General features: G+C 46.4%; 1 protein-coding gene across 1 annotated transcript; it reads right to left on the bottom strand.

Annotated features, from left to right (window-relative positions):
• Window positions 1–26949: 26949 nt before the first annotated feature.
• On the bottom strand, window positions 26950–96213 carry ZNF831 (zinc finger protein 831; the record flags this gene model as incomplete). Its single annotated transcript, XM_045886283.3, has 5 exons — window positions 26950–30242; window positions 30971–31134; window positions 74970–75121; window positions 91354–91475; window positions 92557–96213. Coding segments are annotated over 5 exons (4935 nt in total), but the record flags the coding sequence as incomplete, so codon positions are not given.
• Window positions 96214–144179: the final 47966 nt, after the last annotated feature.

Below are 144179 nucleotides of genomic sequence, written 5' to 3'. Positions count from 1 at the left end.
CAAACCAAACATCAAGTGTATGTTCACTGCACCTGCTTTGTCCTTCTGAGGCCACCTGCCTGACCCAGGCAGAGCGTCTGTTCCTTGTCAGTGGGGGTGGAGGAGAGGGGAGCCCACAGACCTTTGATTTTCTGTTGTCTTCTAGACTTCCTATAGAACTGGTTGGCATCTCTCTGGGGTCTGGACTTTCCCTGGAAAAGAGTGGTGAAAATAAATGTAATTTATACATAGCTGGAGCTTAAGCACATGCCTTGTGCAATATAACGCCACCTCAAGATGTTTTGTGCAGCTTTGCCCATCAGCACTGTAGTGAGGGTATCTGGTAAATTCTGGAGCATTTATAAATCCTAAGGAAGGGGGCCAAGCCTCATGCTAAGCTAGCATCTTCCCCTTGCCCTCAAAAAAAAAAAAAAAAAACAAACTTGTTTTCCCCAGTATCCATTTTTTCACCCATGATCTCAAAAGTGCCATGAGCTCTTTAACAATTAGGGCAATATGATTAAAATGTTCTGAAAGTTGTAAAGAGCAAAAGGCAAATCACACACAAGCCCATCACTGCTTCTTCCTCAACCAAAAACTTAAAAACTCATTTGGGTTCAGCTGGACATTTACAGCAACTAAAGAACCCAAGAAAACCCATGCTAGGGTATTTTTACATATCCCTTTTAAAGCCATCAAGCTTGCAGACTTGAAACAAAGTTGCTGAGCCATCTCCCACAAGATTTTCAATAGCGAAGAGTGGATGGATTGAGTTTCGCTGAGTCCCACTCACCAGGTTGTGATTTGGCTGAAAGCTTGTCATTTAAAAATTGCCTGTTTCTGGTGAAAGATGGAGATTTTCCCTCACGCTGTGTGGCTGGCCACTCAGAGGCAAGAACTTCCATAGCATTGCTCTTTCTGCCCAGAGATGACCCTGGCGGCGGTGTCCCCGGGCACACGGGGCAAAGCGGCACAAAGACAGATGAGGTCCTTCCAGCCTATAATTTGAGACCCTCACCTCTGTGTTGCATTTCCTATTTAAAAGCACCTGTGATGTGTTTTGTACCTTTGAGTCTCACAGGATTCTAAGACTGGGCTTTTTGGGGACTGGGACTTTTTTGTCTATCTACATGTGCCCAAGGCTGATGGGCTGTACTCGAGGAGAACCTGGGGAGAAAGGCCAGCCAGCTAGTGCGGTCCACACTGTACATACAAGGAGGCCAACAGCAGGCCACTTTGGAGGGATTCTTCTGAGGTTACACGGGAAGTTTGTGGAAGAGCCACCGAAAGTGTTCCTTGTGGCCACTAGGTTCTCCTGGGAGCTGTTCAGAAAGAATCTCCTCCTCTCGGCTCACTGTCCCCACTACATGCTAAGCTGTGGCTTGTGAGCCTCTGTCCCTTTGTCTGTCTGGGCTCTTCATCCCGGGCCAGATACTGCTGTGCTGGTTCATATTCGGGTTTCCCACAGACCCCAGCCGCCAGCAGCCACAGCCCTAATTCAGAAGCAGCGGAACAAAGCAAAGTGAACAAAGCATTATGGATTGGGGGTGGAGGCCCCTGTCCACCCCCCAGACTTGGGGTCCCGGAGGGCAGGAATTAGGGCTGATTCACCTTTATGTGAAACAGACACACAACCTGATAAAGTGAAAATCCTGAATAACCAGTTGTTCAATTAACCCACGTGTCTAATCGTCGTGTACCTGCTATGGGCCAGGGATTCTCCTAAGCTTCCCACAGGCGTATCATTGAATCCCCAAATGACCCTGTGTGACCAAGGTAAATGATGATGTGCACTCTTGAGAGGATAGGATGAGAAGGGCACTTCAGCTTTGTGGTCTTCTTCCCCCAAACCCACCACCACAGCCTAATCACGAGGAAAACATCAGATGAACCCAAATGGAGGAAACTTTACCAAACACCTAGCCAGTCCTCCACCAACTGCCAAGGTCATCAAAACCACGGGCAGTCTGAGAAACTGGCACGGCCCAGAGGAGCCTAAGGAGGCATGACAACTCAATGTCATGTGGTGTCCTGGGTCCTGGGTACCTGGGTCCCGGGTACCTGGGTCCTGGGGACCTGAGAAGAGTGCTGAGATCTGATTGAACCATGGAGTTAGTTACTAGTAATGCACCAACACGGACAGTGTCGTCCTAGGTGTGTCATGGAAATGTGAGGTGTTAGAAATGGGGAAACTGGGTGCCATGGAGATGTAAGATGTTAGAAATGGGGGAAACTGGGTGAAAGGGTTACAGGAATTTCTGTACTCACTCTGCAGCTTTTCTGTAAATCTAAAATAATTTAAAAAATTTTTTTAAAATCACTTAAATTAGAAAACTCGCTAAAAAATCTAACCCTTCAATATAGGCACTATTAATTGCCCAGTTGGATGGGCGAGGGTATTGTCCAGAGGGGTTACAAATCATTGTCTCCTAACCTGATTATCATTCTAGCAACTTCTCAGACCCCGCTCTAGGCTCCTATTTATACCACAGAAACCCTCCCAGGGCTCCTGAGAATTAGATCATGGGAGGGGATCTCGAAGGGATAATTTCTCTGCTAGGAAGCATGAGCAACCCAAATTGCTCTGAGGGTAAGCTGGTGAATGAGTCTGCATAGTCTGGGTGCTGGGGGCTCACACAATAATTGAATCGTTCAAGCACTCCCAGGGAAAAACACTGCAAGATTGATTTAGAGGGATGCTCCGAGACCCCCTCAGAAACCCTATAAGTCTTAGATGTCGAGGTGGTTGAAAAATAGTTCCAATTCAGCAGGCCCAGGCGGCAGGAAATCATCTGGAGTAACCTCTAACACCATCAAGACACCAAACTTTCTGCCTCTCTACAGAGTCAAAGGCCCACAGCTGCTTCCAATCAGGAAAAGCAAACTTTCCATCCTGGAGCACCACGATCTTGCACATTCCCATTGCCGGCTCCTCAAAGCACCGCCCCCTCACCCCAGCGCAAGGAAGGGAACACACACCCTCTCAAGATGCAGACCCAGCGTTCCCTTCCTCCTGCTCTCCTGGAGAACACAGGCTGTTTGCTGAGTCCTCGGTGGCCTCCAGCATCCCCCACAGGGATTTCCCAGAAGGCACTCTGTCTTCCAGGCTTTTCAATCTGCCACTGGATTTCCCCCAACAACACGCAGGCACGTAGACTCCAGTGTTGCAGATAGGCAGTGGGCTGCAACGGAGCCTGCTGGTTTCACAGTCCCAGCCTCCACACTCCCTTCCTCCCAGAAGAGTCCGGGCAGGGCTATGTCCCCAAGCACTCTCTCTTGTCCTCGAGCTTCTGATAGAAGAGGTCCCCACCTCCCTCATCCAGGCCTGGCTTAATCATGGTCGCAGTGAATGGCGGACTCCAGGAAGGGAACACAAACCCAGGGGGCTTGACCTAAATTTTGTCTCCAGCAACCGAGAGTCTTGAGTGCTCTCCGTCATGGAGGACAACTCCTAGGTGGTGCTCCAGGTGGCTTGCACGGCTTCGGGTCAGCATCCCTTTCCCCCTCACAGCACCCATGTTGGCCAATTAGTTATATGACTATGTTACTTATGGTGCCACCTTCCCACTGAGAAAGTCACCATCAACTGTCCGAGTCACATTTCTCTATTTTCTTCTACACTCAACTCGAGGACAGTGCTGCTTCTTGCTCATTCTTATGCAAATGCAGGCATTCTATAAACACTGTTATAGCCTTTCCTTTTAGGACTCAGTTACCCTTTCCTGTCATACTAACCCACCTACAGCTTCTCTTCAATGCTGTGGAAATCCACCAAATGCTTGTACTATGGTGTACTTCACATTGACCTGCTGATGGGCATGGAGGTTGGTCCCACTATGTCGCTGCTGCAGACAGCACTGCCTTCTCATAAAAATGCCTTGGTGGCCTCATAAACGTGTTTTTATAGGACAAACATCTAGCAGTGGACACATTACTTGAAAGGGAATGCAGGTAATGACCACACCATGGGCTGACCTCAATGGCTCATCATTGCTCACTCTGGCCCCGTTCTCTGTGGCAAGCTACCACCTGAGCAGAGGGCTCATCTTTAGCGAGCACCTTCTGGGGGTTGGTTTCTGATACATCTGTCACCATTTAGAATTTTTCTGTTCATTTAGCCCTGAGAAGCAGGAGCAGGTTCCTACCCCCACTTCACAGATGAGAAAACTAAATCTTGGGGAAAATAAGGAATTTGCCTAAAATTGCATAACTGATACACACACAAAAAGTATGGATTTGGAGGGGGGCAGAGCAAGATGGTGGAGGAGTAGAGGACCTGGATTTCGTCTCCTCTCAGGAATTCAACTGGATAGGGATCAAACCATTCTGAACACCTACAAACTCAACAGGAGATTGAAGAAAAGAATAGCAACAACTCTCTGAACAGAAAAGCGACCACAATGGGGCGCCTGGGTGGCTCAGTTGGTTAAGCGACTGCCTTCGGCTCAGGTCATGATCCTGGAGTCCCAGGATCGAGTCCCACATCTGGCTCCCTGCTCAGCAGGGCGTCTGCTTCTCCCTCTGGCCCTCCTTCCTCTCGTGCTCTCTCTCATTCTTTCTCTTGAAAAAAAAAAAAAAAAAGGAAAAGAAAAGCGACCACTTTCTGGAAGGTAGGACGTGCGGAGAAGTGAATCAGAGGCGATATTCGGGAGGATAGACGGCGGGGAAGGGGCCTCCGTCGGCCGCTACTGGCAAGTGATAGAGCCGCGGAGCATAAAATCGGAACTTTTAGAAGTCGGCTCCACTGAGGGACGTCACTCCGGTGGCTAAGCGGGGGGTGGAACCCTCCGGGACAGTGTGGTCTCAGGACCCTCGGGGTCACAGAAAGACCGGGGGTGCCTGAGTGCGGCAGAGCTCCCGGGTATCAGAGCGGGAAAGCCAGCTGCAGAGAAGGAGCCCAGGCGTGGGCTCTCAGCTCGGGGTTGCCATAAACCGTGATCCGCGGCACAGTCGGGCCACTGCTCCTCTAGCAGGGACCCAACAAGCGGCAGATCCGGGGAGACTCCCCTTCCTCCCCCGGGAGGAGTGGCGCGGGAGTGCACCACAGGGATCTGCTGGGTTTGGAGACTCCACACGGGGTCAGGTGCCAGAGATAGAAACGCACGGTCATAGGCCAGGTGAGCACAGAGTGCGGCTGGAGACCGGGGAGACAGGAGTGACTGACAGCTTTTCTCTGGGGGCTCACTGAGGAGCAGGGCCCCGAGTTCTCGGCTCCTCCGGGGCAGAGATTGGGAGGCCACAATTTATACTCTCGGCATCCAAAGCTGTACGGAAAGCTTGAAGGGAACAAAAGCTCCCGAGAGCAAACCCAAGCAGATTACTTAGCCTGGACCGGGCAAGGGCGGGGCAATTCCGCCTCCAGCAAAGACATTTGGGAACCATGGCAACAGGCCCCTCCCCCAGAAGATCAGCGAGAACAGCCAGCCAAGACCAAGTTTACCGATCAATGAGAACGGCGCTAGGGGAATACTGCACATAGAATTCATGGCTTTTTCACCATGATTCTTTAGTCTTTCAAAGTTAGTTATTTTTTTTAACTGTCTGGTTTTTTTTTTTAATTTTTCTTTTTCCCTTTTTCAACCAACATCTTATCAATCCCTTTTTTAAAAAACATTTTTATTTTTCATTTTTAGAGTCATATTCTATCCCTTCATAGTAGTTACCCGTATTTTTGGCATATATATATAAATTGTTCTCTCTTTAAAATTTTGAGATAGTTTCTTCTAACAGATCAAAATATACTCTAAATCTCTAGTGTATGGTTTTTTTCTACTCCCCTACCTGATCACATTCTCTCCCTTTTTTTTTCTTTTTTTTTTTAAATCCTCTTCTTTCTTTTTTCAAACTTATCAATTCCTTTTATAAAATTTTTTATAATTTCCATCTTTACAGTCATATTCCATCCCTTCATCATATCAACCCTTATTTTTGTACATATATAAATTTTTCTTTCTTTAAAAATTTGGGAGGCACTTTCTTTTAACAGACCAAAATACACCCAAAATCTAGTGTGTGGCACTGATCTATATACCAGCCTGATCATATTTGATCATATTCTGTTTTTGTTTTGTTCTGTTTTTGTTTGTTTTTATCTTTATCTTTTTCTTTTTCTTTTTTTTTTTTTCTTTTTCTTTTTTCTCTCTTTCCCTTTCTTTTCCCACTGCTTCAGGTCTTTTCTGATTTGTTTAGAGTATATTTTCTGAGGACGTTGTTACCCTGCTAGCATTTTGTTCTCTCATTAATCTATTCTCCTCTGCACAAAATGACAAGATGGAAAAAATCACCTCAACAAAAAGAACAAGAGGTAGTACCGACTGCCAGGGACCTACTCAATATGGACATTAGTACGATGTCAGATCTAGAGTTCAGAATCATCACTTTAAAGATACTAGCTGGGCTTGAAAAAAGCATGGAAGTTCTTAGAGAAACCCTTTCTGGAGAAGTAAAAACTAAAATCTAACCAAGTAGAAATCAAAAAGGCTATTAATGAGGTGCAATCAAATATGGGGGCGCTAACTGCTAGGATAAATGAGGCAGAAGAGAGAATCAGTGATATAGAAGACCAAATGATGGAAAATAAAGAAGCTGAGAAAAAGAGATAAACAACTATTGAATCACGAGGGCAGAATTCGAGAGATAAGCGATACCATAAGATGAAACAACATTAGAATAATTGGGATCCCAGAAGAAGAAGAAAGAGAGAGAGGGGCAGAAGGTATAATGGAGCAAATTATAGCAGAGAACTTCCCTAGTTTGGAGAAGGAAAGAGGCATCAAAATCCAGGAGGCACAGAGAACCCCTCTCAAAATCAATAAAAATAGGTCAACACCCCGAAATCTAATAGTAAAACTTACGAGTCTCAGAGATAAAGAGAAAATCCTGAAAGCAGCTCAGGAGAAGAGATATGTAACCTACAATGGTAGAAACATTAGATTGGCAACAGACCTATCCACAGAGACCTGGCAGGCCAGAAAGTACTGGCAGGATATCTTCAGAGCACTAAATGAGAAAAATATGCAGCCAAGAATACTATAGCCAGCTAGGCTGTCATTGAAAATGGAAATTTTGGAGAGATTTACCAATGGAAAATGGAGAGATAAAAAGCTTCCAGGACAAACAAAAACTAAAGGAATTTGCAAACACGAAACCAGCCCTACAAGAAATCTTGAAAGGGGTCCTCTAAGCAAAGAGAGAGCCTAAAAGCAACATAGACCAGAAAGGAACACAGACAATATACAGTAATAGTCACCTTACAGGCAATACAATGGCACTAAATTCCTATCTTTCAATAGTTACCCTGAATGTAAATGGGCTAAATGCCCCAATCAAAAGACACAGGCTATCAGATTGGATTAAAAAACAAGACCCATCGATATGCTGTCTGCAAGAGACTCATTTTAGAACCAAAGACACCCCCAGATTTAAAGTGAGGGGGTGGAAAACCATTTACCATGCTAATGGACACCAAAAGAAAGCTGGGGTGGCAATCCTTATATCAGACAAACTAAATTTTAAACCAAAGACTGTAATAAGAGATGAGGAAGGACACTATATCCTACTTAAAGGGTCTGTCCAACAAGAAGATCTAACAACTGTAAATATCTATGCCCCTAACATGGGAGCAGCCAATTATATAAGGCAATTAATAACAAAAACAAAGAAACACATCGACAACAATACAATAATAGTGGGGGACTTTAACAACCCCCTCACTGAAATGGATAGATCGTCTAAGCAAAAGATCAACAAGGAAATAAAGACTTTAAATGACACACTGGACCAAATGGACTTCACAGACATATTCAGAACATTCCATCCCAAAGCAAAGGAATACACATTCTTCTCTAGTGCCCATGGAACATTCTCCAGAATCGATCACACCCTAGGTCATAAATCAGGTCTCAACCGGTACCAAAAGATTGGGATCATTCCCTGCCTATTTTCAGACCACAATGCTTTGAAACTAGAACTCAATCACAAGAGGAAAGTCGGAAAGAACTCAAATACATGGAGGCTAAAGAGCATCCTACTGAAGAATGAATGGGTCAACCAGGAAATTAAAGAAGAATTTAAAAAATTCATGGAAACCAATGAAAATGAAAACACAACTATTCAAAATCTTTGGGATGCAGCAAAGGCAGTCCTAAGAGGAAAGTATATAGCAATACAAGCCTTTCTCAAGAAACAAGAAAGGTCTCAAGTACACAACCTAACCCTACACCTAAAGGAGCTGGAGAAGGAACAGTAAATAAAGCCTAAACCCAGCAGGAGAAGAGAAATAATAAAGATCAGAGCAGAAATTAATGAAATAGAAACTAAAAGAACAGTAGAACAGATCAATGAAACAAGGAGCTGGTTCTTTGAAAGAATTAACAAGATTGATAAACCTCTGGCCAGACTTATCAAAAAGAAAAGAGAAATGACCCAAATCAACAAAATCATGAATGAAAGAGGAGAGATCACAACCAACACCAAAGAAATACAAACAATTATAAGAACATATTATGAGCAACTCTATGCCAGCAAATTAGATAACCTGGAAGAAATGGATGCATTCCTAGAGATGTCTCAACTACCAAAACTGAACCAGGAAGAAATAGAAAACCTGAACAGACCTATAACCACTAAGGAAATTGAAGCAGTCATCAAAAATCTCCCAAAAAACAAAAGCCCAGGGCCAGATGGCTTCCCAGGGGAATTCTACCAAACATTTCAAGAAGAATTAATACCTATTCTTCTGAAACTGTTCCAAAAAATAGAAATGGAAGGAAAACTTCCAAACTCATTTTATGAGGCCAGCATTACCTTGATCCCCAAACCAGACAAAGATCCCATCAAAAAGGAGAATTACAGACCAATATCCCTGATGAACATGGATGCAAAAATTCTCACCAAAATACTAGCCAATAGGATCCAACAGTACATTAAAAGGATTATTCACCACGACCAAGTGGGATTTATCCCTGGGCTGCAAGGTTGGTTCAACATCCACAAATCAATCAACGTGATACAATACATTAACAAAAGAAAGAACAAGAATCATATGATCCTCTCAATAGATGCAGAAAAAGCTTTTGACAAAGTACAGCATCCTTTCTTGATCAAAACTCTTCAGAGTATAGGCATAGAGGGTACATACCTCAATATCATAAAAGCCATCTATGAAAAACCTACAGCGAATATCATTCTCAATGGGGAAAAACTGAGAGCTTTCCCCCTAAGGTCAGGAACGCGGTAGGGATGTCCACTATCACCACTGCTATTCAACATAGTATTGGAAGTCCTAGCCACAGCAATCAGACAACAAAAAGAAATTAAAGGCATCCAAATCAGCAAAGAAGAAGTCAAACTCTCACTCTTTGCAGATGATATGATACTTTATGTGGAAAACCCAAAAGACTCCACCCCAAAACTGCTAGATCTCATTCGGGAATTCAGTAAAGTGGCAGGATATAAAATCAATGCACAGAAATCAGTGGCATTCCTATACACCAACAACAAGACAGAAGAAAGAGAAATTAAGGAATCAATCCCATTTACAACTGCACCCAAAACCATAAGATACCTAGGAATAAATCTAACCAAAGAGGCAAAGGATCTGTACTCAGAAAACTATAAAATACTCATGAAAGAAATTGAGGAAGACACAAAGAAATGGAAAAACGTTCCATGCTCATGGATTGGAAGAACAAGTATTGTGAAGATGTCAATGCTACCTAGAGCAATCTACACATTTAATGCAATCCCCATCAAAATACCATCCACTTTTTTCAAAGAAATGGAACAAATAATCCTAAAATTTGTATGGAACCAGAAGAGACCCCAGATAGCCAGGGGAATGTTGAAAAAGAAAAGCAAAGCTGGCGGCATCACAATTCCGGACTTCCAGCTCTATTACAAATATTGTGAGGATGTCAATATTAGTCTATTACAAAGCTGTCATCATCAAGACAGTATGGGACTGGCACAAAAACAGGCACATAGATCAATGGAACAGAATAGAGAACCCAGAAATGGACCCTCAACTCTATGGTCAACTCATCTTTGACAAAGCAGGAAAGAATGTCCAATGGAAAAGACAGTCTCTTCAACAAATGGTGTTGGGAAAATTGGATAGCCACATGCAGAAGAATGAAACTGGACCATTTCCTTACACCACACACAAAAATAGACTCTAAATGGTTGAAAGACCTCAATGTGAGACAGGAGTCCATCAAAATCCTAAAGGATAACACAGGCAGCAACCTCTTCGACCTCAGCCGCAGCAACTTCTTCCTAGAAACATCGCCAAAGGCAAGGGAAGCAAGGGCAAAAATGAACTATTGGGACTTCATCAAGATAAAAAGCTTTTGCAAAGCAAAGGAAACAGTCAACAAAACCAAAAGACAACCGACAGAATGGGAGAAGATATTTGCAAATGACCTATCAGATAAAGGGCTAGTATCCAAAATCTATAAAGAACTCATCAAACTCAACACCCAAAGAACAAAGAATCCAATCAAGAAATGGGCAGAAGACATGAACAGACATTTTTCCAAAGAAGACATCCAAATGGCCAACAGACACATGAAAAAGTGCTCAATATCGCTCAGCATCAGGGAAATCCAAATCAAAACCTCCATGAGATACCACCTCACACCAGTCAGAATGGCTAAAATTAACAAGTCAGGAAAGACAGATGTTGGCGGGGATGCGGAGAAAGGGGAACCCTCCACTGTTGGTGGGAATGCAAGCTGGTGCAGCCACTCTGGAAAACAGTATGGAGGTTCCTCAAAAAGTTGAAAATAGAGCTACCATACGATCCAGCAATTGCACTACTGGGTATTTACCCCAAAGATACAAAAGTAGGGATCCAAAAGGGTACGTGCACCCCGATGTTTATAGCAGCAATGTCCACAATAGCCAAACTGTGGAAAGAGCCAAGATGTCCATCAACAGATGAATGGATAAAGAAGATGTGGTGTATATATACAATGGAATATTATGCAGCCATCAAAATGAATGAGATCTTGCCATTTGCAAAGACGTGGATGGAACTGGAGGGTGTTATGCTGAGCGAAATAAGTCAAACAGAGAAAGACATGTATCATATGACCTCACTGATATGAGGAATTCTTGATCTCAGGAAGCAAACTGAGGGTTGCTGGAGTGGGGGGTGGGGGGGAGGGATGGGGTGACTGGGTGATGGACACTGGGGAGGGTATGTGGTCTGGTAAGCGCTGTGAATTGTTGAACTGTTGAATCTCACATCTGTATCTCTGAAAGAAATAATGCAATATATGTTAAGAAAGAAAAAAAAGAAGAAGAAGAAGAAGAACGTAGCAGGAGGGGAAGAATGAAGGGGGGGAAATCGGAGGGGTAGACGAACCATGAGAGACAATGGACTCTGAAAAACAAACTGAGGGTTCTAGAGGGGAGGGGGGTGGGAGGATGGGTTAGCCTGGTGATGGGTATTGAGGAGGTCACGTTCTGCATGGAGCACTGGATGTTATGCACAAACAATGAATCATGGAACACTTCATCTAAAACTAATGATGTAATGTATGGGGATTAACATAACAATTAAAAAATTTAAAAAATTAAAAAAATAAAAAAATTAAAAGTACGGATTTGGCTGCAATCCTGCCTAACTCTGGAGCCTGTGCTTGTCACCCTCCCCGCTCCCTCCCAGTGACTGTGTGTCTTGGAGCTGGGAACATTTTCCTAGTCTGCTCTGCTTCCTGAACTCTGTTAATGCTGTTTCCACAATAATCGATTAGAAATCAGAGCGATTGGGGTGGGGTTGGATATGAAGTTCTCTTCATCTGGTTTGAATTATTATGAAATCAGGATTATGTTGATATTTTTCATGCTACATCCCGGAGGAGAGTGATTATTTTCTTTTATTCATTTATTTTCTTTTTCTATCAGCTTCAGTGACTAAATCCGCCTCAGTATAACCTTCCGGATCTTTCCAAAATTGCACAGGATGAGGAGGCTTTACTGTGTCCTAAGCAAGTCTGCTCCGTAGGGTGGGTCAGGCGGCCCCACAGGCAGAAGGGTGCTTCCAAGGTCTTTGTCTTTTGGGCTCTTTTGTCCATAAACTTTTGGTTTCCGCAGGGAAAACACGTTTCTTCAACACCCCATCTATAAACCTACATAAACTCTTTCCAAATGGAACACATCGGAAGCCAAATGAAAGCAAGTTGTGTCTTGCAGGGCTGGGGCTGCCATGTTCCTTGGCTGCTGGTTGGACATAACACAGTGGGTAACAGCCGAAGACTCCATGGACAAACTAGCTTTACTGTCCTCTCACTCTTGCTTCCCTCCCATGGCTTCCTCCAAAGACTTTGCTTAGAATTTCTGGGCTGGCAGGCAAGAAGGGTGGGTCTCATGGAATGACTGTGGGATCACCACAATCACCAGTGCCACTTTGGTGTAGCACAGAGAAGGAGGTGAGTCCATCAGGGGGGTGAGGAGAGGAAGGTCCTACACCTAGAAAGGATGGCCACATCTCCCAACAAAATCTTGTCTGTCGAGAGGGAGGCACTGACAAATTTAGCAAAGGCATCAAGGACATAACATATATAAAAGGTTGACCTTGTAAACCCTCATCCTCCCATCCCAGGGTTTTAAAACTTGACCTTCTAAAGTATCAGCTAACTAAGAAACCCCAGTACATTCCCATGCATAAACACAATGGAGCCATTTACAGTGCCAGCCCTGGGAGTTGAGGTAACCTGGAAGAGTGGGTAGGGATAGGCAGGTAGGGCCATCCCATTAAGTAAATATATGAGTTAAAAGTGGTTCAGTCGGTTAAGCATCTGCCTTCAGCTCAGGTCATGATCCCAGGGTCCTGGGATTGAGTCCCGCGTCGGACTCCCTACTCAGCAGGGAGTCTGCTTCTCCTTCTCCCCCCACTCACACACTCTCACTCTATCAAAAATAAATTTAAAAATCTTTAAAAAAAAAGTGATGGGTAAGGTGAATACCTAGCAACATGGATGGATCTTAACAACATAGGACTTAATTTTAAAAATCAAGAAACAGGACAAGATATATAACAAGATCATTTCTATAAATTGGAAATACATGCACCACCAAATTTATTTATGGTAATAGAAGTTAAAATAGTGGTTTCCTTGGGATGCAGGGTGGGGTAGTAATTGACTGGGAGGAGCATGGGAGAGCCTGCTGGGTGCTGGAGGTCTTCTGTACCTTGATCCAGGTGGTGGCTATGAGTATAGAAGTATATGAAGTCCATTGAGGAATACACTTCAGACTTGTATTTATATGTGTGTATGCATATAAAGTAATAATATGTATTTTGCAAATAATATAGACAAAATGATTAATACATTTGTATGTTGGTCAGTGGGGTCGAAATGAAGGGGAGTGGAGTGGGGTGGTAAAAGAGGACAAATGGCTAGATGGATGGAGAGGTGGGCAGGAGAATTAAGAGAAAGATACAGGGATGGATTTGGATAGATGAGTGGATAGATGGAAGGGAGGACTGATAGATAAAGAGATGGCTACAAAAATGGGAGGACTGAGAGAGATAAAGGGATGAATGGATGTGCGGACAGATGGATGGATGGACGGATGGGTGGACGGGGATAAACTGACAGATAAAGCTAGTTGGTGGGGAGGTATAATGTTATCCTTCTTGATCTACCACAGTAGACACAAGTAGCAGACATCAGAAGCTGACTCCAGCTAGCTTAAGCATTGAACAAATTGATCAGAAGGACACTGGTTAGCTCACAGAGCTGGGGAATCGGGCTCAGAAAGCAGGCCAGCCCAAAGGGAGCTGAGAAGCCACAGACAGTTTGCCACAAAGACGACCTGGATGCCGGGTCTCGAGCAGGCAGGTTTTAATAATCCTGGAGACTCTGTGTGTCTCCTTCAAGACTCAGAGTCCTGGTGGAGCATACAGCTGGACAAGCGAGGACATGGGCCAGAGCCAGAGTCATGTGGGGCGGGGAAAAGGAACCAGCTTCTCCATCGCCTTTTTGCTCCTGTAGTGATGAGGAAGGCCACACTAAGGGGACTCCCCCAGAGAAAGCCGGTGCTCCCGTTGCAAGTACCCACTCCTGCCTCTCTGCTCTGACACAGCAGAGGAGGGGGGAGAGGAGAAGAGCAGTTCTCCGGGTTCAGGCCGTGAGGCCAGTTCCGGCCTGTAAGACCAAGGGCACTTCTGGAACATTAAGTTCTGAGCAAGCAGATGCCGGGAGAAAAACCACAGAGAGGAGAGGGCGGAGGTAGGCTCAGAGTGTGTGCCGCTATGTGGGACTGTCCAATGTAGGGTGCCCAGCTGTGCTGCTGTGCCCAGGCCCGAGGGGGTTCTGGATGCTGGGCTTTTAGCACTCCCAACCAGGAAAGCCCCCAGGAGAACCAGGACAAGGTGGCCCCCATGGCAAAAGGCTCCATCCAGTTAGCACTGGGAGAACGGAGCTTAGCCTGGACCACTCCCCAAAGCGGGGCCCGGACCTCTTGGTTCTGGAAAGCAAGTTCTGAAAAGTTTTGTTGAGTTTAAGAATACAATAAAAAAAGAAAAGCTAACTATTAACGATTTCCTCCCCCCGGACTCCCTCCACCCCTACCTACCCCTGCAGGCACTTCGGATCTGGAGTGTTTATCCATGATTTGCAGCATGACAGTAATGAAGTAAAATCCCTGTCCTCTCCCGCCAGTTCCACCCAGGGCAGAATCTCCATTCCACGCAGCTATCAAAGTGAAATCCATGGGGTATATGACAGGGCCTCGTAAATTGTAAAGCATTATGCAAATGTAAGTAAGATATCATTATTATCCTGGGTTGTGAAGGTCCCTTGTGGTATTGATGATTTTTTATATGACAAAGATCTATGCTTTTTCTGTGCTGAATTAATAATCCACTTATGCTAATAAAACAAAGAAATCCAGTTGCCAGTGTCTCAAAAACAATCTTATTTCTTCCCATGAATTCTAATGTGGCTGGGTTTTGTTTCCCCCTCGTCTTTTTTTCTTTTTAACTGGCAAATGGAAACAGGTGAGTTGCAGTCTTCGGGGGTATTTTGAGCCACAAAGAGTAAATGATCCATGCATTTAAAAAAGCGGGGGGGGGGAGTGTGAGAAACATTCCCCTGCATTTGTTTGGCCTCAGAGCTGCAAGGGCTCTGGGCCTCCCCTCAGCTGCAAGCCCTTTGATCAACGACCCACCTTTTTGGTTAAAGTGTGAGAGACTTGAGCTGATGTGACATTTTTGCCCCTGCCCGTAAATGTGCCTGCCTCGTTTGTCCTCCACGAATGAGTGGGGTAGGTCGGCCCCACCACCAGGTAAACCACGGTGGGAGAGAGCTGCTCGGATGGCTGAGGATTTCTAAAACTTTCCAGATGATCTGACAGACTCTTCCTCTGTGAGCGACTTCTGGTCCCTGGAGATATTCTAGAAAGGATTCAGGTGTTTCGGGGATGGTCAGAATCTTACTATTTTCCAAAGCCTTGCATCTCGAGATTCCAGTGGCCTTGCTCTGTCCGCTTCTCTTGAGCGCTGAGATGAACTGGCTCTTGGGGGATGGGGTGGGATCGTCCATGCCACAGAAGAATGTCACATGCTTCAGGGCTGTCCCAGTGACCCCATTTCCCTGAAGCACCCTGTGCCAGGCATTGCTCTGGGCTCTCTGCCCCAGAGGTGGTAGTGGGAAGTCCCTGGGGGCAGACAGCTGGGTGTAAATGCCAGTCTGCTGCTTCCCTTGTGTGGCATCGGGGAGGCCCCTTAACCCTTCTGTGCCTCAGTTTCCTCATCTGTAGAATGGGGATGAAAATAGCCCTTGTCCTGGAGGGTTGCAGTGAAAGTCTAATGACTTCCCACCTTAGTGCCCATGGTGTGGTCTGGGGTCCCCCAGACCCTTTCAAGGGTCTGACCCTATTTTAACAGTAAGACTCAGAGGTGCCTGGGTGGCTCAGTCTACCTTCAGCTCAGGTCATGATCTCAGGGTCCTGAGATTGAGCCCTGAGTCCGGCTCCCTGCTCAGCGGGGAGTCTGCTTTTCCCTCTGACCCTTCCCCCCAACTCGTGTGCACTCTCTCTTTCAAATAAATAAATAAAATTTTAAAAAATAAATAAATAATAAATAAACAACAAAACTCAGATTCTGTTAGGACCACATAGGGCAGTTCTCTGGAGATTACATGGAGTGTGATATTGCAACAGACATTAAAAGAGATGTGCAAAAATGATGAATAATGCCCCTCTTTTCCCTAAATATTCTGGAAAATATCACTAGTTTCCATTAAAAAATACATAATGGGTTTATTATTGCTATTTTTAAATGAGTTAATAAATAATTCTGCATGTGTTCAGTGTTAATTTATAATACAATAAATATCTATCACTGTTCTATAATAGGGATTTTGTAACAAAAGCTCTTTAGGGTTCTCCATCATTTTTAAGGGTGTCAAGGAGTCCCAAGACCAGGACCACTAATACAAGTAAAGCGCTCACCTAATGTAATCAGTCTGAGTGGTGCTCCCTCCTGTCCCTGTTTTATAGAAGGGGAAACTGAGGGACAGAGAGGCCTCCAAGCCAGACAGAGGTTCAGAGCAGAGGCAGACTCTATCTAGCCCAGGTTTGTCTGAGTCCAAAGACGTGTGTTTGGCCAGATGTTGAGCTTACTCTCATTCAATCTTCCATGTTATCTAGTGACTAGTTGACGTTGTAGTCACTCTGGAAAGTCTTGTCAAATGAATGAATCCATGAATGAGCCTCCCAGTTTACACAGTACAACCAAACACGTCTTGTTTTGAGCCCACCACATGCCAGCCGTGTACCGGGGCTAAGACAGGTTTCCCCAGAGCAGGAAGAAGCCTGTCTTGATCTGAGTCTTCGATGTCCCACACCAGTGGGCTCACAGTAGCTATTCGCTATGCAAATCAGCAAGCCCAGGTGAATTTTGGGGGGGTCTATTCCCCACAGAAGCAAAAGACTTTCTTGTTAAAGGAAACCAGCGTCCATACTAACAATAAACCCCACCACAAAAACCTTGTCTTTTGTTTGAATACTAGAGGAAAACCCCCGAAGCTTAACAGAAGAGGGCCTTCTAAACTTGGATGCTAAAGAATTCATATTAATTCAGAAAAGCCTTCCTGTCTGTCCCTCATTTTATTTCAGCATTAGTGAACTCCTGAAATATCACTGGAAGTCAGATACAATCTTCCTTTTGTCTCTCTTTCAGGGTAGAAAATGGCTAAATGCATCCAGAGGTATTTCTAATTCAAGGCCAATCTGAAATCTATTCAGGCCAGGGCCATTGCAAGGGCTTTGCAGGAAGGAAAGTAACACATGCTTCAGCAGAGGGCTGGCAAGGTGGGGCCCTTACAGATTGGGGCTTTACACCCCCACAGTGCTCACCCCTAACACCCTAATTGCATCGTTTTATGGGGTGGCGTGGTTCTGCTCAAATGCATACACACATGGGTTGCAGCTCCCAATCCACGTGAATTCCCCTCTCTGGTACACCAGGTAGTCATTTGAAATTCGTATGTATGTAATTGAAAGCTACGTTTCCTCCCGCAGCACAGGAAACCACCAAGCAGTGACCACAGTGGTGATTAATAATATAGCCTCTCCCACCACCCCCCCTCCAAAGCTCCTAGGTTTAGGGTAGAAGTCAATTAGATTTCCACCTTTAAGTTCCCTGCTGCTCTAAAGCATATTATTTTATTCAATCTGTCAGTAATTTCCAACAATCTGGTTATAAAATCAAAGTACAATCTGTAGGGCTTTTTTTTTCCTCCATCCATCCTCCTATAGGTTCTTTCTCCCCCAGATGAAATAGTGATGAAACCTGCACAATGAGGCTCTGATCCTTGGTCGTGCGTGGCCCTCGCATATTCCCAAGGCTATGGGCTTCTCCTGGCAGAGGGCTCTTACTTCTCCAGCCCTGTTCATGTTTTGTGGCAGACGTGCCCCTGAGAGGGGACTGCAGCTTTACTTTCTTGGCCACTTGTGAAAATTGAGTTGTCACAGCATGAGGAGCCTACTGTGTCTTGGTTCTAATCCCCCCTGCTGGGCGGCATTTAGCTTTGGGTCAGCGGCACAGACCAAGGCAGGTACCGGGACAGCTGGGACAACAAGCCCATCTTTGTGACCCAGGGGATCCATGCTGCCTTTAAGCCACCGGTGGTTTAAGAAGTTAAATGTTCTTCATTCTCAACAGTTTCCTTAATTAAAGACCAATATGCACCTTCTGTTCCCAGGCTCCCAGCCTGATGTGGGATCTGACACTTTGAAGACAGCGCATTTTGAAGTGCTTTTCCCTGATGCACTCCTTGGCCTATGTGGACCACTTTTGTAAGTGCCAAATAAAAGACGACTCATCTACACTGACCCAATAATTTTTTTTTTTAATTGGATGATCTCTACGGGGGAGAGCTCAGCTACTAATTGAAAAGGTTAAGCTTTTCAAACTTTATGTTAAATAAGGACTCAGCCTGCTGAACGCACGCAATAAAGCAGCCCCGTTTGGCAGGGGAGGGGGAGGAGTTGCTCCCAGAGAACCCTGAGCAAGACCACAAATTCTTACAGCCTGTTCTTCCTCAAGCCCAAAATAGGCTTGTTTTTCAAATGCTTCTTCACCATTCTCTCTGAATGAAGAGAGAATGAGGGACTGAGAGGGAGCCACAGACTCTGAACATGAGTCCCTTCTGGAATTTTATCAGATTCTAATTGATTTTGATTCTGTTCCTACATTAAGTCAGAAGAGAAACTTCTTACTCCATGAATCCCACAAGACACAACGCTGGATGGCAGACATCTGGAATCTTCTGGATGTTAAAGTGACCTTTTTCTTTCATCTTTTCAACCAGATGAACACAAAAATTGCAAGGCGATTCAAGCCACCTACTCTTTCATTACAAGGTTTACAGACTGCAGTTCTCAAATCCCATGGTTGACTGACCCTTTAAGTATTTTGTTTTATAGCTTAGATGATCCCATGTAGATGGTCTGTTGTGAAAATTGCAGTGGCCAGGTTCAATGGGATGACAAAAACCTAAATAGGTCTGTATGGAATTTTGCACAGCTCTGCACAGTGCCCCCTTAGGCCACACTGAGAGAAGCTAATTTAATCTTAGGTACCTCCCATTCTGAAAAACAATGCAAACTTTCTGGGCAGGACTGCCATTCACATTTTAAACCAATTTCCAGCTTTCCAGTCCCAGAAGAACTTTCCTGGATCCCCAAACATGGTGTGGAATTTTAGGTCATACTGTTCAGGATAAAAGCACACTGCTTAACTCTACCCATAGAATCCTCCAGATCCAGCCTCGCCCCACAGTTTCATTCCTGCTTCCCTATGGCCCACAGGCCACACCTGTCCTCTCCTCCTCCAGCTCAGAGTTCCTTCACCAGGGGCACTGTTACCCTTATCCCAGCTCAGCCTTCTGGGTTCAGCCTAAAGGCTCCTTGATTCTGTTGGCTCCCCCAGATTATTTTCTCTTTTCTCACCTGGCATAGTCCCTTGTTAGCATTTGTTAAGTTGTAAGTAAATAATATATAATATTTTGTTTGACATCTTCTCTACCAGGCTGTGCTGGGCAGATGGCAGATGCTCAGTACATATTTGTTGGATAGGAAGGAAGGAAGGGAGGAAGGAAGAAAGGGAGGAAGGGAGGAAGGAAGGAAAGAAGGGAGGGGAGGGGGTGAAGGAGGGAGGGAGGGAGGGAGGGAGGGAAGAAAGCAGGAAGGGAAGGGAAGGAGGAAGATGGGCCTGCAGCGGAGCCTCCCTGGAGTAGAGACCGCGATGTGCCACCCCAATCCTCCTAGTGAAGGGCTGCTGCCCCAGCTGCTGGAGTGCTGTCTGCAGGCAGCCCTCCAAGGCCTGCCTGGGCCACAGAGAGCTGCCTCCCCCAAGGGCACAGCCCTTCTCCAATGCACCCCATGGGTTGGCTAAGGCTGTCTTTGTATTAGAGCTCAGCCCCTCCCTCTGCCCTTGCTGCTCCCCTATGCTACTTTACACAGGTGATGGTCATCCCAAGGGCCATCCCAAACCAACCTCCAACACTAAACTCTGTTTCAGAATCTGCTTCCAGGGAAAGCCAATCTGAAACTCTGATAAAACTCTCCTTGCAAATGGATGCCCCCCAAAGCCTAGGAGGAGCCAATCCCTAAAACTCAGGTTCCAGTGGGGAAAATCCTGGGTGATATTCCCCAGATTTTCCCCAGCTATACCTCTAAGTTGAACCATAACAGTTTTGGCAAAAACCTTAGAAGAAATGGCCTTTCTGGAACCACCCCTGGAATCAGCAATGAGGCATCTAGAGGTTTCTTTTACCTGATTGAAAGTAATTCTAAAAGTAGAAAAAGTCACAGAAAGTGTAGCCTGGTGCCTGGCAACATACCAAATACCCAATAAATGTTTGTTGAAACAATGAAAGCTTCTTTTTTTCCCCCTTGTTCTCTGTTTCTCCCCTAAGAATTTAAAACCAGAAAAAGATAATAAGACTAACACATTCAGCCCCATGCAGTTATTTTCTTCAAATCACTTGTTTTTAGCACAAAAGGGATAACTACTTGTGATGTATTTTTCCATTATTTTCTTTGTGCAGGAGGTTTTTAAATTAATTTATTCTCTCTCTGCATCAGGTTGTCTTGTAATTGAAGATGTGAAGTGTTTGTCTTCCACAGGCTTTCTGGTGATGTCTTTCTGCTGTTAGCATCTTCTTTGTCTACGTTTGTGATCCCTGCCAAATTGCCCACGGAACAGCAACTCAAGTGCATAAATTATAAGACCACATAGGTGCTGCTCACATCTCTGAGTCTAAATGTCTTAGGACAGAAGTTTTCTTTTTGTAAAACAAACACAATCAAACCTTGATTAACCAGAACATTTGGGGAATGGGATATTCTGGATAATTTAATTGTCTGGGTAATTCCCAGTTAACCAGAAATTCATCAATATTTTCAAACCCTGATGCAGAGAATCTTTATAAAATGTATTGTTCTTCTTTGCACTTTTAGCAAGGATGGTAGAACATAATGGAACATTTCAGAGGCAGAAGGTGATCGTGTCATGGCAAGAATGTTGGACTTCAGGGCTGAAGCCCAGGTGTTAGTCATGGCTAACTCTGACTCAAGCCAGGACAAAATGCTCTGGTTCTCAGATTCCCCTAAAAAGAAGAAAGCACAAGCCAACAAACCACTCAGCTTAGTCAAATCCGAAAGCTTCCTGGTGCCTAAATCAGTATCCATTCTCTTTCCTTCCTTTTGGATCTGGAGGTCCAAGGAGACTGTATGAGAGTTTGGGTTGCATTCACCCTCACAGTAAAATCCAAGCTTTTGATCTAGAAATATTTCCTGAATATCTACTCAATACCCAAACACCTGTTCACATGGATTTACCTTCCCATGTCCTGGTTCTTTCTCAAGGTGGAATGAAGAATAGAAAAAGCAAATGAGATTCAGGGTAAACTAAACCATAACCAACAGATGGCCTACTGTGTGCAGACTCCAGAAGCATGTCTTCTTGAACCTGTGATGCTGTGTAAAGTGTGCTGGCCTGGGACATGGAGCCTGGACTCTACTTTGGGTCCACTGTCATCACCAGTATGAGGAGCGAGCTGTTCTTGGGTCTCTCATGGACTGTAACCTCACCTCCTGAGCCCCAGGCTCTCGACCTCAGGACTAGTGGCTTGGTGGACTGGACATTTTTGTGTGGGGCCAGCCTATGCACACGGGAGGATATGCATTGCAGGATGTCACGCAGCATTCCTGACTTTCACCTACAAAGGCCAGCAGCACCCCTCACCCAAAGTTGAGACATCAGAACTGTCTTTCAGATACTGTCCAATGTTCCCCTTTCGTCCAATCACCCTCTTTTGAGAACCACTGCCTTTAAGGGTGATTGCTTAACCTCTCCTGAGAAAAAGAATCCAGGACTGAGATCACCAAGGCATCAAATATTTGATGGCTTCTATCAAGGGAATTAGGTTAAAACAGTGCCCACCTGCTACTGCGGGGTCCAAGAGGCATTCACCCCTAAGTGCTGGGGTACCTATAAATCAGCATGAAGTCACCATGCTTGGGTCAGGATATGCCACTAACACTTACTGAAGCAACCAAGAAAGTAAGGAAACTTATAAGGACAAGACACGAGATCACTCTGCAATATTCTCTGCTTCGTCTGAGAAGAACTGGGGTGGTTGGCACAAAGTGGGATAGATCTTAATGCAGAGGATGATTTCTCCTGCTTTACTGAGGACAGTAAGAGAAAAATGTTTATTTGCATTAGACGTTTTGAATTAGGGTGAGATAGATACTCTCTAATACCCCCTTAGCACCATCTGATATTATACGTTTTACATATTTGTCTGTCTGGTTGGTTAATGAATGGACACTCCTTCCTCCCAAATAAAAGCTCCATGGATCCTTTTTCAATCCTGTATCCTCATATGCCTACTACATACTTAACACTCAGTAAATATTGGTTGAACAAACAGGAGGGAGGAGACAATGGGAAAGTGTTGATACATTCTGAAATTGGTGGACAGAAACTCACTATATGCTTTTGCTCATCTCTGATAATAAGGAACAGGGCTGGGCCAAATCATTCACCTTAGAGTCTTTCTTTCCTCTCCTTAACTAGCAGTGAGCCACTTCAACCGCTTACTTAACAAATGTGCATTAATACCTGCTGGGAGCCAGACACTGTTCCAGCTGCTGAGAACACCCAGATGAAGACACTATGGGCCCAGCTCCAAGGAGATCCCTTCTGGACTATATATGTGGCCATCTCATTTCCTAGCTCACTGGCCCCGCTCCACTCAGTTCTCGAACAAGAAGAGGACTTTTTGCATAGGTCCTCAATGTATGGCCTCTACATGTGTGCAGGAATCCGTAGAGCAAACGTGTCTGACTGGAACACTAGCATATAGAAAAAACAAGCCTGGATAGCCAGCCTTTCATTTATAAGGGAGTTGAGGCCTCATTTCTACTGAATTATATCCCATTTCACACTACGTACACACAGAAGACAACCAGATTTCCACTGTGGCCAGAGACAAGACTGGGTCACTCTGCCCCAGATGCTACATGTACAAAACCACTAATTTCTTATAGGAATCCATTCACTCATGCATTTACACAGAAAAACAATTCACTTACTTCTGGGCAAAAATTACCAAATGCTCAATCATAAAGGGTGTTGAACTTGCCTCTGGGAGGGAGACTGAAAGCAGATGTCTGTCACAGCTGGAGACAAGGGTCCTAGATGCCACAGAGCAAATCCTTCTGCATTCACAGCCTGAAGATCAACAGGCTGTCACCAAGCAGCAGACTGGAAAGCTGCTCTCCATGGTTCTTGGTGCAGCCAAATCCATTCGCTTCAAATCCAAAAGTATGGAAGCAGGTCCTTCAGCAGAAGCAGAATTGATGATAGTCCTTGCGGTTGGGCACGAATCCTTAACTGTGCTTTCCTCTATATCACCTGGTACTCACCAGCCAACCAACTCGATCAACCAACCCACCAACCAAACACCAAAGCAACAAAAAATGTGCTTGTATCACAAGACATTATGTGACTATCCTTTGCGACTGAAGGATGTGATAATCCTTTGACTTGGAATGTTAATTACTCACCTATGATGTTTGACTGGTGAAACTTACCTGATAAACCTACAATTCTACTTCTGGTCACCAGTTCTTTTGGCTTGGAGAAAAAATGGGGAGAGAGCTGTGCTTATCAGGAACTAGAAAAATTAAAGAAACTAACAATGCATGTACCTTTCAGATTCACTCAATGCTTCTGCAAGTGTGAGGGATTTACCACTGGTAGTGTAAAGATGATATTTAACTGGTACATGGATGAATGATTTTTAACAGTTTAGTTTACTGCGGATCAGAAAATAAACAAAACTATCACATTCAGGTTGAGATTTCACAGATATCATTATTTAGGGCAATAATCACTTCTTTAAGACAGGGATGATAAAGATGTAGTATATATACACAGTGGAATATTACTCAGCCATAAAAAAAGAATGAAATCTTGCCATCTGAGACAACATGGATGGACCTAGAGGATATAATGCTAAGTGAAATAAGTCAGACAAGGAAAGACAAACACCATATGATTTCACTTACATACAGAATCTAAGAAGCAAAAACAGATACTCTAAAATGCAGAGAACAAACTGGTGGTTGCCAGAGGGGAAGTGGGTAGGGGGAGGGAGAAATAAGGGGATCGGGAGGTATAAACTTCCAGTTATAAAAGAGTAAGTCACAGAGCTAAAAAGTACAGCATAGGGGATACAGTCAATAGTATTATTATAATGTTGTATGGCGACAGATGATGACTACACTTAACATCAAGAATTGTTTAAAACTGTTTAATCACTATGTTGTATACCTAAAACTAATAAAACATTGCATGTCAACTATATTTCAATAATAAAAATTTTCTTAAATAAAAGCATGTGGAAAACAAGATGAGTTAAACAGAAGTATTAAGTAAATAATACACCCATATGTGCACATATATGGCAAAAAGCCTTAGGATGATTTTCAAATGACTGAAGTTTGGAAGTAATGGGTTAATTTATTACTGTTAGAGTTTGACGGGTTAGCAAAAACACATCTCAGACCCATCAGTAAGTATGTCTGTGCCTTACGTATTTCCCCTCGTACTTTTTCTCCCAATGCATTGTGTCTCCATTGACTTCAAGTGCCTTCAAGAGGTATAGATGTAGAAGACTCGTATTGTATTGGTATGTAAAAGGACTCTGCTTATTCTCATGAAGAACACGTGAACTATCTTCATAAGGAGGCACTGTTTCGAATTAAGAATGTTTTTTCTGTTGATGAATAATATTAAGTATCCAAGAGGCACCAATTCTAAGGGGAAAAGTTTTAGATTATTGCACTGTGGATAGTGCCCTCATGTGGCTTCAAAACTCAGCTACATTTAAGAATTTAAAAACACATTTTTAAGTTAAGAAGTCTAAAATACGGCAGACAATGACAAGTGAGACACGTGGGGAATGGAAACAGCACAAGAAAATGTGGTAATCTGCCATTACCCAATCTTTTTGTTGAGTGGAATGGGCTATCAATATGGCAGACGGGAGTCGGGTTCACTACTTGGGAATGGTCAGGTATCGTATTCATACAGGATACTGCCTGTGATCGTTTTAGTTAAAATGTTAACAAATCACACAAGACATTTTTCTTTTCAGTTTTATTTTTACCAAAACAAAATAATTTAACCATATAAAGAAGGAGATAAATTTCAACCAACAACCAAGAGGCCAATAGCTTTCCTGATCATGAACAATCAAGAGAGCAGTAAGTTCTGAACAGTCGGCGGCGTATAGATGTTGAGTCATCCTCTAGGGCTCCAAGTGACAGAGATGCACTACTGTCCTGGCTCCTTTTCTTCCAGTGGTGAAGCAATATGCTCAAAGGTTCCTAGACTTCTTCACGTCAAATTATGTATGTGCCCACATAAGTATAAAAGCATGGGTGAAGAGAACTATACAGGTGCAAATCTAGCACACAAGATTTTCTGGGTCCTGACACCTATATTTAATGAGTTCTGAAAGATAAAGACATGAAATTGTGCTTAAATATCAAGAGATGTAGTGTTTCAAAAGCCAAAGAGAACTCTGGGAATCACAACTGAAGTGAGGAAAAATACACAGGTTCTCTTTGCTGCAGCTGTGGAAATCTGATCGCCATGGAGCCGGGCAGACCATTTTCTCCTCACCATATTAAATTATGTCTGGGGAGCTGAGTAGCAGCACGTTTCAATAATGATGACAGTTTCTCTAACTATAAAAATCTGCTGCACCAGGCAAATTTTGTGCAAAATGCAAATTTCTATGCTGGGGAAAAAATGAATAATGTGATCATTCTAAGTAATGAATGTAAATGCAAGGAAATACTTTTTGGCATAAGGCTGCAACTCGTTCATCTTTCATGCCAAGAACTGTGGTCACAATGCATTCTTGCAAGGCTACTCTTTCCATCTGAGCCTTAGAAGAGGGATTTTAGGAAGAGAAAGTGTAACTTGCCCTCAGTTACCCATCATGCTATTGGCAGGGTTTGATTAGAGTCCAGAGGCACCCCTCACCCATCTTTTTTTGATCTCTCAGCAAATAAACCATAGGTTCTCTTGGGTTGTGAATCAAAGGGATATTCAGTTCATCCAGAACCTCCAAGGTTATACATAACAGAAAGGATGAGTTGTCCTCCATCATGCCTTACAACAAACAGGATCCAGGTTGTCTGTTAAACACCATGTGACTTCAAAAGTCACTTAACAGTATAGGTTGCCAAGGGGGGAGGTGAAACCTCTTTCCTCCACGCATCTTTAACAAGGGATGTCTGGCCAGGTGTAGGTACAGCTGGAGACATAAACCAGGTGGTGAGCCTTGAGCATTACTGGTCATGGCACTTGTATACCTTGCCCTGAGAGAACAGCAAAGAATTCAAAGTGCACTTGACTTTAGTCTATGCCAGCATCCCTAGAGTGGAAGAAGCTGAGCACCAATTGGTTAAGACCCTTACCCGAAGGTACAATAAAATTAACAGCCCTAAGGAGAGGGAGGAATCCCTAATCGGTAAACTCCAGTTTGTCTTGTTCCGAAATAAATCTGTTTTCCCTTAACCACTACACAGTGCACACCTGAAGAGTAAAAGCTGCAGCAATTATCAATTGATAATATTGAAATTTCATTTTCAATAACCCAAACTGGGTTATAGATTGCTGATAAACATAGCCCTGGGACTGCATTTCTCTTTAAGAAGCCCCACAGGAAAATTAAGATTTATAAAATCAGAGAGTATTTGTTGCTTTATAAAAGGATTCTTCATAAAAAAAACAAATTATACCTTAGGATGATTTCCAATAGCCAACTCCCCTAGAGTCACTCAAAATACTTTGTTTTTTTAAAAATCCACCAAAATATAGCTTTTCACAAATTCATGCTGATATAAAGTAAGGTACCCTTGTAAACATTGCTACCCGTTGCTAAATGACCAGCTGACAGGATGGCTTGGCAACCTGCTTGCCTTGGTAAGAGACACAGGGAGTCAAAGAGATGGAATCAATGTTCCACCATATTGGATCCAGGTTGGGATGTGGGAGCCAGCAGTGGTGGCTCTTAGAAGGACAGAACTTCCACCACCATCTGGAGGTCAGTGCTATTTGGAGCTGTGACTTACTGATTTAGATCAGTGATCCTGCTGACAGCTTAGTAGCCACCAGGAAAGAAGTATCTGGAAGATAGTTTTCTTCCCCTAACCAGTGCATCCCCAGACAAAGTAGTCAATTCAGCCCATAGACATGTTGTCTTCACCTCACACGGTAGTGTTCTGGTTTTGCTTTCAATTTTTGAATTATGAGCCAAATGTATAAACTGGATGACTGTACCCCCAAAATCTGGAACTCTGAAGAAAAAAAAAATCATACAGAGCTTCTCTGAGCTCACGTTCTTCATGGCAATACTTGGCTGAAGATGTTCATGCTTCAGTTCTCCATGGTTCCCCCGAAATGTCTTCTGTGGGGGGCCCCTCCCCATGGGGGCCACCTCAGAGCCCCCAAACCTCCTCAGGTAAAGGACAGGGAGCTCATCTGACAAGGATTAGAGCCTGGAGATGCATCCAGTTCATCTAGTCCAACTCTGATTCTCAGCTGGAGAAACTGAGGTGTAGAGGGCATGTGTCTTACCAAGATTTCCCAGCTCAGTAAGGACACAGTCAGGACTTCACTCTTCCTCCAAGACTAAGCCACTTTCCTAGATCTCCTCTCTCATTACAGGGGCATGGGTCATTCAAAGGTAGATAATCACCACATCACTTTTGTTTGGTTTAAAAAAGTACACAATGAAAACAAAAGTACACAAAGTGAATACCTATCATCCTTTTACCTCCCTCCTTATGTTTTATTTGGCTGGGCTTGAAATCACTTGAATATTTATGAGCACATCTCATATATGCTAAGTCACCAGGGGAAGCTGGTCTTGCATTGAAGTTCCCTGTGAATAACTCCAAAATTGGAAAACTCACATGACGATACCTGAAACTTGCCCATCCTTAGTCCCAGGCAAGGACACGTTAAGTGTGTTCATGTGTGTGAGATGCTGTGCATTGCTGCTGCTTCTGAAGGTACAAGATGTCATATGAACATCATCACGTCAAAAGCTAAGCCAAAAGAGCTCGGCTATAAATTTCAAATTGTACAAAATCTACCAAAAGCAAGTATAAAATTTTATCGAAATGCAGCAGTGTAAATCTCTCTAAGTTTTTCCTCTCCCATTTAAGGAGAAGGAGAAGAACGCAGTAAATCTGAGGCTTCGCTCACTGAGTTGGCTGACGTCGATCAGCTATTTTCTTCTGCACAGGGGCGCACTGGCTTGGAATACGGGGGAATTTTATCTGTACTGTTCTGACTTGCACAATACAGAGGCTGATTTAATTTGACAGCAAAGTAACACCAAGCCCCCAAAATAAAATTACTGAGATGTAAAACAGCGTCAAAACTCCAATTAGTTTTGTATCCTTGAAGCTTCTGGAGGAAATCTAAAAGGCTCCCGTCACGATGAGCAGGCATCAATTTAAGCTGTAGAGATTACTAAAATGTAACCCTCTAATTGAAATTGCTCAGAGCACAATATGACAGAAAGAATCAGAGAAAAATAAGTGAATTTTTCCCCCTCAAAAAATGACTCATTACAGAGACTGTTCTATTAACTTTTAACACAGCGTTCCTTTGCAAGAGCTAAAAAAACCAAGGGTTTCAGAGGTCTCAAGAGAAAAGGCACGGGGCCCAAGAGCAGTACATGCTTGTGTTGTTGGGTCATCCGTAAGCACTGACCACTGGTGTAACATTTAAAGATAATCAGCATTTTACTAGATCATAGGCATTCTGAAGTATATTTACAACTTCCACTAAGGACGCAAGTTATTCTAACCAAACTGCAGTTTTTAATGAATCTGGATTTGGTTTCCAGAATGAACAGATGTATCTTGATGCCCCATCTCCTCTGCAAGCTACCCCAATTGCCCAAGTGTGCTTACCACCTTTGAAGCAAACCCTCAGCTTACTGATGGAGGAAGCCGGTTGACTTGACACTGCGGGTTCGCTTGCACACAACTACATCGACGGTGGCTGTCCTGGGCAATGCCAATGACAGAGGAGGCAGCGGGGGCCGATGTAGAAGACATGGGTGGAAGGTGAGTGCAATCACTGTGCGCCAAGCATTCTCAGACTGGGCTCCGTTTCTGCCTTTGCCCGCCTGGCACCTGGTATACCGCAGGGGGGTCTGGGGAATAGGGGCTGGAGTTCGCTGGGGATGCCTTGGAAAGATCCCCAGATGGCTTTCCTCATAGGTAGGTGCTTGGTGAAAGAGAGTTCAGCTGCCTGCCAGCCTGCCAGCATCTGGTCTCCAACCGCAGGCTCAGAAGCTTCACATCTCTATCACTAACCGGTCTTCATCGTCACTGCTGGTGTCACTGACCTCCACTCGAGTCTGCTTTCTCAGTCCTTCCAGACCCCTCCTTTTGACAGATTTTGAAGGGGATTCAGGGGATTCTCTGGGCTGCCCTGGCTTAGAAAGAACCCCACGATCTTTTAGAGCAGTTAATCCAGAGTCTCGACATTTCCCACTCTCATTTCCTAAAGGAGGGCAGGGCACTACCATCTCTCCACGCCCCTCCTGTCCCCCAGTAGGAAAAAACATCTTGTGTTCCCCTTCCTCTTGGTATGAACTAGCTGAGCCTGGTCCTGATGCTGGTATTTCAAGATGAGTTTTTCCAGTTGACCCCAACAAAACCAAACCTGAAATTCTTTGCTCAGATGAAGGTCTCCCTGGCAGGACTGGTGGTGACATGCCCTCTGCTTTAGCTTTTCTGTCTGGGGAGCTTTGTGTCAGAGCCTCCCCTGCAGCTCTGTGGTCTTGCGGCTCCGCACCGTGAATTCCCAGGGTTGTGTGACCTGCTCTCTCCCCCACAGCACAAATGGCAGCCACAGAAGGAGCAACATCCTGGCAGGGAGAGGCTCCTTTGGACTCAAAGGAAGAAGGCTCCTGAGCATTGGAGGAAATGTATGGCTTCATATCTACTGAGACTTGCTCCTGGGAGGGCAACGGCCGGGTCTCCAGCAATCCCGGGCTGAGACTTCTGCCTGGAGACAGAAGGCTGTCGGTAGCCACGGCCATGCAGGAGCCCGGCCACTCAGACTGTCCTGACCCGGCAGCAGTGTTCCGACGATGGCGGTCACCGCGCCCACCGGCAGCTGGAGAGATTACCTGCAAAAAAGTGCAAAGGAAAACACATGGGGGAAGAAAGGTTAATTGGTACAAATAAAAAAAAAACTTGTGGTCAGAAACGTGGTCCTCAGTAAAACTAGGTCTTGAGTTCTTAATGATTCTTTACCAAGCATGAACTTCAACAGGATGCCCTCAATCAGTTCCCATTAATAACTAATTGGTGCATTAACTCGAGGAAAACTTGTTGCCACAAAAGAGGTTGCTGAGATTGCTATGTGTTTTTACCTGGCTTTGTGAAAAACCCAATCACTCAATTATCCACCCAGTTCTGAGTGTCCAGTGTTAAATTACCACTGCTCATGAGGTAGACAGATGGGCTACTTTATAGTTACCTCGAACTTAAGTTTTTCCAGAGGAGCACTTTTTGAAGTGTGGTCTGGATTAGCATTTTTGTGCTTTTCAACTGACGCGCCCCGCCCCCGCTCTCCCCCCAGTCCTGCCTGGCAGTGAAGTCATGTCACAGTGATGTCTGCAGCATGAGAGCATCTCTATCCTACTCAGGTATGAATTAAAAGCGTATTTAGGATTTTTAGTAATCACCCCCATTCTTTCAGCACACGATGTCTGGAGGTGTTTGTGTACCTACTGGGCTTTACGTGCTGGGTGGTGGGGCGAGTTCTGCCACCTGGGACACCAACAACAAGCAAAAGAGAGCCATTAATCTAGACAACCCACGGACAGAGACGGCTCAGAACCCTGGTCCCCACCTTCACGATTACTTGGTCTATTCCACTCCCGGCCCTTGAACTTGTGTTGGGAGAGAAGCTTCCCGAAGTCTGTCTGGAGGCATCATCCTCTTCCTTCTCTCTGTGCCCACAACCAACAGGTGATTCTGAAGAGGCACGAGACGGTTCCTCTTGCAGATTCAGACCTAAAACGGGGAGGCACGCTTACACACACCGGAAGTGATAACATCAGCAAATGGGAGTTCCCTAGGACTTTGTCTTCCTCCACAGCTTGGGGCTCATTAACCCGCGTCTCCCACAATGTGTATGGGAACCCCGCTTACCTTGAACCCACTTCACACAGCTCAATAAAACATCTTCACTTCCGCTAAGAAATGGTAAAACCAATTCCCAAGGCAGAAAAATCCCTAATCACATTCATTTTTTTAAAAATATGTCACGTGGCTATTTTTCATCAGAGCCATCTTCCTGGCACGTTTAGGCCAGGTTAGGTTCATTTCAGGTTAGCGTGAATTCTCTGGCCATTCAACCAGGGTCAAGGGTGGACATTTCCGTCTCTATGGAAATGAGGTTTTGTCTCCATTGGAGCAGGAAGCCAGGTTGGTTTTGGTGTTGCTGTTGTTTGGTGGTGGTTATGGTTGTGATCTGGGAGGGGAGGGGGCGCCACAGAGGGAACCTTGACAGCATCCACCAAAGAGCAGCACCCTCTCAAGGGAGCAGCGGCTTCCCCTCCTGCCTCACCCATACTCGCTCTCCTTTTGTCACAGTGGCCTGGGATACGGGTCAGAAGGCCCATGGAATTGCAGAGAGGATGGATTACATCATGAAATGAAATCAGAAAAAATTCTAGCATGGCTGTGCCACCAGAGAAAAGCATTAGATCCCCTTTCAAATTTGCTTTCATTTTGATTAAAGTTACATATGCACAGAGTTTCAAAAAGTCGAATCTTTCTACTTATTAAGAAAAATAGCAATGCTTGCCAACCCACTCGCCTTTTCCCGCTTTGGATTCTTTTGATATTTATCTCCTTCACTTTTAATAACATGCTTACAGCACTACTTCTTGATCTTTTTTTTTTTTTTTTTTTTCAGTTTGGAGGAGAGCCTGTAACTTCTCATGAGGAGAGAGGGGCATTCACCTCTTTCTCCAGCACCCCTGGATCCAGAACCTTCATTCCCCGCCCGACCCACCACGTATGCACACTTTCCACCCCATCTCCTCACAACAGTTCTGTAACTATGATGTCATAATTTTGTTTAGGAGAATAGTGTTTACATGTTTAGGACCATGTCTCTCACTGCTGAGCCATGTAATGTGCTGTGACTACACGGTCTTTCTGGCCAACACTGTTTTCCCTGGAGTTAACAACTACCTCGTTTTTATTTTTTTTTAATTTTTTTTTTTAAAGATTTTATTTTATTTATTCATGAGAGACACAGAGAGAGAGAGAGAGAGAGAGAGGCAGAGGGAGAAGCAGGCTCCCAAGGAGCAGGGAGCCCGACGCGGGACTCGATCCCGGGACTCCAGGAATCATGACCTGAGCCGAAGGCAGTCGCTTAACCGACTGAGCCACCCAGGCGCCCCAACAACTACCTCGTTTTTAAATTTTGCTTGGTTGTCCGTAGACCTAGCACTAAAACTAGCCTCCCACCTCCTTCTCAATTGTCTGAGGTTTTGTTTCCTTTCCTTAGAAGGATCACTCTTCAAATTCTCTGACCTGCCCCCAGTGGCCCGCTGCTCCCTGGGCCCACTGTGTGGCTGTGCCCCCGGATCCCCTTCACCCCACTGTGGCGATTCTCCTCACCTCCTTGGTCCTGGAGCCCCCCACTTCTGTTTCCTTGCTTTCCTAATGCAAAGCTTCCCGCAGCTTCGTGAGAACGGGTGTGTGAAATAAAATTGTTTAGACTTCAGTCTGCCACTTGCTAGGGTATAACTTTCTGATTTAGAAATCATTTGCTTTCAGAACCAAAGACACGGCTCTGTTGAGTTCTAGTTGTTAGGAAGTCTGGAGCCAACATGATTTATGATTCATGATCCTTTGGGCAAAACCTTTTTGTATTTTGTCTCTCTGGAAACTCCTAGACTCTTCTTTGTTCAGTGTCTCCATGGTCCTGGGTTTATTTTCATTCATTGTCTGGGCATTCAATGTGCCCTTTCAATCTGAATCATGTCCTTCGGTTTTGGGAAAACATGGTGCTGTTTCTTTGATATTTATTCTCCTGTTTCATCTTTTCTCTCTTTCTAGAACTGCTCTTGGTAAGTTATTGGGCTTCCTTGTCTAATCCTCTTTTTTTTTACCTTTTCTCTCCTATCTCCTACTTGTCTTTTTATTTTATTTTTGGGATTTTCTATTCCAACTCATAATTTCCTATTTCTGCTATCATGTCTTTAATTTCTAAAAGCCCATTATTATTTTCCTCTTTAGAGCACCCTGTTGTTACTTCATGGCTCCAGTATCTTCCATTGTGTCTCTGGCAATATTAATAACGGTTTGTGGCCACTGTTGTTCTTGCTTAAGTTTGCCTCTCCCTACATGGTCTTTCTTCCAAGTTCCTTTTGTTCTCATTTGTTTTCATCTTTCCCTTTCATATTAAAGACTGTCCTGCGGTATCCAGCAATCTTAAATATCCACCCACGTCTAGGAAACAGGCACTACACAACAGACTGGGAGCTCTTTACATGTGCACTTTGTCAACTGGGGCCACCCTGCGGGGTTATCTGCTTGCCATGTTTAAGTGGGAAGCCCTGAAATAATTCTCTGGGTCTTCCACGAGGACTAGAAGGACTAGACAGCTTCTGTGTGAGGAGTCCTCCAATCTCCTGCCTGGAAAGTACAGACCTACTTCTTATATCTCGAGGGGTAGGTGACTAGATTAACAAGTGCATTAATCCTGAGCAAATCAACTCTGAAAATCTATAGGAAAGTGCAACGGTTTGGGAAAGGAAGTAGTCATTTTACCTTTAATACAATTTTCACTTGAGCACCTGCGTATCGACACAGAACCAGGCTTTTGGTATTCCATTCATTTGCTCGACAAACATGACTTGGGCCCGTTCAGTGAGGCAGGTGCCATGCTGCTGGCCCCCCAAACACTGGAGAACAAGATGGAGGTGCCCTGGCCCTCGAGAGCCTCTGCTTCAGTAGGGAAGAGAGATGAAGACCAGTCAACTGATAAGATCATTTCCAGTTGTGCCAGGGGTCGTGAAGGAAATGAGCACAGGGTGGGGCTATCACAGAGTGTAAATAGCAGCAGGGGGCTGCAGACAGAGACTGATGGTAAGCAGGGAGGGGAGCATGTTCCCGTCACTGTAAACAGGGGCTCTTCCAGAGAGTCGCAGTCGATATGGGGCACATGACATGGAGTGGTAGGCACGTGACTGCTGCCCATACCGAGGAAGGCTGAAGAAGCAAAATCTGAAATGAAACTTTCAGGGTGAGAAAGAACCAGCCCAGGAAGGCCATTCCAGGTGAAGGAGGAACAGATGCAGAGACCCTGCGGCGGGAAGGAGACTGGGGGTGTTGAGGAACCCGGTGGGAGGCCATGATGGAGGAAGGGTGGTGAGCAAGGGGGCAGGACACAAAATGAAGGTGGGGAAGCCAGCAGGGGCTCAGATCTTATCGGGTGCAGACAGCTGCGGAAAGGGGCTTAGATTTTTCCACATTCACTGTGAAGCAACCATTGTTTCCAGCAGAGGGTCCCCATCTTCTCAAAATGCATAGATGACTGCGGTCTGGACCCTGGGGCTTACCAGGGCAATTTAGTGGCCAGATGAGACGGCAAGCAAAGGCAGTGGACATCAAAACAGAGAAAATGGATGGATTCAAGCTATATCTTCATTCCCACCCCCCAAGAAAAACCACCAAAAGATAATAATGACGATAAACGTTTCTATAGCCCCCTGGCTTACCAAGCACAAGCACCTCACTCTAAGTGGATTAAGCTGGGTCCCCACAGTGACAAAACAACCAGGCAATTCATTCAATTCAATGAAGAAGGAAAACCAATTAGTATAGAGAAAATAATCAGATTGGCCAAATGTCTTCTCAGCAGGTTGTTTGGGTTTTGAAGCTTAACGGAAAGGCCATGTGCGCATTTGACCAATACTTTCTGACTCATCTGAGAGCACGAAGGGAGAAAATCCATTGATTTAATTTGCTTTTGACCTACAGTCCACAGAGAAAAGTGAGTTATCTTTAATAATTGTGAAAAATGCCCAAATAATGTCACTGAAGTGTGTTAAACTAATTTGGATTATTGAAGAAAGATGCTAACTCGCTTTTAAATGAATGGCCCTTTTCAAAAAGTAAGTGGCGCCCTGGCCAAATGTTAAAGCACAGAATGTGATCCTGTTTACGGCACAGTGTCCCTCTGTGAATCACTTCCTACATCTTCAGAAATGATGGACTCTGCCATCTTCACGCAATCTTCAGAAATTCGACCGCTCTCACACAATTACGTGAATCTTCTTAAGAAAGCACCTCCCGGGGCGCCTGGCTGGCTCAGTCGTTAAGTGTCTGCCTTCGGCTCAGGTCATGATCCCGGGGTCCTGAGATCGAGCCCCACATCGGGCTCCCTGCTCCGCGGGAAGCCTGCTTCTCCCTCCCCCACTCCCCCTGCTTGTGTTCCCTCTGTCGCTGTGTCTCTCTCTGTCAAATAAATAAATAAAATCTTTAAAAAAAAAAAAAAAAAGAAAGCACCTCTCATCTGAGCTCTGCATGCCATTCTGTTCTCCCCCCTGATGAAAGGCTGCGCTTTTAATCATTTCCCTCAGAAATAATTGCCAAGCCACATTGAGAGGAAGAGACTGCTTAAAACGTTGGAGCAAATTTAAATTTAGCCATCTTGAAAAGGCTACCAGAAACTGTAAAATAATTAGAAAATGGAGTGAAGCAGGCTGATGAAACTCACAGAACTGTCAACTTCTTCAGAGCCAAGTCTCCTCCCAAGCCAAAGCCCCTCCTGGGCTTTATGGAAATGCTAATAGACATATTACTCAAATATCATTATCAGAAAATGTAAGTAAATGGATACATTTCCTTCGGTTGCCCCAATACACCAAAAACTCCATTAATTTGGAGACTAGAGACTCTGAATTATATAAAAGGAAGGGGTAAAAATGAGTCTACCATGTTGGCCTTCTAAGAAAGCTACAAGCATAAATAAGAACACAGGAGTGATCTCCTAGACTATGAACTGATCTGAGATTAAATTGTTTAGGAGCATCCCTGCCATTGAAAGATGCACAATGTGTGAGTGAGAAAAATTTGCAGTTATTTAAGAAAGGTTGGGTAGAACTTGAAAAGTAGTCACTATATTGGCAGATGTTTGCTCATTTGTTCAAATGTTTGCTGAACCCATTTTTCTGAGTCCCTATTTGTTGAGCCCATTTATGAGCCCATATTTTTAAGCCTAACTATCCACTGAGCCCATATTTACTGAGCACTGAGTACAGCCAATACTCTGTGCCAAGAACCGTGGTGAACACAGGCAATTCACTGAGTGGCAAACGAGGCACCCATTACCATCTAATGGGGGAAAGATGCAGCCAGCAAATAATGACGCAGAAAATTTGCCAAGCAAACGTGGTAAACACTATGAAGGGAAAAGTGGAAGGAGCCATGAGATGGTGAAAATGGGGCCCTGACTCCACGTAGACCCGTGGAGGATAGTAGAAGCATACACTCTGCAAGAATGTGTGGACACTGTACCTGTGGGCTGGTTCTCTCTCCACTAAGTCTCAACCATTCACTCATGTTATTATTCAGCCAAAATTTTTAAGGCTCTGTTTCATGCCAGACATTGTACTAAAATATTTTTGCAGGTAAATTCATCTGCTTCCTTGATCCTACTATAAGCTTCATTGGTAAGGGCTCTGTGGAAGGGTGATGGAAGACAGGACTTCTTCCGCTCAGGTAGAGCCTGGGGGACTTCGATCCTAATCAGAAAGTGATCACGAGCCAGCAGGCGGCAGCCGGAGACCTGAGTTCCATGGACAAGGGGGATGGGAGGGAGGACCACAAGGACGCCTTCATCAGGGAGAGTCTCAGTGTCTCTGTGCCACCCTAATGCAGTCTGGTGGGAGTTTGCCTCTAAGTAATCACAAACAAATCTTTTACTTCAGAAACTGCTTTTCCTTGTGGTTTTCATCTCTTGTCTATATCTATTTTTTTTAGAAGGGGGGAGGGGCAGAGGGAGAGAGAGAACCTTAAGCAGACTCCATGCCCAGCACAGAGCCCAACGTAGGGCTCAATACAACGACCCTGAGATCATTACCTGAGCTGAAATCAAGAGTCGGACACTTAACCAACTGAGCCACACAGGTGTCCCTCTTGTCTATATATTTGATGAAAGGCAATCAATCAGGACAAGAATTCTCCCCACATGGAAATTCTTCACTTAAACTGTGTTTAGTGCAAAGTGTGGTTTAAAATCTTGCTTTCGGGGGCACCTGGGTGGCTCAGTCAGTTGGGCGTCTGCCTTCAGCTCGGGTCATGATCCCAGTGTCCTGGGATTGAGCCCCACATCGGGCTCACTGGGGAGTCTGCCTCTCCCTCTCTCTCTCTCTCTCTCTGTCTCTCATGAATAAATAAATAAAATCTTTAAAAAAAATCTTACTTTCAGTTAAAAGTTTTATCATGTCCAGGCAGGAGCATGACTTTAAGACACACAGCAAAAATAGGATTATGAAATCACATAAGGAAAAAAGAAGATTATAAAAGAAATGCCATTTGGAACATTATAAATGCCAAGGCTGCACCTAGCTGATCTACTTCATGTATTGTTATTCCAGAATTTTCTTGTTGCTAAATGAGAACTGTCTACACAATTATCTACACAACTCTCTTCCCTAGGACATATACCTGCAACATCCCTCATCTTTTCTCAAGATTTACACCCTAGAATGAAGGAGGAATTATTCTGTTTCAGCAATTTCAGAGCACTAAGACTTAACTAATGGCTTTCGGGAAAGAATACTTCTCTATTAATTCTAACGAGAAAAGATGTAGAGAAGTCATTAGCTCCTGTCAGAGAAGGAGAGCGAAGGCACCGGGGGAGAAGGGCCCTGGAGAGACCCCTCTCCAAACCCTCCTGTGTCTTCCTGACACTCGAATTGCTTTCCAAGGGGCACCCAGGTGAGAACAGGGAGGGGAGAAGTTAGCTCCCGAGATGCCACCATGAACTCACAAAAAGAAACCACTGCCAAGCGCCCAGTGAACAAAGGCAGCATCTACCTTTATTCTAGGGACTTATTCAGCCTCTTCATACACTAGTTAGAAATTGTACCTTTTATGTGTGTGTAATTAGGTAAAGCTTTTACTTCAGAAACCACCTGTAATCACGGTATCTCTACATTTCTGTTCCTGAGATGAAAGGAATGTGTTTTGATCACTTTCTCCTCTCAGATATTTTCTCCAAACTCGGTGCATGGGGCTGGTTTGAAACATTTCAGGGACTTTAAAGCTTGGTCGTGTACAGAATTCAACAATGTGCCTTCATAAAGTGAAACATAGGCCTACAGAACAGAGAAACATAAAAATGGCTCAGGCCCACGCTTTGAAAAGTTTACCTCAAAACTGGCTGAGGAAGATGGGCTTTGTGATCTGTCTGAAGCAGTGGTTCTTAACTGGGGGTGATGTGCCGAGACTTTCGGTGGTCATCCTGACTCGAGTGGGGCATGGCCCTGGCATCTCATATAAGGAGGAGGCAGCCAGAGAGCTGGTGCCCAGGATGGCCCCACAGGGAGGGACCCAGCCCCCAGGTCAGCAGAGTCACACTGCAGATGCCCCACTTTAAACCAAGAGTCACAAACGCAAATGCTGTAGGGCCAGGCAAATAACATAAACGAGGGATGCTGCCTGGGGCTGGGGACTGTGGTGAATGGAGGGCATGCCCAGGTTTGGGGCACAGCTGACTCCCAGCTCCGCTGACTGAGACTGGGAAGGACCGAGTTCACCACATCTGTCCATTTCCCAAGAAAAACCAAAAAACTGGATTCTATGTGTTTGTAAACACTGATAATGAATTAATTTTCCAACAATAACACTGTGCTAACCAATGTGCCCACGGCCCGAATTTGGCCAAGGAGGGGTCAGTTTGTGACCCCTTGTTAGTTACAAAGCTCAAGTACTCCAACAGTGATGGTAAGGCTTGAGGCCTCACCAAGGCCTCCCTCTTTTTTTTTTTTTTTTAAGATTTTATTTATTTATTTGACAGACAGAGACAGCGAGAGAGGGAACACAAGCAGGGGGAACGGGAGAGAGAGAAGCAGGCTTCCCGCCGAGCAGGGAGCCCGATGTGGGACTCGATCCCAGGACCCTGGGATCATGACCTGAGCCGAAGGCAGATGTTTAATGACTGAGCCACCCAGGCGCCCCCAGGCCTCACATTTAACGGGAGCCAAGTTTCTTTTTAAAAATGCTGTTGGGGGGGGAGCGCCTGGGTGGCTCAGTCGTTAAGTGTCTGCCTTCAGCTCAGGTCATGATCCCAGGGTCCTGGGATCGAGCCCCGCATCGGGCTCCCTGCTCGGCGGGAAGCCTGCTTCTCCCTCTCCCACTCCCCCTGCTTGTGTTCCTGCTCCCGCTCTCTCTCTCTCTGTCAAATAAATAAATAAAATCTTTTTAAAAAAATAAATAAATAAAAAATAAAAATGCTGTTGAAAACTATGGAAGAATAAACGTTTTTTGAAAGTACTTTGGTAGTACCTTATATAGTGAAATATATAATTATAAAATATAAAACTGAGCCAGAATATTTCCTGCAGCAATAGTTGTGGTAGAAAAACAACAGCAATCAATAGGAACATCCATGGATATGGGAAGGGTTGAATTCAAAAATTATGATACAGCTATACCGTGGGATTTTATGCCATTATTCAAATGATCAATCAATCTATAATATAGGCCTAGAATTTTATACAAGATAGATGAAGAAAAAAGAGTTGCAGATTTCTACATATGGGATGACTCTATTTGTGAAAAAACAAGAGACTGAAGTGTCTGTTCTTATTTGTATGTACACGGAGGAAGGTGTGCAAGGAACATGAGCTGAACTCTGGTAGCCTCAGGGAGCCACGAGGCTGGGGACAATCAAGCTCTACTCAGATATGTCGATGTTGCTCTCTTTGTTGCAACAAGCATAGTATTGCTTTATTCACTTGAAAGAAAAATAAGAGACAAATGATGGCACTGGCCCTAAAATTCACACTGAACATAATAAGGAAAAGCCCCCGGGTGTGCCTGGCGTGTTCGGGCAAAGCTAAGGGTCAGGTCAGTTCAGTCAGAATACAACACAACTGCTGATAGAGGGATTGAAAGCCTCACACTCTGGTGTGTAATGAAAGTTCTGCTTCTCAGACAAAGAACAGGGGAGACTCACCAAAGAAGAGAAAAATACATTTTTCCATCTCTAATCAAATCTGGAACATTTCTGCACTACCTTAATTTCTTTTGAAATTTCGCCTCTTCTGAGCAATCATTTTTCAATCTCTTTTTTTCAGAAACCACTTTTCTCTATGGTTCGAATTTCTCTTCTCTTTCTGATGAAAGGCAATCAGTTTGAGAACACTTCACTTACCATTTTCTCCAAAAAAAACATATTTAGTGGGAAAGTATGCTTAAAATCTTTTGGTAGGTTGAAACTTTAATCACACTCAGACAATAAGAGAATGCTCTAAAATGAAGAGAGGACAAATTGTGGGGGAAAAGGAAAACTAAATGGAGAACAAAAAATTGCTAATATTATTTGAATTATTTAGTGCCAAAATTGAGTCAAGAGAATCCACTTTATGGACCATTACTTTCAAAGTTTCTTAACTCTAAATGAAACTGTAGAGAAAAAAGTTCAGGCTTTGGAATATAATTGATGTGTTTAAGCAATTGTCTCATCATTTCTTAAGATTTACACCCTGGAGAAGGAGGTGTTATCCTGTTTCAGCAATTCTGTAAGCAATATTACTTAACTAATGGCTTTAGGAAAAGAATATCTCCCCATTAATTCTGACAGGAAAAATAATGGTACAGAGCCATTAGCTCTCGTCAGAGAGGTGGGGAGGGAGTTCGTGGATTTAGAACCCTGGCGTTCAGGCTGCCATTTTGTTTCTCTTAGGAAAACACTTTGAGGTGATTTGTGACAGAGGGAGCAGGGCACAACCAACACCAAGGGAGCCCTACCTCTCCCATTCCACTCATGGCAGACTAACAAAAGTTTAAAGGCTAAAAAGGGAAAAAAAAATTGAATCTGCTTAATTTCAGAGAATTACATCACCATGCCCACTTAATATTTAGCTATTCTACCTCTTCAACACGATTAGGTAAACCTTTTATCTCAGAAAGTACCTGTCAGAGAAGTTCTCTTTACCTTTTCTGTTTTTTCAATGAAAGACAGCTGCTTTGATAATGTTAGCCTCAGAGGCATTTTCCCTAAACTATGTTCATGGGGAAAAAAAAAATCTACTTAAAATATTTCAGTCACTTAAAAGCTTAGTTAGGTGCAGAATTCAAAGGATGAGATTCCAGTGAGAAAGAAAGTAAATGAGACAAAGAGAAAGAAGAGAGTGGCTCCCTCACCCTGGAATTAAATACAGGTTTATCGTCAATGAGTGAAGAAGCTCAATTCTACCTAGCTGGTGCAGCACACGCGTAGCTGAAGAGAAGAAAATTAGAACATAATTACACAATGATTGGTATTGTGGTAAATGCCACAAAGGAGATGAGTTATGAATCATACCACAAGGACATCTAGTCTGGCTTGAGCCTCAGGAGTGACCAGCCTACAGACCCACTAAAACGTCACCTCACAAAACCATCCAAGGAGCCAACGTGATAAAGAAGCCTCAACCTGGTTCTTCAGAGAGAACATGGCTGAAGGACCCATCAGAGGGACAGGAAAATGCATTTACTGAAAACCTCACGACATGCCTGAGTATTTCCCTCTCCTAATGTGATTTTCTGAAAGTTTATCTCTTCCAAGTAATCATATATTTTATTTCAGAAACTACTTTTCTTAGTGGTACTCATTTCTTTTTTGTTTCTTTGATGAAATGCAATCAATTTAAGATTTTCATCTCAGAGAATTTTTCTTTCCCTGAAAGATGTTTAGTGGAAAGTCATGTTTAAGATCAATCCTTGGGCGCCTGGGTGGCTCAAAGCGACTGCCTTCGGCTCAGGTCATGATCCTGGAGTCCCTGGATCGAGTTCCGCATCGGGCTCCCTGCTCGGCAGGGGGTCTGCTTCTCCCTCTGACCCTCCCCCCTCTCATGTGCTCTCTCTCATTCTCTCTCTCAAATAAATAAATAAAGTCTTTAAAAAAAAAAAAAAAGATCAATCCTTAAGTTAAAAGTTAATGCCCAGATCATAATCATGTACCTAAAATTTACAGAGCAAATGTAGACAATGAGGTGAAGGGGGAAAAAATACAATTATTGGAAATACCATTTGAAATCTATAATGCCAAGATTGAAATCAAGAGTATCTACTCTTTGAATTATTATTTTCAATGCTACTCATTACTAAATGAGTCTATAAAAGACAGTCCATTTCTCGAAATATAATTGAGGTATTTGAAAGAGCTCATTTTTCCTCAAGATTTGCATCCTTAAAAAGAAGAAATTGATCCATTTCAATGATAATAGCTGGGAAGAAAGATCTTCCCTTTTCTACTTCATTAATCCTGATAAGGGGGAAAAATGGACTAATTTCAAACTAGAAACAAAGACAAGAAAGAAAATATTGGAGTTGGCCTCATCAATTTTGGTTTTCCAATCACCTTAGGAAAGAAAACATTCTCAGCCCAGTCTCTGTGAAAAGATAAATGGTCAGGGAGAATCTAGCTCTTCCCTCAATCCTAAATTGTAGACGAATAAAACCTAATTTGACGAGAAAATCAGGTAAAGAGGAGGAGGGAACACTCTTCTGTTTCCATGGCATGTTTAGATACGTTACCTTGTGTGGCACAGAGGTCATTTCTTACTTCGGAACACCTGCCAGTGCGGTGCTCTTTGCTTTCTTGAGGAAAGGCAAGTGTTTGGAAAGCTGGAAACCCTCTTCCACTCAGATACTTTTTCTAAACATTAGTGGGAGAGCCTGTTTAAAATATTCCAGTAATGTAAAGTCCTGCACACGGACAGAATTCAATAGCATTTCTTACATACTATTTGAGGGCAAGGGGACCAGGATAAAGGGAAAGAAGAGAAGTGACATCCAAATACTCTTTAAAAACTTTCATACCAAAGTTTACTCAAGAATGTGTGGTTTTCTTAATAATGGCAGAACCCCGACTGAGTGGACTATGCCAGTCATTGAAATACTTGTAACTTGGCTTGATCTTTTCTCAAGAACCCCACCTCAAAAGAAACAGAACTCCTGTCACTGCAATCCTGCAGCGACGTAGCTCAAGTAGTGTTTTTTGAGCAAAAGCCTCTACATGGTTTCTATGGATCCTGACACAAAAATACAGGGGGATGGTCACAAGTTTTTTCAGACCCCAGCGGGGAATGAAATGTCAAGAGTTGCCCATGCTCTGCTTGGGAAGACCACGGACACTTGCACTCACAGGTTCCCTGTACCTCAGAAGCTGAGACGCAAGCAACAAAGAGGGAAGGAGGAACAATAGGAAGACATGGGCCAAATTCTCATAGAATTATATGAAGTCACTCTTTTGTCCTCACACCAGCTTTAGAAATCCTCCCTTTTATGATGTGAAACTTGAGGTACTTTTTTTTTTTTTTTTTTTTTTTTTACTTCAGAAACTCTCTCCCAGACTCAGAGTAGAGCCTTTAGCCTCCTCTGAACTTGATCAGTCTGGAAATTCAAAAGCTCAGGTACACGTGCAACCAAAAGACTACCTAGAAATAGGGGTAAGACCACCAATGTAACAGGAAGGAAAGACAGAGAATACAAAAGAGAGAAAACTGCCCCAGAAATCATTCTGAATCCCAAATAATCAAGAAATCAAATTTCTAGATTTTTTTTTAGGTAGCCACTGACATAGTGGAACCATCTAGAAAGTCCAAACTGTGAGGCATTTTAAAAATCTTTATACCTTTCCTGAAGACTTCTACTCCACCACCCCCCAAAAAGGTGTTTGTTTTGTAGTTCTAAAGCAATATAGGAAAGGAAATCCGTGGTCTGAGAGAAAATGGGAGGTGCCCTTCAACTTCTGTCTGGAAAAGACTGTAAACAACATCGTGCACCCAGAAATTCCACCTGGAGAAGGGGTGGAGAGTGGAGTGGGAGATGAATCTTGAGGCAGATACACCGTTCTGCAATAATGACCTACAGGAGCTGAGGGGTGTGTGGCAAGAATGGAATTTAAAACACTCAAACCCGCTAAAGAGAGAGGGGACAATCTGTGGGAGCTCCTGCCTGGGAGCAGCTCCCAGAATGCTCCCCAGTAGCAGCCCTGGGCAGGCGTGGGGTGAGGGCATTAGCACCCCTTACCACATAGCTGTCCACTTGCTCATTCTCTTGAAGGAAAGACAGCTAGGTTGGTAAGATTAGCTCTCCAAAATCTTCTCCCCATAGAAGGCACAGGGTCTGTTTAGAATGTGCACAGAATGAGATGAAAATTCAATTAAGTACAGAAAACAAGGGTCCAATGAAAGGAGACTCAAGGGGGGGGGGGCATTGTCACTGAAAAATCATTCAAGAAAGCCTCTTGACTTGTCTTTAAAAATATGTTATTACTAAATTCAAATCAGAGAAAGAATACACAGCTTAAATTATCATGGAGTAAACTAACATAATGGTTTTGAAATAAAGTAGTTTACACTGTTTCTGTGAATGCTGACAGGAAAATAATGAGAAAATTGCATGAACATCCATCAAAGAACGCGGGCTGGAAGCACCAAGAGTGGGTTCTGGTAGACTTGCTCACTCAGGCCCCTCATGAAAATTGAAAAAAGTCAGTGAGGAGAAAGCAGAAGAAAAGTGGCAAGTGGGCTCCAGCCCCAAAGGACACGGCTACACAGAGACAGAGAGCCCACAGCAGCCTGCCAGGGAGAGAGAGACACGTGATTATGATGTCCCACACGCACTCTATCACTTCAAGGAGTTTCCAACTTCTCTACGCAAGAGCAACCTTCAAAACTTCTACCTTGAGAAATTATTAGTCTATTTCACCTCAAACATTTCTCTCATACAGAGGAAAACGAGGCTGTCCATTCTCCTTGCAGAATACCCTCCAATCCTGTATTCACTGTGAGCGGCTTCCAAGTACACGTCATTATTATGAAAGTTCTCTCAGGGAGAGAAATCCATACCCAGCCTCTAATAAATACAAGGGAGAGAGGACATGAGGAGGTGAAATAGCATGAGGTAGATAATAAAATTTAAAATAGGTTCTAGTGTAGAAATATTACCCTGTACACAAGACCATAGCTCGCCACCGATTACTGCTTCCCAGTACATCTTCTGAGCCAGAATGGCGCAGCTTTGATTTTTCCCTCACAAATTTCGAAGAGAAGAGAAAATTAACCCCTTTCCTTCCATGGTTTAGCTTTGCAAAGAAAGGAAGTGAAGGTGGCGAAGTAATGGAGGAAGCGGGGCCCGGGAAGACCTCTCCACCTATCTGTACTCTGGTTGGGGTGTGTGGCTTGGAGGCCTCAGGCCCTGAGAAGGAGGAAACCCCATATATTAGAGCCAAGGACCCAGAGGGAAGACTGGCAGAGACACTCAGAGAAGCAAAGAGACCGAGAGGGATCAAAATGGACTGATTACGGGGGACTCCAGAGGGTCCAGATGCCCAGGACTGGAACCAGCCTCCCACTCCTCTGACGACGTAATCAAGTAAGAGTTCCACCACCCTGAAATCAACCCAGCTACAAGAAGGGCTCCAGGCAGACAGGGCAGGAATGAGCTGGAACCCCCAAACTGATGACAATTCAGAAGTGAAATCAGATTTGAAAGAAAGTTGAGGGTAAAATTTTGAAATACACGGAATCCCCCAGGGAGGCCGAAGCCGGAAAGAGTGCTCTGAGAGTCTTAGGGAAGGGTTGCCAGATAAAATGGGGAAGCCGTTAAATCTGAATCTCAGGGCAGCAAAGGATCATTTTTAGCATAAGTGTGTCTTATGCCATGTTTGGGACATACTTATGCTGAAAAAATATACTCATCGTCTGAAATCAACTTTAACTGGGTGCCCTGTATTTCCATTTGCCAACTCTGGCCACCCTGCCGTAGGGTGTGGGAAAGGGGGAGCTGGCTAGGGGCTGACTGTGCTCAGAAACATCTCACTGAAGGTGTGGGGTTGGAAAGCCACCTCTTCCCCTGATCTGCTCCAGGCACCACACGCTGTTAATCCAGGGATGGCTGCAGAGTCTGGATTGAGCAATTATTATCAAGCAAGACATCTTGTGACGGGGCACACCACAAACGTCCTGACAGTCAGATGGCCCCAACTGCTCTTTTTTTTTTTTTAAGATTTTATTTATTTATTTACTTATTTGAGAGAGATAGAGAGAGCACACGAGTTTGGGGGGAGGGGCAGAGGGAGAGGGAGAAACAGACTCCTCACTGAGCAGGGAAGCCTGACATGGGGCTCAATCGCAGGACCCAGGGATCATGACCTGAGCCAAAGGCAGATGCTTAACCGAGTGAGCCACCCAGGCATCTTGGCCCCAACTGCTCTTGATGGAGAAACTGCTTATGGGTCCAAAACACTCAGGAGCCAAGCCCACAGGAAAGGCCAAAGCAGGGTCTGGCGTGGAGAGAGCCAGCATCCCACAGCCCTTCCCCCAATTTTAAGAATTTTTTAACATCACCACGAGAAAACAACCTTCAGTCTATTTTGGAAAATTATTAGTCTCTCTGATCTCATTATTTCCCCCATTCTTGTGTATCCAAGGACCCCAAGCCATTCATTTTCCTCCCTAGAAGGTCCCCTAACCCACACTCACTAGAAAAGCCATTGAGTAGAGCTGGTTATCAGGTTTTCTGGGTGAGAGACCGTGGCTGGCCTCTAACAAACACGAGAGGGAAGGACAAGCTGAGCAGAAATGGCATGATGCAGATAACAGCACGGGGAAGGGGCAATCTGCAGAAAGGCACGCTAGAGTTCCCAGCCAGGTGGCCACACTCCGGTACCGGCTGGTGTGGGGACACTTTCCAGACGAGAGTCGTCTTGTGCTCGTAACTTCTCCCGCAAGAGCTTTAACTCAAGGAGAGGGGAAGCCAGAAGGGAAAGAAATTACAAACTTTGGCTCTTATTAGTAAACTTGCCTTCAGAAAAGGACAAGAGTTGGCTTTTTTCTGCCAGGAACATCTCTTTTCCCCTGAGGGCAAAGGGCTCATAGGAAAACGAGCCCCATCCAGAGGAGGGGACTCTGCCCTCAAGGAGGGCTCCCTGAAGGGACAAACCGAGCACCCCAGAGAGACGCTTGGGTATTCTTTTCCCCTCCTGCACCTGCTGGAAGAGGGAGAAGGAAGCAAAATGACACAGTGGAATGTCTGATCCAAGCATTCGCTTTTGGGTTCATCACATGGTTACACGCAGCACAGAAAGGCACCAGCCACTTCATGAAAACATCTTGACGCTGCAGGGATCTGGGCAGGCCCGGAAGGAGGAATGAATTTACAAGGACTTCAAATGGACCCAGAGGGCCAAAATACACAGACAGAAAGTAAGGGACTGATGGATGGCCAGGCTGAAAAATCAGTATCTCATAGGCTTCCTGTCAGTTCAGGACATTTTTAACCGTACTACGCAAAAACAGCCTTCAAAAATTCTATTTTAAAAAATTATTAGTCTATTTACTCAGAAATATTTCTCCCCCACATATGAGGACCCAAGGCTATCCATTTTTCTCACTGAACATCGCCCTGCTTGCCTGCCGTGCGCTCCCTGGAAGGGAATCGGAAGCGCGCACTCCAGGATCATGAAGGTCACTGAGGCCAAGAGGGTTCTGCCCACCTGCTAATAAATTCAAGGAGTAGAAATGGGAGTCCATGAAATAGCACAGGGTAAATAACAGAATTTAAAGTAGGTTTCAGCGTGGAAATGTACCCTACGGTTATTTATTTTATAGTTAGTATCTCTCCTCTGATTATAGGTCTTGTATATGTTTTCTCAGTGAGGATTCTAATGCAGTTCCTATCCAATATTTTCAAGGAAAATAAAAGTAGTTTACTTTTCCAATAATGTTTGGGTTCAGGTAAAGACTATGTGAACTTGGTCTCACAGAGCAGCTCTGGGTTATCTTTGTTCAAGAAATCCTAATTACACCATGCATCACAGGAGACAGAATCTGGTGAATGGGGAGACTCTTGAGGGCAGAGGGCAGAGTCTGCAATGAAAGGAAACCCATGGGAAAATGAGGGAATGGGAGAGAGAAGCCAAGTTCCTGCAGGTAAAAAGTCGAAGGCTGGGCATAGGGGCCAGGTGACGTTGCAGTGGAGAGCTTGACAGACCTCAGCCTGAGGGTCAAGGTCAACATTAATGGCGGTGAGTGATGCCAAGAGCATGCACCCTTGATACAATGGGTTGAGAAGGGCACTTCACCCCTGGAGTCTTGCTCCCTTCAAACCATCTCCCCAGTCTAATTATGGGGAAAACATCAGACAAACCTCAATAGAGGGACATCCTACAATATACCTAGCCAGTCCTCCTCCGAACTGTCAAGGTCATCAAATACAGGAGGGTCTGGCAGACTGTTACAGCCAAGGGGAGCCTAAGGAGACATGATGATAAATGCCATGTGGTGCCGGGTGGGATCCTGGGCCGGAAAAAGAACATGAGAAAAAAAAAATAGGGAAATCTGAATAAACTATACAGTTTGGTTAATAATTCTTTACCCATAGTTAATGTATCACTAGTTGTAACCAATATGCCATACTAATGTAAGGCGTTAAAAACGGGAAACTGGGTGTGGGCTATATGGAAATCTCTGAATGATCTTTACAACTTTTCTGTAAATCTGAAACTATTCTAAAATAAAAGGTTTACTGGGGACAAAAGAAAAGGCCAGTGTGCCAGGTGTTGTCTCCTGGGGGCAGAGCTTTGTGGCAGAAGGGGTGGTCTTCCCTTCCACTACTCTAGATGTCTCACGACCTAGACAAAATCTGAGAACCTTCTGGAAGTCTGCACCTTCTCCCTTACTCTCCAGGGCTTGTACAACTTGATGCGAGGGCCTCTTTCCTCCCAGACGGGCCTTGAAGCAAACATATGCCTTGCCGCCATTCTCCCGTCCAACCACTTTCCTCAGCAGAATTCGTGGTACTATGCTGTCCAGACACATGGCCTCATTTGCAGGCCTCATGCAAATGAAAATGCAGGCTCTTGTTCAAAAGGATTGAACCTTTCAAGCCTCCTAGCAGAGCCCGGGTCGCAGCGTGGGGCCTTCTGAGTGGCCTCATGGGTCACACACAGTGAGGGCTGTGGTAGAAGGTATTCACAGCTTGTCATGAAGCTGTTCTTAGTACCAGCACTGACAACCCACAGAATAGTGCCTGGAGGACAGAAGAGAGGAAGAATGGAGTCTTATAAAGCCTGGTGTGTAAGGAAGTGGGGTATACCAGCTGAAGGAGCCACATACCTGTGTGTCCTGTAACTCCCCAGGGACCCCTAGACCCCCAGCTGACCTCAGGAAGGAACTGGAGAGCCCACAGTGGGAAAAGCCGCTCATGACCAGAGGTGGCAGTGAGGGTGGGATGGTGATCTGGGTTGTTTTCTCTCTTACTCTTTCCCAGAAGGTGGGAGTGGAGTGGGGGGCGGGGGTGTTGGGCTCACATTAGAAAGGGGCTTCAGAGAATCGCTCAAGGTGTCTCCCCGATTCCTGTCATGTCTTTGGGATAAAAGAGAGGAGTGGCTTAGGTCTGATAAATAAACCTCTCATCCAACCCAAGGCCCCAAAGGGGCACATGGTACTTTAGCAGTTACTGAACCGGAGGGATCTGGGTGGGGGCGAGGCATGGGTAGCCGCTCTTCTTCCTCTGAAAGGATTGTTTCCGAGGCCTTGGCTTTGGTAGAATTTAAATTCTTGGCTGTTTCCTGATCAGATTTGGGGGGTTTTTTGTTTGGCTTGGTTTGGTTTTGGTTTTGGCTGTTTGGCTCTCCCATTGTCCATTGTGCAGGCAGACGCCACCTGAGTTCCCGTGTCCTTGCTACGCACGTGGCCCCCACCGCAGCAGAGGGGCTCAATGGCCAATGCTGGGGGGAGACCCCTGGCCAAAATGGCAGCTCACTGAGACAGCCACTGCCCGTGCCCAGAGGGAGGAAGGAGGAGGTGACAGCCAGTGAGCCTGGCCCCTCAGAGCTGTGAAGGAAGGTGTCAGCTCCCACTTCCACTCTGTGCCTCAGGGTCCTCGCATATGTGATGGGACGATTCTAGCCCTTCCGGCAAGGGTGGTGGAGAGAATTCAATGAGTCGATAGCACACACACCATGCTCAGGCCTGGGACGTCACACCTCAACCATGTGGGGCTGCTGGGGCCCTTAGCGCTGCCAACACCGCACCACTGGGACATCTGTGTGTGTGTGTCATCCAACTCACAGCTTTGTGGCCTGGGCCCATCTCCCTCCGGTACAGTCAGCTCCATGAGTGACAGCACCTGGTCTGTCCCAATCATAGGTTTTTCCAGCACCTAAAACACTGTGAGCATCTCATAAAAGGTGCTCAATAATCTGTAATATAAACTTGCTGAGTGAAAACTAGTCTGACTGCAAACTCAAACCATACCCTGCTTTTTCACTTCATTCTTCAAGATCACAAATATAAATCTGCACAGACTTGCCCCTCTGATGTGACTGCAGATCCTGGGGGAGGCTCATCAAGGGTTAACTAAGTGTCCAGCATCCTGGGGGAAGGGGGGAAGGGCGGAAGGGCCTACAGCGGAGGCGGACCCCAGGGAGGACTCACAGTTGGATAGGCTTTCCAGAAAATCTCGTCTGATTAATTCACAGCAGTTCTTCCCTCCCACCCCCACGAGTGAGATCAATAATGATTTGACTCTGCTCTACTATTCTCACTGATTATAATCATATTTAAAAACCCTGATCATTTTCTTAAACTCCATTTAGTGTCAATTTGCATTCATCAAGGGTTTTTCTTTAAAGGGGTAGTGCTCTTTAACAGCTAAATCTGAATTTCGAAGGTGACAGGCCCTATGTCTGAAGGGAGCTTGAAGAAGATTAAAGGTGTCCATGTTTTTCAGCCATGTTCCCACAAGGAGCCTAGCCATGCGGGGAAGCACAGCATCCTTGGTTACGAGCCAGCTCCAGAGCGTCTCCCTCCTCCCAGTTACACGTGATATTAATTTTCTTTTAGAGGGTATACAGGTGTACCCATGGGCTCTCCCTGGGTGATCAGTGGGGGGCACCAGGAAGGAACAGTGGAATATGTACAGATAATGGGACATTCTCCTGCAGTTATGACAGGCTCATGCCTTGTTCTGTGTAAATAACAGCAAGGTGTTTCCACTACTCTGAGCTACTGCTGAAGCTCACCATATAATTTGGGATTTCTTCAGTGGGCGACAGTGGGAAACAGCAAGGACTGAATGGAAGTGACAAGGATGAAACCAACCACCATCAGGTGCCTAGAATCTTGGGGATAAAGGAGGAAAACGTGTTCCCTGTTTTACAATCAGGGGGCGGGGGGGAGCATGCAAAAAGGGTTCAAAACAGAAGCATCCGAAAGTGTACGCTCAGGAAAGAAAGGCACATCCCCAAGCTTGTAAACATGCACATGGCTGTTTAGTAACAAGACTCTTGAGCAGGATCGCTTGCCTTCTGCAGATAAACAGACAAAAACATGCTCTTCTCTAATGAGCATTTCAAAGTTCTATCTGTAATTTTTTTTTCTAACTCAACTTGTTACTGTGATAGAGAATATAATCACGAACAAGATCTTACTCCTGCCTAGGGAGGCACATGGTCAGGGCACAGAGGGAAATCTAACCATGTAAATAGAACATGGAAAATGGCATTACTGCATGAATGTTAACTGAAATTTCTCTTTACAAAGAAAAGATTTTTGGACTTTCAGCCTGTCTGTATCTCTAGCTCATGTGGCAGAGCATGGAAGTTGCCTCCTTACTCCTTATCCTTTTACTTAGTAACAAGAACCCACTTTCTAGGTGAGGTGCATTGCCGCTCCGCTTAAAAACTACATTTCTAGGGGCGCCTGGGTGGCTCAGTCGGTTAAGCGACTGCCTTCGGCTCAGGTCATGATCCTGGAGTCCCGGGATCGAGTCCCGCATCGGGCTCCCTGCTCGGCGGGGAGTCTGCTTCTCCCTCTGACCCTCCCCCCTCTCATGTGCTCTCTGTCTCTCTCATTCTGTCTCAAATAAATAAATAAAATCTTTAAAAAAAAAAAAAACTACATTTCTAAGTTTTTCTTGCAGACAAGTATGACCAGGTAATTAAGCTCCGGCCAAAGAGATGTGAGAGGACGTGATCCATGGAATTTGCAAGGCATGCCCTTAAAGTGGGGGGAGGGGGGTAAGATACCTTCTCCTTTCTCTTTTCCCTTTACTGTTGGCTGGAGTGCAGACCTAATGGCAGGAGCTGGAGCAGCCATCCTATGCCACAACAGAAGGAAAACCTATGGCGAGGAGAGCAGAGCAACCTGGGTCTCCAGCACACCATGGAGCCACCCTGCGAGACCAGACTACCTACACCGATGGTTGTCTGTGAGAGAAATAAACTACGTATCTTCTAAAGTCATTGTTACTTTCAGTATTCATGAGAGAAGCCAAAGCTTTATTGTGCTAACACTATGGTGATGAAAAACACTATAGTGCAGAAGTCTAAACTTTGATTGTCCACATACAACCTTGGTGAATCTGCCATGTCTGCAGACTGCAGAAAGGATTAAGCCTTCATCATTTTGCCATATCTGCAGATTATCTGGACCAGGGGTCAGCAAACCACAGCCTGCAGGCCAATTTGGCCCTCCACTTATTTTTATAAATAAAGTTTGATCAGAACACAGCCACGCCCATGTATTTACCTAATATCTACGGCTGTTTCTGCCCTATAGTGTCAGAGTTGTGTAGTTGCAACAGGGCTTGCGTGGCTAGCAAAATTTTAAAAAATTACAAAAAAAATTTATCTGGCCTTTTATAGAGAAAAGTTTGCAGACTCCCAACCTACACTATTTTTTTTTTTAAGATTTTATTTATTTATTTGAGACAGAGAGAATGAGAGAGAGAAAACACATGAGAGGGGATAGGGTCAGAGGATGAAGCAGACTCCCTGCCGAGCAGAGAGCCCGATGCGGGACTCGATCCAGGGACTCCAGGATCATGACCTGAGCTGAAGGCAGTCGCTTAACCAACTGAGCCACCCAGGCGCCCCAACCTACACTATTAATTACATAAAAATGTTTGGTTAACTCCCTTTTTCACTTAAACTAGATTATTTTTTTAAATAAACTATATTACTGCCTCAGATGGGATGCTGGTATCATTTGGGCAGGCACTGTGTGTTGTCTATCCACTATTATTCTCCATTCTCTCTTACCCATGGAAGCCCAAAGCTGTTTAGTGCACCTCTAAAATACTCTTTTCCTGGACTCCCTGCAGCCAGGGGTGGCCTTGTGACCCAGCCACCCGGAGACAATGAGACGCAGGTAAGGACTGCTGGCAGCCTTCTAGAAAGTTTTGGAGGCATTCCCCTTCGGGCTTTAGGCCCTTTCCCTGCCTGCAGTGCAATCAGATCAGGCACTGCAAAGATCATGCTACCCACAGGATAAAGGCACAGGGTGGCAGAAAAACATAAGGATCCTGAGTCACTGGTGGGCACCCCGGCCAGCTGTACTAACTCAGACCTCCCATCCTTAGCCTACTTGTTATATGAAAAGATGAACCATTTTTTTCCAGAGCTCCTGACAAATGTGTTCTAAATAGAAGGTATGGTTGGCTGATAACAAAACACAAAAAAACAGCCTAATTCTTCACCATTTCCTGTATCCACACCCTTTGCAATGTGATTTTTAAGGTCTTTCATGGGAGGTAGGGTCACTTTGCTCACGCTTAAGTCTAGGCTGGTCTTGTGATTCTCCTTGGCCAGTAGGATACAACAGAAGTACTGTGCTGGTTCCAAACCTAGGTCCCCAGAGGTTGGTATGAATCTGCTCTCTTTCTCTTGCTCTCTCTGAAATCAATGCAGGTCTGGAGACATATTCTTTCCTTCACCCTCATTCCCCAGGCTGACACCCAACCAACTTCCATGCATGTGAGTGAAGCCCTCCACTCTCCTAGACATTCCCCCAGCTGACCCCACAGATGTGTGAGCAAACCGGGCAAAGCTGGCCCAGCCACGATCAAGTCAGCAGAATGTCCAGCTAACCCAAAGACTCACTGCTATGAGCCACTGAGTTTGGGGTGTTTTGTTACACAGCAATAGCTAACTTAAATCACAGGTAAACATATTTGACATAAGTTAGCTACTGCTGTACAGTAAATATATGTATGGTTACCTCTGATGTAACATACAGAGAGAAATAACCTACAATCTACCAATTGCACTATTAGGTATTTACCCAAAGGGTACAAAAATACAGATTCGAAGGGGCATAAGCACTGCGATGTTTACAGCAGCATTATCTACAATAGCCAAATTACAGAGAGAGCCCAAATAGCCATCAACTGATGAATGGATAAAGAAGTTATGGGGTGTGTGTGTGTGTGTGTGTGTGTGTGTGTGTGTGTGTGTGGTGGACTATTACTCGGCCATCAAAATGAAATACTGCCATTTGCAACGATGTGGATGGAGCTAGAGTTATTATGCTGAGTGAAATAAGTCAGTCAGAGCAAGAAAATTACATATGAATTCACTCATATGTGGAATTTAAGCAACAAAACAGACAAACACATGGGAATGGGGAAAAGAAGGGGAAAAAAAAGAGAGGGAAACAAACCATAAGAGACTCTTAATGATAGAGAACAAACGGAGGGTTGCAGGAGGGAGGTGGCTGGGGGGTGGGCTAGATGGGTGATGGGCGTTAAGGAGGGCACTTGTGATGAACACTGGGTGTTGTATGTAAGTGACGAATCACTGAATTCTACCCTGGAAACCAATATTGTACTGTATGTTAACTAAGCAAAATTTAAATAAAAAGTTTTTTTAAAAGATGCATAACTGACAAAAATAAGATATATGTATATATTTATGATTGATATGCACATTTTTTGACAACTAAAATTCTTTTGGAATATCTGTTTATAAATCACAGAGGTAAACACACTATACTTCGGGGCTTCCAGTGACAACCAGTGAAGTTTAGAATGAGCAGCGCAGTAGTTCGTGACCTGGGATGAGGGTCAGACCACCTACATTCCTGCTGCTTGTTTGTCGTATGACCGCCAACCAGTCAGTTACCGTCTCTGTGCCTACTTCCTCATCTGTGAAATGAGGATAATTACAGCACCTGTGTTTCTGTCCAGAAGCTTCCAGGAGATGATAAAATGGCTCAGAATAATGACTAGTCCACGGTAAGTGCCCCAGTGATACAAGCTACGATTATCCCTATGATGATTATTAGATAACATAAGACTTTATGAGCAAATCACAATGTGACCAAGCACTGAGCAGAACCAGAGACTGGGAATAGAGATGTTCACCCTAGAGAAGGCTAAAAAGCGAGTGACTCCCCACAATAGTGCATGGGAAGCTAGAATTGACGCGAATGTCCCCATCTGACTGACTCATCACTCAGATGTTGGGTATTCTTCTGTATCTGTTTGTACTGAAATACTGTGCCTTCAGAATGTCACATCTGAGTCAAGCAAGACCCACTGGTCCCACCTCAGCCCCTTGCTGAACACACAGAGGGCACGTTATGCTGAGGACTGCGCAGGCCTGACTAGTAGAGGCTGCCCCCAGCTCATCCTTCAGAAAAGATGGAGCTGCCTTATGATCAAATCCCTACGGAATCTCGCACTATATGAAGAGCTCACCCAGTTACTTCATGTTTTATTACAAAATACTGTTTAGGAAGGCGCACTGGCCTGACACCATGCCGGCCCCCGGCAGTCTGGGTCCCTGACAGGAGCACTGATAAAACTGGTGACGAAGGCCATGGGAGGACAGAACTTTAACACCAATCTAGTCGTTATTCTTGGGCACTTGGGACAGAGTTATAAGCACTGGATATGGTTATAAATAAGTCTCTTGAGGACTGCCTTAAAAAGCAAAACAGGCCCCACTGATTTAGTGGAAACCGCAAATGGCATGGGCCAGGAGAAACGAAAGGGGCGGTGGGCAGACGGCTGGGACAGCATCGTGCTCTGATTCTGGAAGCACCAAGTCACCAGGGGCCCAGGTGAAAGTGCAGGTGCTGCACCCTGGAAACTCCCGCCTGGCTCTGGCAGTGACGACGGCCACACAAAGACGCATGCCGCAAGCCTGGCTAGAATGGCTCGTGCAATGGGAGCAGAAGACACAGACGGCTAAGTTAATAGCTCACGGCATGGGTGGTTTAAACTGAGTATGGTAAGGACAAACTACCTGCTTCATCTACATCTTTACTTATTATATTTCAGGTTGGGTCCCAAACTTCTTTTGATCTTTGTGTTGAGAAAACAGGGTGGCCTGACATTAGGGCATGAGTGGTGGGGACATGCATCACATGATTTGTGGGTGACTGCTATCTTGGGTTCTTGCGTAAGTGATTTCTGGAGAGGGTGCTCCCAGGAGAAACTTGACAGGGAGCTGGAGAAGCAGGAAGAAGTTAGACAGCACTGTGACTTCTGGAGAAGACTAGCCTCTGCCTGAGCCCACAGGGAGCTCTGCAGTGTGAACTGCATTTGCAGTGTGTCCCAGCGGGGGGCCAAGGGCTGCGTGGCCTGACCCCCATCAGGCAGTGCTGTGTGTTTGTTGACAGGAAGGCAGTCCCATCAGCCAAGGGCAATCCTCTGCAGAAGGGCATAGATAAGAGCAGGAAGGAGCATGTGGTGATGGGTGGGTGCCTGGCCTGAAGGGGGACCTGGGCAGGCCACCACCGGCACCCACCACCACTGCCACCACCATTAACTTGTAGCTCCCCTCACAGAGAACAAAGCTGACTTCTCGGTTCTGACCTCCTGCACCAAGGAAGCAAGAGAAGCTGTGGCAAATATCTGAGCTCATTCTGAGTTCAGCGGCCAGTTCAGCCACCTCAATTCTCCTTTGGAAACACCCCTTCCCAATAGAAGTCAGCTGGCTTATTACCACCTCTCCCATCTCCAGCTATGGGCATGTTCTACCCGTCTGACCAAACAGAAGGTTCAGGGCCAGGCGCGGGACCCAAACCTTGCTAAATTAGAGTCAATGTCGGGGCTTCAGTCTGAGTGCTCTTTTTCTACCATGAGCATTAAGTGGGTAGGATGGAAGCTAGGGCACCTGGGGGCCAGCAAATGGGATGAAATGGGATGAAAGCAACCCAGAGAAAAGCCAACTCTGATAGGAAGATGGAGAATCAGAGCCCAGGTGACATCCCTGGAGTCCCAGCCAAGGCTTTGCATTATGTGAGCAAGGCAAGCCTTTCTGGTGCTTAAACCTTTCTGAGTTGGGATTTCAGTCCTTTATTACAAAGAACCGTGACCCATACCCAAACGTCCTCCGGACTCGTACAGACTTATTCACCTTCTTTGTGCCCCAGAGGATGAGAACGGCGGGTGCCATGAATACCCACTGACCCTGAACACCCTCTTAACCATATTAAAGGTGGGATTACAGATTTACTTCACGTTACCTAATGACAGATTTAAAATTCAAACCTTGATTGTCTGCTCCCAGCCCCTGGAAAACCATCTAATGTGTTCGCCTAATGTGTTCGCCTAAGAGCCGCAATCATGACTTTGATGAAAGAAGCCAGTCTTTTTTATAAAGAGACATTTCCAACAGACATTGATTAATCTAGTTTCCCATTCTTCTAAGTAAAATAATAGAGAAATCATCATTTTCTTCCTTATCTAACTACACAGATGACTGCTTCGTGACTCCCCAAATTTGAGGGGCAAAACTGGAAGCAAAGAAGAAATATGTCCTGTGTCCTCAGAAGCATTGAGAGCCTCAAGGTGTCAGGACCAAAGCAAGCAGGGCTACGCCAGCTGAGGTACATCCAAGCAGAGGCAGGGACAGGCAAACACAACATTGGAAAGAGCCTCTTCCTCCTCAAGGAGGCTCTGGAGAAAACCAGGCTAAGCAGGTTTTCTTAGCATTAATGCAGAAATTACTTAGAATTCACTAAAAACGTTCCCCATTTCTTAATTAAAAAAAAAAACTATTTAGGGGAGCCTGGGTGGCTCAGATGGTTAAGCATCTGCCTTCGGCTCAGGTCATGATCCCAGGATCCTGGGATCGAGCCCCACATCGGGCTCCTGGCTCAGCGGGGAATCTGCTTCTCCCTCTCCCACTCCCCTTGCTTGTGTTTCCTCTTTTGCTGTGTCTCTCTCTGCCAAATAAATAAATAAAATCTTTAAAAAAATAAAAAAAATAAATTAAAAAAACTATTTATGCATTGATCTAGAATGAAATGTTACTTAAATGAATCCAAATTAGTTGAAATTAAAGACAACACAGACTTTAAAAGGCAAAGCGGATCAAGATTAATAAGTGGAAATACATGACCCTCCCCCCCAGCAGCACAAAGCAGTGGTCTACAGAGTGGAAAGGGTGGGGAGCCCTGCAGACACAGGAAGCAGTTTTAAAAGGAAAATAATTGTTTTCATATTAAAACATACAAAACTGATTTCTTTTGAACCACTAATGTGTGGATTTTTAAAAATCAATAATGTATTACATTTAATCCAGTTGAATGAAGATAAATGAGAATGCGTGTCCTTGGTTCTCAGTAGTGCTCACTAGAATGCTCTTTGGAATCACCATAGCATGCAATATCTGTTGTTTCCTCTGTTCAACTTGGAAAAGCTTGCAAGTCTCAACGCTTTAGGAGACTGCGGGAACGCAGTGAAGTGTGCTTGATCGGCCCTTCGGGAAACGATGTTGAATGCACAGTAGATGCTCGGTAAATAGCCACGAGCGCATGGACGCCCGAGTGAAGGGAGCTGCCTCTGCCAGGGCCAGGCCAGGTACAAGAGCAGCAAGACTCATCACGACGACAGGGCAGCAAGAGTGGATGGGCAATAAGGACTCAGGAAGGGACAAAAGAAACCCAGAGGGGGCTGCAGGCAGAAGGGGCGGCCCCCGTGTTCTCTCAGGTGGAGGACAGTGTTGGCCCATGGAACCTAGGGAAGCCGGCCTGGGAAGAGAGAGACACCATGGACGGAAGCCAAGAGGAGCCTTGAAGCACCAAGGTGTGGGGGCTGGCAAAAAGCATGCGCCTGTCAGGACGAGGGAGCAGGGTCTCCAGGGACGAGGACGAGGTCACACCATCACATTTCCATAGTGGCTCCTGAGGATTTCCTTATGCTCTTGTACTCACAGTGGGTGCCCTCCATATTCTCCCCGGGGGAGTGGAGTGGGCCCACTTCCCCAAAATCCATTCACCCCAATAGAAGTGTGACCACACTGGGTTCAGCATTTGGTTCAAGGGCCCTGGATGCCCAGAGCGATGGATGGAAGCCAGCCTCCCCTCCTTTCCTCCCCACTCTCCCTGTTGCTCCTGGCAGCCTGTACAGTAAAGGTCTCAAACTACCTGAGGACATGTGGCATCCAAACCAGCATGCCCATGTGTTTGAATGTGAATTCATTACCACCATGTAAAAATTGGGAGGTTTTCTTTAATGGAAAATTCTGTGTCTCTGGCTTCTCTATGAAGATAGATTAGTAATATTGAGCTGGCATGCTCACCATACAGCTCCATTTTAAATTATATGATTAAATTATAAATCATAATTATTAAATTTTAAATTATATATATGATATAAATGGTAACTCAACAGCAAACAGTTACTATTATTCTGAGCTTCATGTTATGGATGGGTAAACTGAGATATGGAGGAGCTAAGACCCATTCCAGAAAGCGGACAACGCCGGGGGGGGGGGGAATGGCAGGGGGGCGGTGGCCACCAGATGTGACCAAGGGCGTCTCCACCCCCGCCCCTAGGTTGCCCTCCTGATTGCTCTGGCACTGTGGCCCCTGCTAGGCAGGCAGCTGCAGCCTCTCTCCTCTCCTGCATCTCTTGTTTTAGAAGGTTTGCTTTTAACATTATTGCATGTGCTTTTTAAAAACACGGCCAACTCTGAAAGAGAGCTGGTGTGTTTCCTAGTTGGGAAGGATAGAAACGTCTCCTACTTGGCACAGAAAACTTTGGAGGTCCTGCTCAGTATACAAAGACAGGGAGCTTGAGCTCACAGCAGAATCCTGGATTCTGCATCACATGCCTCAGGATGGTCCTTGAGCCCTGAATAGGACCTTTCGGTGCTTGAGTGCCCAGTGCGGTCCTTACCCCCATTTTCTCATGCTCTCCCTTTCCTCCCCTCTCCAACCCTCCTGTTCTCAGCTGGGGCTTCTGCTTCCTCTCCTCTGGCAATCATTTTTGTTCTTGCACATACAGAACCACATAGAAGAACGGGGGTCTTCCTGCTCTGACAATGGCAGGGGTCTTTCTCCAGCAGGGGTCCAACCTGTTTCCAGAAGCACCAGGGCTTCCTGTCTCTAAACCCCCCTCTCCCTTTTTCTGGCTGTAGCCTTGCACGTTAGTTGAGCCACCTAAACTCCTAAGAGCATGAGACAAATTGTGGTAAGGGGCCCCCTGGTATTCAGAGCAGCCCTCCGTGTGCCCAGGCCCCCCAGTGAAGCGAAGTCTGGTCCACGTCCAGACCTGCACCTGGGTGCCATCAGGCGCCGGGCGCCGGGGCAGAAGCAGAGCTGCAAACCTTTGCTGTGCCTGCCTCTTCCTCGCAGACCAGCGCTAGGGGGCTCCCTTGAAGTTTGGAAGACGGTTTCACATCAAATAAAAAGTCGTGCTTCGCTTCTTCCGGGTAATAAATTCGCAGAGCTTGTTTTTTAACCCCCACCAGAGGTTAAAATAGTTTCATAAAAAGTTTTGGTAAATTCATGGGTAACTCTGGAGGTTATATGAGGTTGTTGTCAAAAGAAAAAAAAAGAAAGAAAAAGAAAAACAGAGCCTTTCTCTCTGCTCATGTGAGAACCTGAATCACGGAGCCTGAGAGGGCGGACAGGAGGGGGGCTTTGGGCTTTCTTGTTCCTTCTAGAAGGGTCCACGCAGAGATGTGGTGCCCCCCGCCCTCTAATACCAATCAGTGAGGAGGGGGGCAGGGGAGGAGCAGAGGCAGGAGACTAGCTGAGCTCATCCTGCACCAGGGCTCAGACCGCCACGAGCCCCTGCAGCCCAGACTGCCCATCCAAGGCTGCCCGTGCCGCCTTCCTGATTTTTCCACTGCTCTCGCCCGCAATCCAGGGCAAGGGCTGGTTGGGGCTTTTGCACTCGTTTCTTCCTGGCAGGTAGTCAGGAATCAAGCAAAAGTTCCAGTCCCCGAGTAGGGGTTAAAAAGAATAAGAACTTTATCGGATTCATAAGAAATCAAAGGAGACAAGAGGAGGCAGAAGGAAAACAGCGCAGTTAAGGGAGGGGGCGTCGCACATTATCTATGATTCAGAGACTCAAATGCTCTGAGTTCATTTTTCAATCTGCCTTTAGCTGGGGGGAAAAAATAAGGAAATTATAGAAAATTGAGAAACAAACATCTCCGAGAGTGCTTTGCACCCAGGGGTGCTTAATGAACACTTAATAATTTCAAATGCAAGTACTTAGAAAAATGGCTTTTGTCCATTCCCGGCACGCCAGGTGCCTCGTAGCAGAAAAGGGAGAGCTGACAATGACTGAAAATGATCACTAATGTCTATGTGGAGGGGTACAACAATTACTTTTTCACATCTCTGGAAGTTTATGGAAATAAAGAAGCCAAAATTTTTAGAGTTTTAGCAAAGGAAAAACCTTAGAGCTAAACTTCTATTTCTTGTCCTCGATGTCTGAACTTGGGCAGGACTCCTAATTGGGATGGAGAACAGCCACAACGCCCCCCTCCTGACCCCACGGGGCCATACTGAAAATGAGATGAGGAAAAACACTTGGAGGAAACTCTCCAAACGCTCAGGCAGAAAGCAATGCTTGTTGCTGGAGCAGATTTCCTGTGCTCCCTGCCAGCATCCAATGTTGGGGTGAAGGCCAGTGTGGATGCACTTCTTCAGAAGGAGGCGGCACCCCTAAGCAGAGCTGGGGGTTTCCAGGGAGATGGGGTAGGGCTGGGGCACAGAGGGTTTTTCTGATCCTTCTTGCTTTTCTACCTTCAAAGGGTCTCGCCTGGGGCAGGAGGGAGCACCTTGTGGCATAAAGTGCCCCCAAATATCTCCCCAATACCAATGAAATTCACCATTCACTGACTCATGTGACTTGTAGAGGTCTTCTCCAGATCTGGGGTGGAAATTTAGCACACAGCCCCCCACTGTCGGTCATGATAGCCACCATACCTACAAAGTCCTTTATGGTTGACAAAGCACCCTTCTACTCACCATCACATAGAGTTTGAGCCTCTCAACAGCCCCGTGGGCAGATTCCCAGACCAGGTTCATGGGGTTTTCAAGGGTCAGGTGAAATGAATCCGTACTGGTGAACACCTCTGAGATCTATCTATACCCCCATTTTACAGATGAGGATCTGAAGCAAAGAGGAGGGATGACCCTTGCCCAAGAAGGCAGTAAGAGGAAAAGTCAGGACTCAAACAAATTCTTCTGAATCCAAAACCAAAATCTCTTCCCCTGTACCAGTCTTGGTCTAAAAAAGGCTAAGAAGAGGGTATCGGGATTATTGGCTTTCTAAGGTCTTTTGTACAAGGCAGCTGGGTAAGAGGAGATGTCTGGCATAAAAGGGCAGCTGTAAATATAAATAAAATATAAATAAAATAAAAACAGAACTGTGTTCTCAAATTCTAGCTAGATCTGAAACCTAACCTCTCTCTGTTTAAAGGGGAGATGAGTGAAGAGTTGGTCAGACAAGCATTAAGCAGTAGCATCAAAACAAGACTTTCTCCATGATGGAATCAAGAGACCTGGGAATTAAGAAGAGAATGACCTTCTCATTAAGACTGATGTATTTTAATGCTACTCTACATACCACTTAGGATTATTCCTCCTCTAGGCTCACCATTGGTGCCTCAACTTGCCACTAACACCTCAGTTAGAATTAATCCTAAAGGATCACCGGTCTCCAAAACCCACCCCTCCTGAAAAGCAGGTATGACGTGGAAGTGGGAAGGGAAAGACCCAACAAGGTGAGCTCTGAATCCTTGATAATTCTGTACCCCATTTGGAGGTCTGTTGAACACCATGCCAGAGATCATCACTTCTCATTCTGCCTCATCCTCTGACTCCATTTGGCTACTGGCTTCAGCACTTCACATAGAAAATTCTAGAACAAGACTCAGACTCCTTTTGTGGGATCTGCTAAGAAGGGGCTCTTCCAACTCAAGGTTGAGAATGGTTTTCAGAAGTTCCTTCAAAAGCAGAACAGTTTCCATTTCAGGTTTGGGACCGAAGGTATGTTTCTCTCTCTCTCTCTCAAACTCTCAATATAAACACACATTTATCTTTCAAATACCCCATATTTCAACCTCTCCTTAAATGACTGTATCATCCTGCCCTCCCACCTCCCTGACTGAACCAACCATGAGTGCATGAGCCACTTTTGCCTTCCCACCTTCCGTTGGCGCAGAAATCAGAATTCAGAACGTGTCACTCCGTTCCTACAGGAATCTATTAGTAACTGCCAAGGGAAACACTTAGCATTTTAGATAAATAAGTAAATAGTAGTTAAGTGCTGTGCGCCTCCATTTCCAGCAGTTTAGTGTATATGGCAAAATTTCTTTATGATCCAAGGAGGAAAAGAGGGATGATAGAGAGTGCCAGCCTTTGAGTCGGCCGCATGTTGCCATCCCTCCCCTCTGCGGTGGGGGCCCGGATGGAGGGGCCTTCGGGATGGGTGTCGGAAGCGTGGCGGCCCCTCCTCATTATGTTCCTGTTTATGCTAGCCTACTCTCCCTTCTCACTCCAGCCGGCCTTGTCAGAGTCCCTCATTTGGAAGCTTAATCATATCAGCGAGCTTACCGCATTGCATTTGTAATGACTTGTTTACCAGTCTGTGCCGGCTCCCTCTGCCAGACTGGGCTCTCCCTAAGGACAAGGGCCGCGTCATGTTCTTATTCGCCTCTCTTCCTGCTCCCACACACTGCCTGGCACAGAGCAGGCCCCAGTAATTGCATGTGAACCTCAGGCTGTGCCACAAAGGTGTCTCCGTCCACCACACAGTCCCCAAGCATCTTGAGAAGAGGGCACACGTCACCTGCTCCCTCCCCCCTCAAGGGGCATAAGGGGACTCAACTGCTCACAAGCACATGCTGAACTGCATTAAACCATGAATAAGAGATCATCTGGACATCTGTACAGTTTACCTGCCGTGCCCCCTCTTCTTTGGGGAGACCAGCTCTCCTTGACCCTTAACTGCTGTGGCAAAGGAGGCCCCTGCCCGTCCCTCCGTACAAGGTCAGGTACATGATCCAGACCTGGCCACTCAAATCCCCAGTGATTAGCTCAGGAGAGACACACGGCCCCAGCCGGGCCAGCAAAATTCAGTATGGGGACTTGGGCTAGGAGTGTGGCAAAGTGTGGACAGGCTGGGCAGCTCCCAGGGGAGCTGAGGACCGAAAGGTAAGAGGGGCCAAGTGATGGAGAGAAATGACGTCCTGATGCCATCACCCATACCTCTGGACCCGGCCACGCCTGCAGCCATTGTCTTACGTGAGATGAAGGGTTTTGCTCAGGCCAGTTTCAATGGAGTCCCTTTTCCCTACACCCAGAGTCCTTCCGAGCACCGCATGCAGAGTGTAGAGCTCCACCTCCGGTGGCAACATTTCAGAATAAGACAGCCAGGGTGTCTGTTTGGGGATAATAAAAGCTTGCAAAGAGAAACATCGCTATCACATTGGCAGACGCAGTTCTGTGAGCCTTCTCATTTTATCCTGGGAGTCTGGACTGTGGCCCCAAATCCCACACTAAACCAGAAAGGACTGAGAAATCCATCTCTCTGCCTTCTGTTTATAATGCAGAGCAAAGACGCTGCTCGGCCTCTCACTAAAGCCCTCACATATGACTGTTTGCCCTCTTGAGCTCCCGGGCGGCCTGAGCTTTCTGGGAGGTAGCTGAGTATAACACTCAGGGCTCAGCAGCCTGCAAATCAATTAATCTCTTCTGCAAATTGCTAACTGGGTCTAATGAATTGGCTAGGCACAGAGGATGTCCTGCGTGGCTTTGTGTCCTTTGCAGTGACAGAGCTCTCTCAGAGCAGACTGAGACGTCGTGCCTTGACTGAGGAACAAATCTATTAATATTGGGAGAGAACATCAAATTGTACCCAGTAGACTTAAAGTTTGGTCAAGAGAAACTCACTTCTCTGTGATTTAAAACAAAACAAAACAAAAACAAAAACAGTCTTGTCATCCCTCCATGTTTTTCCCCCACTGGATAAGGCCAGCCTTCCACATGGCCCATCTGGGCAGTGGCCCCCCAGTGAGTTGCTGGGTGGGGTGGGAAGGCCACACTGTCCACGGACGCCGGAGGTAGCATCTTTTACCCATCAGAGGGACTTTTTTTTGAAGTTGGAGAAGATCAAGGAAAAGAAGATGTACTCTAAAATGCTACAGCTGGGAATGTAAATGGGGAAGCAATCTGGAGAGATCGATCAGAAATGTGCAACACAACACCCAGAAACCTAGAGAAATCCCCCGCTCAGGCCAAGGAGTTTGAACAGCAGGTCCCGGGAGCGGGATACAGCAGGTAAGGCTAGCAATGCCAGCCCCCCGATCAGCATGGCTCCATAACTCAGAGCACTTCCACCCAGAGAGGCTCTGTCCCTATCTGCAAGGTTGACATAGGGCTCTGTGTATTTATTAATGGTATGGAAAACTATGAAATGTGGTTGAGTAAAACAAGCAGCAAGTTGCACAATGAGACGTACGTGTGGCCGTTGCATTAAGCACACATGCACGCACGTGCACAGATAACCATCTGGCAGATGCACTCCAAACAGCAGTTTCATCTGAGGGGGTACTGGGAATGGGGGGGAGGTGGTCAAAGCAAACATTAGCCTTATCTACTGTACTTTGATGCATTAAAGGAAGTATCATTCATGCTTACACACATAATTAAAAATTAATAATTCACTATTTTATACCTCTAGGTGGAGCATCAACTTTCCCAAGATCTTTTTAAACAGAAATGTGCCCAGCCTGTCTCAGGGGCCTTCCAATCAGTCTCCTGGGGTCCACCCCATCTACCACAATCCTTGCTCCACTCTGCGCCTTTAGTGATCTTTTTAACGCCTCCAGTGAACGGTCTCCCCGCTGCCCTCCTCTCTGCACCCAAATCCTTCAGCGGGTCCCCATCTTCCTCAGAAGCAGGATCAACCCCCACCCGAATGTCTGCGAAGCCTGAAAGGGCACCCAGCCTCTCCCGCGTCCTCTCATGGTACCTGGGCTCCCAGGCCTTTCTCACCACCCCCTTGCTCAGCAGACGGCGCCAGGGCAGCTTCTGGGAGGCTGTCTGGGAATCTCAGAAATGCAGAGCTGGAAGCTGCCTCCCACCCCCAAGGAGGCAGAGAAGGTAGGGGCTTCAAGGAGGGTCTGTGCAGAAGGTCGTCCCATAGCCTCTGCGGCCAACTCTGGTGAACACAGAGTTTAAATCTATGCAGGTCAAGGCCTTATAAAAGTTAAGAAAACACTAGATGAGGGCAACACAAGCCGACGGAGGCCTTTCCCTTTGTCAAGAAAGGGGTGTGGCAGCCAGCAAAGTCCCAGGGAGAGGGGATTCACAGCTTAGAGTTAAATAAAACTGCATCACACAGTGAGAGAGCAGTGCCCTTGGAATCCCTCTAATCAAGGAAAGAAGAAAGTCTCAACTGGGTGCTAATGGAACTCTAATGCCCCTCAAGACTTCACACTCTCTTTCCAGCAGAGGGGGCCTTCCTAGGTCTCCTTGCCTTCTGCCCACAGCAGACTGGAGCTAGAATTTATTTACCATAGAACATTAGAGTGTTTTTAGCCTGTAGCACTCTCTTAATGGCACATGATGTTGGCTTTCCATTTTCAGTGGGGAGAAACAGCTTCTCCTTAAAATAAATGTATTTGTGTTTTTGGTGAGTGAGCTTAAAGGATAACGTGAGCAAACATTCACACAGGTGACATGCAGACGCAACATTTCTAGAGGCGGCACGCGAACTATGTGAATGTAGGGAACACTGCTGACCACCAGCTTTATAACGCGGGCAGCCCCGGGCAAGTTACTGATGCCTCTCTGGGTCTTCGTTTCTCCAGTTGCCGAGGACATGAAGAGTCCCTTATCACTAGCTTACTGGGAGAGTTTCTAAAATCTCACTGCGAAACATAGCCCCAAACTCCTCCGTGTTTATGGTCTGAAGCCATGGCAGCTGCAGGAGACTGCAAAACCAGAAACATGGTATAGTTCTTATGGCTCAATAAAACATCCCCCTCCATCAATATGACTTCAGATGTGTCATCCAGGCACAGGGCCATGCTCGGCCCCTCTTCAGTGTCCCAATTTTAGTCTGTGTACCAGCAGAAGTGGCACGACTGCCAACGTGCCCAGCAAAACCCGAATAATTAACCTCAACCACATCAATGTTCCCCATTCAGTTCTGCAAAATGCATTTCTAAGGAAATATATAAGAGCGCTCTTTATACCACGGAATGTTTTAATGTATCCCAGCATCAGAGTAAATAGAAGAGGTCTCAGTTAATGGAGCAGGTCCTTTTAACACAAAAGATTTCAATAATAAAAAAATAAAAACTGATATGTCATCGGCTAGAGAGAAAGGGATGTGCATATAAACACGAAAACAGGGCAAACCTAATTATGAGATTCTTTTTTGCAGCCCAGGGTCAATAACTGTGGTATTAGGAAACCAGTAATAGGGCTGCATGCTCATGGGTTTTAAGCTCCCAGAGACTAGAAAGTCCCACTTGAAATGCAAACAGAATTCAATGATGTTGTGTTCATCTCCACTGTGCCCCCCATTCTGAAAAGAAAAGTATTCATTTCAGAGCAGTGACCTCATCAGGAGAAAGGCATCAGGAACTGGGTAACCATAACAAAAGAGAATCAGTAGCTGCTTTCGCTCAGGTGGTGTCATCCACTTTATATGGATGTGTGGGTTTTTCAATTGCTTTTTCTAATGGAAAAATGACCTCCGAGTGCAAGCACGTGCACACATGTCTGCACACACGTGCATGCACACGTGTGCACACGCACCTGCGAAACTTCTCTTAAATAAGACCCCAGCTCGGGAAGTAAAGAAACCATTGTCGTGAAAAGGGCTGGTGGCGAACTTCCCCTTACACCAGAAGAGATGGTCTTTGGCTGACCTACACCAGCTGGTTCAAGTTGGCATGGAGTAATTGCCAAACAGAGAACTGCCCCCAAGTCCTAAGCCGGCACCAGATGAGAACACCCACCCACCCCCCGCAGCAGGGTCCCACCACACATTTCACCTACACCCTGAATTCTGAGACGCTGCTCTCCGCACCGCCCAGAGGACACAACTCCAATATCTTAATCCCCACCACAACAAACCACTCCATCAAGATGTTGTATAACAGTTTTAGAGGCTTAATGCTAAAACCAAATGGTGTACACTGCATGGCAAAGCAAGGACACTAGAGAGTTCCTCATTCCCCTCCTTAGAGGGAGGGTTTGTTGTTGATCTTAGAACAGCCGGGACAGACAGACTGCCTCTTTTCTTTCCTTCCTTTACCTCAGTGGTCCTTAAACATCTTGTGCATGAGAATTTCTGCTCAGAACTATAGATACCAAGCACACTCTTGTAATTGAGTTATAGAATTTTCAAAGATAATGTTGCCCACAGGTTGTTTTAACTAAAGTGCTGGCTTTGGCAAATCTCCCACTCAAGATTTGGTCCCAGCACTGTGTAAGAGAGGATCCCAGGTTAAAAAACATCAAAGTGAGCATCCTCAGGTTCAAAGTCACTGTCTGTACCTCTCCGGAGCTTCCATCTGTACACCTGAGGTGGCATTAGACAGACAGATGATCCTTAAGGTTGAAGACAGTGGTGCCACAAAACTGAGTCCAGCAAAGGTAGGGGAAGATGGAAGTTTCTTTTTGATGAAGAAGTTTCTTTTATGAAGAAAAATAAAGATAAGGTTTCTTTTATGCTGCTTAGCTCACTGCCATCCAAACTAGACACCCACTGGACTCTTCTGTTGATGCCCTTCCAAAATACAATCAGAAATGAAATCTATCGGTTGTCTGCCCCTTCCTTCATTCTCAAAAAAGCCTTGGGGGTTGATTTTGATCATCCTTTCAACTGGGCTGAGCTTCAAGGTGACTTCCTTCTGTTCGTTCAGCTGTTCATTCAATAAATGCTTACTAAGAACTTGACACCGTGCGAGGCATGGGTACAAAGGCAGAGATGACCCATCAGCTTGGTAAATAGGGCCCTTATTAACTGAGATCACTGCCACTGGGGAAAGGCCACCTAAAATGAATCCATTCACCATGGGGACCAAAATTGCACAGTAAATAGTGGAGAATTAAGGACTCTGAGAATTTATCTTGAAACCGAAAGCTGTGAAAGTAAGCTGATAAACCAACAAAGATAAAATAAAAATAAGCCTTCATGGCAAACTGTGAGCTAATTGTTGAAATCAACAAAAGTTAATCCAGTGCTGATGGAGGGAGAATACATTTTTACACAAAATTGTAAAGCTATTCTGTGAGCTATTCTTCAGTTTACATTTACTCTCACAGGAAGATCAAGAGGGACTCCCCTTCCCCAATATTATAGGGCCTCCTCAATTTTCCCAAGGGGCTTCTCCTAACTCTCTAATAAGCACCTTGCTCTCTTGGAATAAGCCCCCTTGGATTTCTCCCATCTATTTGTCACCTAGTCAGATTCTGTCAATGAGTTTCAATCAACGCAGTGGTCACTTCCATCAACTTCATGAAATTCTATGGCCTGAGCATGATTTGTGGTTTCACTGGGCAATCAATTTACATTATATTGTGAAAATTAATCTGAAGGGCAGGAATGAAAGCTAAAGCTAAGGAGAGAGAGAGACAGAGATAAAGTGGTGTTTAAAAGGGGTCTAAATTTATAAGCCGTCAGTTTATTGGAGAATGTTCTCATCCTGTGACAATCATCGCCTCCCCAGGCAATGGCTGACTGGGGTGTCCCATAAAGAAAGTTTGGATTACAAGGTCTTCCCTCAAGTAGATGTGCGCTCTCCTTGGGATATTCAATGACTGGTATCTTAAAAAGCATCTTCTTATGAATCCCTTCAATGAAGAACCTTGAGCTTCTGAGATTAAAGCCACCTAACTCCATACCTCCCCCGTGATCCTGAAGTGCATGAATGAGGAAGGAAGTTCTCCGGAATAGCAACACTCCTGCCGACGGATAGTCACCATTGCTATGGGGAATTCATTGCTACTTGATATTTAAAAAGAGACTTCCAGCTTTTCTGACCCCCTTGCTGGAAACTCGGATGGGATGGACCACTGGATTCAGGTTTAAAAACAGACCCATGTCTCAGGAGAGTCTCAAAGACTCCAATCACTCTAAAATCTTATAAATTAGGTCTTTATCCTTCCTAACTCCTCTGGCCTTCTGCTTGCAGATGACTTCACTGCCAAGCCATCTGTTAACTGCAATGATTAGTACCAAGCTATCAGAATAGTTTAAAGAAGAGGGAAATTAAGCAGCCTTTTAAAAAATATTTTTCAGAAACATCTTCTTCCTCTCATCTTTATAAATTGTTGACAGGAAGATTCACCAAAACTGAAGAGGACAAAGAATCAGTTATGATACCCTCTTTCAGCCCCCAGACACAAGCATTCATGCCTACTTATTTGAAGAGGTGTTACTGATTCTAGTTGACTTCTAAGGATCAGGGACAAAGGATTTCCCTATCTTAATTGGGAAGTTCCCCCCAAAGACCATTCTCAATTTCTTTGTTGCATTTCGTCAAGTTCCCCCAAAGTTACAGCCCCTCAGGTCACCCAAAATAGATGATTCTATCATTGTCCTTTCTGGAAAACAGGCCCTCCCCCCACAAACATCCCTCACAAAAAAAATATACACAGCTGCATGCATTCACAGGCACACTCATGCACAGGCCCGCGCACTACACCATGGCGAGGTCAGCTCCCTCACTCAGAAGCCAGCCCTGATCTCTCCATGTAGGACCTGCCAGGTCAAAGGATATAAGAAAGTTGTTTGTAGATGGTGGGTGACCGAGGCCCATTGTTAGGTTCCTTTGAAGTAACAGCACTTTGTCTTCAATCACCCAACACTCAGAGTGCCTGTCACTCCACTGTGAAATATTGGTATGGGCAAGCAGTGGCAATAAAATCCCCGAGCCCCTTTGATTTCCAGGAGGAATTTATTTTAATGCACTCTACCACCCTCCAACTTGGTGTCCATCATGACCTGTCCACCCTGGGCTGGCTGGTTTACCCAACCAGCCAGCCCTATTCCCACTCTGACACTTCAATAAGGGACAGGGGTGATTAATACTTCCTGGGCCAATGCTTAGCCCACATCCCGCAGGCTCACACCTGCTCTTAATGGACATCCTCCATGTTCTTCCTAATTGCGGGGGAGAGAGCCTTTTGAAAATGGGCACCAGTGACCCAAGCCTCTGGCTCAATCCGCTTCTCAAATAATAAACACGAAAGCAGAGACATTTGTCACCACTTGGGCTGCTGTTCCTCGGGCATTATAATACCCCTGTGTGGGGCCACATCCCAGGGGGCATTTGAACTACGGATAGCCTCTCCTTTCTTAGCTCCACATTCAGATTGTGTTTCTGATTTTTTTGTTTGTTTGGGTCTGTTTTTATCCACCATCCACTGTGCCCCAGTTTGCTCTGAGGCTTTGGTATGAAAAGCTGCTGCTGAGATACGAAGTAGATGGAAGTGGGATTTCTCCCAACATGGAGGGGGTCTCCAGATGCCCTCCATAATCCATGTGGGTGGGAGCAGGACCACCCCCCTGAGGCCAAGAGACGCTTTCAAAGGGAAGAAGGGGGTGCAAAGGACAGTGACAGGTGAGAGGTCTTCCCGCCTGGTCTCTGCTCACACGAGTCACCTGTGCACATTAGGAAGAGGCACCCACTTCCACTGGCGGGCTGCACAGTGGAGAGTGAAAGGAGAGAAGAGCCAGGGCTCCCTGCTTTGGGCTGACAGCCCCATAGTCGGAGGGCAAGGCGGGACAAACCAGATGGGAACTGGACCACAGGCCCAGGGGAAACAATCCCACACAGCCATACCTTCAAGGGCCCAAGTGGGCCCTACCCCACCCGCCCCTGGGCTTCTCCCTAAAGAGAAGCTAATGGGTCCCCTAGCCCAACACACCCATCCTGGTGTTGAAGCTACTCGTAAACTCTTGCTGCAAGTGTGGAACATGTCCTGCTGGTGGTGTGCCAGGTGACTCTTAATGATTATGTATTGGTTTGGTTTCAAATAGAACTTTCCTACCCAAACTGTGTGCACACAATAAGAGCACAGAGAATGTGCCTCATCAAACACTGAATGTCCACATGTGCCACTGCTTTTCTCACTTAGAAACACGTTTTTAGGTCACTTCTGTTAGTTCACAGAGAGGGGAAAAATTGTAAAAGTGGTACAGTGATTGAACTGTGACCCCCAAAATGCTATGTCCAAGTCCTAGTTTGCACAACCTGTGGCTGTGGCCGTACCTGGACAAAGAGTCTTTGCAGATGTCATTAAATTAAGACTGAAAATGAGATCAGCCTGGATTTAGGATCAGCCCTAAGTCCAGTGACAAGTATACTTGTAAGGGAAAAAGAGGGGGAGATCTGATTCACAGAAATACACAGAGAAGTCCATGTGCAGGAGGCAGAAGTTGGAGAGATGCAGCCCCCAGCCAGGGGACGGCCGGAGCCACCAAAAGCTGGAAGTGGCAGGAAGGCTCCTTCCCTAAAGCCTTTGGAGAGAGTGTGAGACAACTGGCCTCCATTACCGTGAGAAAATTAATTTTTGTTGTTTTAAACCACCAAGTTTGTGGCAATTTCTTCCACAGCCACAGGGAACTAGTACCGGTGGTGGCCAAGTGGGGCACCGGCTTCAGTGGCTGTCCCCTGTCCCTCACTGGTCCCAGTGCACACTGGCCCATTTGGGCTCCAGCTGCCTGCTCCAGAGTCTGCATTCTTGCCCCTGAGCCCCTCCTCACCACTGCCCAATCCAGCAAGCCTCAGTTCTAGTCTCCCTCCCTCTGCACATCCAGACGAAGCCCTATGTCGCTCAAGAAAACTCCCCCAGGGGTCCCTCCCCAAACACTGACCTCGTCCTCTGCCAACAACAGAAACACTTATTACCACATGCCCCACACTCACTTGGCACTCAGCACCTGCCTGTCTTTATGCAGGTATGCTTATCAAGCTCCGCAGATAGTAACAATCAACATCTATCATCTGCAGTAGGGTCTCCTGGCATCTGCACACGCACACTGAGCCCCTGGGCAGGTAAAACCTTTATCCACAGCCTCGCTGTGGGGACACAGATCCCGAGGGGGCAGCCACCTGACCTGCTGTGATTGAGCAAAGGGTGAAGAGATAGTCCACCGGTCCGGACTTCACCCTGTACCACAGCAGGATTATTTCTCTCCTCTTCAGTGCACAGCACAATGCTTAGGAATATAAACATGGCAGCTGCCATGAGCTTCCAGCAGCCTGATTTAGCCCTCTTTAAGGCACTGGGGAGAGAGCTGGTGGGAAGGTTCTGCCATTTGGGACAACTGGAAGCTTTCCAGTTGGTTCTGCTGGGGGGCGGGTATCACCCATGCAACCCCTTGGGCAGTTCCCTTGGCTGTATCTATTTGAGAAGAAGGAAAGTCATGGAGTTGAGGATGTGGGCCACAGAAGTGAAGAAAGAATCAGCTGGGCTCCCTGGGGCCTGCAGGCTACCACCCTCCATCTCATCCCAGCCTCCCCGACACCATCTTAAACCTCCAGGGTCCTAGCAAAAACAATGCTTTTCCTGGCCAACCAGCAGAGCAAATACTTACCTTGATTTAAATTCTTACTGAGAAACAAAAGACAAATCCCTGTCCATGCCTACAGGAGTGGGGGGAGGGGGGGATGGGGTGGGGAGGGGGAGCACGGAAGAGCCATCTGCCTGCAGGGGGCACTGGAGCTACATAAAGGTGGAGGGCGAGATGCCCTAGCCAACCATCCCCAGGGACCCAAACCTCAGCCATCAGACACAGCCCAGGGTCAGCCCTTGAGCCAAACAGACAATAATCAGCCACAAAAGGATGGTAATTCAGTCACCGCTGGCCAGATGGGACCCTGTAGCCTCTCCACGGATGCTCTTCATTTTTCCCAGTCAACACCTTGCAAAGGAGGCTAAGGCTGGGCCCATTGCTGCTGGGGAGGAGAAGAAACGGAGGGAGAGAATGGAGGTCCGGAGAAGTACAGCGATTTGCCCTGGTTGCCCAGTGATTACAGCTGAAAATAGTCCTTTTTCCAGGAAGCGCTCTGCATTAGTTCATCCTTGATTTATTTCTGAGCATGACAAAGCATGCACCTCTGACGCCTTCCATGTAAGCAATGTTCCCTGCAGCTCCCACACGCACTAACTGCTCATCTTTCTATTCCAACACTGACTCTCAAGCCCCCCACTGACCCACTGCAGCCTCGCAATGGCCCTGTGGAAAGAATCAAGTGAACTTCCTTTTTAAAGATGGGGGAGAGTGGAGGCACCAAGAGTTCTGACTCATGTTCCCGAGGTCCTGGAGGAAATCTGTACATGGCGCAGGGCCCAGCACATGGCCCAGCACACGTGGCCAGGACTGAAGGATGTGTCCTGACTTCTCCATATTCTCACCCAGTATTCTCCCCACTAGTTTGGGGTCACACTGTCCCATAGATGTCCCACCTTTGTCACCCTACTTTCAGGCTCCTGAGGGCAAGAATGGCTGGCTCCCGCCCATCCTGCATCCCCAGCCTCTATGAGAGGCCCGGTGCCTTGGTGTGCCCAGTTTGGATTTGGTTCCAAGAAGAACATTACCTGCCATTTCTGAAGAGGGCTGCCTGCAGGTCCCGCGTGGGCCCAGCCCCTCGAGTGGGGGTAGGTGGCGGTCTTTTCTCAGCACTCTGGGAGGCCTGCGCGGTCCACCCCCTCTCGGCTGGACGCGGCTCTGTAAGAAACTCCCTTTGTACCTGTGGGGCAGAGAAGCACGTATGCAGTCACCTGCCTGGAGAATATGTGCCCAGAAGCCCATACACACACACGTTTACAAAGGCAACACTCAGACAATAAACCCCCGAGTCCCCTTGGGGTCAGCCTAGAAACTCCTCATACTTCCTATCCTCCTTTTCCCCTCTAGGACATGGAGACAATAGTGGGACCTAACCCGCAAGGCCGCTGGAGGGACGACATGAGATGGTGCACAGGAAGGGCTCTCCGTGCTACTTCGCGCATGGTGCATGTTCCCTAAAGGCTGGCGGCTGTAATGAAATCCTGAATCATACGCTCCTGGCCACTTATAAACATGCTGCCCCATACAACTTCTGGCAATGACAGGAACGTTCTATAATCTGCACTGACCATGTGCAGCTATTGAGCATTTGAAACAGAGTTAGGGTTTCTGAGGAACTGAGTTTTACTTTATTTCATTTTAATGAGTTTAAATAGCTACATGTGGCCAATGGCTACTGTATTGGACCCTGAAGGCTTAGAGGATCTACTTTGAAAAAAAGGGCTTCTCCGGGTGCCTGGCTGGCTCAGTTGGTTAAGCGACTGCCTTCGGCTCAGGTCATGATCCTGGAGTCCTGGGATCAAGTCCCGCGTCGGGCTCCCCTCTGACCCTCCCCCTTCTCGTGCTCTCTCTTTCTCTCACTCTCTCAAATAAATAAATAAATAAATAAATAAATAAATAAATAAATAAATAAAATCTTTAAAAAAAGGGGGGGGGGGGCTTCTCCATCTAGAGAGGACCTTCCAGATCATCTGGTCTAACCTCCGAAACAGTATTCACATCCCAGTGGGAAGGCATGGCAAAGTTGAGAAAGAAAATACTGGAGCTTATATTTATATTTACCTTCTTCTAGACTTTCTTGTATCTATTGCTGTATGCCCTTTATAATATACATAACACATTAGCAGAGTAGAACGTGTGTACAATTTCTGAGTAAACAATTACGCACTTACTAGGATATGCAACCAAACGTGCCGAGGACAGACCAGCGAGCTGCTCTAGTACCACCTGCTGCGGCCAAAGAACCAAGACACAGAGCAGCTGCTAGAGCCCTAAGACACATTAGACCGTGCAGCCAGGTGGAGCTAGACCCTTGGTCCAGTGCTCTGTACCATTTTGCGACAGGCCACCACCAGCGGTCAGCTCTTTGAAGAGACCTTTGCACTGCTTCTCTCTGCCTAGTCAAGCCACAAGGACGCCCTTTCTTTTACAAACCTCAGTTTACAAGAATTCTACTCCCAGACGCTCTTCAGCCTGGGGGTAAGGTGAGGCGACCTGCTTGGCCACTTTCCTTTCTCATTTGTCTGAGCCGCCGCCAGCCTCCAGCTGCAGTCCCCTAATCACCAGGGCTGCTCACAGAATTTTAAATAAGATCTGCAGAATGCTGTATTCTCTTATGCGTTGATTTTTATGGCATCAAAACAATGAGAAAGTGACTTTGTGTTCATCTCTTCTGGAGTCCGTGTTTGGGCGAGGCCCCACTCACATGGCCCTGCTGCCTCCCCAGCCTGGGGCAGGCGCTGTCATTCCCCGGGGGTGCCTGCTTTATTCTTTGCAGCAGTCGTCCCTGCTTGTCAAGTCCACAGGTTCCTGAAAGAGCTATCTGAGCCAGGGTAGGGAGCTAATCACAAGCCCCTGAACCAGTCAGGGCTCCTGCTGAGCCTGGGCAGAGAGGGATTTCAAAGTGTAGAGACAAAGGGGGAGGGGGGCATGGGGAGAATTCTTCTCTATGTGCTGCTGGGTCACCTTTACCCCCAAGTCAGTGGGTGACTGCCACAAGCTTGCAGGTGTTAAGAACGGCACAGTTTGAACTGCTGGGAGGTTTTGCTTTTGGAAAATGGCCTAGTGAGGGACTCTACTCAATGAAAACCGCTAGGAGACTGTAGGAGAGTCCCAGCCCCTGAATTCAGGTCTTAGGAAGGTGGAATCTGGGCCCTTTTGCCTTTGGGGGAGCCCAAGTGGATCCTGGCCTTGCCTTCAAAGCAGTGTTTTGTTGAGTCATGGGCAGGGTCTGTTGCTGCCTCTCCTGGGTTCTCTGAGAACATTCTGCATGCAGCCCCTCCTGGAAGATCCTCCTCTGGGCACGAATACACAGGGTGTGGCAGGGGAGGCAAATCTGTCACCGTCACCAGCCAAACAAGGCCTCCTGCAGTTTAGCAGATGCCACGAAGACCCGTCTCAACTGCCTTCACCTGGCTGCATGTTGTGTTCCAGATGCTGGGGTGTTGCATGCTAATGACTCATATTTATCCCCTTCTCAAGAGAATTGCTCTTGGCTGATGGGAGCCATCCTGTCTGAAGAGGCCTGGGGGAACTTGCACATACCCCAGGAAGGGCCCTTAGCCACTGACTGACAATTGCAGGGGGTGACAGCTCAGCCCCTTTCTCTCTGAGCAGGACAATCTCTGGTGCGTCTCACACTCCAGACCTTCCCATGGGATCAGGCAGGACTGGATACTCAATGCCAAATTGTGCTTAGTCCTTTCTGTGCCCTGGTCTGCTTCCCTCACTCCTGAGAGCCCTTCCTCTGTAAATCACCTGTCCAAGAATGCCCATCTCAGGCTCTGCTTCTGGGGAGCCCGACCCCAGACACACGATTCAAGTGCTTCCCTTCTCCTCTGAGTCCCATTGGCCTATCTTCCCCAGAGACGCTCCCTCAGATATGTCTGACAAACACCCTTAAATGCAAGGATCCTTATAAATACGTGGTGTCCTTTGTGTGTGACATTGGCCCACAGAGCCGTCCTTTTTCTCATGGTAGTTTTACTGGAGGTTACCTTTACAATCAATCTAGGTTTCCGTGTTTATGTCTAATTCACTGTGAGCTGACCTGTAGAGTAGTTCACAGGGTTTTTAATAACTGCCACTGAAAGTCCAGATTTTAAATTTAACTCCTACACTCAGTGGACCCCCTGCGCTCTCCGTCTCTCTCCAGAGGTCTTCCTTTAAGAGCCTGTGTTATCGACACTTAACGTAAGATCAGCACAGTGTTTTTGTTGATAGGCCTCATGGAAAACTGCTCAGAACAAAGCCTTCTTACCGCACAGGAGCTCCAGCACCAGTGACTGGCTGGCCAAGGTCAAGGACTCAGGAGACACTGGTTTTAACTAGAGCTCGGGAGCAGCTCTTGAAGGGAGGCAGGGTGAAGTCTTTGTCCTGTATTTTGAGGCTAGCAGAAAGCCACTGGCCACCCTGCCTACTCCAGCCGCACCCTCCCCACCCCCCACACACTCACTTCTCCTTTTATCAGCCAGGTCTGAGGGAAGAAGGTGGATCCAAGGAGAGCGTCAGGCCCCTTCACATATGCTTATTCTGGGGTGGGGGGGGGTGGGGGGAACGACATGTGCTGTTATACTGTTCCTCCCATTTGATCCTACAGGGAATAAGAAAGCAAAAGGAAGCAAAGTGGAGGCATGCAGACCTTCAGTATCCCACTAAGCAGGATGTAGGACTATGGTCAAAGCCTCTAGTGCCTTGGTGAATGTGACAAATGTCTCAGCCAGGTGTGGTGGCAGCCACCGTCTCTCTTATGTGTGTCTCCACCTCACCTCAGAGATTGTGACGTCATCCCTGAGAATGCGACCTCACTGAACAGGTAAACCGTGTCATGACCAAAGTAAGCAGACACCTCAGACAGACATCCACTTTAGAGGGAAAGATTTTATTCCCAGGACCCGGTTTACCCTCCTTCCCCCACTTTCAATGACTAACATATATTTTAGGGTTTACCACGCAGGCTTCTCCCATATGACCCCCAATCTCTTCCTTGCTCATTCTGATCCACTTGGGACTTCACAACTCATTGTTCCATGTGTCACAAGTTTCATGCCTCATACAGCGCTGTACACAGTTACAAATTAATCAATAAAATCCAATTCCACGGTCCGGCGCTTGCTCTGGGCACACAGAGGCGTGGTCCATGGGCACTCTGAATCTCCACGCCTCTAGTTAATGTCAGGGCAAATAGGCATCCAAGTATGAATTTTCTACATTTTTCCATTTCCACTCTGAAAATGGATCCTGCATTTTCTAATCCTTCTCCTTTAGCTCATGTACTTTCATCAATGAAAACAGCCATTTTCATTACAGTGTGGTATTCGGAGTTGGCAACAAATGAAGAGACAAATGAAATCAGATGGAGGGCCCAGAAATAAACTCCAGGTATAACTGGGAAGTTAAAATATAGCAAACAAGTGAGAAAAAGAGGTAAATTAATCCAGGGGTCTGTAGGTCTGTAAGCTTTTTGTATAAAGGTCCAGATAATAAATATTTTAGATTTTACAGGCCACATACCATCTCTACCACATATTTTATATATATATAACCTTTTAAAAATGTAAAAACCCTGTCTAGCTCACAAGGGCATATAAAAACAGGTCAAAAGTCAAATCTGATCCATGGTCCATAGTTTTCCATATGGACAAAAGTAAAAATAAATCTTTCTTTACATTAATATACACAGAACATAAGAGAATATGTTTTTGTGTTTGTGACACTGGGAGACTGAGAGTAAGGAAAGATCTCTTAGACAAGACCAAAAAGTAATAATCATAAAGGAAAAGGCAGCTCCACTTGACAACATCAAAATATACACCTTCTTGATGATAAAAAAGTCCATTTCCAACAGTACAGTTGACTAGTTACTCTGGTTGTCTACCACTGTATTCACCCCTATATTGAAAACAACTAAAAATACAGATTAAAATATAAAAATGTTCAACACTTCTACATAAATGTATTGATGTTCTGATTAGAAAGTGAGATATATTTAAAATAAAAAACCAAGTGAAAACTGAAACCTGAAAAGGTAAGAGGGCTTTCCATTTTGAGAGCATTTGTCAAACCAAGTGAGCTTGATCTTCCATTTTTATGGTCTGGTGGGGTGCAGGGAGCAGGATTCAAACCCAGAATCTACCCTAGGTGCAAATCAAGTGGGAGACCGAACCTCTACTCCTGCAAAAGCTGAGACCTCAGAAGGACCCTCAATATATAAGTGAACTAGAAATAATACGCCCTACCCCCACCACCTTCCCAGGGGACACTCAAAAACTCCAATCTTTCACTCAGTGAAGGAGGCAAAAGTCTCTTCTGTTAATTTTGTAACAATAAGGCAGTCTTCTCATGGGTTTGTAATCTGAATTCACAATACACATGACACGAAAAAGCCTAAAACTAAGAATTTTATTTAAAATAGTGCCCAGTGCATGCCCTCAGGCACCTAGCAGAAGCAAAACAAATCATTACCGGAGAAACCCACCTCCAACACAAGTCTCAAAGTTCCAAAAATCTGAGCTTACCATCAAAAATCCAAAAACAAACAAGGAAATAGGTTACTACAAGTGAGAGCTAATAATACATAAAAGAGAGTCAGATGTGCCATGACTTCCTATGTTGGCATCATCAGATGTAAAATATTAAGTGTGTTTTTAGAAAAGGTTGAGAACAAGAGTAAAGATTACAGAAATTTTAAAAAACAATCTTAAAATTCATATGAAACCACAAGAGACTCCAAATAACCAAAGCAATCTTGAGCAAGAACAACAGAGCCGGCAGCATCACACTTACTGATTTTAAAATATATTACAAAACTATAGTAATAAAAATATTATGGCACTGGCATAAAAATAGACATATCAACTAAATGGGACAGAACAGAGAGCAATAGAGAGGCCAGAAATAAAACCACTCATTTATTATAAACTGATTTTCAACAAGAGGGGCAAGAATACGCAATGAGAAAATGACATTGGGAAAACTGGATATCCACATGCAAAACAGTGAAATTGGACCCTTATTTTATACCACACACAAAAATCAAATCCAAATGGTTTAAAGACTTAAACATAAGATCTGAAACTGTAAAACTCTTAAAAGAAAACACAGGGGAAAAGCTTCTCAATATTGGCCTTGGCAGTGATTTCTTGGATATGACACCAAAGGAAACAGAAGCAAAAATAAACAGCTGGGACCACATCAAACTAAAAAGCTTCTGCACGGTGAAGGAAACTATCAACAAAATGAAAAGGCAAGCTACAGAATGAGAGAAAATACCTGCAAATCATTTATCTGATAAGAGGTGAATACCCAAAATACCTAAGGAACTCATGTAACTCGATAGCAAAAAACAAAACAGAACAAAACAAAACCAAAAACCCCAACTTTAAAAAAATGGGTAAAAGACCTGAGTAAACCTTTCTCCATAGAAGACATAGAAATGGCCAACAGACACATGAAAAGGTGCTCAATATCACTGATCATCAGGGAAATGCACATCAAAACCACAATGAAAGATCACCTCACATGAATCTGTTAGGATGGCTATTATCAAAAAATAAAAATAAAAGATAGTAAGTATTGACAAGAATGTGGAGAAAAAGGAATCCTTGTATTGTGTTGGTGGGAATGTATATTGGTATGTCCACTATGGAAAACAGTATAGAGGTTCCTCAAAAAATTAAAAATAGAGCTACCCTATGATCCAACAATCACACCCTTGGGTACATACCCAAACAAACTGAAATTAGAATCTCAAAGAGACAACTGCACACCCATGTTCAATGCAGCATTGTTTACAATAGCCAAGATATGGAATCAACCCAAATGTCCATCAATGGATGAATGGATAAAGAAGATACGGTATATACACAACAGAATATTACTCAGCCTTAAAAAAGAAGGAAATCTTGCCATTTGCTGCAATGTACATGAACTTGGAAGTAGAATAAGCCAGATACAGAACAAAGACTACCTGACCCCAATGATAGCAGAAATCGAACACAGTCAACTCATAAAAACAGAAAGGAGGGGCGCCTGGGTGGCTCAGTTGGTTAAGCGACTGCCTTCGGCTCAGGTCATGATCCTGGAGTCCCTGGATCGAGTCCCACATCGGGCTCCCTGCTCGGCAGGGAGTCTGCTTCTCCCTCTGACCCTCCCCCCTCTCATGTGCTCTCTCTCATTCTCTCTCTCTCAAATAAATAAATAAAATCGTTAAAAAAAAAAAAAAAAAACAGAAAGGAGAATGGTGGTTGCCAGGGACCAGAGGAAGGGGGATCAGGAGGTGTTGATTAAAGGGTACAAAGTTTCACTTATGCAAAATGAATGAATCCTAGAGAATTACTGAACACCACAATGCATATAGTTAACAATGCTGTATTGTATACTTAAAAATTTAAGAGGGTAATCTTCTGTCAGTGTTCTAATAAAAAAAAAAGGAAGAAGCTTCTAGAAATTACAGGTAAGATTAGGACATCATATGTGAGGATGGTTTCATGGGTGCATCCTTATCCTCAAACTCATCAAGATGTATACATTAAATATGCACAGCTTTTATGTATGTCAATCATAATTCAATAAAGAAAAGACTAAAGAGCAAGAGACTATATAAATGATCAAGCAGATTTGAAAAATATTTAAGTGGAACTTTTTGGAAATAAAGCATAATATACATTAACAATCAAATTTAACGCTCGATAAATAATAGGGGGATAGTTAAGGGAGGGCAATTAAGAGGCCACTGTCATAGTCCAGGGGCTTTTTCTCCTGACCAAGATGGTTTAACAGTAACTGGATTTATTCTCCCAAAGAAAAAACTAGGTAAATATATAAAACAATGGTTTTCAGAACAGGAGACATCAAGTAATGAAAGCAGTGATCCCTTGAGAGTAGAGAAACAAATGAGGTAAACCCTGTAATTGCTCAGCTTCCTGGTGAAGGAATTTACCAGGTCCAGCACCATCTGTTGAAAAGATTATACTTTTCCTTTGAACCTTTGGTGAAAATCAATTGACCAAATACAAGTGGCCTATTTCTGTACTATCTGTTCTGTTCCATTGATCTATTTGTCTACTTTGATGCAAATACCATTCTGTCTTAGACATTTTAGCTTTATAGTAAGTCTTAAAGTCGGGCTGTGTAATCAAGATGGTGTGGTCCTTGCATCAAAAGAGACAAATAGACGGACAAAGGGTACGGACACAATTACATGTCCACATGCAAACATAAGAACTTTCATCTCTACATCACTCAATACAGAAAAATTAGGTGAAAATGGATCACAGGCTGTAACGTTAAACCTAAGCGTATAAAACTTCAGAAAAAAACCTAGGAGAGAAACCTTTGTGGCCATGAGTTGGGCGAAGATTTTGTGGTTATAACGCCAAAAGCACAATCCAGAGAAAAGAATGATAATTGGACTTCACCAAAATTAAAAATATATGCTCTTTAAAAGATCCTGTTAAGAGAGTTAGAAAACAAGGCACAGACTGGAAGAAAATATTTACAAACCCCGTATCTGATAGAGGACTTAAAACCAGAATGCATAAGGAATTCTCAAAACTCCATAATAAGAAAACAACCCATTTTTATAATGGCCAAAAGATTCAAACAGATACTTCACCAAAGAAGATACATGAAAGGCAAGTAAGCACAAAAAGAGATGCTTCATGTCATTAGTTGTGAGGGAAATGCAAATTCCAGCTTGTGGGACAGCACCACACACCTATTAGAATGCCTGAAGTAAAAAGAACGGCCATGCTAAGTGCCGGCAGGTCGTGGAGAAGCTGGGACTTTCACACAGTGCCAGCAAGGGCATGAAATAACACAGTCACTCTGGGAAACAGTCTGGCATCTACTACACAGTCCAGACGTCACACTCTTATTTGCGCAAGAGAATTTAAAGTATGTATCCAAACATTTCAGAGTCTGTTCCTTTGTCTCTTTTCTTCTGTTTGTTCATTTTGGGTGGGGGGTGGGTGAAATAGGTGAAGCAGGTGAAGAGCACACTTATCTTGATGAGCACTGAGAAAGGTATAGAATTGTTGAATCCCTGTATGGACCCCTGAAACTAATATAACACTGTATGTTACTTATACTTGAACAACAACAGAAATAACCAACTCAGAATTTTAGAAAATAAAGTATATCTCCATGCAAAGACTTGTGTATGGATATTTATAGTAGTTTTTATTTGTAACAGCCCGTAACTGAAACAAACCATTAATGTCTACCAACAAGTAAATGTATAAACAAATTATGACATATCCACCCAATGGCCTAGTACTTAGCAATAAAAAGGAATGAATTATTGGGGTGCCTGGGTGGCTCAGTTAGTTGAGTATGTGACTCTTGATTTTGGCTCAGTCATGATCTCAGGGTGGTGAGATGGAGCCTGGTGTTGGGCTCCGCACTCACTGGGAGGTCTGCTTCTCTCTCTCTCCCTCTCTCTCTGCCCCTCCCCCCATTCTCACACTCTCTAAAATAAATAAATCAATCTTTAAAAAAAAAAAGGAATGATGCAACAACATGGATGAACCTCAAAATAATCTTGCTGAGTGAAAAAAAGCCAGACCTCCCGGCCGCAAAAAAGAGCCTATATTGTGTGATTCCATTTCTATAAAATTCTAGAAAAAGGGCACTACTATATAGTTACAGAAAGCACATCACTGGCTACCTGGGGATGGCAGGAAGGAGGAGGACACATGGAAATTTGAGGGATTTTTGATACATTACCTTGACACTGCTATTGGTTTCACAGGTGTGTACATACACCCAAACTTATTAAATTGTATGCTTTAAATAGGCATTACACTCAGTATACCTTAATAGAGCTTTAAAAAGAATAACTCAGGGGGTTTAGAACATTAGTAAAGATAGATCTGAACAAAGTATCTAGATTTTAGCACAGAAAGACAAAGTTATTGAAAATAGAGGTTAAGACACATAAAAGAGAAGATCTAAGATACATTACTTTAGTGCTCCAGAAAGAGAAGACCAAGAATGGGATAGAGACAATGTTTGAAGAATGATGGCTGAGAATTTTCTAGGGAGACATCAATCCAAGAATCATAAAAGCCCAATGGATTCCTAATGGAATAAATAAAGGTAACACACCTGTATACATCAAAGTAAAACTATGGAACACCAAAAATTAAAAGAAGATCTTAAAAGTAGCCAGAGATAAGAGACCTTCGAAAGACAGATGAGTACACTAATAGCTGATTTTTCTGCCACAAAATAGAAGCCAAATGAGTGCAGTAATGGCTTTGATTTGTGGAGAGAAAGTAACTCTCAGCCTAAGGCTATATACCCAGCAAAAACATTTTTCAACAACAAGGAAGAAATCAATGTATTTTCAGACTAATGAGAATGGAGACTTTTTTTCTTTTAGAGAAGTTCTTAAAAAATATGCTTCAGACAGAAGAAAACAATCCCAGAAGTAAGCTCTGATATGCAAAAAAGAAAGAAGAGACAGACATTTGCAATTATGTGGGTAAAGTATACAGAAATGGGCTTAAAAAGACAAAAGAACAGACTTGGGAAAATATCTGCAGCGTGTGTAATGGCAAAGCACATACACAAACCTAGAATACATACCAAAACCTACAAATTCTGGATGGGCACAGCACACAAATCTGCTAATAACAAGCCTTCGCAGAAATATGGGAGCAGGGCATATTTTCACTCACAGCTGGAGGAAATGTAAAGTGACACATCCGCTCTGAAGAGCGATTCACAAATAATGTGTAAAGTTGAAAATGTGATTACCTTATAACCCAGCAATTCCACTTTGGGTATAGTTCTGAGAAAACCTCTCGCATTGTGCCTAAGGAGGCATGTATGTATAAGCATTCATTCACTGCAAACCAGCAAAAAAAAAAAAAAAATTGGAGCCGATTTCAATGCCCATAAACAGGGGAATGGACAATAAAATGTGCTATCCTCATGGGAAGGAGCACTCTACAGCACTTACAATCAATGAATTTGACCAACATGGCTAGATATTCAAAAACACGATACTGAGTTTAAAAATCAAACTGACGGGGCGCCTGGGTGGCTCAGCTGATAAGCGTCTGCCTTCCACTCAGGTCGTGATCCTAGGGTCCTGGGATCGAGCCCCGCATCGGGCTCCCTGCTCAGCGGGAAGCCTGCTTCTCCCTCTCCCACTCCCCCTGTTTGTGTTCCCTCTCTCGCTGTGTCTCTCTCTGTCAAATAAATAAAATCTTTTAAAAAAATTAAAAAATAAAAATAAAAATAAAACTGAAGAATGATTAATTCAGTATGGTATCTACACACATGCTTTAAAGACTCAAAATAATTATATATATTATTAGTGTGTACATTGACTTGCAAAGTATGAAAACACAGATTGAATCAATGCCAAATATGTAAAACTACATAACATATATGTATATGTGTATATATATAATATATATGTATAATATAAATATACACTTCATATATAAAATATAAAGTAATACTTTATTTCATTTTTTTAAAGGCTCAGAAACAAATATGACAAAATGTTAATAATTACTAATTCTGGATCATTACCCAAGAGTCTGTTACATATTTTCTGAACTGTTCTGCATTTTTAAGTGTTTTTCAAAACAAGAGTAAAAGAGAAAAGATACTCCGCTACATAGGTTTTACCACATGCACCGGGAGCTAAGGCCTATGGAGAATTCTCTGCTACAGAATTTCATTTTCTGGGGAATGTGAAGACAACTGAAGTGAAATGGGAACGTGAATAAGAAAACAGGCCTCTCTCAAGGAGAGAGCACACGAGTGGATGAATGACAAGAGACGCACACACACACAAATACACACGTGAGTGCGTAGACAGATACGTAAATTGATGTATACGTGTACATATACATCATACACATGTGGGTGGACAGACGGATGGACAGATAGATGGTGTGGAATAATGCCCCCTACCCTCAAAGATGTCCGTGTCCTAATCCCCAGAGCTGTAACTATGTGACATCCCCAGCAAAAGGGACTTCATGAATATAATTAAGGGCATAGTCCCCAAGATGATGAGGTATCCTGGATTATCCAGGTAAACCCAATCTAAACACATGAGTCCTTAAAAATGAAAGAAGAGGCAGAAGACTGGGTCTGAAAACTGAGACTGAACAAGAAGGAGCAGAGACTTGAGGTGTGAAAGAGACCCAGCCTGCCCGTGCTGGTTTGCGATATGGAAGAGGAGCCACTGGCCAGGAGCAAAATTCTGCCAACCACCCAAGTGAGCAGGAAACTGATTCTCCACTGCAGCCTCCAGAAGGAATGCAGCCCTGCTGACACCTTGATTTTTGTCAGGGGAGACACATATTGAATTCTGATCTACAGAACTAAAAAATAATAAATTGGTGTTGTTCACAACAAAATTTACATGAAACTGGTAATTTGTTATAGCAGCAACAGAAAACTAATTAGGTAGATGGTACATATGTAGGTGGGTGGGTAGACAGATATATAAATAGATGATAAAGATATAGATACAGATACAGATACAGATATAGATATAGATATAGATATAGATATAGATATAGATATAGATATAGATGGATGGATGATGGATGATAGATGATAGATAAACCCTTCATCAAAAGTTTTCCTGTTTGGTTATCTGCAAAGTAAATATATGTTAAACAAATCCTATGTTACTATTAACTTCCATTGTAAATTGGCCGTAAGTTACTATGTGAAAAATGGATGGATTTCAATATACTAAAGAGAAAAAATAAGCTGTGTGAAATGGCCTCCTGAACAGTGAACATGAAGCCCCTTTAGACTAGGCACTACCTTTCAGCATTTTCCCAACACTGCCCCTCAGACTGGGCACTACATCCCTGTTTCTGAAGATGGACTAAATATGAAAGAAATGGAGAGGACACTTCTCCAAGAAGCTCTATCATCCAACTATGCCGTCCACCACCAGAAAATGAACTGAGTTTGAGACCTCGTGTGAGTCAAACAAATCAGTCATCTCCTTTATCAAATCTTTGCAGGCCAAATGCTATCGAACCAGTGGCTTAGTAAGGAATATGCCATTAAAGGGAACTCTTTTCTTATAAGCCCAGCATTGTATTCCCTTCTGAACACCTCCCCAGAGATGTGTGTCCTTCATTAAAAGGACAAGTCTTAGCAACCACTCACCGTGAGTGGTACAATGGAAGACACTGGATCAGAAAACTCAGATTGCAGCCCTAATTCCGTAAACTGGGTGAGCCAGGGAAAGCCATTTCTGGCAGACACACCCTAGGGTGATCCTGTAAGTCACACCTTTGTATAATCCTCTCTTCGTGTGAGTGTGGTGGAGACTGTGACTTGCTCCTAACTAACAAAATATCGCAAAAGTAAAGGTATTTTTGCTGATGCGATGAAGGTTTCTAATCAAGTAGATTATCCTGGGTGGACCTGATCTAATCAGGCAAGTCCTTCAGAAGAAGACCTCGAAGTCAGAGACTTATTAAGGCAGCAGAGGCACATTCTCTCTCCATTGCCAGTGTGGAAGAAGCAAGCTACCATGAACTCTGTGCCTCAAAAAACCGAATTCTGCCAACACGCCATGAAGGTAATAAAACCAGATGGTGGGAGGGAAATGACGGGAGGGCGAACATTGTCGTACAAAGGTCAGGGAGGTCCCACCGCAATGGTGCTGTCTCTGCTGAGACGGGGGAGCCAGCTGTCTGATGAGCCAGAGGTGAGCTGTGTAGGAGGAGGTGGAGGATCTGCACGTGCCAACGCTGGAAGCTCCAGACAGCTGGAATGAACTCAAAGGACAGTCACAAGCCAATAAAGGCACAAATGATGGCTCAGTCATGGTTGCCCGATAAATGCTCGATGGATATAAAAATCTCAGTGGCCTCATCCTCATCCAGGATTCAGACCCCTCCTTGCTCTACCCCTGAGCCAATGCCCCCTCACCTACCTTCCCACCCACGGGCTCTTGCTGAGAAGCTCGCTGATGGCGGAGGCAGTTTTCGGCTCCCGCAAAGCCAGATGGTAAGACTGAGCTCAGTGTGACGAGCTCAGTGTAAGACCACAGAGAGGGGCGGGGACTGAGGCAAGGGGCAGAGCACAGGTGCTGGCCACAGGGGCGGCCACTGCTCAGCTCCAGCTAGCTGCTGCCATGCCGGAGGGCAGGCCCAGATTCTCCAGAGCTTCAGGTATTTCAAGACAAGCTAGAAATGCAGACTTTTATGTGAAATCTCCTGGTGCTTATTTGGCTACTAAGAGTCAAAACTTGTAAATATGGTCAGACCTAAGGAGAGTCTCACCCAGGCTATGCTTGCCCAGGAGTTGTTGCAGACGCCTCTCCAGGCTTCCTGGAGCATCAGCCAGGCACCACCAGCCTGGTTTGGGGAAGTTTCCCCTCTGGTGTCCATGGTGGCACCTGGCACCTCGCAGGTGCGTGGTGATGATCTGTTGTATCAGCTAAGCTGAAGTCTGGGGAAGGTGGGAGCAGTCAATGAGGCACGCACGCTTGTCCCTCACCCCACCTCTCCTGGGACCATGACTGAGGCCCAGAAACAGCTTGCAGCTGTCAGTCCATGCAATTTAGTGCTTCTTCCACATCAGTCCAATGTGGGAGATACTGACGGGGCACATGGCCACCTGCCAACATCCCTGTGCTCTCTGAATCCATGAGCAGCTTCTCTTTGGTGTGGCTAGCGTTCATTCCATCTGAGAACAGCACGCAAATTCTCCCTGAGGGAGCCATCCCTCCCCCACTCTGCATGGCTCAGGGGTTTGCGGTAGGACTGGATGTCCCTGTCACACAGGCAGTGACCCTTCTTTCATTCAGCTATGAACAGCTAGGCTTCTTTGGGGAAGGATGAAATGTGGTTTGGGACAGCATGAAGAACAGCTCCTGCAAGAGTGCTCCCGGGGCCTGGCACACTGAGCATCACCTGGGAGCCTGTTAGAAATGCAGAGTCTCAGGCCCCACCCCAGACCTGAGGAACGTGTCTCAGCATCCCAAGAAAACCCACACAACTCCAGGTGACTCTCATGCCCGTCGCGGGCTGGGGGGCACAGGGCAAGCTGCTATCTACACACAGGCTCTGCAGTAAGACTTGCTGATTCAGGGGCGCCTGGGTGGCGCAGTCGTTAAGCGTCTGCCTTCGGCTCAGGTCATGATCCCAGGGTCCTGGGATCGAGTCCCGATTCGGGCTCCCTGCTTAGCGGGAGGCCGGCTTCTGCCTCTCCCTCTGCTGCTCCCCCTGCTTGTGCTCTCTCTCTCTCACTCTCTCTCTCTCTGGAATAAATAAAATAAAATCTTGAAAAAAAAAGACTTGCTAATTCACATCTGGGTCCTTGGAGAGGCTGCCCCATCTGTGTCTCAGGTTCCTCAGGGGAAAAATGGGGGCCACTGTACAGTGCCTGGCACATAGCAAGCCCTCGTGATGCCAGCTCTGGACACGTGGTCCGGCAGACAGCTGAAATGGGCGGGGGCCTCATCGCAAAGCCTGTCCAGGGGGCACATCACCTCTAGCCACGGAGGTGCTGAGCAGCTGTAGGGAAGAATTAGGAATCTGCACTGCCTCTTGAAGACTATCTCAGCTTTGGGTCAAATACCGACAATGAGGGGAGAAGGCAGGCGTGTTCCAAGAAGGGGAGATTAGAGGGCCGAGATGTGGAGGGGGAGTTCGGGAAAGCATCAGGGCTCTGGCTTCAGCGTGTGAATCTGAGAACAGGAGGCAGGGAGGCAACACGAAGTCACCCTGAGCAGAACAGAAGGCCACGGGAAAATCAGACCCAACAGCTTCTCGGGCGGCACAGAGGGGTGGGGCCTGGTGAAAGAGTGGCCCTGCCCCCTCGGCCCCAGCAGCTAAAGGGTTTTGAGCAAATGGGCAAGACCGTCAACAATGAAAGAGTGGTATTAGTAAAACCTGTGCGTCCCGTCTGTCAGGAGATGCTGTGCATGCACGTGTCACAGAGAAAAGTCTGGAAGGGAGCGCCCTGCACACCAGTAGCGCTCCCCAGAACAGAGGCAGTACCAGGATGCTTTATCATCTCCTCTTTGCTGGCCTATATTTCCGAACTTTTCTGCAAAGGACATGTACCACTTGCATAAATAAAAAAGCAATAAAAGCTGTAAATAATAAATGCACTCTCTCCTCGGGACTTAAACGGGTGGATGTGTTCTCAACTCAGTTATTTCAAATATTTACTGGATTCCTGGTCTTGGAGAGGTGCCCCCGAAAAGCACACAGTCGGGGGAGGATGCTGTGCAGATGGGCTGATGGGGAACAAACCGATTCCCTTGCCCATGAACCTTCAGACCCTCACTCCTACACAGACCCTCTGGAACCCCTGTGAAGTTTTCCTGGGGTTAGCAAATCGCCCCTGGCAGCTCCTGACAGGATGAGCACACATGGGCCAGACAGAGGTGGCCACAACCCCTACCTTCTGGAGCGGATGCTCAGCTTCTGTTTGCCACTCCCCCGAAACATCTTCGCCTTCCTCCACGGTGGTCCTTTCTTCCATTCAGGCTGGGACACCATCCCTGAGGCCACTGGGCAGAAGAGCTGAAAATACCAGGCATGTTGGTATCATATTGTCAAAGCCCTATGGTGTTAACTGGAGGCCCAGGGAACACTGCGGCCAGGTCTTCCCCACCCCCACCCCCAGCCCCCAACTCCACCTCTCCAGGAACCCCCGCACCTGGTACCTAATTGTCTTTTGGAGGAAGGAGGGCCCAACTGGGTCTCGGATCCCACCCACCCCCCACCCCCGTCTGAGACTCAGCACATTCCTTATTAATCACCACTCTCGGGACAAAGAACAGCCTGTAAGGCTCTGGAGTCCCGGCTCTGCCACTGTTGCCTACGGTTACGTCAGAACAGAGGCTCCGGGACCCTCTTCAGCTGCCCTGGCCCAAGACTTCCCAGAGCAGGACACAATCCAGATGCACAGACTCGCTCTCGAGATGGGACCACAAACTTACTACTAGTCACCAAGTGAGAGCTCCAGAGCACTCGGCCCCTTCCCTTTTGGCCGCTCCCAGGGAACTCGGACGTTAAGTTATCTGATCATAGTAATTGTTTCCCGAGTTCCAGGTATAATAACTCTTTCTCTCTCCCTTTTTTTTAAGTAATCTCTACACCCGATGTGGGGCTCAAACTCACAACCCCGAGATCATGGGTCCTATGCTCTACCGTCTGAGCCAGCCAGGTGCCTCAATAATTCTCTCCTTCTAAGAGATGATGTTTCACCTGGAGTCTCTCAGTAACAATTTCCAGTTTATAATCCTCTGTCACCCACAGAGCTTTCCTGGGCAGTGTTCATTTCACTTTTTGCTGCTGTTACCGGGAAGCTCAGAGCTAAATTTAACATCTAGGGATGAAAAGTATCTCATTTAGGGTCTTGGTACACTAATTCTTTCCTCTGAAATGTACTTTTTCATTATTTTGTTTTGTGGTGCATTTTTGGCCTCTATCCTATCCCGCCGTGTATGTGGCAGCCCCACTTCCCTAGGGAGCAGGCTGAGAAGACTGTAGAACAAAGCGCAGGTGTTCCCCGGGGTGGCTTCACGCCCCCTCTCCATCATTACGAGCGTGCCAAGCACACTCCCCCAGCCCTGGGGCCCTAGGCAAAGGAGGATTTTACCTTTGGTGTCTGGACCTGCCCTCCTTCTCCCAGGCCTGTCTTCGTCCATCCTCCCACCACTGCCCTGCTCACGGGCCGGGCGTCTGGACCCTTGTCCTGGGCGCTGCCACCAAGGACGTGCAGTGCCAAGTACACAGAAGCAGCCTTTTCCTTCTGCTCTGTGGGCAGAGGCAGGCTTCGGCTCAAGCAACACCATGTGAGTCGGGGCTCGGCCCTCAATGACGGGAAAGGGCCGTGGGCCCTGAAGCTCCACAGGGTCTCTGAGTGGGTACACGAGGCCAGCTCCAGCCAGCCGGGGGGCGTGGGGGCTGTGAGGAAGGAGCGGCAGGAACTGAGCCCAGCCAGAGGCCCCGAGGGAGGGTCTTCCGGGGCATTCTCAGGAGGTTCCAACTCCCTGCTAAGTGCACAGGGACTCAGGACACCCCCAGATGGCTTGGACCCCACCACAGTGCTGCCCGTGCAGAGGTGTCGGGTGTCAGGGGGCCCACTCTTCCAGGTGGCACACGTTGGGGTGGGCAAGAAGGAGGCTGTCTCCCTGGGGCTGCTGGTGGATGAGCCACAGGACTGCCCCGCTGCTGGGGTGCCAGGGTCCAAGTATCCTTTCTCCTCTCCCTGCACCCCTTTTCTCCTGCCCCATGGCCTAGAGCAGCTGGGGTCCTCCTGGAAGCTGTCTGCCCCACTGGGGGCCAAGCCTGAAGCCGGGCAGGGAGGCAGGAGGGTCCCCAGCCCTGACCCGACAAAGGATGCCTGTTCCTCGGGCCAGCTTCTCCTGCAGACAGGGTCCTGGCCTTGTCCCGGCCCCAGGGCGACGGGAGGTGGTGGGTGGGTCTCTTCCTGAGGCAACCTGAGGAGGTACTTGGGGGGGAAGGCAGTGTCTGCCAGGGCAGCGAAGACACCAGGAGCCTGAGTGGCCAGGTGGGACTGATGCCCAAGGGACGCGGCTCTAGGACACGGCAAGATCTCTTCCCTTAGCCCCACCTGCCTCAGGGCCACAGAAGGAGCAGCAGAGGGGGCGCCGGAAAGCTCCAAGGGCCTGCCCGGCTGCCCAGCCCTGCCCCTGGCCACGCCATCAGCACTCTCATACAGCTCCCCTGGCTTATCCCCAGGGTCACAGTCCTGGTTCTGAGATGGCGGGGAGGTGGCCTGCACGGGGCCACCTGGGGCCTCTCTTTCTGTTCCCAGAGGCTCTGATTGCTCCTGGCAGCTCAGCTTCTCCACCTTCAGCTTCTTCCTCTCTGAGGGGAGCTTGTCCTCTGAGGGCTGGGACTCCCCAGAGCTACCACTGGGCCGCCTCGGCACAGTTTGGGTCCACTGACAGGTCTCCTTCTTGTCCCCACCACCACGGGTGCCTTCTTCCATCTTAGGGTCTGGCAAAATCAGCTTGGGAGCCTCTAGGTCACCTCCCCTGAGGGGACCAGGTGCTGCAGGCAGCTGACACCCCAGCTCCAGCCTCCCATTTGGAGAAAGCAGGGGGCTCTTGCTGCCCAAACAGGGGGGTTCTCTGCAGCTGAGGGTGGGGGGCGAGGTGGCCCTGTTCACCCTAGGCTGGTCACTGCCTCCTGCTCTGGCCACCATCTCCCTCTGCTTGGGGGACTCCATCACCAAGAAGCCCTCCGGGGCCAGTGGACTTTGGCAAGGCCCTGGCTTGGCCCCCACAGCTGTGTCCCCATGGACAGGGGTCCTCCTGTCCTGGGACGGGACTGTGCCCTCATTCCCTGCTAACTCTTCCTGGAGAGGAAAGGCCAGCTCTGTCCCACTACCCAGGGTCATCTCCCTTGCCTTCTTCCCTCTGTGGCAACTGGTTTTCATTTTCTGGTAGATTCTCTTGAATGTCTCATTCCCATACACCTGCCACTTGTCCTGGGAGAACATCTTCAGCTTCCTCTGGCTACACTTCTTACTGCCTGCTCTGCCCTTGCTGGCTGCCCCCTCCCCAGCAGCAGCTCTGTTTCTATCCGAGTCCTCTGCAGGCACCAGGCTGTCTCCAGTGGGGGGGCATGGCAGATCCTCCACGGCAGCCTGTCTGACCAGGGCCCGGGGGTGGCCGCTGGGGACATCCACCAGTCGGGCGGGGGCAGGCCTGGGGCTTAGAGGCTTCTGCCTCCTGGGGCAGGCGGCCCGGGGGCCCGGGGGCTCCTGCCATATCCTGGTGCCCTCGACAAAGGGCAGTGAGTTGCTCCTGGTGACGGGCACACATGCCACAGTGGTGGAGAGCTGAGCGGGGACAGAGTGAAAGAAGAGTGGCCGTGCCTTGTCTGGGGGGGTGAAGGTGGAACGGGCCGAGCTGAGGGCAGCGGGTTTCCTCTGGCCTGGCTGCAGCGCCCGGATGTCAAAGTGGAAGGAGTCCTTGTAGGTGTAGGGCATGGGCAGGTCGATGCTGCCTTGCTTGCACAGGACCGTCTTGCGGGGCCGCACATTGTCCAGCTGGGAATCATCCACCACGGCCTGATTGTGGGAGATGAGCCAGGCGATGCGCTCCTCCAGCTGCTTCTTCTCCAGCTGCAGGCTAGGCCCCCCAGGCCCCAGGGCCACCTCCGCCTCAGACTCGGCACTGTGCTCCGACAGGCTGTGCAAGGGGCTGCCGGGGGCCGGCGGCTGCTCTGCGCTGTCAGAGCGGGACAGGTAGCCCGAGTCGGTGCTCTCACACTTCCGCAGCCGGCCCTCCAAGGCCTTGGCGTCCCAGGGCTTCTCCGAGGACGTGGCCGCTTGCTGCTGCTGCAGGGAGCACAGCCGGCCGGCAGTCGGGGACATCTGCTCTGGCAGCTTCCGCCTCGGCTGGGAGCCAGCCAGGGCAAGCCCAGGGGAGGCCGTGCTGGCAGAGTCCACAGGGGTCTCTCTGTCAGCAAATGCGGACCCTGGACAGGGAACAGCTTCCAACTTCAGAGCCAGGGTCTTGGCAGTAGAAGACAGGGGCATGGCAGGCGCTGGGCACTGCCCAGCACCCTGGGCGCCTACAGAGAGGGGTCTCTCCGATCGGGCCCCGCCACCCACCCTCTGGCTGCTGCCGTCCCCCACGCCATCTGCTCTGGAGCTCTCTCCAGCCTTGTCCCCCTCCTCCGGGAGGCTGCCCCCACCGCCATCAGACTCCGAGGACAGCCGAGAGTGGTTGAGGTGGGTCTGGGTGCGTCTGTGCTTATACAGGTTGCTCTGGGTCTTAAAGGCGACACCACAGGTAGCACACGGAAAGGGCCTCTCACCCGTGTGGGACCGGATGTGCTTCTCCAAAACACTGGGCTTCAGGCAATCCCGGCCACAGTGTGGGCAAAGGTACTTGCCGGCATTCCGTACCTTGCCCGGGCTCCCCAGCGTGGGCCCCGGGCCCGGCGACAGGACAGGCAGAGTGCCCACAATGTTCACAGTGAGTGCCGGGGCCGCTGGCTTCCCCGCCTGGGTAGGGCCGGGTCCTTCAGGCCGCAGCAGGGGGCTGAGAATAAAGGGTACACTGCCCCCATCCAGGCTGTGTGTCACTAGGGGGGCACGTGGCTGGAGGCCCCCCGGAGGCACTGTGTGGTACAATGGGATGGGCAGGGCCTTCAGGAACACGGTAGAGGCCAGACCCTGCTCCGGTGGCAGAATGACAGGGCCCAGGGTCAGGTGAGGTGAGACCTGCCCACCTGGGGCTCCTGGGTGTCCAGGAGCTGGAGCCAGCTGGCCCCCGGTGGGCGAGAAAGCACGAGTGAGTTCTGGCACCTCCATCCTGCATCATCTGGGTGGTTCAGGATGCCTGGCGACCTGTGGGCAACACCAAACTTTACTGGGGGCACCTCTCTTCTCTCATCATGCAGTAAACCCTTCCCTGCCCCCACGTGGCATTTCATCACCCCACTGGAGCCTTGGTAACAATCCCCTAATAGAAATAGTAATCCCCACATTATTAAAGGGGAGACAGAGGCTCAGAGAGAAGTGACTTGACATGCAGCTAATACATGGCAAAGCAGGATTTGGACCCAGGTCTGTCTGAATCCTGCCTCTTATTTCACATGCCTTAAGGGAACTCTTGACCCTTGCCCTCTACACACGGTAGGCTTGTTACTGTCATCCCTCAACACCCAGCACAGTGCCCTGTGCAGAGGGGACACTTAGAAAATGTACTGCCTTCATGAAAAAGAAAAGTCACGGAGCTTAGCAAGGTCCTCAAAGTCCACAGTGATTCCATGCTGGGACTCGGTTTCCAGATCTATAAAAGGGGAAGAGAATCAGCACCTCCCTAGGACCTTTTTCACTCTGGAGTTCTTAGCCTCTGCTATTGGATGGAGGCAATAAGGAAGAAGACTGACCTGAAGGGAAATCTAACAGATTCAGCAAATGAAAACAGAAGACTCCCTGCTAAACGCATTTCAGAGAAATGATACATAATTCTTTAGTATGAGTATATCCCAATCTGGCACAGGTCATGCTTACACTAAAATTATGTATTATTTACCTGAAATCCAAATGTAATGGCAGGCTGTACTTTATCTGGTTACCCCACCAGGATAAGGAGCACTTCCTCAACCTCAGGATCAGGCTTGGGTCTCTGCTCAAAGGTGGGGCTTCCAAAACCCCTCCAGATCCAACTGGGACACAATCAGTTCCCTCTCAGCCAGAGGGAAGAGCTGGGCAAATATGAGGCAAGACAGCAAGAGAGACCCAGCCATGTTCTTCAAACCATGGAAGGGAAAGCCAAATACAACGGGGGGCGGGGGCGCCTGGGTGGTTCAGTCGTTAAGCGTCTGCCTTCGGCTCGGGTCATGATCCCAGGGTCCTGGGATCGAGCCCCGCGTCGGGCGCCCTGCTCAGTAGGGAGCCTGCTTCTCCCTCTCCCACTCCCCCTGCTTGTGTTCCCTCTGTGTCTCTCTCTGTCAAATAATAAATAAAGTCTTAAAAAAAAAAAAATACAATGGGAAGAGGCAGGACAGGCCCATGGTTACAGGAACGGGGTCTCCAGAGGTTTCTTGCTCAGACACCCATCCCCTAGGAGCTCCATAAGCACACTTTGATCATCCCCCAGCTCAGCTCCTTCAGAGAAACAATGCATACTGCAGGCTTTTGCAGCAAGCTGGGTAAGGGAGAAGCACTGGCATATGCGGGAACCGGCTCCTAACGGCTCACATCAGTTCACGCCGGCTCATGAGAGCGGATTTTCAGGAATTTTGCAAGCCAGTTGTTAAACATGGCCTAATTAAGAGTTAAATCATATAAACTTATAAGTTATATTAAAACAAAGGTATACAACTGGATATTCACATGTAAAAGAATGAAGTTGAACTCCCTATCTCACTTCATATACGAAAATTAACTCTAAATTGACCAAAGATCTAAATGTAAGAGCTAAAACTACAAAACTCTTAGAAGAAAATGTAGGAGTAAATCTTCATGACCTTGGATTTGGCAATGAATTCTTAGATATGACATCAAAAGCACAAACAATTAAAAAAAATTTTAATCACGTTTTATGTAATTTTATACTAACTTTTTAAATCTAACTTTATACCAACTTTTTTTTTTTTAAAGATTTTATTTATTTGACAGAGAGAGAGAAAGCATAAGCAGGGGGAGTGGCAGGCAGAGAGGGAGAAGCAGACTCCCCACTGAGCAAGGAGCCTGATGCGGGACTCCAATCCAGCACCCTGGGATCCTGACGTGAGCTGAAGGCAGACACTTAACTGAATGAGCCACCCAGGCACCCCTATAGCAATTAAAAAAATTTTTTTTACCAAAATTAAACTTTTGTGCATCAAAGGACACCAAGATGTACTATATGTTTGCTAACTGAACATAATAAAAAAAAAGTGAAAAGACAACTCACAGAATGGAAGAAAGTATTTGCAAATCATGTATCTGGCATGTCCAAAATACATAAAGAATTCTCACAACTCATTAAAGACAACCAACTCAACTAAAAAATAAGCAAAGGACTTGAATACACATTTCTCCAAGGGAGATCTACAAAGAGCCAAAAGCACAGGCAAAGATGCTCGATACCATCAGCCATTAGAAAAATGTAAATCAAAAACAAAATGAGATATGAATTCACACCAGCATGTCTTTAGCAATAACAACAACAAGCTGGAAATGACAAATGAGCACTGCTTATGGGAATATAAGATGGTGAACATTTTGGAGGCTCCTCAGAAAGTCAGACATAGAACTATGATGCAACCCAGCAATTCAACTTCTAGGTATACACCCCAAAGAACTGAAAATAGGAATTCATATAAAAACTGGTACATGAATGTTTACAGCAGCACAATTCAACACAGCCAAAAGGTGGGAATAACCCAAATGTCCAATGGCAGATGAATGGATAAACAAGATGCAGGCCATCCATACAATGGGATATTCTTCAGCCTTAACGAGAGCAAAGTGCTGACACACATTACCACAGGACAAACCCTGAACACACGATGCTGAGTGAAAGAAGCCAGACCAAAGAGGTCACATCCTGTGTGATTCCATTTATATGAAAAACCCAGATGAGGCAAGTTCACAGGCACAAAAAGCAGGTTACAATGGTTGTGAGGGATAGAGAGGGAGAATACGGGGTGGCCACTTGATTGGGCACAGGGCTTCCTCTTGCAGTGATGAGACTGTTCTGGCAGTGGTACGACATTATCAGTGTACCTGAACACTGCCAAGATGTCCACTTTAAAATAGTTAAAATGGTGAGTTTGATGTTATGTGAATTTTACCTCAATAAAAAAGGTACTAAAGGGCGCCTGGGTGGCTCAGATGGTTAAGCGTCTGCCTTCGGCTCAGGTCATGATCCCAGGGTCCTGGGATCGAGTCCCGCATCGGGCTCCCTGCTCCTTGGGAGCCTGCTTCTCCCTCTGCCTCTCTCTCTCTCTGTCTCTCATGAATAAATAAATAAAATCTTTAAAAAAAAAAAAAAAGGTACTAAATACTTAAAGCTCATCACTTGCTAATCATTTTTATTTCATCTTACCACTATCGGTACTCTAGGGGTTGTTTTTGTTGACTGCGTCGGCATGATGGAAATGCCATATGATGGTGCAGCACTCCATATCCTGGTATCATCCCGACTTTGGGTTCAGTGATGTCATGTTCATAGCCTGGGACTGGCCATGGTGGGGCTATTCACACCACAGAAATCAGCAAATGCCACAAGCCAGTCTTTTTTTTTTTAATCCTGAAACCAACTCTCCCATTCTCTGTTCCTCGTAGACCTATTTAATGTTACAGATCTCATGCCACCATGCCAGCTGCCTCAAAACATTTGACAGTTCATAATTTTTTGTTTGTTTGTTTAAGATTTTATTTATTTGAGAGAGAGAATGAGAGAGAAAGAACACATGAGAGGGGATAGGGTCAGAGGGCGAAGCAGACTCCCTGCCGAGCAGGGAGCCCGATGCGGGACTCGATCCCAGGACTCCAGGATCATGACCTGAGCCGAAGGCAGTCGCTTAACCAACTGAGCCACCCAGGCGCCCCGACAGTTTATAATTTTTTTAAGGGAAGATTTAAAGACAAAAATCTTTAGAGATCAGAAGAAGGTACTGGAATTCCTCAGAGCTGACGTCTAGGAAAGACAATGGCTTACCTCAAGGCACTGCGTACCTCCTACTAGCTGAAGAATTTTGAGATGCTTCCCAGTGGAACCATCGGACTGAGTTTCTGTCCCTGCTTACTTGGCTTGCTGGTGGGTATCCCTGAGACCCAGATCCCTCAGCTCTGAGAACAGGTCACTTGGGCAGAGCTACAGGGAGATCTCCTGAAACAGTCTGTGAGAATATGGAGCGCGGCGCCAGGCATGGAGTAAGCGCTCCACTTATTTGGGTTTCCAAAGATATGCCTCGGTATTTTGAACTATTAACTAGTGAATCCTCCTCCACCCTCTCTTCCCTCCTACCCCGTTTCTTCCCCCATCAGTCAGCAGGCCCCATTCATTGCTCCTGAGAAGAGAGGCTGTCTCGTGTTGGGTCCCCCAAAAAGAGATGTCATCACAAGGATTCTATTTGGGACGTGACCCTAGGAAACAGTCATAAGGGAGAGAGAAAGACGAGGTGAAGGAAGCTACAAAGTGTGTGTCACGGGGCAGGTAGAGCTTGACCCCGAGGGGGAATACACAGACCATACAGAACACATATCTCAGCAACCCCACATAGTGAGGAAGCTGTCATGCACCGAGGGTCCTCCTGAGAGCAGTGAGATGCTGGCTGTGCAGCTGGGCAAGCGCACACACCGGGCAGCTCTGGGGGTCCCACAGCGCCGTCAGGCCCGCAGTGCTGCCCGAAGCTGGCTCCTACAAATGCAGGGGGAGATGGGTAGGCAGGGCTTTGCTGGAGTTGTTGTGGCAGAAAAAGAGTAAAGTCTTCCGGATTCCAGAGCCTAAACCCTAAGTCGGAAATCCATTTCCCAGTCCTCAGTTATGATGGTCCCTGAGTTTGGAGGAGGTGGGAAGGAGGAGAGGTGGGAGGAAAAGGAGGAAGCCTTCCAAAGTTGGCTTCAGGGGGAGTTGGGTGGAGGTGTGACCTGGACCCCACTCCCTGGGGCAATCAGGTGAGGGCCCAGGGCAGAGCAAAAACAGCCCACTGTGCGTGTCCAGGCAAGCAGGATGGAGGAAGCCTATGGGGTTCCCATGCTCCAGAGCCCCAGAGAGGGGCCCTGGAGGGACCAGGAAAATTCCAGTTGGGCCCTGGGGATCCTGCATGGGGAGCTGAGGGCTGAGCACCATATGCCCCCTGAAATCAGCCCACCCTTGGGGGAAGGAGAAAAGCAGCCCAGACTGCCTCAGGGAAGCACGGGGCTTCAAGATAGAAATTCCAGAAAAAGAGTGCTACATCTCTGACACACCTGCCACGATGATTATTTTGCTCTCTCTGCAGCCTGTTCTGTGACCACAGTAAAATCGACACCCTTTAGGGGCAGCTGATCCCTGCCGGCAAGATAATGAGCCAACTAACACCTTCCTCCAGGGAGATGGCACTTTTCTCAGGGAAACCTCAAAGGGCCGCCACTGATTTTTCTCACTCTGAATCAAGGCGGTGGCAGGTCCTATTATCCCCACTGGACTAATGGGGAAACTGAGGCACAAGGTGGCAAAGGCAGGCATGTCAGGGAAGGCTCTGGGAAGACCACCTGGTTGGCAAGACTCATTGCCAGGCGCTCGCCTCCTTGCCATCCTGAGGGTCTACCACGCAGAGAGCTTGAAGTACCCCTCACCGCCTCCATTCTGCCACATGTGCAACCCCCCACCTCCTCTGAGTCCCCCAAGCTCGTAATACTCTTTGGTGTGAATGTGCAGCTTTACAGGGAAAGGCGGCAGAAAGCTGTAAGAAAGTGACTATTTCCAAAGATCCCTTTTTTCAAAAACAACCCATAACGGGGCCTGCGCAAAGAAAGAGCATGGAAATGCCACAAACAGGTTCTAAAAAATGCATGTTTGGGGCCCTGAAAGAGAAGGCTATATGGAGAAATGTACCCAACGTGTTAAACACATTGAACTTTTCAGGAAGAACCTGGTGCTAAGTCCACTGTTTTAGCGAAAAGTTTCCCAAGCCACAGTGTGTCACCTGCTGTGCCATGTGGGGACCCCTCAGGCCCTTACTTCCTCCCCATCCCTGGGTAACTGGGCTTTGCTGGAATATGGTTCCTTTTTTTTTTTTAAGTTTCTCTCTCTCTCTCTTTTTTTTAAGTTTGTTTATTTATTTGAGTAATCTCTACACCCAAAGTGGGGCTTGAACTCATGACCCTGAGATCAAGAGCTGCATGCTCTTCCAACTGAGCCAGCCAGGGGCCCGTGGAATATGGTTACTTTAAAGGGGAGCTGCGTGCACCACAATGTGAATGTACTCAGTGCCATTAAACTGCACTCTGAAAAATGGTTGAAATGATAAACTGTATGTTATGCGTATCTTACAACTTTCAAAAGGTAGGGAAAAAAAAGGTACGGGGTAGGGGGAGTGCTATATCATTACCCAACAAGCCAAAACCTTATACTCACACAAAAACCTGTCCACGGATATTTATAGTAGCTTTCACCATAATTGCTAAAACTTGGAAGCAACCAAAATGTCCTTCAGCAGGTGAATGGATAAACTGTGGTCTATCCAGACAACGGAGTATCATCCAGCACTAAAACAAAATGAGCTATCAAGCTGTGATGGCAGGTATGTATCATTATACATTTGTCCAAACCCACAGAGTGCAGAACACCAAGAGTGATCCTAATGTCAACTCTGAACTTCAGTTAATAATGACATATTAATACTGGCTCGTCAACTATAACAACACCCCACACTAATGCAAGACGTTAAACGGAGGCCAAAGTGGACAGGAGGCTGGGGGTGAGTGCTATGCGGGAGCTCTCTGTATTCTCCCTTCATTTCTCCATAAACCTAACAATGCTCTAAAAAAACTAAGGCTATTCATTTTTAAAATTTTAAAAATCAGAACAGTGTTTAAAAAGACACGTGAAAAGACATTTACCCTTATCAGCCAAGAAATCCAAGGTGTATACATGATGCCATGTTTTGCCTATCAGAGTAAATTAAATGAACAAATATAGTCTTGTAATAACTGGAGAAAAAAGAGTATTTCTTCTTCGAACTATTATTAAAATATGTAACGGTCTTTTTAAACGTGTATCTGTGGGGCCCTCAGATGATCTTGCACAACCAAGTGGTATGGTCCCATGCTTTGGGGAACGTACCTCTAATTTAAGATCTTGACCTGGGACAACTTCAGCTAGACCCTCCAGATAAATCAGATCTTCTTCCCTCTGCCCTGTGTCCCCAAGGGAGTAGCCACGGCTCCCAGAGCAGGAAGGAGGAGAGCCAGGCCAGAACTGGTTCTGAGGGAGCTCTGTCCCTCTGCTGAAGGCCGCACGTTTGCCAGGTAGCATCTCTGGTCAGCTATCCCTGGGGCCCGGGGTCCCCGGCTGAAGAAAGACCTATTTTCCTGGCTCAAATTCCAGTTCTGCCACTTACCCACTGTCTGCCTGCAGCAAGTTCCTCTCACTTTAGGATTCTCATTTGTAAAATGGGGATCAACATGGAGGATAAGAGAGATACTCCCCACAGGCTCTTATCACAGCGTAAGTGCAAAAGGGGAACAATCCGCTAACAGTTACTGACATTTCTCTCTTTTTTCCTTTTCCAAGTTAATCAGTTTCGCTTTGGTCAGCCTAAGGCATCTATGTCTATCAGCCTAAAGAGAGGAGAATCTTTACAGGTTGGTAGCAGGCACAGCTGAGCCTTATTTAGTGCCTGCCATGTGCTAGTCGGCAGCCCCGGTGCTTTACAGGGGCTGAGCTGCCCAGAACACACCAGGCTTCCGCTTCAGAAGGTGCTGCTGCGGTTCCAGGGGAGGGGGATGCTGAGGGAGGGAGAGACTTGCTCTCCCAAGGCAAGCTGCCGGGAAGCGTGCTCCCTCCCAAAGGAAGACAGACAGAGAAACAAGGTAAGTAAGCTTCAGCTTCCCGCTTGCACAACAGGATTTCTGGTAAGACAATAATCTTGAGAGCAGACACTGCTGTTGAGGGCAAAAGGTTTTTCACAATTACCTTCTATCTTCATTTGACGTTTCGGGCTCCAAGACAAGAGGACCTGCACCTGGAGGTGAGTGGGCCCTAAGTCCAATGACCTGTGTCTGTGTAAGAAGAGGGAGGATGCAGAGGCACACACAGCCAACGTGAAGACCATGCGACTAGGAGAGCCGGGGGGGTGCAGCCACAAGCCAAGGGGCACCTGGAGCCACGAGAAGCGGCAAGAGTCCAAGAGTCGGGAAGGAGCCTCCCAAGAGCCGGCAAAGCGAGCCCAGCCCTGCTCACACCTGGATTTCAGACTTCTAGCCTCTGGACCATGGGAGACCACACTGCCACTGTTTTAAACCTCCCAGTGTCCCAGGGGAACTTGGTTACAGCAGCCCCAGGACACTCATATGGGAAACAGAAGAAAATGCTCCAAACCCTGGCCCTGGAAGACGGTGAGGAGGGCATGGGCCCAGAAGAGGAAGGCAAGCAGGGCAAGAGAAGGTGTAAGCCTGGGCAACACCAGGCTGTCCCCCATCTCTCTGTTGAAGCCCTCTGCAAGGAGGTGGCCAGAGCAAGGCAAGGCTGGGCAGAGGGAGGACCCTGGGGCTGAGCCATCCTGAGCTGTCACAGATCTTCCTGGAGGCTGGACAGGGTCTGGCTTGGGGCTCACATGGTGCTGGGAAGGGGGGCACCTGGTAGGAAGAACAGCTCTGTGACAAAACCCCCGAACAGGCTGAGCAGACTGACAGATGCCATCTTGGAGATGCTGTGGGTGGAGGAGGGGCAAAAAGATATCAGATGAGGGGACGCAAAGGAACTGGACATTTATTTTCATTTGCTCTGCAGAGTGGTTAGAGAGTGGGCTTGGGAGGCAGTGTCCAAATCCCACCTTGCACTTATTTGTGCTGTGACCTCACATGACCTGCACAACCTCCTTGTGACTCAGTTTCCTCACTGTAAAACGGGGAAACAGTAATACCGCCCCCATAGGGTGGTGTGAGAGTTACATGGATTGTAAGTGTGCCTGGCCTAAAGTACCAGCTCAAAAGAGTCAATAAATACATGTTAACTTTTCTTCTTGCCTCCCGCTAACCAAGAATAGGGCTTTAGAGAAGAGCCAGTCAACCACAGGCAAAGGAAAGGAGCGCTCTGTTCTATGTGTGTCCGAGCGGCACAGTGAGCTCTGTTTCTTCGTGCCATGAAACTCTCCCAGAATCATTACATTTACTGGCTGTATATTATTAACCATTGGCCCAGATGGCCCAGTGTCCCAAACATGGCCCAGCACATAGTAGGTATTCAATAAATTAACTGTTGAATCAGTGCAGCATTGGAGAAGATAAAGAAATGGCCTAACTTGGATGAGGAGCTATGTCAGCCCCATGGCAGATTCAGTGACCCATCCAGTGGCTGCCCACCCTGTCCCCCCCGCAAGAAAGAAGTCAACCATAATCAGGTCCCAATGAAAGCAGAGGACACCCCCAGCTCCTATGTCCCCACACAGTCAGGCGTGAGGGGCAGGTGAGACTCGTGTCCATGAAACTCCAGTGTAAAGAGACTCCTCACTTGACATGGACCAAGCCGTGCTGCTCCAGTCTCTCATCTCTCAGAAACCCCAAAGGTTTATACAACAGAGCCACAACGTGTGGGGAGGTTGAGCAAAAATGGAAATGATCATTTCAATCTATTGGCAATGCCCCTAGTCAACTCCATAAGCAAACAGCAGGGTAAAATGAGCGGACTTGAAGTCCACTTGGTTCTCATGCCATAAGCACCTCACTGCTGAGCATAATCCCAGTGCTAGCAGTATTTTTCATGCACCGTGCATCGACTAGACAAGCCCCCTGCTGCATGTGGTGATCAAACAAAGAAATAAGATAAGCTTTAACACCAAAGGAAAAACTGACTGAGTTTGAGGTACTGAGAAATACTGTTAGCAGGTTGCAAAAACCGGCCTCAATCCCTCACACCTCCCTGTTTCCACAGCATTTTAAGGGGACTTTGCTGCTCTTCCCATTAAGATCAGGGGACTTTTTCTCTACCCCCTCGACTCTGGGTGACAGGGTGGCATTAATGACCATGAGCTGGTTCCGAGCCTAGCACTCAAGAACTCCGTATGCTTCTGCTCTGCCTCAGCCATGAGAACAAGCCCCAGCTAGCTGCCTGGAGGACGAGAGACCGCGTGGAGCCAAGACAAGCCTTCCTGGCGAGGCCACCTTAGTCCAGCTAGTGCCCAGCAGAGCTGGCTGCTGCCCACAGACACCTGAGTGAGCCCAGCCAAGACAAGACCCACTAGACTGAGGCCAGCCTAAGATACTGACCCTCAGCATCATAAGCTCAACAAATGGCTGTCATTTTAAGCCATTATGTTTGGGGTCATTAGGTAACAAGAGCTAACTGAGTAGTTTGATAGCAACATGGTGCCTACCTGAGGAATTTGAAGGGTAATTTTGACCAGTGGTGATTTTTGCCTTACCATATCCCTCATAGGCTGTGACTCCACGATAACCCACTTTTCCCAGGATCCGCTGCTGGGATAGACAACTGAACCAGCATTGAAAGGGGTCAGAATTGATGAGGTCCTCTGGTAGTGGCATTGTACTTTCTTTTTTCTTCAAATATTGAAAGGTCTTGACAAAGAGTTTCTTCAGCTTCCCTTCTCCCATCATTGGTCACCCTCCAGGCTAACTTAGCTTTGACGATGGCCTCTGTGTCTGATCCTTGCCCTCTGTTTTCTCGCCCACTTCTCTGAAGGGCCTCGATAGCTAAAATTAGCATTTTAACCCATAGCAAGATTATCTTCCACCGGTTCTTAAGGCAATCCAGCTCAAGTACTCGCATGCTTTTTGACATCCATTTGAGATCAACACTGTTTGTTAGAATGCAAAAGAAACAGCTAGGAGAGAGGCCACAGGACACACAGGAGAGCTCTCACTGGCCGAGAGAGTTGGCAGCATGGATATCCCACTCTACCTGGCTTAGAAAATACTGTAGGTTCTGCCACACTCGGTCTCATCAGCCGGATGCTGTGCCAAAATGATGGGGACATTCACATTAACAAAGCACTCAATTTATTTAGTAAAATATTCAAACAAGAAGTGGTAGAATGTACATTATTAGCACTGCTCAGGATGACATTAAATAGAGAAGTCCAATTTAGCTTTCACATATTGAAAATACATTTTTTCATCCATTCGAATGTTTATGGAGCATGTACTCCGTCCATGTCAGGTGCCATTTCATGTGCTGGTTTCCCTTATGATACACCAGGACACAGACAGGTGAGAGAGCTTTTTTTTTAAATAAATTATATAATGCATCAGAAAATAAGTGTCATGGAAAAAAAATAGAGCATGGTAAGGAAGGGTAGGAGTGAGGTGGGGGGGTGTGGGAGGAGGCAAGCAAGGAGGGAGGGTTGCCATTTTAAATGGGACGGGTCAGGATGTCTAAACAAACACAGGAAGCTAGTGATGGAGTGAGCCACAGGGGTATCAGGGCCAAGGCCCTGAGGTGGGAATGTGTTCGGCATGCTTGAGACATGATACACTAAATGAAAAGGAAATTCATTCACAGATACCAACCTGCCCAACTATATTTTGTGATTCTTTCAGGGAAAGTCTACTTCCCTGGACCTTTGTTTCCTCAACTGCAAAGCAGGGAGAAAAATGTCTAGGTACCAAGTGACCTACAATTGTAGCTATAGAGGTACTCTTCCCAGTTAGATGACAAGAGGCCTGTCCCTATCACCACTGTCACTATTACTCTCCTCTATGGCAGATGGAGAAAGCACAGCTTAGAGCTCTCTTTTTGGCCAAGAGATGGGGATAACCCAAAGGGGAGAACCATCCTCCAGGACCACCTCCCTTTATCCACAGAACATGAGTTTGAAGGTCACCTTTGCTAGCTGTTGTGCATCCCAACACCAGTTCTCCGCACCACAGGCCTGGCCATGCTGGAGGCTTATCATGACCTCTTGCAGCTCAGGACACATAAAATAAAATGGTACATAACACTATAATTCATAATCACTTGGCAGGCTATAAACAGATTTGTGTGTTTATGGTATGAAATAACATAATTCAGAATATGGTATTAGAGATGGTTATTGTTATCTATGATTATACTAATTAGGCAGGAAAACTGCAAACAGATGTGGTGCTGAATTCAAAGCAGAGTAGGACAGAGGGTCCCAAATATTGATGGAATTCAGAAGATTACAAGAGTTAACCCCTACCTATTCAACTGCCCACTCTGGGAATGCCGCATATGGGTAGGCATTCTTTGTACATATGCACCTTGTGTGCACTGAATGCAATGCACGGATCCACATTACAGGGGCCTGTGGGCTCTACTTGTTAAAGGCATGTCAATTAGGACCCACAAAGATGATGCTTTGGCTGACAAGCGATGGTACTCCTCCAACTTCTCCATCTTTTGGCAGTGCCAGGCTGCACTGAACTTTGTTTTTTCAATTAAGCTACAATTTACATACAGTACTGTTTACCTTTTTAGTATATGGTTCTATGAATTTTGATAAGCACAGTAGTGTAGCCACCATAAGAATGGAGATAGAGAAGAATACCTCCTCCTCCTAGTTACCCTACACCTCTTCTGATCACCCCCTTCCCCTCCCCTAGCCGGGTAACCACAGATCTATTTCTGTCCCTGTTGGTTTGCCTTGTCCAGATGTGATACAAATGAACTGCAGAGTACGTAACTTTACTAGTCGGACTTCTTTCACTTACCATAATGCCTCTGAGATGCATCCAGGTTGTTGCGTGCTTCATTAGTTCATCCTTGTTATTGCTGGGTTGTATTCCAGTATGTGGGTGGGCCACAGTTTGTTTATTTACTTTCCCCACCTACTGGGTGGTGTCTGAGGAAGCCCCAGAGAAAGTCAGGACATTCACACTGCCTAACAGCAAGGAGGCCACCCCTGTCCACGGTGGCAGTGGAAGCCATGTGGGGAGTAATGACAAGGCATCCTATGTCTTCCAGGCACTGCTATCTCCCAGGGAGGTATCAGTGATGGCCCAGTGGGGAGCCAAACTACCACCCTCCCCAAGGACTAATGAGAAGCTCCTCCTTGGGGGTTGAGACGGAGTGAGCAACCTGGCCGTCTATCTACCTGCTTCTCCTGCTGAGCAGTATCAAAGAAAGCCAGCTAAAATAGAAGGTTTAATCAATCCAGGCTCTCATAACACAGTACCGAAAAAGTCTACATTTCAATCAAAACTCATTTGCCATACCCAAGAAATAGGAAGAAACTGATTGAAAAAAGAAAATCCACAGATGCTAACACCAAGATGCAAGAAATGTTGGAATTATCTGACAAAGATTTTAGAGCAGCTATCATAAAAATGTTTCAATGAACACTTATGAATATGCTTAAAACAAATTTAAAAAATAGAAAGTTTCAGCAAAAAAAAAGAAAAGAAAAGAACAACCAAATGGAAATTTTAGAACTGAAAAAGGCTATAACCAAAATTTTAAAAACTCAATGGATGGGCTCAAGAACAGGATGGAAGGGACAGAAAAAAGAATCAATGTATTTGAAAATAAAATAAATTCCCAGTCTGAACTACAGAGAGAAAACAGGCTGAAAAAATGAAGAGAATCTCAGGAACCTGTGGGACTAACAAAAAGTGTAACATTCATGTCATCAGAGTCCTGGCAGGAGAAGTAAAAGGGTACTGAGCTCAAACAGTACTTAAATAATGGCTGAAAACTCCAATTTGGCAAAAGACATAAAACCTACAGACTCAGGAAGCTAGTGAACCCCAAACAAGATAAAGCCAAAAAACCCTCACCAAAATACACCAGAGTCAAACTTCTGACCTCTAAAGACAAAGAAAAAAATCTTGAAAACAATGAGAAAGAAATGATACCTTACCTAAAGGGGAAAAACCATTCTAATGATAGCAAATTTCTCATCAGAAACTTGGAGGCCAGAAGAAAATGGTACATTTTGAAAGGGCTGAAATAAAAGAACTGCCAACCCAAATTCTATATCCAGAAAAAAATACCCTCCTTGAATGAAGGGGAAATCAAAACATTCTCAAATAAAAGAGAACCAAGAGAATTTGTCACCAGCAGACCTACCCTAAAGGAATAGCTAAAGGAAGTTCTCTGAACAGAAAGAAAATAATAAAAGAAGGAAACTTGGAACATCAAGAAGGAAAAAGAGGGAGCGCCTGGGTGACTCAGTAATTGGGTCTGTCATCAGCTCGGGTCGTGGTCCCAGGGTCCTGGGATCGAGCCCAGCATCGGACTCTCTGCTTGGAGGGAGGCCATCCTCTCCGTCTCCCAGTCCCCCTGCTTGTGTTCCCTCTCTCACTGTCTTTCTGTCAAATAAATAAATAAAATCTTAAAAAAAAAAAAAGAAGGAAAAAGAGTAACAGAGTAAAAATATAGGTAAATACAGGTATTATTAGTATACCTATAAAAATATAGGTAAATTCTAAATTTCCCTTAGAACTTTTAAAATGATGTTTGATGGTTGAAACAAAAACAACACTGTCTGATATGGTTCTAAATGCATGTAGAAAATATAAGATAACCATAAATGGGGGAGGGTAAGTGGAGATAAAGTTGTTACACTTCAGTCCCAATGGTAAAATAATGACATCAGTGGACTCTGATGAACTACATGTCTACAATGTCATACAGAGAGCAACCACATACTCAATATGGGGATAACCAATGGAGTCTGCCTAAACCATGGGCCACAAAGGTGGTCTCTCTGCAACTGTACAGCCTAAGACCAGAGATGGTGTGTCTGTAGCCTTCTTGACAGAGAAACTAGGGGCCCAGCAGTCAGAGCACAGCCTATCTGTGGCTGGGGGGATCTACACAAAGTGGCTGCTCCCTCAGCAAGCCCTACTTCCCTCCACACAGTCCATGAGCTCTGAAGAGCTCTGTCCCTACTGGTGTCCAAACTCCCAGTGCACACCCACATTTCCTGCTTCCTGCCTGCACTCCAGGGTATTTACCTACTGTTTACCCAGCAACTCCAGACAAGCTCCAGTCTGGTTAACCCAGTCAACTTCTCTGCTGTTCAGTGGCAAAACCACAGCTTCTCCAATGAGGTCTGAACCCCTTCCAAGTATGCCCTTTCTTGGGTAATCTCTCTACCCTAGGGTACCACACACAGTTGCCTTATATCTTATAGTTGGTCTTTCATTACAGTTCATCATTCTTATGTTAAACTTCTAGAGTGTCAACTACTGTGGTTTCTGTCTCCTGATTAGACACAGACTACTACAGAATTCTAGGAGTGGTCCCGGGACACAGATCCCTAAAGATGGGATCTAGGGACTGATTTGATCATGCCCCTGGACTTGAGTGTGATGTGGAGCTCCTTGCCAATGAGAAATGTGTTGCTTGTAACCCCTGACATGCAGTGGCATCACAATTAATCAAGCTATCATCTGTGGTTGACTGTGATAAAGTGCCAACTGCAGCACGTGCCTTGGGAGCTCAAGTAGCTTCTGCTCTTGCTGCGTTGGCAGTAATGATGACTACAAGGGCTGTGGTGTGGGACGAATGTTTCTGAGTGCCCTTGAGTGCTTACGGAGAGAAAATGACAAGCTCAGGTCTGTTAACTCCCACCTCAAGTCATGGTCTAAGAAGCAGACAGCCTCCACGACAGCCCTAAAAGAATCTCTTCTTTCTCCTAGCCGCAGGGCTGACATTGCTGAAAATCAAACACAAAATGGAATGGTGTAAGTTGCTGAATTAAAATGGCAGCTGAATTCCCAGTCTTGCCGTTTCTCATGTAAAAATTAGGTCATTAATGGGGAAAAAATGAGATCCTTGAAACGTGGAATAAGGACATCTTATTGGACCTCAAGAAATTGACAATGTTGACGTCTGGGTCATCCTGAGTCTCTCTTAGCAGCAGCAACAGATTCCCCTCCAATGTCCAAGACCTGTCTCTGCCAGCTTAAAAGCCCTGTGATACCCTCATTTGGGGAAGACACCTTGAAAGGGGATGCTCTTTCTTCTCTGAACCCACCCTAACTACCTCCTGTTGCCAGAAGACCCCTAACGAGAATCAAGTCTCAGCACGATTGGGTGGACAGGTATACACTGTGACCCAGGAGGAAACAGTTTATCCACCAAAAAAACTGGAGGCCTTTGCTAACACATAGTCACAGAAACATGGGGAATATATATGTGGAAACAGATTCTAAGGACATTGAGAAATTAATGAGGGGCCATTTGCATCTCTGAAAACCTTTGTGGTCACTGTTTATTCAGGCCAAGTATGACTGTAGGGGATGCCACCCTTGGGATAGGCTCCTTATTTCAATGTGATGTCTGAATCCCAGTATTGCAGAGGCCAAGCGGCAGCACTTAATTGTCAAAGGCAAAGTAGGCATGTCAACCACACAGCAGCAGGGACGTGTCAGTAATCAGAACTCTTTGAGCCTCAGAGATCTTTAGCAGTGGCTGCTTAATCCTGGTGTCCCTAAGAGTGAAAAAGGTAGGGGCGCCTGGGTGGCTCAGTCAGTTAAGTGTCTGCCTTCAGCTCAGGTCATGATCCCAGGGTGCTGGGATGGAGCCCCGTGTCGGGCTCCCTGCTCAGCAGAGAGTCTGTTTCTCCCTCTCCCTCTGCCTGCCACTCCCCCTGCTTGTGCTCTCTCTCTCTGTCAAATAAATTAAATCTTTAAAAAAAAAAAAAAAAAGGAGTCAAAAAGGTAGTCAGCCTACTAGGACATTGCTTGGTCTACATGGCAAGAAACACTCTAAGTGTGGTAGCAAACAACCTGACTCGAGTCACCAAACGGAGAATCATGGCCTTTCATCCAGTTCTCAGACCTAAGTCAGTTCACAGGCCAGAAGCCCCTGAATGACAGAGGTGCCAGGTCTCCTGAAAGAGGACCCCCTGCTATTGCCACAAAGACACACTGTCGATCTTCTTTCTAAGCCTTCCCCCCAGAGGGACCTTTGGCCACATACTAGAGTGATGGAGAAAAAAGTAAATACTCGAACTTTTCCAGGGAATACTATATAATCCAAGGGTAAAGAACCCAGAGCAGGCTGAGGTCCTGCCCTGAGGGCAAGGAAACTCTGGAATGAACCACAACTTCATGGCAAACTGCAGAAATGAGGACTAGAACAGCTTTATGTGTGATCTCTATGCAGACTGTACCGATGGGTCTGTTTACATATACTAATCATCCTCTACTTCTTTCTCCTTCTTCATACTTTTAGATTTTATGCATGACTTATTGGAGGTTAACTTTACAACTTGGTCTTTAGGGAAGAGAATATTCAGGAAGCCCTTGACTGAATTTGAGTAGTAATTAATATAGCCCATGACAGATATAACGACTGTTTGTTCTCATTTTGAAAGAGTTAAAATTTCTTCAATTGTAGGAAGGAAAGATGTATCTTGTTAGGCAGAAATATGGAGTTGTTTCATTGTGTTAAGGAAGTCCCAATATGTACATGGAAGCTGAGTGGCCACAGGGGCAGGCCATGTCAGTTATTAATTTATTGCTTGTCAGAGCCAAATGCACCCTTCAACATATGCTATAGGATAAACAGTGCAATTCCTTTAAGATTTTAAAGAGGGCACAATGTTAAGGGACGTTCCAGGAAGGAGAGGCTTCCTGCAATTTTCAGCAGGGGCCAAGGAGAGGGTCAGTGGTGTGGGTGCAAGGACATCTGCTGGAGCCTACCCCTGCCAAAGTCCCCAGATATACTCCCCCTGCAATCTTGCAACCTCAGCCTGACACTAAGCTGTCTGCAGCCCCACACATGGAAACCAAAGCTCCTGTTCGGACTGTGTATAGCCTGCCTATGGCCAGAGAGTCATATGGTTGTGTAGCTCCTTCTGTATCCTATGCACAGCCCACCTGTAGCTGGGGTGGGCATCCACAGAGAACCACTCCACCTCCCACCCATGCAGCCCATTAGTTCCAAAGGCCTCTGTCCCCACTGGTGCCCAGATTCCCAGTGTAGACCCATGTCTCCTATTGTCCATCACCTGCTGACTGCCTACACTCTGGAATGTGGCCTATCATTCACCCAGTAACTCCAGGCAAGCTCCAGTCTGGCTAAACCAGCCAGTTTCTCTGCTGTTCGAGAGTCAGGCCATAGCCTCTCCAATGAGGTAGGAACCTCTTCCAAGTTTGTCCTTCTTCTCAATCCTAAAGTACCTTATAAAGTTTCCTTACATCTTATAGTCACTCTCTACAAAGGTATTACTTCTTGTTTTAACCTTCTCTTGTTTAACCTGTGTAATTTCTACTTCCTGCCGGGATCCAGAATGCCACACCAAGAGAGACCATCTCCCAGGCCATAACACAAACTTTAGTAAGAACTGAAATCATACAGAGTGTGTTCTCTGCCTAGAATAAAATCAAACTGGACGTCAATAACAGAAAGGTAACAGGAAAATCTCCAAACACTTGGAATGAATCAGCATACCACTAAGTAACCCATGTGTTTTAAGACGAAATATCAAGGGTAGAAACAACAACAACAAACACTGAATGAATGACAATGAAAATACAGCATCTCAGAATTTGTGGGGTGTAGCTAACACAGTGCTCAGAGGGAAATGTAGAGCACTAAAGGCTTGTATTAGACAAGAGAGCCACAAAGCAATAATCTAAGCTCCTACTTCAAGAACCTAGTGAAAGAAAAGCATCATAAACCCAAAGCAAGCAGAAGGAAGGAGATAATAAGGAAAAGGAAAGCAGTCAATAAAGTTGGAAGAGAAAAATAATATAGTCAATGAAAGGAAAAATCTTGTTCTTCCAGAAAATAAATAAATTGATCTTTGGAATCTCTACAAATATTGAGAAAGGAAAAATGAGAGAAGACATGCATTAGCAGTATCAGGCAAGAAGTAGGGATATCACTACAGACCTTGTGGATACCAAATGGATAAAAAGGGAATTCTGTGAATAAGTGTGATACTCAGATAAACTTGATAACCTAGATAAAATGGACAAATTCCTCAAAAAGCACAAACTACCACAATTTGCCAAATATGAAAGAGATCATTTGCATAGCACTCTATTAAGTAGACTGAATTTGTAATTTTAAAACTCCCAAAAAAGAAGTCTCCAGGCCCTGATGGTTTCACTGAAGAATTCTACATAATGCTTAAAAAAGAATCAATGCCAATTCTATACAACCTCTTCCAGAAAATAGAAGGGAAGGGAAGACTTCCTAACTAATTTTAGGAATCTATGCGTTACCCTGACACCAAAACCAAAGACAGCACAAAACAGAAAACTACGGAGCAACATCCCTCTTGGATATAGAGGGAGAATCCTTCACAAAAATATTAGCAAACAGACTCTACAACATAAAAAGAACTATACACCATGGCCAAGGGTTCCAAGGATGTACCGATGGGATCCACCACGGTAACATAGTAAAGGAGAAAAGTCGCATGATCACACCAACTGATGTAGAAAAAGCTTTCGACAAAAGTCAAAACCTACACGTGATAAAACCTCTCAGAACACAGAAATAGAGGGAAAGTTTCTCAACTTGATGAGGAGCATCTACAAAACATCTACAGCTGATATTACACTTAATGGCAAAAAACTGAAATACTTCCTCCTTAAGTTTGGGAACAAGACAATGATGCCTCTCTTATCATTTTCATTCAACACAGTACTGGAAGTTCCAGCCAGTGTGACAAAGCAAGAAAGGAAATGAAAGACATATGGATAGGAAAGGAAGAAATAAAACTGTCCCTTTTTTGCAGATGACATGATTGTTTATGTAGAAAATTCCAAGAAATCTACAAAAAAAAATTCCTAGAACTAATAAATTCATCAAAGTCACGTGATACAAGTTCAACATACAAAAGTCAATTCTACTTTTATAACTAGCAATGAGCAACTGGAAACCAAAGCTTAAAATACAATGCCATTTACAATCACTCAACAGTATTGAAATACTTAGGTATAAATCTAATGAAACCTGTACAGGACCTATTTGCTGAAAAGTGCAAAGCACTAATGGAAGAACTCAAAGAAGGTCTAAATGAAGAAGGAGACATTGTGTCCACAGATTGGAAAACTGACCTTAGTAAAGATGTCCATTCTCTCCAGACTGACACGCAGGCTCAAGTCAGTTCCTATCAAAATCCCAGCAAGACTTTTTATGGGCAGAGACAAGACTATTCTAAAATTTATATAGAAAGGTAAAAAAACTGGAATAACTCAGTTTTGAAAAAGGATAATAAAATGGGAAGAATCAAATCAGTCTACCTGATTTGAAAATGGATTACACAGCTACAGTAATCAAGACTGTTTTGTATTCACAGAGGAACAGACACATGGATCAAAAGAATTTTCTTAAAAAACAGAATTAGACCCACACGAATATACCCAACTGATTTGAACAAAGGTTCAAAGGCAGTTCAGTGGAGGGAACTGACATGCATAGGCACAAAAAATAAAGGTCAGCCTCAACCTCACACCTTATGTAGACAAAAATTAACTCAAAATGTGAGACAGGCTTGAATGTAAAATGTAAAATCAGAAAGCTCTAGAAAAAAACACTGGAGAAAATCTTCAGGATCTAGGGCATAGGAGAGTTTTCAGGGGTGCCTGGATGGCTCAGTCGGTTAAGCATCTGCATTTGGCTCGGGTCATGATCCCAGGGTCCTGGGATGCAGCCCCACATCGGGCTCCCTGCTCAATGGGGAGTCTGCTTCTCCCTCTCCCTCTGCCCCTCCTCCTGTTCGTGCTCTCTCTCTCTTAAAAAAAAAAAAAAAAGTTTTCAGACCTGAGCTGAAGATGAAAAATCCTTGCTCTGTGAAAGCCCCTATTTATAAGTGAAAAGAGTACCTACAGACTCACAAGCTCGTGAGATGTTCAACATTATTAGCCATCAGAGGAATGCAAATTAAAAGCACAGTGAGATATCACTGCTCACCTATCAGAATGGCAAAGACCCAAAACGGTGACACCACCAAACACGGGTGAGGGTGTGGATTCACTAGATACACTGGCGGTGTGAGTGTGGAGTGGTACAGCCATTCTGGAAAAGAGTTGGGCAGGTTCAAAAAAAAAAAAGCCAAACATACAACTACCGCCCAATCTAGGGATTGCACTCCTGGGCATTCATCCCAGAGAAAGGAAAAGTTCCGTCCACACAAAACCCTGTACACAAATATTCATAGCAGCTTTATTTATAAGAGCAAAAAACTGGAATCAGCCCAGAAGTCCTTCAACAGACGAATGTTTAAACCAACTGTGGTACCTCCACATCATAGAATACTACTCGGCAATAAGAAGGGGTGAACTATTTTTTTTTAAGACTTATTTATTTATTTATTTATTTATTTATTTATTTATTTGAGAGAGAGAGACAGAGATAGCGAGAGAGAGCACAAGTGGGGAGGAGAGGGAGAAGCAGGCTCCCTGCTGAGCAAGGAGCTGATGCGGGGCTTTATCCCAGGACCCTGAGATCATGACCTCCGCCGAAGGCAACGGCTTAACTGACTGAGCCACCCAGGCATCCCGAAGGGGTGAACTATTTAATCTACAGAACAATTCGGATGACTCTCCAGAGAATTATGCGGAGCAAGGAAAGTTAATCCCTAAAGGCTACATGCTGTGTGATTCTATCCATATAACATTCTTAAAGTGACAAATTCTAGAACTGGAAGATAGACTGGTGGTTACTAGGAGTTAAGAGGAGGAGGGCAGGAGAAAAGTGAGCATGACTGTGAGGGTGGGATACTTGTGATGATGGAAATGGTCTGCAAATTGACCATACCAACATCAATATCCTAGTTGTGATCTGCAAGACATTACCATTGGGGGAAACTGGATAAAAACTACAGGGGATCTTTCTGGTTTTCTTACAACCACATGCGAATCTACAATTATCTCAAAACAAAAGGCTAATTTATTAAAATAGTAAATAAAGAAGTAACTGAAATAGGAACCCCCTTTCCAGTGCGTGAGTCAATGTATTTGATGCAGCGCCCGTAGTTTCCCTAAACTAAAACCAGGTCCCTAGTCGGGAGTGCCGCAAGGCTCCCCTTGGAGAAACGGACTCAACGTGCATCATTTTCCTTGACGTGGTCTTCTTTGTACCAACCCTTTTCCTTATGTACTCTTTTTTTTTTAATTTTATTTTATTATGTTATGTTAATCACCATACATTACATCATTAGTTTTTGATGTAGTGTCCCACGATTCATTGTTTGCATATAACACCCAGTGCTCCATGCAGAACGTGCCCTCTTTAATACCCATCACCGGGCTAACCCATCCCCTCACCCCCCTCCCCTCTAGAACCCTCAGTTTGTTTCTCAGAGTCCATAGTCTCTCATGGGTCGTCTCCTCCTCCGAGTTCCCCCTCTTCATTTTTCCCTTCCTACTATCTTCTTTTTCTTTTTTTTTTCTTTTTTAACATATAATGTATTATTTGTTTCAGAGGTACAGGTCTGTCCTTATGTACTCTTATATTCGAAGGACATAGGACATCACTACCATATACAGAAAAGCTCCGCCATGGCTATGAATACCGAGTGGTCATCATGAAACCACAGCTAGAGCAATGAAGGTCTGCAAAGACCGCGCTCACTTGGTTGCAAGCCAAGGCAGAGAAAAGGCTACCTCCTGACGTCCCGAACAGACCCTGCAGAAACTCCCCCAGTGCGGCCATCCCAGGGCCGCTCAGCCACCACCACAGCACCACACCCAGAGGGCCACGGGGGTGCTGGGATCCCCAGACTCCAGAGACAACACCTGCCTCTGAGTCTGCTGCTACTGACACCCTCTGTGACTTTGAATAAGCCACCCAACTTCTCCAAGCCGAGCGTTCCTGATATAAGAAGTGGGGCTCATGTCCACTTTTTCAAAAGACTGGAAACACAATAGATGTGACTGGTGTGGCAGGTACTCCACGTGTTAGGATTTTCCCTCTTAATCAAACAGAACTCCCCCACCTCCCTTCTGCACGCTTGGTTCTCTGCGTACATATTTACAATTTCTACCAGGAGAAAAGTCTCTGCCTGGTCTCTTGCCTCTTGTGGTGGCCTCATTTCCCATAGGTCACCACAAAGTGATCATTTAGGTTCTTCTGGATGACCCCGATCACGTGGATCTCCTCCTCCGTGACCGTACCCCTTTGCCGACTTCTCAGCCGAAGTGCAACTGAGGAAGCCCATCTTCATCCCATGGCTTCTCAGGATCTTCCCACAGCCCCCAAGATGGCTGCAGAACCTCCACACTCGCTCTGACATTAGCCTTGTGGTCCAAAATGCCTGCTCTTATCTGGGGCAGTAGAATTAGGCACATTATTTTAAACTGGCCCTGACGTTGATTCTGCTTTTCCCAGCCACCCAACGCTATCATTTTTCTAGCTCGCATCCTGTCCCTCGCTGCATTTTGGCAGATAACATCTCTGGTTTCATTCTTACAGAAAGATTTGCTACGGGAACAGAGAGGCACGTTACCTCTCAGAGCATGGCTCCATGGCTTATCTGACAGACCCTGCAGCTCTCAGCTATTTTGGACACTGGGAAGCCAAATATGTATGTAAATATGTGGCCCAGGGTCCATGGTCCCTTGTAAATCTCATTGAAAAATGCTACCCTTGGGTGATCAGTACAAGTGCTATAAATAGGATCTGTATCAAATACCATTTTAGAATCTACTGTACATTTAGTTTTGCAAACTCTTCGGCTAACTAATACTTCTAAACAATTCATACCTCCATTTTAATTAGGTCTATCATTGGAAAAAACTGCTTACAATGCCACAAATTTCCTATAGGTTGTTTTTATGTTTAGTCAAACATGGATTGTGGACCTGGTTTCTGACAGCCATTATGAATTGCAATAAATATCTTGACAAAAGCAACAGTGCTGTTAAGCACACAAGAGAATTACTGAACTGGGTCAGACCCAGTTTTACGTGGTATTTCTTTTTAACTGCATGCTTGAAAATAAATATATCATTAAGAACACAGGGTAAAAAGAAAAAAAAGTTGTTTTTTTTTAAGCTGACTTCTTCTATATGTTTATCTCATGGGACATGTTACATACCTTTATGAAGCGTGATGATTTTCAGCCAATGATGCTCCAACTCAAACACAAATGACCTGGCCAGAAACTGAGAAGATATCCATAGTTCCTGAAGAGACCTCTGGGCAGCCGCCCCCCCACCGAGGACAGAGGGGGCTCACACACCCTCCTCCCACTCCACGTAGGGAGTTTGCAACTCTTTGCTGAGAAGGTGTCTGAGGCATCTTCCACCATCCCCACTCTGCAGGCAGCATCTCAAAGCACAGAGAGATGCTCCCTGCATCTTAGAAAATAAAGCAAAAGAGGATGGCTCCCCCATTGCTTGGCCTTTGAGGCAACTCTGTGTTTAACTGGGAAAAGCACCATTCTGAGCAGCATGGAGAAGGCTCAAGCAGAGACGAAACCCGAGCTGGCTCAGAAATAGGAAGTACGTTATTTTCTATACATTACTTAATGTCACAGTAGCAGCCCTTAGAAAAGAGGAAGAGCTAGACACAGACAGGGGAAAAAAACAGAACCACAGCTCAAGTCTAATAATTGTGACTATTGATCTAACAACCCATAAACAGAGCCTGCCCCCTGGAAATGAGGGTGTTCAGCCCCCTGCACCACAGGGGAAGTTTTTCTGGGCAGGCTGGTAAGAAGTAGAGCCAGTGTGGTCCTCTTCCTGGCTGTGGGGTTGGAAAGAGCATGGGCACAGCCTTCACATGCATACCTGGAGCTTCCCGAGGGCCCAGAATGAGCATTTCCACTATGGGTGATATGGCGGGAGACCTCACAAGGATCTCTGGGGTGCTGTCCCCACTTACAACTTTGATAGTTTGTCCAACCTGGAACTGTTTCCATTCATTTTTATTTGTAACACATTGCAGTGAACTATTATCCTGATGACTGCATTTCAGGTGCCCCTTAAGTTGTGCACCCAGAGTCGCCCTCTCTCCCTACAACTTTGGAAGGAGCAAACATGACAGCGATAGAGGGGGGAAAATACAGTTGTTCTAAGTGGTGGAGGCTGAGAGCAAAACGGGGTGCGCTACTGGGAAGAAGTGCATTCAAGAGAAAGACAGGGTTGACCAGATGCGACTCTGGCCATGCGGACTGGGGGCATATCAACTCCTTTAGACCAGTGTCCCATTGCTCTGACTGTGCTAGTTTTTCACTGGGAGAGGGAGGCTTCCTTGCCCCACTTTGCCATCAATAATGTCCAGCTGGTCAAGTATCTAAGACTCATGTTCAGCTAGGTTGGGTTTGGGGGCAAATTTCATCTGGCTGAGTGATCTAGGCTTTGGAAGAACCAAATGATGCAGATCCACGTGGCTTCTACTCCCTGTCCCCCCAGCATCAGTGAGCAGGCACCTCACTGGCTGTGCCAGAGGCCACAGGGAACGTGCAGTTGAAAATGGGAAAGTGATGCAGAGCCAGCTTTGATGCAACCGGTCCACGTGCGTGAGACAGAACTCAGCTGGCACGTGTGGCACGGCCACACCTCAGAGTCCCCTCCTGTCCCCCAAGCCCCCCGGACATCCCCAGAACCCAGAAGCCAGGAGTAAATACCTGCCTGGCTCTGACACCATCCGTTCTGATTTGTTGGTGCTTGCACCTCTTCCGTTGTTAAATACGGTCAGAAACACCCCTGGCCACAACAGACATACAAACAAAACTTTGCCAGAGCCCGGAGGAAGAAGGTTTCAGGGGCCTTCCTGGAGAAAATGACAGATGAGCTGGGCACTGCCGGATGTGGAAAAGTTTGATGGGCAGAAGTCGCTGCAAGAGGCAAGCTGGGAAGGCCGGAAAGTTCACGAAGGCCAGACTTCTGCATGCTCCACCGCCCCAACAGGGAGAGGGCCACGGGCAGCCATGGACAAGGGGGGCATGGGGGCTACTGGAAACACAAGCTGGCATGAGCCAACAGATACCCAAGCTCTCATGGTGAAGACAAGGGCTTTGCCGGCCGTGGGGGGGGAGGGCCCCGGCAGCTTGAGTGCTGGGGAAAAGGAAGGACCAAAGCAGAAAGGGGCGAGGCTCCCTGGGACACTGCCAGCCCCATTCTCTGAGAGGCCTGGTCCAGAAGCTTGGCTAAGAGGGTCCTCAAGGACAAATTTGTCTCTATATCCTAAAAGGACTTTGATTTGCCTTTTTTCTCCAAAGTTACAGTCTGAACACACTTCATTAAGATAAATTAGTGAAAAAGTTTCCTGTACAAGAGCTAAAACATCGATTAAAAAACAGTAACAGCAAACGAAAAAAAAACAACAACAACTTTTGGAGTTGACTGAAAATAAGTATGTCGACAATGAACTGGTAAACATCCAAACATCCATACAATGGACCGTCATTAGGCAACAGAAAGGAAATGAAGTCCTGATACCTGCCATCACATGGAGGACCCTTGAAAACGTTATGCTAAGTGAGAGAAGCCAGACACACAAGGCCCCACACTGCAGGCTTCCATCTCTAGGAAATGTCCAGAACAGGCACCCCCACAGAGACAGAAAGTGGATTTGTGGCCAACACGGGCTGGGAGAGCTGGGGGGGAAGGACTGCTAATGGGTACAAGGTTTATTTGGGGGTGCTGAAAATGTTCTGGAACTAGATCATAGTGGTGACTGCACAAATGTGTGATTATGTTAAAAAACACTCAATTGTACACTTCAGAGGGTGGATTTTACGGTGTGCAACTCCTACCTCCATGTAACAATAATCAGTCCCCGGCCAAGTTCTTGAGCGCCAGAACATAACTCTCCAGAGCGGGTACAACAGATAGCCCATGAGCTCAGCATTGGCTATAGTCACCAAAAAGAGAAAAGAAACATAATTTCCAAAGAATGGTGAACTTCCTTTCTCCAGCCTTTTTTTTCCCAAGGAAACAAATAGAAAAGATCTATCACTCCCTTGCCGGGAGCTAGTTTCACCTGGCAACGCCACAGTCTCCCACGGCTGTTCTTGCGACAAAGCGAGCTTGTGCAGGTACAGAGCAGTGGCAGCAGAACCAGGAGGAGACGCCAGGCGCCCTGGGGGTCCCAGTGAGACTGGGCCGGGAAGAATCACACACACACACACACACACATACATTCCTGCTGAGAAGCCGCAGCCAGGAGCAGAATGAGCCCCTGCCTCTGGGGTTCAGCCCCGGGACCCTCCCCAGTCCCCGAGTGTGCCATCCGGTGGCAGAAAGAGGAAGGGAGAGGCGCTGGCTGCAGTCAGCCGCCCGCCACCCCAGACTGCCTGGGGGCTGGCCCGGCCTCCCCGGCAAGCAGGGCACAAAGAAGTCATTCCCGCTGCCTCCCGAGTCAGTCAATAGCAGCTGCCAGACCGGTCCCCACGTCCTGCCACCTGCCTTTCCAGCCCCACCTCCGGTGGCCCTCTTCAAAGCACTGGATGGACCTAGAACAGTGCCCACCTAGCACAGTGTCACAGTCCCAAAAGTATGCACCCAATCCATGACTGCTTGTTTGGACACAGTACGTGAAGAACCAAGGCCACACAAGGCCGAGCAAGACAGATACCACCCCTTCCTCTCTGCACAATCTCCCAAGATGGACACGCACGGCCCACCTCCTGCTCTGCACGTGCAGCCCTTCTCCGGCCGCGTGCCCCATGTGTCGCCAGCACAGCCTCCCTGCCAGGCCTTCACGCACGCCTTGCCATACAGCCCGCGCAGTGCTGGGCACGGAGGCAGCCCTCAGGCAGCGTCTGCTGAGTGACGAGCCCTGTCAAATCCCTCGCTCCCCGGGCCAAACGCAGACCTCGCACCAAGAGCCTTACAAACGTACAAACCAGGCGGAACCCGCCTGACATGGGAAGCGCGAGGCTGGCCTCTCCGGGGGCAGGGGACACGGTGGGACAGGCAGCTCTGGAGCTCTACAACGAGTCACCTCAGGGACACACGCACTCAGATTTGCATTCAAGTCCGGTCGTCTGGGGGGTCAGCTCCCTCCACATCCTCCACACGCTGTCCTCACTGTCAGAAGAGGTTTGTAATCACAACCCATGTGGGCTGGGAAATGAGGTGCACCTGTCAAGCCCCTTCAGAAAGGAGCACTCCACAGATGTGTGACCTCGTGCTGAGGCTGCGGTTCTCATTTCTGTGCAGATAGAAAAGGGCCCCCCCGAAGGGTAACTGTGTGAGTGCCCCATGCAATTATCTGTCTGCACGTCCTCGGGGCCACTTAAACAATGTTTTTATTTAAAACATGATGCATCCAGCCAGTTTTTGATTATCCATGGTAATGGGGGTCAAGGATCAGCTGAATAATTGAAATGGAAACTTGATTCCCACCGAGAGTTTCCCTCTCCCCCACCTCCTTCCTTCCTTCCGCAGAGGAGAGAGGCGCTGTGGGACTGTGGAAGGGGCGCTGGGCTGGAGGCCGCATCCCGGCCCTGGCCAGGACTTTGTGACTGGCTTTCTGGGGGGCGTGGAACAACGCCCTTCCCTTCAGGGGGGCTGTGACGGGAGGGGGCTGTGATGGGAGGGGGCTGGACGGCAGCGCGCCTCAGCACCAAGCTGTACGGCACCTTTATTTATAGGTACAACACATTTCTTCAGATTGACTTGCTTTTACCACTTAATGTGTCGCAAACAGTATCATTACTATAATAATAATACTCCTAATGGACACGGGCCTCATCTATTTTTGTGGCGTCCACTAAAATAACTCCCTAAGCATTATGCTTTCTTAAAAGGGTCTTTCGAAAGATACCAGGCAGAACTTCACTGAGATGACGTCCTCCTGACTCACAGGACAGCTTCCCCCAAACGGCCCTGCTCCCCTCTCCCTGCGCAGCGGAGCACCCCCTTTCCTGGCCCTTTCCGGAACAGCTCCCACCGGGCCGACAGAGATGGCTCCATCAAGCTGTCACCCGCCTCGCACAGGCTATGATTGCGGCGTCGGGGGAAAGGTACAAAGCCTCCCGGGGCCCATTACCCCCGATGTTCTCCTGCCGTAATTGCCAGCTGCCGTTCATTTCCCCAAAACATCGCCCCTGGCTGCCTGAGTGACAGCCGAAAAGCAAGGGTTAGGCAGGGCGTTTTGTTTCCCTACAAATTGTATCCCTGTTGAGGAAGACGTGATGTGGCTCTTGAGCACTTGGCTATCAGACTTTTAATCACAGTGTAAAAATGAAATCACTTCCAGCACCTGAAGGGATTTTGCTGGCGTCACCCACTGTTTTTGTAGATTAATCTTTTAGAGCAGAAAGAAAAAGCCCTACATTTCATCTGTAACAAGAAAAACTGGTTTGTCCCCCCAGCCCCCAACACTTCCAAAAGTTTCTTATGTAAGGACTTTGTTTTTCATTTTTATTTTTTTAAAGGGAAGAGTTCACTGGTCCAGATGGGGAACAAAATGGCAGGGTTAAGACCCCACCACACCTCACCACTTGGAAGACTGGCTAATCAGTGTCTTTTGGATGTATTTACAAAAACAATATGTTTAAACATTTCAATAAACAGATTAAAACACAGATTTGTATATTAGCCTCTGCCAGCTGCCTTTCCAAGCCAAGAATCCTTTTGTCCTTATGAGACCAAATGATGATTGTTCCTCGAATCCAAGGCCTGGCCTGAGAGACCCTGGACCTTCCTGGACATTTGGTTTTCTTTTCCTCTTGGTGGCCTCTGATCTATTTCCCACTGTCCTATCCTCTGGGTGTGTTCTTACTGTAAGTTCCCCCAAAGCCTTTTTGGAAGGAAGTAGAGCTCGAGTTGTAAGCCACCCAATTTCCCTCCAAAGCCAAAGTCCAAAGTCCCATCCACATCCAGAGGGAAGGGCTGGCGTGACCTCAATGTCATGCTTCCAGCGGCACAAAGACCTCTTGCTCCCAGGAGGAGGACTTGCATTTAAGTGCTGGCAATTTTAGGAGCTTTGGCTGAGCACCAAGGAAAATATACACCTCATCCACACCTTCCTCGGACTGCCCATCACTTCCTACCCCCAGGAGAGCTTTTTTAGCACATCTCTCAAGACCAAGCTCTGAAGATGAAGTCTCCCAATGTGAGAGAATTCGCCCCTTCACTCAGGGTCCCCAGCCCATCTCTTAGCATGCCCAGTGGATGAGGGCTCCTGGAATTTAGAGATAAAGCTACTTCAAGGATCATGTAACCCAGCAACGTCAAGTTCAGGTGCACCAGTCCCCTCCCCTCCTGGCACCCACGGCTACTTGGTCATGACACTCTTCCCCACAGAGCTAGGCATCGGAAGCTTCTTTATCTGGACCTCTACAAAACCATCTACCGTGAGATCTGTACTTGAGCTAAAACCAATTGGCCACGTCCTCATTGTAAAGGTCACAGAAGGGGGACCAGAACCCACCTCTCACCAGAGCCCACGCCATTCCCTGCAACACCAAACTCTGGCTGCCACTATTTTTGTCGTGGTGTTACCCGCACAAACGTGTAGATGCAGACACGTGTCCAGGTACGTGTGCCCAGACTTGCTTGTTTTCCTGACCTGCCTGTTCTGGCTTTGTCCAGTCTGTCCTTTCACTTCCCACTGCCTTGAGAGGATTTTGTCTTCACTAAACAGCTCTCTACTCTTTCATGTGACTCATAATCACAATAATTGGGGAGAAGATAAGGGCAAAGTCCAAACAGGTAGATACTAACCCCAAAAAAGCAATGAAAGAAAGAAGACATTACCCCTCCCAGGTGTCTGGGAATTTGCATTCAACAGGTATATATTCACCAAATATTGCTTGAGTACCAACCAGATTCCAAACTCTAGGTCAAAGGATCGGGGGAGAATAAGACAGATAAAGTCCTTGCCTTCATGAGGCTGACATTCTAGTGAGAGACATCGTCATAACTACAAAAACACATCAATGAGTGGAGTAATCTCAGACAGAAATGAGTGTGATGAAGGCAGAAAACTGGAGTGGTTTGATGAAGGATGAGGGAAAAGGAAGGAGGAGCATGCCTGGGAAGAGACCTGAAATAGAAAAAAGATTCAGCCATGAGGAAATATGAGGGCACTACGTGCAAAGGCCCTGAAGCAAGCACTCCTGTGGCAGGTTAAGACCAGCAGAAGGCTAAGGGCATTCTGGGTAATAGCAAAGAGGAGAGAGCTGGAAGACAGGCCAGAGGGTGGGCAGACAAAAGATGGTGCAGAGCTTTTTGGGCCACAGGAGAAATTTTATTCTAAGAAGCATCAGACAATGTGTGGAGGTGAGGGGAGCAATTGAGAGAAACAACAGGGTCAAAACAAAGGAAGGAACTTTTCAGAGTCTACATGAAAGAAAGTGAATGGAAGGGGAAAGAACAAATTTTGCAAGGGCTGCTGTGGATCATGCTTCTACCTCCCAGGGCTGAAAAAATCCAAGCAAAAAAGCATGCATTATCAAATCACTTATTGTTTTCTGCCCTGGATCTGGTGCTCATAAAGCTGCTCTAAGACCACATAGGTGCCCATTAGCCAAGCCTCCTATGGGATTTACCAACAGGTGTGACTATGCGCGTGTGCATCTTTGGAGAAGTCCCCGCTCTGGATGCATGTTTCCCTGTCCCTGCATGGGAAGAATGGGCCCAGGCTGTTTAAATGTTCCTTCCTCTCTGAGGCATGACCCAACTGGCTTCGGCCTCGGGGACTTCCCCCGCTTCCAGGGTCCTGTGGCAGCGGGCATATCCTTCCTCACGCACTCAGTGCCGTATGCTGTACTGATCAGTTTACACATCACTTTCTCTCACTAGACAATGCACTCCTTGACAAAAGTTTAACTTTCTTAGCCTAGCCCCAAGTAGCTGCTTGGTAAGCAACTGCTGAGAACATGGGAGAGCCAACGCTGCCCGGGGCCTTTTCAAAGGAGTTCGCTGCAGCACGAAGCGGCAGGGCAGGACGTCCCTCTCTGAGGCTGTGCTGGCCCAGGCATCTTCCCACAGAGTCCCTGTCCCTCAGCAGGGACACCCCACCTCTGACCTGCCCTTCACAGGGTGCACTGGTAGACCCTTGGGACCATCAAACATGTCCGTCCAGCCTCCCAATCAGGTCTTGGCAACTGGGAGACCCAAGCTGTCTGGGCAGCGTCCAGCACAATTAAGCTCCTCACCTTGTGGGCCCCTCTCAGTGAAGCAATCTGCTCCTCCTGCCAAGCCTTCTGCTCCCCGGGAAGTCCAGCCCGTGCAGACGTGCCTGGCCTAGTGAAGAGAGCCAAACAGAAATCAGCCCTGACCTCCTCCAAAGTCAGCCAGTGGGTCTGGAGCATGCTTAATATCTTGTAGACTCCGTCCTGTTCTCCTTGGGTCCAGTTGCAGAGAATGTGGCTCAGAGGGGAAGAACTCAGAGTGTGGGGCCTAGCAGCCAAAGCACATGTTCTCCCAAGGAAGGTGGTGGGGAGGCCGAGGGAGGGGTGAATTCAGGAACAGGATCTGCATGACACGCTGCTCCAGGTGCTAAGCTGTGAGCCACTCAGCAGGTTGGGGATGACAATGGTGGCCAAGCAGGATTTTGGTCAGACTGTCTGGCCACAGTCGGTGAAAGCTATTCCCTACCTTCACCCTGGCCCCTCACAGATCCACTCCCCACTCTACAGCCAGAGGGACAGTTCCCAAAAACACAATTACGTCCACCACCTCATGCTGGTGACAACCCCCTGGTGCCCATCCCTCTTGGAACTCAGTGATCTGCTCTGCCTGCATTATCCATGGGCACCAGCCTCTGCCACCTCCCTAGTTCCTCCCCAAACCTCTCATCTTATTTCTGCATCCCAGCCACACTGGCCATGCAGCTCCTCACGCTCCAGCCTATGTCCCTGCCCCCACTAACCCTTCAGCTCTCAGCCAGTTCCCAGCTCCTCAGGGGGAGCCTGCTGGGATGCCCACTCCCTGACCAAGCCAGACCCCTGCACTCACCACAGTTCTCCCGAAACGTTACATGTGTCAGGACTTGCTAAATGACTCAAACCACAGGCCAGGGATCCTTCTGCTTTGTCACCAGCTCCAAGTGACAACCAACTCCGTTGCCCTGCATGAGTGAGTAAATGGACGAATCGTCCACCCAAACTGGACAGCTCAGACCGTCCCCCAACCCCCGCACTCCTGCTTATGCTGCTCCCTCGGCCTGGACCTCCCACAGCTTACTGCTCATCAAGATAGATCCAAACGCTGCCTCCCCGACAATGGCCTCGGGGTCCCCCCAGCTGGAAGCAATCCCCTCAGCAGCACATTCTCTGTGGCACTTTGGGGTCTATCTTTACCCACCTCCCACCATAATGAATTTAGCTTGGTTTCCTGAGTCCCAGGACCTTCAAAGGGGAGAGCCACACATTTCATATTGCCGTGCCCCTTGTGACACCTGGGGTCGCACCGGCAATGACTCATAACAGCAGAAACCTACTGGATGATAGGCCAGCTGCGCCTCCGAGCTGTGGCGCGAGGCAGGCAGCCATCACGCGCACGATTTCACAGAAGAGGAAAAGGGTGCTCACACAGGTGAGGCAACGTGACGCAAACACTCAGCCAGGCATCAGCGAAGACACCCTTCAGACTCAGGCTACCGGCCCCACCAGCATGCGCAGCCCTGAAACCAAGCTCCCTCGCTCAGCCTGAGCGCCCTCGTTCAACAGGAGACAGGGGCAAGAAGCAACCCACGCCCCATCAGTGTCCCCTGTGCTCAGAGCCCGTCTTGGAGAACGTCTCCCAACATGAGGGGTTCAGCTGGCACCACGTCCGAGGCCAACCCCACCGACACTGACAGCGTCAATCCCAAGCCATCTCAGCTCTACTGTGCAAATCTCCACAAAGAACTTTTCAAGACAGTGCTCCGTCTTCAAGGAGCCCATGCCCAGGATCAAGGTGTGGCCTCTGTCTTGTACTCAGCGGGCAGTGATTCACCCGCCGGGCTGCAGAGTGAGGGGGCTCGTGGCACCAGGGGGTGAGCTCAGCTGGGTGTCTCGCTGGTCGTGGGCAAGTTACTTTACCTTCCAAAGCCTCTGAGTATCCACCTGTCTGTCAAGCAGGGACGATCACCACACAGGCACCTTCGGGAAAATGAGGTACGAGGTGCTCACCAGAGGACAGGTAGACCTCCAACCCCCAGCCAACGTCAACAGTGGCATCGCCGTTAGGAGTGTTCTCATCAGTCATCTCCGGGGCCGGCCATCTCAGCAGGAGGATGCCCAGGGAAAGGGGCTGACTCCTGCCTCAGAAGAGGTCATCCCAGGAGACAGGAGCCATGCGGCTTGCCGGGCGTGCACAGCTCGAGGTGGCAAGTCACGCACATGTCAACATGCTCCCCCGGCCTCACGCGTCCACCTCCATGCCAGCCCCCTCGCATCCTCAGCTGCGCCGAGAGAGCACGTGTGTGCACTCGCTCACGCACACACACGCCTCCTGTTCCAGCCCACGTGCACCCGGGAACGGGGACCTTGCCGGGGACCCAGCAGGGCTCAGCCGGGTACACCTGCCCCACCGGAAAGCCAGGGCGGCAGGGGCTGTGCTCACGGGGGTCCCATCAGGTAGGTGAGCCTGTGAGGGGGCCAAGTGTATTTATTTGCATATAATTTGCATGTGTTGACACAGCCTTCCCATCTCTGCACAGAGCACTTCCAAGCTAACCTGTTATTACTGCTCCTCCGAAGCCCGGTTTTTCTCAGCATTCGTGCTGCTAACCACCCACTGCCAGAAAGTACTATGCAGTGAGATGGGCCAAGAGCTGACTCTGAGCGCCCGGCAAGTCACGCCAGCCACCCTGGGCCTCAGTTTCCCCCCGAACGACAAATAACAGCCTACACCTCCCCCGGGCAAACCCAAGGAGATCTTCCTGCACAGAAAATGTTGGGCTGTGCCTGCAGCCGAGCACCCGCCAGAGTGCAGCAGGCTGCCTTACTGGTCTTGAGGGCCAGAAAGCAAGTCTGGGTGCCTAAGTTGGCCCAACATTCTGCCCAGATGCAGTTTCTGAGCCTCGAAGGGTGGGTTCCCTGTGCTATGGTTACTAATTGTAGCAAATACATAAAAACGAAGGATACCTAGCTAAATCTGAATAAAATATTAGCATAAAACATGTCCTGTGCAAATTTGGGACACATACCAAAAACATATCTGTTGCATACCTGGAATTTTCATTTTAACTGGGGGTCCTGTATTTTATCTGACAACGCTACCTGAGACTCAAGGCTCACTGCCTTTCGTTGTTACTAATAGTCTGTTTTCTCACCACTTTTACTTACACCCAAAGAACACGGACTTTGTTTCTTAAATGTCCAGCTTCCGATGTCAGACAGGGAGAGCAGAGGTTACATGGGAAGTGAACTGAGAACTGCTGGGGGGAGAGGGTAAAGAGGGAGGTGAGGGACATGTGTTTCCTAATTTAGTTAAAAATCTAAAATCTGTTCCTCTTTGGTCTCCGTGAGGAGCCCGGTGGTTATCACTGTGAACGTGAGGCCACGTTTCCTGTGGCGAAGGGTACGTGTGTTTGCATCAACAGGGCCCGTTTCTAGGGCTCCTCTCAGGATGTGAGGCCCATGGCAGGTCGCAGAGGAAGAGGGAGGGCCTATGAGCAGGGGCTGCTTGGGAGGGAGGCTCTCACTCTGGGGGCTCCCTGGAGAGCCCCCACCCGCCATGGGGGATAAAAGCCTTCTCCCCCTAGCCCTTTGCCGAGCTTCCTCATTACACACCAGTGGACTGGGACCCTTTGCAGAGCACAGAGGTGATCACGTGTCCGATTCCTAATTTCTGCTCGGGGGTTGGCCTTAGCAGGAAGGGACAGGGCTCAGGGAGTCCCACCTTTCACTGGGAGTTGCCATCAAATGCAGAAGGCTCGGGCACAAAATGTGCATGGAGAGCATCTGCTCTGTCCTCAGGGCATCACAGTCTGACTCTCCAATGGGCTAAGCTCAAGCTTTTCCAGCAGGGGCACCTGTTTTTCTAGAATGGGCAGAGCACCACAGAAGTACCACCTAGTGACACTACCAGTAAGTATGTGCCGCATCTGGGGGTGACGATTTTCTTTCAAGATTTTTTTTTTAAAGGAAAGTGTTATTTTATAGTAAGATCAATTGATATACTATGGAGTGCCATGCAAATTTTTCATATTTTTAGATAAAACGCTAAAAATAAAATGTAAAACTCTCAGCTTCCTCCTTTTTCAAGCAGGGATGGAGAGCATGCCAACCTCACAGGCACAGGGCCACTGCAAGGACTGAATAAAGAAATGCAGGTAAAGCCTTTCCCTGGCACAGCACCAGGCAAGAGTAGGCCCTTCTCTAATTGGGACTCTGATTACCGCTGAGATAGGACTCAACGATTAAGATCTCTTCATCTGATCGTGTATATGAGACCTCCCTGTGCATAAAGGAATCATGAAGCAATCAAAGAACTCTATAGGCTTTAAGCACAAGAGGAAGGTTTCGTTTGATTTTCTAATGGCAGCCTCTGGTCAGGTCTCAAACAGGGCAAAAGTCTGAAAGCCACCTGCCTTGTCCGACATGCTAAGATGGGCACTCATCTTGTACATCTGCGGCCACAGACATGGCTGGCCTAAAAGGGGCCAGAGATCCTTATGACCAGTAGAGAGACCATTCACTGGCTCCCCCTTTGTGACCTCTTGCCATGGCTGAATGCAGGTGTTCCCAGCCCAGGACAATCCAACTGTGCCTGCTGAAGGTGACAGGCCAAAGGCACCTGGGTGAAGGACGTGGTCAGAAGTGTTCAATGAGCATGGTGTGGTCAGGAGGGCAGACACACATAACTGAGACTGGCAGGCTCAGGACCTTTGAATCAGCTGTCTGGGTGGATGGAATGGGTAGGGCCTCACGGCATGACACCCAAGGTCAGTGCCCTGCTTACTCATACCCTCTGACCCTTTTTCTCAAGAAGTTCTGAAAGTCAGTGGTGGCACTGCTTCTTCAGGACTGAAAACAGATTTGGCCAATGCTCATCTACATTCTGTTTCCCCCCTCAACAGAGAGGCCAGCCATGTGCCCGGGGAACTCTCCAGACTACTCTGAAGAGATTGTCCGTGCTCCTGTCTTGGAGGGGCCAGCCAGAAGTGATTTGTAAACTAAAGGAAGACTATACGTAGGCCTTGACAAATGGCACTGAACAATTAGCAGTGACTCAATCTGACTCCAGGACAGCAAGAGAATATTCTGAATAATGTACGAGAGTAGAAGGCATGTCTCTTCTCATTAGGGGCCAAGACGTATTCACGCTTCCTTACTGACCTAATAATTGTTGCAAATGTACAGAAACAGTTGTCCCAACAGCTCGACTACCTTTTGGCCTTCCACTTTTCCTTCTTGCCTCTTGCTCAAGCTGGCAGCTATCCTGCTGTCACCTCGGAAAGCTAGGTGCCACGCTCATGGTAACTCCTACATTTAAACCACTCTTCAGATTTACAACCTCAGCTCTGAAACATGAACAGGCTTTTTCAGGGTAATTAGCCTCACACACTATTTCAGCCAACATTCGATCAACCTAGCCCCATAATTAGTTCCTGCTAAAATATTACACTTTGTCTAAACTACATAGGAAGATGTTCCTCGGTTATGAAATCTACTCTGACAAAATCAGTCTTGTTTGGAGATCAGGGGGGCCTCACTCTTCTTCTTTGTGGTGATAGAGTTGCCCCCAAAGTCATTTTTGTTTATCCAAGCCATGATCCAACATCTTTTTTTTTTTTTTCCAATTTCAGCTTGTACAGCCTTTCCTTTTTGAAAAACAAAGCATAGCAATCACAATTCTCCCTTGGCCAGTGGCCAGACATCCAAAGGCTGGAGCCAGGAGATTAACGGATACACCCAGAGAGGGCAAGGTCAGAGAGCAGAACATTCTGGACACGTGTGTGTCAGAGACAGACTCGTAGGACAAGAGAGCGGCTCTACATGAGGGTCGGCCCCTCCCAGTTTGAATGACATGCTAAGGCCCTTCCAAACCAGTGGATGAAACATGCCTGTGACACTAATTAATGCCAGGCAAAATGTAACAGCAGATCTTGGAAACTAAAAATAGACCTATTCCAACTGATTCATCCCCTGACTGCACAGAATTCGGAGGTTTTGTATCTGTTTCTCTTCTGTATGTATGTTAGATTATGGCCTCTTTTCTCTCCCTCCATCTTTGTCGTCCTCCTTCTATGTCTCTCCTTCTCGTTGAGAGGTTTAAACCTTCCAGAAGAGATGTCCCCACTTGGCTACCCTCCGACCCACAAACATGCTTAATAAGCAAGGAAATCATTTCTTTTCCTGGCTCACATGGTTGGGAGCTATGTAATTTGTACTTAATATTTTCCATGCGGATGTTTCTGCCTGTTGCATCACACACAGAACTCTATAGCTTCGTTTCCGATTACAGTCCCTTCTATTTTAAACTTTGTTGATTTCTACTGGGAAGGAAGCCTATTTCATACAGATTAGCTGGACAGCTGGGTCTGATTGCTTCTGATGACTGGGCTTGGGGCCACCGGGGAAACAGGTTTCCCAAAGCCCCTTGGATGGAGCCCCATTCCATACAGCCCCAAAAGAATGGGTCAGTGCTCACTTCAGGGAGGAAGGGTCAGCAGCCTTGGGTGGAAATCAACAGGTCAAGCCAAAGGCAGGATCAGACCTTATTCCACATCTCAGGCTTAGGAGGCTATGCTGGAAGGTGGAGGAGGGGGAATCAGAAGCCCCCTGATTCAAAAGCTCTCACAGGGACCTGAGTGGGGGCTTGTGTCAGAGATAACTACGTGTGCTTAGAAGGAAGCATCCATCATGCTTGCCTGATAGAATCACTCGGGAGGCAACAGACAAGGCTCAATGATTAAGGTCCCTTCATCTGGCCTTGCATCCCAGACCTCCAGGTGCATAAAGAAATCACAAAGACCTCTCTCACCTTCATGTGCTCAGTCCACAGGCAGGTGGGGGCTGCCGCGCTCTCCCGAAAACCGGTGGCTCCGATGAGGCAGGAGCATTCTCCCTGCTCGTCCCATCTCTGCCTTTGCTTCTCTTTATGCCTTCTCTAGAGAAAACCGAGTGCTGGAGATTTAAAAAAAAAAAAAAAAAAAAAAAATTGTGTGTGTGGAGGGTGGTGGGTGTCGGGGGTGCCGGGGCGGTGGGGGGTGGCAGAGGGACACCGGGGGGTAGGTGTGCAGCCTGCCCTGGTGTGGGTTCGGGTTTAATGGCCGACGCTGGTGAGATGGTTTGCCCGCTGAAGCTCAGTGCCACTGCAGCTCTGTGTGTGGGCGGCGGCAGCTACACGGCTGGGTTTCAAACCATTACACTGAACATTTGCAAACAGATAAAAAAACAAAACCATCCGGTACAAATGGAAACTTCTGTTTTCCCCTCTCTTCCTGTACTCTGCCCCCCCCCTCCACTCTCGAGTGTTGGAGGAGGTGGGCGAAGGTGGGCACACGGCCCTCCGGGCTCCCCGGCCCCGTCCCTCGCAGCCGCACACCCACTCCCGTGGCCGCCGACATGCACAGGTGCGTCCGGCCACTGAAACCCCACAGCTCTAGAGACGCCCAGATACTCGAGAAAGGCTCTTCCCCAGGGTCCCGCTCGGAATCCAGCCACCGGGGCCATCAAACCCGCGCGGGCTTGGGGCTTCCGTGTCTGGCCGTCTCCCGACCCTCCTAGTCTCCAAGCTACCTGAGAACTGGCAGGCGCAGGGGAACGAGCTGCACCCTCCCAGCCGGGGGGCCCTCTCCTCAAGGAATACCCCGTGAACGGAGACACGAGACAGTCCATGAAAAGAAAGAGGGTCCCACGGTCAAGCTACTCCGGTAACCGCTGTATCCAGCACTGCTCTCAGAGTCACAGAGCACGGTAGCAGGTAAAGGCTCTGAGAAGCCCTGCCATTAAGAATCCTGTTTCGTTTAATCCAGCATTTGCACAGCGCGCCAGACCTCAGTCCACAGAGCGCCGTGGGCCTGAACGGCGTAGCCATCCATCACACCACGCAGGCGCACGCAGGCGCACGCACGCCGCGCACGCGCGCCGCGCACGCACGCCGCGCACGCGCACTCGTGTCCACCCATTCCCGCCAAGGAGCCTTCCCGGGAGTTGGCTGCTGCAGTCGAGCACAGGAGGAAGTTGGCGGAGGGAGGTGGTGAGGACGGCCGTGGCGGTGAGGACGCAGCAGCCGGGCCCTCACGCGACTGCCCCACGCGGTGAGTGGTGAGCCTGAGGCTGCGGTTCCGGTTCCGGCGGGGCAGGGAACACGAGGGGTGCCGAGGGCTCCCCGGGGCTGCGGACGCCCAGCCTAATGGGTCCCCTCCTGGCTCCCCCCTCCCAGAGGCGCAGCCTGTGGCCGCACCCACGCGAGATCACGGGGCGCGGTGGGGCACGGGGCGCGGAGCGGCCCGAGAGCCCCCTGCCCGCCGACCTCCGTTGGGCGGTGCGGAAAGCAGGTGGGCTGTCCGCTCCTCGAGAGCATGACACTTAGGAGGCAGAAGAACAGAGCGTGAAACGCATCAACTCCGGGAGATAAATTTGCCAAATGGAGCCTTTCATGTTGGAAATGGCCTGTGGGACGGGCAGGGGTGTGGAGGAGGGGACAGGAGAGGAAAAGATGGCGCACTCTGCTGGACTGGGGGCTGCTGTGGCCCGTCAGTGCCGGGAGATGCCAGCCCCACGGCCCCCATCATCGGGCATTGGGCAAGGCCTTGGAGTCCCAGCCTCCTCATATAAAAACTGTTTTTAACCAAGGGTGATTTTGACCCCCGGGGGACATTTGGCCATGTCTGGGGACATTTTTGGTTGTCAAAACGAGGGGCAAGTGCTCTTGGCATGCAGTAGGTAGCATCCAGGGATGCTGCTAAACATCCAGAGATGCACAGGGAGGTCTCCAAAAGAGAATGATCGAGCCCCAATGTCAACAGTGCAGCAGAAACTGATGGAGCCAGTCCCCCTTGATGGAGCTCAAATGAGACACCACATGGGATTCTGACTAAACCAGAAGGCAATTACAGTATGTTTGATAAGAAGGAGACTTCCATATCATGTATGGCATTTAATTTCTTATTGAGCAACAAGATGGAAACAGATGGAAAGTAGAGTAAAAGCTCTCTGCTTCAGACCAAGATGAGAGAAAGCCTGCCTGCCTTATAAACACTCCAAATTACACGATTTAAAAAAAAAAAAAAAAAGCCTCCTCTTGCTTAAGTACATCAGAGAACTTGAACTCTGTGTGAACAAAGTGAAATGAGTATAGAAAGCCTTTAAAAAGCTTGCAAGCACTTCGAAGGATAATCATTGGTAATTAGAGCATTTTATAGAATCCATTAAAGGGGCTTTAAACAAAGCTGAAATTATTTGTTGACCTTTCCTCTGAAGGAGGGTAACGGTCATGCTGACAACACTAATGTGCCTACCCTGGTTGGAGGTTTTCTTTTAAAGAAATCTTCAGCCAAGCTTACAGTACAGTCCTCAGTACATGGCAGATTATTAGAGATCAACAAAAAGAGAAAGTGAAATTAAAGTTCAGACTCCTGTTGCAACTGACTTCCCAGCCTCAAAAAGAAAAGCTGACCATGACTCACTCTGTGCCCCCATTCAGTGGGACCCTGAGGCAGGACTCAGCGTCCAGGCCCTGGAAATGATTTTCTCTTGGCCAGTAGTGAAGTCCCAGGTGGGTGTGAACTCAGGAGAGGCAGGTAGGGCCAGACCTGCTGTGATGGGAGTGAAGGAAGACAGGGTGTGTGCAAGGCTATCAGTGCAAAGACCAGCACTCTTGCAAAGAGGCTTTCGAGGAAGGAATGACAAGCCAAGTTTCTGACGTGGACGGTGCACTAGGCCCACACTAGCCAGTTACATCAGCTTCCTCCAGGAGCCAAAACAGAGAGCAAGGCCAGGCTGTTAGTTTTGACTTTCCCATGCCTCCCTCATCCACCTATCCACTCACTAGCCAGGACAAGCAATAGTCGCACATCTGAGAACTTCCTGTGCCAGCACTTTGCGTGGCCCTAGGAACAAAGTGGTGAAGAAAAAGCAAAGGACAGTCTCTGCCTTCATAGTGCTCATAGTCAGATGGAGTAAAAAGACAAAGATCAAAGAATTATGAAAAACATTCAATTCATTCAAATAGTCGTTGGCTGAGAATTTGAACCTCTACTTTATACTAGGCACTATTCAAGGAGAAAAAAATGTGTAAGCAAATTATTATCAACAATGAAAACAACAATTTCATGAAACTCTACCTGAAGAGTAATGCTTATCAGAAGCTCTAAAGCCGAGGCCACCTCTCTTTGTTAAAAAGGGATGGGAGGGACCAGGAGTTAAGGACCTACCAATCTACGATGGGTTAGTCGGAAAGGGAGTAGCTTCCCATTTGGTGATGCATCATTATACAACTCCAGATGCTATGCCATCTAAAATCATCTTGCACTCCACAATTTCTGTGAACCCTAAGCTTTGGAAGCATTCCCTTAAACGTGGAGGCACTGTTGAAGAAGAGGACCCAAACCATCCCAACCATGGATTTGAGGTCTTACCAAGGGAAGGGTGCTGTTCAGAACCTAGTACAGCTCTGGAATGCCTGGTTGTCTAGTTCCCCACCCTTCCCTGGGTGCTGCCAGGCGAGAGGAGGCACACCAGTGCTTCCCACCATGGGGAAAGGTTTCTCTACACATCAGTGTCTACTGCTCTTTATATGCCTCGCTCCCTTGTGTCTCTGCTTTTTCATAGCTTCCACCCGATTCCCATTGCCAATTCCTGACTCTTTCCACCTGACACTCAAATGTGTCAAGAGAGGAAATGGTTCACTTAGTCTATACAGGACCTCACAGTTGGTCAGAGCTTACCCTTTGGGTTTACCCAGAAGCCACAAGCCATCTTACATATGACTGCTGTGGAGTCAGCCAGCTACCACTGAGCCAGCCCTAGACAAGGGACTGAGTTTCTCCAAAGGGCAAAGCCAGCATTCTATGGAGAGCCTCCCTCCCAATACAGTGGTGTTAGGAGATGAGGATCTGGACCAATCTGGTGGTCCATGAGGTAATTTCCCATGACTTACAGATGAATATTGTAAATTGCCATAGTTATATTTTTATTCTAATGTGACTTAGTACAGCTACAGTTAAAAGATCAAACTCGTGTGTTTCCCTTTTCAATAAATTTTAGTAGTCAATTTTAAAAATACCAATTTTATTGAAAGACTTATATGTACATCTAAGTGAACTAGAAATGATTTTGAAAAAAGAATAAAGTCAGAGGAATCACACTAACTAATTTTAAGACTTATTATATAGCTACAGTAATCAAGACAGTGTGGTATTGATGGAGATAAACACATAGATCAATAGAACAGAATAAAGGACCCAGAAATAGACCCACACAAATATGCTTGACTGATTCTGGCAAAGGTGCAAAAGCAATTTAATGAAGGAAGGATAATCTTTTCAACAAATGATGCTGGAGCAATTGGACATCTTAGGCAAAAAGAAAAGAAAAAAAATCTATGCTAAATCTCACACCTTATACAAAAAGTAACTGGCAGTGGATAGTAGATTTAAGTGTCAAATGTAAAACCATAAAACTTTTAGAAGAAAATATGGGAGAAAAGCCTTGGGACCTAAGATTAAGACAAAAAGTTCTTAGATATGACACCAAAAATATAATTCACAAAAGAAAAAAATTAATGTTATATTTTATTAAAATTAAATCATCTGCTCTGCAAAAGACTCTGAAGAGGATGAAAAAAGTTTTTTTGAACAAATGGTGTTGTAACAACTGGACATGCACATGCAAAAAAAAATCTAGGGATGCCTGAGTGGCTCAGTCGATTAAGCATCTGCCTTCAGCTCAGGTCACGATCCTGGGGTCCTGGGATTGAGCCCCATGTTGGGCTCCCTGTTCAGCACCTCTCCCTCCCACTGCTCCTCTCTCTCTCAAATAATAAAAATAAATTTAAAAAATGAATCTAGACACAGACCTTACACTCTTCACAAAAATTAACTCAAAATGAATCACTGACCTAAATGCAAAACTGTAAAACTCCAGGAAGACAACATAGGAGAACACCTAAATGACCTTGGGTTTGGCAATAACCTTGTAGATACAACACCAAAGTCACCCACCATGACAGAAATAACCAATCAGCTAGACTTCATTAAAATTAAAAACTTTTTTTTAAAATTAAAAACTTCTGCTCTGTGAAAGACAATGTCAAGGGAATGAGGAAACAAGCTACAAATGGGGAGAAAATATTTGTGAAAGACATCTAATAAAGACTTATCCAAAACATACAAAGAGTTCTTAAAACTCAGCGGTAAGGAAACAACCCAGGTGCCTGAGTGGCTCAGTCAGTTAGGTGTCCGACTCTTGATCTCAGCTCAGGTCTTGATTTCAGGGTCATAAATTCAAGCCGTGAGTTGGGCTCCACGCTAGATGTGGCGCTTACTTAAATAAACGAATGAATGAATCAATGAATCAATGAATGAAAAGAAAATCCAGTTAAAAAATGAGCTAAAGACCTTAATACACACCTCACCAAAGAAGATCCAAGGGCGGCAAGTAGGTATAGATGCGCAACATCATATGTCAATAGGTAATTGCAAATTAAAACAAGATGCTACTATGTAAGTATTAGAATGGCTGAAACCTGGAAACACTGACAACACCAAATGCTGATAAGGATGTGGAGCAACAGGAATTCTCATACATTACTGGTGGGAATGCAAAATGGTACAGCCACTCTGCAAGACAGTTTGGTAGTTTCTTATGAAATTATCTTACAGATAATCCAGTAATCACACTCCTTGGTATTTACCCAAAGGAATTGAAACTTACGCCCACAAAAAAATCTGCACACAGATATTTATAGCAGCTTTATTCATAATTACTGAAACTTGGAAGCAACCAAAATGTCCTTCAGTAAGTGAATAATAAATAAACCATGATATATCCAGACAATGGTTACATCCAAACAATGGAATATTATTCAGTGCTAACAAGAAATGAGCTTCGGGACGCCTGGGTGGCTCAGTCAGTTAAGCGTCTGCCTTTGGCTCAGGTCATGATCCCAGGGTCCTGGGATCGAGTCCCACATCGGGCTCCTTGCTCCGCGGGGAGCCTGCTTCTCCCTCTGCCTCTGTCTCTCTCTCTGTCTCTCATGAATAAATAAAAAAAAAAAAAGAAATGAGCTTCAAGCCATGAAAAGTCTACCCACTGTATGATTCCAACTATATGACATTCTGGAAATTACAAAACTATAGAGACAGTAAAAAACTGTAGAGCTTGCCACAGGTGAGAGGGGAGGGATGAATAGGTGGAGCACAGAGGTTTTAGGGCAGTGAAAACACTCTTTATGATACTATGTTGATGGATGCATTTTAATATACATTTGTCCAAGCCAATAGAAGGCACAACACCAAGAGTGACCTTATTATAAACTATATACTTTAAGTGATGATGACATATCAAAGTGGGTTCATGAGAACCTTAAACTCTTAAAAATTGTCCTCATTTTTAAAACCTAGAAAAAATATTTGCAAATCATATGTTGGATAAAAGATTCATATGTAGATGTAGTAAAGAATTCTCAAATGTAAATGTAAAGAACTCTCAAAATTGAATGGTAAAATCCAATTAAAAAATGGGCATCAGACATGAACAGACACTCTACCAAGAGCACAAGCAGATGGTCAAAAAGCACATGAGAAGATGCTCAACACCATCCGGGAAAGCAGATTAAAACCATCACTGCATACCTATCACAATAGCTAAAATAAAAAATACCAACAATACCAAATACTGGCAAAGATGTCAGTAAACTAGATCACACACATCTGATCACCCATGTGAGAAATTGGACAGTCACTCTGAAAAACATTCTGACAGTTTCTTATGAAATTAAACATGCACTTATTAGACAACATGGCGATTGCATGTTTGGGTGTTTCTCCCTGAGAAATGAAAACTTATTTTCACATGCCTGCCTATGCATGTTATAGGTGCTTTCTTTGCAATACCCAACAACTGGGAACTACCCAAATGTCCTTTGATGAACTTACGCATCTACACCATGGAATACTATTAAGAAAAAAAAAAAAAAACCCTACTGATACAACTTGGATGAATCTCAAGGGCATTGTGCTGAGGGGGAAAAAGCCAATCATATGCACTATATGATTATGTAATACTCTGAAAATGACAAAATCATAGAGATGGAGAACATATCAGTAGTTGCTGGGGGGTTAGGGACAGACAGTGAAGTGAGATCACAAAGGGGCATCAGAGATCTTGATAGTGTCCACAAAGGATAAAATTGCACAGACCTACACACATACACACACGAGTGCATGTGAACACTGGTGAAGTCAGAATGAGGTCTACAGCATAATTAAATGCATTGTACAGCGTCACTTTCCTACTTCTGATACCGTACCAGAGTTATTAAGATGTTGCCAGTGAAACGATGAAAGGTCAACAGCACCTCTCTCCACTATTTTTGAGTCTGTAATTATTGAAAAGTTTCAAAAGAGAAAAATATTAATTACATAATAGTATAGGTAATTCATGAATTCAGCAGGAAAATTGGGGTAGCAACACAGACACACCCAAGGTTTGGGACGGACGTTCCTCTGGTGCCAACAGGCCTGGTCCCACCCATGGGCAGACATCCAGTGGAGGTCAGAAGCAAGACTCTAGCTCTTCTCCACTCAGGGCTGGGCAAATTTAAAATCACAGTGGCCTCTGAGTCCAAATGAGCCAACTTTCTAAATGGCCAGAGGCCTTCTTTGAACTCAACTGAAATTGAATTGAATGATACAGCAGATGTCTTTGTGATAAGAGCAACCTCAGACAGAAATACCACATTTCATCAACTCTAAGACACACAATTGCAAGAAGCACCATTATTTTTTGTTCCGCTATGAAAGAAAAATAAGCTGCCAATTAAACCGTGACACAATGCTTTCTTATCACTTAGAATTTTTAATTTTACTTATTGAAAGAGTTCTTTGAGACTTAATTAGACAGATTTTTATCACATATTACTATTGTGCATACACAAAAATGAAAATACAAGGGAAATAAATTGGTTGTTATTCCTCAAACTTCTTTATACTGAGTCCAACTCTTCTGAATCACTTTTCAACTCAGACTCATCAGTGTCTGGGTTTTTTCCACACTCTCTCATCCTCTGTGCATTTATCCATAGCATTGATGATGTAGCATTTCTTTAAAGAACCCATAAAAGGATTAAAAGTCATGAGCATGGGGCTTTCATCAGACTTTAAAGTTATATACAGTTTTTCTGCCTCGGTTCCCACTTCAGCAGTGTCACTAAACAGGAACGATTTGCTCAAATCCTTCACTCCATTCCTACAACAATGACATTCATAGAGGTTATTAGAGGGCTCACTGTCCAATGCAGGATCTTCCAGTGTACTGAGACTGCTCAGTTCTGTATCAGTTGCACGTGTATGCTGCTGCAGAAGGGAATGTCAGGCTTGGATGCTGGGCTTTTTCAGGTTTGTACAATGCACAGACAGTTCGACTGTGTCATGGCCTTCATGACACACTGTTGACCGTAAGATCCATTCTAATTTCGGAAATAATGTTCATGTGACAAATGTTCATTTTAGAAATAATGAAATGCAATAAGTGGAGAAATAAAATAACGTCAGATGGCCTTAACTGCTATGAAGAAAATGAATCAGGAAAATATGATCAAGAATGGCTGTGAGGGAGGTGGACAAAGAGAACCTTTCTGAGGACAGGATATTTGAAAAGAGTTTGAAAAATAAGAAGCCGTTGACCAAAGGAAAATCAAGAGGAAGTATCCCTGACTGTGTCTGCACGAGAAGTTAGATTATGCTGCAAAACAAAACAACCTCCAAGTCTCAAATACATAAAACAATAAAGGTTTGTTTCTAATTTATACTTCACATGCATATGCGGGTAGAGTGAAGTTATCTTTCTCATTTTAAGGCCCAAGTTTGATGGAGAAGCCACTGTCTGGAAATCTCCAGTTGCCATGGCAAAGAGAAAGGAAGGGGGTATGTTCCACACAGGTTGTGAAATTTGCTACCCACAAATGACGCATGTCCATCTGCCCATGTTACTTTAGTGAAAGCAAATTACTAGGGCTGCCTAACTTCCAGGGGACGGGGAGTGGAATACAATCTACCATGTGCCTATGAGAAGAACCAATCAGATTTAGGGAACAACAGTAATGATGGACCACACAGGCAGAGAGAAGAGCAAGCACGAATGCAG

Source organism: Mirounga angustirostris, unplaced genomic scaffold (assembly GCF_029215605.1).
Source record: "Mirounga angustirostris isolate CCGP_5_RB_7025 unplaced genomic scaffold, mMirAng1.0.hap1 SCAF_10, whole genome shotgun sequence".
Lineage (NCBI taxonomy): Eukaryota > Metazoa > Chordata > Mammalia > Carnivora > Phocidae > Mirounga > Mirounga angustirostris.
This window is presented reverse-complemented; position numbering and strand designations above follow the sequence as displayed.